This window comes from Hydra viridissima, unplaced genomic scaffold (genome assembly GCF_058129835.1).
Source record: "Hydra viridissima isolate aposymbiotic clone 2 unplaced genomic scaffold, HvirCarnegie_v1 scaffold_15, whole genome shotgun sequence".
In the NCBI taxonomy this organism is placed as follows: Eukaryota; Metazoa; Cnidaria; class Hydrozoa; order Anthoathecata; family Hydridae; genus Hydra; species Hydra viridissima.
The window spans coordinates 5,213,465-5,357,643 of NW_028324314.1; the positions used below are offsets into that span (position 1 = coordinate 5,213,465).

Sequence of the window (144,179 nt, forward strand, 5' to 3'; positions counted from 1 at the left end):
TTAATCTGGCCTTCAACAAGTTATTTTTGAAGCGAAAGATATATTCAACGGCAAAAAAAAAAAAAAAAAGTAGAAATTTCTTTGCCTGTGATAAATATGAATTTAGAAATTACTTCAATATTCGTTAAAAAGCAAGTAATTAAGATTCTGTTTGATGTTTTAAAAATAAAAACTGTTATGTTTTTCTTTTTTGTTGTGATTCTTGCTGTTGGCGATCACTCACCACCACTGCTTAAAAACAATCGCTGATTTTGAAACAGCAAGTAAAAAAGTTGTTTCTTTATTATTTGAAAATTAAAAAAAGATTGCATTCTTTTTTTCATCCTTCTCTTGTGTCGAAATTTGTACTTTAAACGCTTCACTTTAGCAGAAAAAAAATCGCTAAAAATCTATTAAAATTTATATAAAATATGTATATAAAATCTATTAAAAAACAAAAAATCTATTAAAATGGCTGCCCACAGTGTTAAAACAGAAACTCTGATCTCGTACTAGTTTAAATTTTCATAGCATTTGTTTAATAAGACTGTTCAGGATAAAGTTATAACTTCACGCGTTGACAAATTACTAAACAAATTATAGCAAGGTAAAGGAAATTAGTTGTCGGCACGAACAGATTTTCATCATTTTTTCAAGATGAACATTTGTAAATTTTGGAACTTTTTTCGTGTAAACAAAACCAGTAAATGATAAAATAGACCTGTAAGAATAATTTTTAAACGACTAAAAAAAGTACTGCGAAATATAAAAAAGCTTGAATAAATTTTTTGTCAAGATCTGGTTCCATTAAATTCTTTAATCCTTCATTCACCAGGCATAATTATATGTATTTTTTCAGTATTTTTTTCCATATGCAGCCATTTATTGCCTCGGCTGCTCTATAAGCTCCATAATATATATTCCACTATGCATTATTTTTTAGTAGGTGTATTTTCTAATGGGCTTTATTATAATTCAATTGATAAAGCAAAACCTTTTAAAAAATTATTCAAATTTACAATTATCATGCAAAATACGGCCAGATATTTCATGTTTTCGTTTTTCATATTTTATTTGTCATGAAAAGCACATAATAACCCATTAATTTTTGTCAAATATAATTTAGTATATATATATAGCTGGTAAATGATATTATGTTAATATTAAGTAGTTAGTTATTCTTGCGATTTGCCATAAATTGGCTTTACTAAATTCTTTAAAACTGTGACAAATTGTTTTTTTCTTTATTGTTTTTATATTCATTTTATGTATAAGTTATTTATCCTTAACTGTATATATTTCTGTTGTTGAACATAAAAATAGAAAATTCTATAATATTCATAAATTGGAAGTCTGCAGCAATATAGTAGATGGAGTAGTTCCCTTGACATGAAACCATTATGCTCTAGGTATTTACACAACTAGTTGATAATTTGTATTATTTATTACATCTCTAGTTATACATGTACTAAAGTTGTTAAAATAAATGATCTCAATTTCTTTTCATCATCCGCGTTATTTCTTAAAGTATTAGGAATGTCTATTTATATAAAATTCAGCTTAAAACTTGGTTCTGTTGCTGTTGTTTTTAACAAATTTAAGGATGTTGATATGACTGGTTACCCAGTATGCATGCATCGTCCGCACGATATCTGTGAGACGTCATAAGTCCGTAAGACGTCCGTAAAACGTCGTGCGGACGATGCATGTCCACTGGGTAGGAGAGACCAAAAGTTTTCGACGAATCCGACAGACTTAAATTAAAGAGAATTAAATTCCTATTGTTTAAAAAAAGATTTGTAACAATGCGCAACGAGCATGGTTCGCAAAAAAATAATAGCATTTGACGTCCATCTATTGAGGCAGATTTCCGCGGAGCGAATTATTTCGTGCGACGTGATTTTTTTCGCCGCGAATGTCTCTGAGCATGCGCACAAAAATATTTTTTATCGGCTGACGAATTTTTTCCTTTCGCAAAAGTTGGATTGATTTCTACTTTATTTGTGGCGTATTTATTCGCTTGAATAAAGGACCAATCAGATCTTTTTAAATATGCAAACTCAGCAATCATGTTGAAAAACAAACAAATCGAAATTGTTGAAAATAAATTTAATTTAAAAATGGCCGAAAATAACGCGTTATGGAGTGTAATAACCACTAAAATGTAGATTTAATGGTTTTATTAAATGCTTCGCTATATATTCAGAATAACGTTGGAACCACGGATGAAGTCGTTAACAAAGTAGTCAAAAGTGAAGAGACTTTCGATAACAACACTTGTCAACCAGCTAAATTTGATAAACATACTTTTCTTGTTGCTGCTCGCAAGCTACTGTGAGGAGGGAGAACTAAAATAAAAACGACGATCAATAAAAAAAAACACAAGATGATTCACCAACTCTTCACATAAATAAGTGATAAAGCGTTAGAAGAAAAGTTAAAGGCGGACATGTAATCGGCGCAACCCCCTTAAGTTCGGTAAAACCGGCAGTTTACGAGTCTGCTGGTTTGGTGTTGCACCACATGTCTCAGCCCTTTAGGAAAAGGTTTATCAAGATTTTGCACATTTTTTCAGGATTTTTTTTGCTTTGTGGCAGTAGTTTATACATTAGGAAATACTGAAATTTTCAGGCTATGCATAAGCCAAGTCAAACCACGCTTTAAATAGCAAATCAATACTTTGGTTTGTAAAATAAAAACGGTACATGTAGCAATTAAGCAATTATAATAAATTCAAAAACTCAAACTAAAACTGCCATAAATCCTTAACCAGTCAACCAATCCGAATTTTATCCAGAGTTTGGTGTGGCTATGGGCTACATTTGCACCAATTTTTATCAAACTACATTGAGTGGTTCTCATTCTACAAGTATTTTTATTGGTGCACTTTGAAGTCAAAATTTCACTCAATTTGAACATTCAAATGAAATTATTTTCCGCAGACAAATTTAAAAGATTTCGAAATTTGTATCACAGGGTACCTTGATGTATACGATATCATCCCATATAAGTGGTTTTCTTGGGTCAGCTAGGTTGGCATTATCATGATCCTTGAAAACAGTAAATCAGAACTTGCATGTTAAAAACCTCTCGGCCAAGTACCATGGTGTGACCTAACAAAGTGCGTTATGCTGTAAGAAAGTTCTAATGAAACAAATTATAAATTATGTATATTACAAAATAAATATTTAATTATAAATAAAGATATTTACTTTCCAATAAAAAATTTATCATTTGTTACATTAGGACTTTCTTTCTGCATAGAACTTTGTTAAGCCACGCTACAGTTACATTTCTATCGATGCAAAAAAAATTAATCCATTTTTTCCATCGATTTGTTTCGAACTATTCAATCGAAACTGAGCCTTGACTTGATCTTTGGAACTGTTTAAATTCATTCCTCACTTCCAAATTAAGAAGTATCGAATAAATAATGCACCGCAGGTTGTAGATAATAACATACTACGTGTTAAAGGTTAATAAGTAAAATATGGCGCTCATTTTTCTTGAAAAGTATTCTTTTAAAAAAAAATTTTTTTCCGGAATCCTTTATTTATTAATAATATGTGTTAAATTGAAAAACATTTTTAAAACTAATAATGCATTATATGTCTATTTTCACTATACACAAACTATTGCTACTTAAAACGTCACCCACATTTAAATAGCTGATAACTTTACCAAAAAAAATTAACGAACCGAACTTTTAAATTCAAACCGTGCTTTTTAAAGCAACAGAGCAAAGAATCACTGATAACAGGGCCGCTGAGAGCCTTCAAGCCGCCCGGGACAAAACCTTTTTTGGCGCCCTTATAGACTTCGCTTCATATATATACTTAGCATAAAAGCAAAAAAATACATTATGCCTTTATAGCTACTTTAACTTTATTTCATTTTTTGCTAACTAACCGCAGCATAAACAATTCCTAATTTAAATAAAATTTTCGAGCTTTTTTCGATGCAAAATTATAAATTACTTCATCATATGGCAATGATTTTGCGAGATCATTTTCAATAGACAACATCATAAGATTTGGAAGTCGCTCTTGTCCCATGGTGGCTCTGAAGTGGTTTTTTATAATCTTAAGTTTACGAAAAGATCTTTCACCCTCTGCAACGGATATTGGCATTGTGTGAAAGATGTGCAAAAGTATGCATGTCGACGGGAAATTTGGTTGTAAACCTTTGGAATATGTTTGATTTAAAAGATTGAGAGAGTTGCCTCTATTGAACAAGGAAGAAGCTTTCAACCGGTCAAAGTGACAAATTTCCTCAACAAGATCATCTTCTTTAACGTCATTTGAATAGAATTTCGCAAGTTGACGAGCTTTGTCATCTTGTGAAGAAGGGTCTTCAGACTGAAGCCAGATAAAGGAAAACTGAGAAGAAACCTTTTTCACCACATTAAACCTTGATTGAATTTGTAGAATTATGTGGTCCAATGCCACGTTGAAAATATTTACTTCAAAATTCTTTTCTGTATTGTCGAGGTAGTGGGCTGTATTTGATGGTTCCTCGTGGAATTTTTTTACTCTTCTTGTGCGTTTCACTTTAAATTCTGTATCAAAGCCTAGGTTTCCAGCCACTAGCTTTGCTTCAGTCAAAATACAATTCCACGACGAACGAATGCGACCTAGGTCATCTAGAAGTTGTTGAATGAGGATGACTTCTTCAATGGCGATTGACTCCGACTGGAGACATCGACTAACACCATCAATTTTTTGCAGTGTCTTATACCAAATGGTCAGAAGAACTACTGATTCAAATGATTTATATATTTTCCCAACGATTTTGCTTGATTTAGCATGTCCGCAGTTAGGTCAAGTTGATTAACGGTTCTATCCAAAGCAGCAATAATTTCTCGTGGTTTTTTCACTTAAGGTTTTACAGCTGCAATGTGGGCTAACCATCTAGTATCTAAGAGCTTGTGAAGTAATAAAGCAGTTTCTTCAAGAAGAACTTTCAATCTTGCTGGGCTGCAACTAAAGAACACGTAAAGGGCTTGGATATTGCCAAAAAACGTTTTGATCTCAGCGCAAGACTCAGCAGCATGAACTCCAGCTAAATTTAAACTATGCGCACTGCAAGGAATGTATAAAGCGAACGGATTTTTTTCCAGTATATGAGCTTGGGCTCCTTTATAGATTCTAGCCATATTAGAACAATTGTCGTATCCTTGGCCTCTCAATTTTTGTAAATCGAGATTCACTTTCGCTAAAAGATTGCAAATTAAATAAGCAATATCTGCACCTTTCTTTTTCTCCATATCTTCAACGCAGAGAAATCGTTCTTTAACTTCCCAAATCATCTTACTCGAGTTGAATCGCACAAATTGAAGAATAAACGTGATTTGTTCGGTGTGAGATACATCTGTGGTCGAATCGGTAGTTATCGTAAAATATACGGCATCTTTTACTTCTTTCACAACTGCTTCTTGAACTAATGTAGCGCATTCACTGATGAATTCGTTTTGTAATTGCCAGGAGAGATAGTGAGCTTGCATTCTGGTTCCCTTATTTTGATGACGAGCAACTGTTTCAAGATGATTCTTTAATGTTTCGTTGTGACGAGAAATAAGTTCAAGGCAACTTAAAAAGTTCCCTTTCTCGTTCTTCTCCATCGACGAATATTGCCCTAAAACATTAATTTCTACGTTAGTTAAATGTATATCATAGAAGTTCTGTAATAATAAAGAACTTATTCTTAATTATTTAGAGTTCTGGCCTAGAATATTTACCTCTAAATGATAAGTTTTGAGATGCTAAAAATAAAGTTGCATTTAAAATACAACGAAGTGTTTCACGCCATCTGGCTACTTCCTTTCCTAGTGCCTTTTGGAACTCTGAGTCAATTCCGTGCTGATTGACAAGAACTGAGTGCAAAGTCTTCCAACTGAGATAATGACTTTGATGAACTGGGTTGCTATGATGACTTTTGATAAGATCACTCAATTTTCTCCAGTCATTTTTTATTCCTCCATTCCTGCTATGAAGAAGAGATCGATCCCCATTGGATCCGGAATTTTCACATTCAAATAAAGAACACGGTGTTGTTTTACGTAAGAGTCGTATTGTAAAACGAGTTCAGTTTATTAATATATCATAAGAATAATGTTATACAAATAGGCGATAAACACAAAGAAGAGCTTGTATATCACAGCTAGTGGTAGAAGAGTTGCTCGAGTCCGTTGTTGTTACTTCAAGAGAGCGAAGTTTCGAAGATCACGCTATTTATACATATTAACCAAGGGGACATTAATTGTTTTATAACGATCAGATTACCGCGACACTTATACATATTCCACATTAATTGTTTTATGACGAATTGATTACCGCAACACACGGGAAACAAAGAAGAAAGTTAGACGATGGGCTCCATATCAAATAATCTCTTTGAACTTTTTCAATATGCTTCTAATAACAGGGCCTTCCCAAAAGAAGTTCTTTTCAATGCAATGAAAAGAACTTCTTTTGGGAAGGCCCTATTATTAGAGGCATCTCGTGGGAAATCATCAGGTAAAGCTAACGGACCTTTTTTGATTATTTCTTCTTTTTCTTTTTGCTAAAGAATCGATGGCCGTCTGTTTCATTTTCCACTGAACCGAGAGAATGTAGATCAACGATATCCTGAACGCAATCATCAGTATTATAATACGATAATTCTATTGTTTGTTCTAATTTATTTAATTCGGCCGACTTGAAAAATGATTAATTATTATTCGTAAATTGCTTCGAAAATTATATATATATATATATATATATATATATATATATATATATATATATATATATATATATATATATGTATATATATATATATATATATATATATAGACCTACATATTTCTACTAACTCACCTTCAAATCAGTATTTTGATTAGTGGCTTTGTAAAACCAACGTAATTCTTGGGGCGTTTGTTTATTTTTTTTTTCACATTCTTCTGCCCTTTTGGAAGCCAATACCCTATTTTGGGCACCAGAAAGTTTTTTACCATTCATTATTAATAGTTACTGTAAATAACCGTACGCATCAATAAAATAATAGCATAATCAACTACGCAAGCTCATCAAAAAATTATAAACTCAATCTCAAAAAGCTAATGTCATAAATCAATATTTCAATAGTTAAATATAAATCTTAAACATGAATTACCATAAATAAGTTGATCGTAAAGAGTTGAAAAATATTTACTATTACATTCTAAATTCTGAATAGAACTATTTCTAAATTGTATTCACAGTTAATTATTGCTAATTATCAATGTGTACATTAGTTTTACTTTAGTCTGATGAATGCGAAAATCTCAAGGGATATTTTTAATTTAATAGCGCATAAAGAACGCAATCAACGATGAGTTCGTATTTTAAAATTATTTCGAGGAATTAAAAATAACGATATAACGCGAGTAATACAATACAATCTCTCCAATTCGAATCCCCTTAATTCGAAAACCTCTATAATTCGACTAAATGTAAAGTCACCGTGAAATACGCTTAAGAAACTTTTTTGTTTAACTTTCTGTAATTCGAATCTCTGTAATTCGAAAACCTCTACAATTCGAATGGATTTTTTAGACCTGTCGGTAAGATTCTCTCTGTAAATCGAACTTTTTAAATTTTTGTCGTATAAAAAGCTCGTTAACCATCGAACTCTTTTTTCAAATTTCGAATGTTTTTATTTTTGTTAAACTATTAGCGTGAATTATTTTCTTCTGTTTAAAAAAAACATGGCATTAAAAAGACTGCATAAAGAAACAATTTAAAGCTGAAATACGAAGCTCTATTCGGTCTTTTCTGCCAATGTTTGCCTGATAAAAGTTTACATTTAAAAAATGAAAAGTGCGTAGGAAACAAGCATAGTAAAGTTCGCCTGACTGGGATGGCCATAAGTAATGTTAAAGGAGAAAGACTTTCAATGTTTGTAATTGGAAAATCGAAGTTTCCTAGATGTTTTAAAGGTGTGAAAAATATTCCTTACTGCTATCGGGCCCAACCAAAAAGTTGAATGTCGGCAGAACTATTTGAGGAGGGGGTTAAAGAAATTGACCTAAAATTTAGTTTTTAGAAAAGGAAGATTGCTTTAATTATAGATAATTGTTCTGCCTATCCTAACGTGCAGAAACTTGATTGGGTGGGGCTAATCTTTCTTCCACCAAATACAACTTCGATCACCCAACCTATGGATCAAGGAGTTATCCGATCTCTTAAAGCCAAATATCGCTCACTTGCAGTGAAGAAGCAAATTGCTGCCTTAGAAAAAGAGAACAAGATGCTTAAGTTTTCTATCTTAACTGCTATGTTTATGCTAACAAAAGCATGAAATTCCATTCCAGATCAAACCTTCATAAATTGTTTCAAAAAATCAGGAATATCATTAGAAACAGTGGAAAAGCATGTAAATGATGATAACGACCCTTTCTGTGGCTTAGATGTAGACGTAATGGAAAACTTAAGAGATGATCTCGAATTGTTAAAAACAAAATTCGATTCAGATTTTAATCTCACGGCCGAAGAGTTAGTAGACATAGATTTCGATGTTTGCATTGCCAACAAATCATCAGATGAGGACATCATTGCAGAAGTTTCTGAGCATAATGTTATTGAAACAGAAGAGGAATCTGATGATGGGTGCGTTGGTGTTTCTACCAATGCTACAAAACCAAGTCTGAACGAAGCGATGCATGCTGTCACTGTACTCGAGAATTACAGTCTTTATTCTAACTTTGGAGATGATTTGACGAAGGCTCTTAAAGACATAAATTGTGCCATTGAAATGGATTTAAAAGCCTCAAAAAGACAATCTACAATTACTGACTTTTTTTTGAAAATGTAAAAGTTTAAATCACATAATATATATTGTATTTAGGCCTAAGAATCACTATTTGTTTGTTTGTTTCATTTCTATTCGTTACTTTAACCTGAATATTTGAAAAAAAGTCAATTTTCTATAATTCGAAAATCTCTCTAATTCGAACTTTTTTTTTCCCCGTTAAATTCGAATTAGAGAGATTCTACTGTATATATATTTCAATTACAGCATTTTAAGATTGGCGCCCCATCGACATCTGCCACCCGGGACAAACTGCCCCTTTGGCCCCCTCCCCCTCTCGGCGGTCTAAAGGTGTGTTGTGGCTTAAGTTGGAACAGTTTTAAATTTGGATCACGTTGTACTAATTGCTATTAAATAAAATTTTGGTGCATTTTCAATGTATATTCTTCAATTTCATTTAATCTATGGTAGTTTAACAATGAGCAAATTAGCGCGCCTCATGTGGTTATTTTCGTTTGGAAGTGAAAATCCTCAAATTACATAAAAATAAGTCTACTTTCAAATAAACAAGAAAAAAATACAATAATGCAAAAGCAAAAATAGATTTTTAAATGCATACTAACAATAGACCAGCATTTGTTTTCTTACACACACGCAAATACACACACACAACGCACACACATATGCATAAAATACTTTTTATCTCTTTTTTGTATACAGTTGATGTTGTATTATTGTTTGAAATCGAGTTCTTTTATGAGTTTGTTTACTTCTTCTTGTTGTATGGAGGAAATTAATGATACACGTTGTTTATGTCGTTTAACTAATTCCTCTAACTCATCTTCACACTGTACTCGCTTATTCTCTGAACCTTGTTTAATCTTTATAACTGGAATACTGTTTGAATTTTGATTATTATCTTTGGCTCGCTTATTTCCTGCAATACTTTTATCTGTATCTCCCTTTTTAGGATCAAAGCTGTCTTTAATGAGTTTGTTGTGCACCTTGTCATAAATAAGTTCTCTATTAGATTTAGCAACTTCTTTATGAAGATTTGTATTTACTTTTGTTGGTACTTCAAGTGAAGATCTCCTAGACGAGTTACTTGATTTTTGGTCATTTTCTTTCTCAAGTCTATAGTAGTTTTCATCGTCTACCGTTTCTATACTAATTTGAGGTACTTTAGAGTTTATAACTATAGTTGTCGATGTTTTTAAATTGTTTTCTATCAAAATTTCAGTACTATATTTTTTATTACTATTAACTGGCTTGATCTCCGGATAATTTTTATGATTTTTCTTGCCACCGTCCTTTTCGTAGTTTTCTTTCCTTCCTGGTTTTTCGCGGTTTTCTGTGTTTTGTAAGTTTTCGCTGATTTCTTTGTTTCTTAAATTATTAGCAACTGTTAAACTATTATTATCCTGCTTGTTTACAATTTGTTGGTTAATTTGACTTGATATATCGATTCCTTTAACTTCTTTTGCAACGGTTGTTCTTACAGGATTTGACTCTCCGGAGTCTTTTGCGTTCGACTCACTTCGGTTTTTTTCTTTGTTTATTTTTTGCTTCTGTAAGATTTCTCGTTCTTTGTAAATTTTTTTTGAAGGTAACGGATCTTTAAAATAAAAATTATTTTTGTCAATAACGTTTTTTACGTAGGAGTTTATTTGGTCTTGCTTTTGCTTTTTTTTCAATTCTTCTTCTTCTTGTCTTCTTTCTCGCTCTTTATCAGCATTGCCAGCTTCGACAAGTTGTTTTGCAAATATTCTCCAAGGTTCAAGATCTCTCTGCTCTTCTAGAAAAAACGAAATAAATGAACAATCGCTCAAAGACTTCACTGACGTAAGACTTTTTGTTACGAATTTAAAAATTTTACCTTCAAATTTTACTTGAACTTGAGAGAATTTTCGAATGCTGTAATTTCTTTGCGTGGAAAGGCGTCTTTCTTTTACAGATATACTCGAGACCCACTTTTGAGATGACATTGCATTTCTTTACTTCATTTAATCAAAATTCTCATCTTTTTAACAAAAGCAAAAATTAAATTCTCATTTTTTACACTGCGTTTAAAAAGAAATCGTTGTAACGAAAGCAGCACAAGAAATTCTCCCTTAATTATTTAACAATGAGAGTTCATTAGCAACATGAATAAGAATAACTTCTGAGAAATAAAATTTCACCGAAAACGATTATAATGTCATCAACCTACGTTTGTTTACGTCTTTAATTAATATTTATGCTTAAATATCTAAATACCTTTTCTTGCTTTTATAAAATAGGTATTTAGTACTTCACCCAAAATTTTAAACTGCTCGATGGTGAATGTTTAAAACTGATGTTTTCTTAAGGATTCAAAAATACTTTAATTTCAAAGGAATTTCCAATTTTTTTACTTTTATGTTTTTGAGAATAAAAAGCAAAAACTTTGACCGAAACATTTTCTGCGCGACAAAAAAAAAAAAAAAAAAAAAAAAGCGAGTATTAAGAAATTATTGAATCATTTATAAAGTTAAATTCAGCTATTTGAAGAGAGTTCCTCCTGTAAATGTATAAATTGATTAGAAAGATATGTTACAAACGCCCTACTGCAGTGAGTGTTTAGGAAACGTTTAAATTAAACTGCTGTAATAGAATGGTAGAATGGACTGATTAGAGAGTTTTTTCTGATAGAAGTCGTTTTCTAACTAGTATGAAAGTAGAATTAGCACAAGAACGTTGCTAAAAATAGAATGAAATAATTTAAATTGCAGAAAAAAAGTACATTTTAAGCATGAAATTAATTTTTAACTTGAAAAATATGAAAAGATAATTTATTATTTATATTTTACACTGAGATAAAATTTATAAACAATTTAAACGTGAAAACTGTTCAAGTTCGCAGTGTTTATAAAAAAAAAAGTTTTAATGAAAGCCACATCATTTCGTACCGCGAGATAAAGATTGTTTAGATCACAAGTTGAACAATATCCCCCAGATAGCAGTAGATGAAGTTACAAAACGTGTGATTAAATTTGAAGCAAAGTAATTTTTTATGTTTGACAGCCAATGACGGAGCTTACGTGAGGCAAATAGGGCTTCCTAGCCAGAAATAAAACACTGTATTGAGTGTTTTATACAAAATAACAATTTATAATGATAAAAAGTTTTACTTAAATATTTAAGCTAAATTACAATTAAATGTCTTTTGTTAAAATAGTGTGCATTGTCGGGGAATCGAACCCCGGTCTCCCGCGTGGCAGGCGAGAATTCTACCACTGAACCAACAATGCATGTATAGCAAGAGAAAAATATAAATACTTTTTCTTTATAAAAGACATCACTAACAAACAGGGGTATATCGAACAAAAATAAATATTAAAATTGCTGTGAATACAATTTTCTTTTATGCAATTTATCTGGTTCATTGCGATTAACATCCAACAGTAATCAGCCATCATGCTTTCATTCCAAAAACCTTGGTAGCATTTTTCCATTAGTTGAATGTCTCGGTGAAATCATTCATCTTGCTCATCACTTACAACTCCAAGATTTTCAGAGAAGAAGTCAAGATGCGAACGTAAAAAATACAATTTCAAAGACGTGCGAGATCTCATTTTCTGAATAGCGTTTAGCAGGTTCCGAATGCCAACTTTATAGAGGGAGATTTGCGATTGCCCAGAAAGTTCTGACCAATGCATGAAAGTCTACCAAGCATCTTCTTCAACATTGAGAGAATCTATGAAACTTTTATCCTGCAATACTTCATGAATTTTCGAATCAAAAAAGATCCGCTCGTTCAGTTTGCTGCGGTGATTTTTGGAAATTTATTTACCAGGTACTGAAATCCTTCAGAATTAGTTTTTCCCATTGCTTTCATAAAGTTCTTCATTAAGCTAAGCTTAATATGGAGAGGTGGTAAGAGAATTTTCTGAGGTTCGACCAAAGAAATATATTGGACACAATATTTGTACACTCATCCCTTTGATACCAGTCACGTTTGACATAATGTTCTGCAGTAGCACGCGTGTCCCACAGACAAAGGAGACAACTGAATTTTGTGAACCCTGATTGCATGCCCATTAACATTCCAATGACTTTTAAATCACCACAGATATTCCATTGATGAGTTTTGTAATTAATAATTGCTACCAACTATGTAAAAGATTATGTAAATAACCCTGGTTGTTGAAAGAACACACAAATTTGTGAAAAATCACTTGGATTATAAATACGAAGAGGTTCTAAGAGGAGTTTGTCATAGCTACCGAAAGCTATTCGAAAAATGACTTCAAGGTGTGAGAAATATATTTTATAGCCTGAGTTGTTTAATTTTGATTCAATCTATATTAAACACCTTCTAAAAAATCTCCGAACTGTGCTTTTGTGTTGATTTGCACGATTGAAAAACTAAAGCTTAATAAAAAGCATTCAGTCAAAGGCAAACAAAAAGAAACAAATGATATATATTCATCAACCTCAAGATCCTCATTCAATGCACAAATGATGCACAAAACGTCTAACAATCATCGGTCGAGGTTCACTTCTGTACAGCTGGAAAAAGACATTAAAACATGTAAATATTGGTTTTAAATGATCCAATCGGAGACGAACAAGTCGCATTATTAGTCAGCAACTCCTGATACAAGAGTCAAGCGCTAATGAACAATTTTAATTGCAAAAGTAGTTCCAGAATCCTACATTAAGGTACTCTTGGATTTGATCAACACAAGCAATCTAAGTTTAAAGTTTCATGCGATCTTAATCTTTCCACCAGAGGAGTCTCAAGAAGACAACAGGTTTGTTGCTGTTGGATTAAACAAAAGCAAAGCCAAGGAGTTTAATAATAGAGAGCTTACGACATAAAAACTGCAATGGCAACGGAGACGACAAAGGTCTGGATCGAGCGGTTGCGACTTGCAGTTGCGGTATTCCAATAAAATTTGTTACGAACTTCCGCTTCAAAGAAAAGAAAATACCTTAAAAGAAACAAAAAAAAAATTTTTTAATGGCTTCTTTAAGAAATGTTAGAAATAAATGTTTATTACTTGCATTAGAATCAAATATCATAGACGACGAGGAATTTTTACTACTGTACAAATTACATTTGTCTAAGAATCCAGATTTACTGTTTCGAAGTTATAAGCAACTTTGTTTAGAAATCATGTCTGATGATGAATGCAAAAGTGAATTTAGATTTCTACGTTGTGATATATCGCTTACTCGATGTACTTCAACTACCGCAAGAGTTTGTATGTTATAACGGGTTTAAAGTTACTCCGGTAGAAGCACTGTGTATTTTTTTAAAACGGTTTTCCTGCCCATGTAGACTACTCGATATGATACTCGATAGATAGATATATTTATGTATTTATACTTATTTATATATCCTAAATTTGTATCAGAAATTATATAGTTACTTTGTTACACTTTTGGAGCAAGTACTACTTTGATCCATTTATAAGCCGTTTTCAGAAAACACGAATTTCAACGTTTTGACGTTGCGTAAAAAGTTTTAAAACGGCATTTCAGGGAATCCCATTCATTGCGCATGCCTACTGTCAAATATTTATCATAAATTGTAGAAGTTGCCGTTGCAGTTTTCTTATCGTAAGCTCTCAAATGTGATCGACTTTTCTTTGATTATGACTGAAGACTCTCAGCTTATTCTAGATTTGATCCCGTGAATGAAATTTTCTTTTCTTTTGGGGGTTGTAAACCATCTTTTCAAGAAGAATTAAAAAAAAAAACAGAAGCAAAATGCTAACCTGCAAAGCTGAACACTTAGATGCAGCCTTTTCACGGTAGTCATTTTGCTGGGACTTAAAGCAGTAACCTGTTAAAGAATAATTGTATACTTCAAAGAATGCCTAAAAAATCCTGTACATTTTATACAACGTTTTGTTGAAACTTCCGGTTTTGAAGCGTTGTTATTTTGGGCAAACATTAGATGACAGATTCCTGCAAAAAATCCAGTAAGTTAAGAATTCATACCTCTTCTACTAGATTATTCATTGGACAGGTAACAGAAGCAATGCATTTAATATTCAAAGAGAATGTTAAATTGCATTGCACTGGAGAAGATAAAAAACAAACAATTCACGCCTAAATTATGGATCAAAGCTTTTGCAGCGCAATTGCCTACTTTAACAGTAAGTATTTTTGATGTCATTGAACAAAATTTTTAACTATAAAACAAAAATATTTTTAAAACTGTAAAACATTTATATAAAAGTATGATAAGATAAAAGCTCACCAATCTTGGTGCTGTTCAGTAAAAAGAGCTATCCTAAAAAACATCCTGAGTAAAGGAAAAATCAGATTAAGGGTAGGTTCAGAAATATATGCATGATCAGAGTGCATTCTATCTGATTCATCTGTCTGCTCACAAACATCTTCAGTAAAGCATTTCGGGAGAAGCCCAAAAACCCCAGAACAATTAAACCTAGAATGCATGGTTGAACCGTACTGTTAAAATATCAATATTGAAATATTTTTCATTAAAAACTGTTGTTTTTAACTAAAGTTCAATTTTGAGAACAAATTTTAACTTTTTGTTGATAACAAAAACTAAACATCTGTGGTTGATATTAAACATCGGGGCTTTGTATTTCCATTAAGTAGAAATAATTGTTAAGCACAAACTTCAAGATCAGTCGTTTGAAAAAAAATCTTATTTAAAATAATCTTTATATACAAACATACAAAGTTATAAGATTCCACAAAAAGTTTGGGAAACCTCACAAACCTACTATTATTTTGTTTCAGCCAAAACTGATTAACGGCAGAAATCTTCTCACCTCCACTTCTCTTTCGTAGCAATTGGCGGCCGCCTCCCAAAATATTTTTTTCTCGTAGAATGTTCTGGCTTCCACCTCCAGTTGCTTCCGTCTCCCAATTGCCGGCCACCTTTAGAATTTTTTTTTATTTTATCATTGTTAAGCAAACGACTTTTCTGTAACTTATGTCAACTTTTGGGAGTAAGCTGTTGCGATATTTAAAGAGGTTGATATTGACGAGATTACGAGATATCAGATATAGTCATTTTGACATTAAGTATTTTGTTAATATGACCCTTGACACTATGCACTTTTTCTCATTCATTTAGTCCCAAAGTTTAGATTTAAAAAAAAACAAAAAACAGACAAGAGCACATGTATTTATTAGCTTAGGTTTTTAAAAACTATGTTAAAATGGTATAAAAAATATTACCTTCAACTTCTTTGAATTACCAGTAATTATAAGATGAAGCGAATGAGCTAAGCATGAATTATTTTCACCAATCATAGCAGCTTTTTTCATTCCAGAAACCATATTTACTGCATTATCTGTAACTGAAATAGTTTTACATCCAGTATAAAAAAGAAGAGCAAAAATTAGTGCATCTGTTTTGTTAGTAATGTTGTCTCATGAGAAATATTGAAAGAAAAAGAAAAAACGTTCAATGACAACCTCTAACGCAAACATTCATATCGTGCGACTCTGTTTGGTGCTTATTTGTATTGGGCACAGTTTACATTGAGTAATATCTTTTTTAAGAGTGCTGTTAGAAAAAACTCCAAAAAGTGATTTGTTCGTGGGATCTTTCTGTAAAAAATATTTGATATATTTTAAAGAAGATTCTAAGATATTTTCTTACAGACTAAAAAGTCATTTATTCACTAATAATTTTAACTAACTGGTGAAAAAATTGTTTCTTTTTTTAAACATTCGCATTAAAAATTAAATTAAAAATTTGACCAAAAGAAAACATTTTTGTTTTTAGTAGTGTTTTTGTAAAATTTTCGATATTCTAATTTGGGTATCGAATGCATAAAAAAATTTTCGAATATTGAATGAATATAACATTTTATTATATTAAACATAAAACCAGACAGGACCAATCTTAGGACTAAGCCAGTAGGCCCACGGCTTAGAGCCATCACCTGGGTTAAATGTTTTTAGATAAATTGGTTGATACGATGTGTGAGTGGCGTTACGAATCTTATTGACTATTCCAGCTACTGTTGCACTTGATGAATGAAGCTTATCAAAATTGAAATTAACAAAAACTTTACGTTCAACAACCGAAAACACTTGAATAATTTAACTTTTCGTTTTAATTTCGATTGTAAAAGATGCATGCTTTACTGATATATTCTGAAAATTTTCAAATATTAAAGCTCATAAAATTTCTCTTATATATTTTTGATTGAAGAAAGTCTGAAAAAGAATTTTTGACTAAATGTAAATATATTTAAACTTGTTTCATTATTTTTCTTTAGTATTTTTTTTTTTTTTTTTTTCAGAGTTAAAAATTGTTTACTGTAACTGTTTGATTTTCTTTCAAATTTTAAAATTATTTCCCTGGATGAGTCATTTTTTAGGTTGCAGCGAGCAAATTATAAGCAATCGTAAGTATTCTGTTGTTGTTGTGTAAAGTAACTAAAATCTAAATAAAAATATCAAAACGACTAAACATTATGATTAAGATTTTCCAATTTTGAAAAAAAATCAGCTAAAAATGACCTAAAATTTTTTGGGGGCAATCTTGCTATTGGCCTCGGACGTACAACTACATAAGGCCGGGCATGTTCCTCCTGGTTAAGTTATGCAAAAAAAATTGATAATTGTTACATTATAAGTTTGTTAATAGCTTCTAAGTCCAGTAGATGCTATAAAATAATATAGATGTTTCCGAATAATTTAAAATGACATTAATTTAAAAAAATAAATGAAAAATATTTTTAACTTTTTGGATATTCCGAGCACCTTCAGATACTTCCGTACAAATTCAGCATCAATGTTAAGATTGAGTTTAGTATACAGAAGTATGTATAATTCGATTCTTCATCTCTTTACAGAAACTCGTAAGGCAAAAAACAATAAATACGTTGAAAAAAACGAAACACTTCCTAACTAGACTAATGCAAACTTGAAACAGTTTTTATGCCTCCTGAAAATTTTGTTAATGTGCGATTAGAAATAAACCCCGTTCAGTTTCTACGTAAGTTTCTTATAATTCTTTACAAAAGTTTAAGCTAGGGATTCTCGAAACGTTTCGGGAAAAATCAATCGAGAAAATTGTTACGCTACGATACGAGAGGTTTCGATCAGTTACGAGAGCGATTTCGAAAAATCAACTAATTTCTCGTAACATTTCGGTTACGTTACGGGAAATTCCCGGTTGTTACGAGAATCATTACGAGAACGGTTTCGAGTTTCTCGTAATGATTCTCGTAACAACCGAAACTCATTTTTCCCAAATTTTCATTTTCTCATTACGAGAATTATTTGTGTTTCGGGATATTTCGGGATATTTCAAGTTATTTCGAGTTCCCAAAATGATTTGCAAAAAATTTGATTAACCAGTTAATCAGTTGAAGTACGCATTTTTAGGACATTTGACGAGCGCGACAGCTGAATTTCGATACATATCGAGAAAATGAAAGAAATATTAATAAAAAATTTTCAATGGTCATAATTTGCTTTGAGGATGGTTTGCTTTTGCAATGTGACGCAGTTTGAAGAAGTGATGAAGTTAAAGAAATAGTCAAATCGCGAAACGTCATAGATTGTTCGGGATCGAACTCACGACTTTCTAATAACGGGACATATGCCTCAGACCGCTCGACCATTGAAACAGTCTAATAAAATTTTAAAAAAATACATTATTTAAATTATACATAGTACATTTACTTTTTAAAAAATTAACAAAAAACTGATGATTATAAATACGTTAAGAGATGAATATAAATACGTTAAAATACGTTAGCTTTTCTACTTTAATGTAAAGTAATACACTACAATAGTTATTGTAATTGTTTTCATTAAAACAACACAATAGTTATTGTAATTTTATTTCATTAAAACAATACAATAGTTCTCGAATTTTATTGTATTGTTAGAAGAAAAACAATACAATACTTATTGTAATTGTTTTTCATCACAACAATACATTACTAAAGTAAAATTTTGTTATTGTTTCTGTAATGCTTGAGTCTTCTGCGGCTGAAAATTCAGCCACTTATAGACTAAAAATTGCTTCTGCGGCTGAAAATTAACGCATGCGCAAAGTTACATCGAGATGACAAATAAACGATAACATCAAAAAAAAACTAAATTCTCAAAAGATTTTCCAATCAATAGGTCGCTCATTGTATTTTTTAAATTATCTTCAAATTCTCTTCAAATTCCTAAAAGATATCTCACAATGATATTTAAGTTAAGAAAATGAAGTAAATTAATATGAATACTTGCTCATGCGTTAATTTTCAGCCGCAGAAGCAATTTTTAGTCTATAAGTGGCTGAATTTTCAGCCGCAGAAGAATTAATCTTCTGTAATATTACGATACAATTTTATTGTATTGTAATGTGTAATTGTATTTAATTTTTACAATTACAATTACAATAGTCCTAACCCTAGTCTTGATAAGTAATATAATAAAAGACTTTAAATTGATATTTTCAACCTTTAATTGTGTTTTTTAAAAAAAGAAAACAAAATTCAGCTGTCGCGCTCGTCAAATGTCCTAAAAATGCGTACTTCAACTGATTAACTGGTTAATCAAATTTTTTGCAAATCATTTCTGGAACTCGAAATAACTCGAAATATCCCGAAATATCCCGAAACACAAATAATTCTCGTAATGAGAAAATGAAAATTTGGGAAAAATGAGTTTCGGTTGTTACGAGAATCATTACGAGAAACTCGAAACCGTTCTCGTAATGATTCTCGTAACAACCGGGACCCGATCGAAATAAATTTCTCGAAAGTTTAAAAACTTTACTCTCGTAACTCAAAAACATTTCGAGAAGAGTTCCGTTACGAGTCTCGTTTCGTAACGTATCGAAACAAAAATAGTTTCGAGAATTCCATGCTTACAAAAGTTCTTGTTTGAAAACTTCGATAAAATTATGCGGGCTGATTTTGGTCAAGTCAGTACAATTTTCACAACGCGGGTCTGTCGCAAAAACCTTGATTTTGATGTGTAGCTTGTCTACACTTCATAAGTAGATGGTTTTTGCCGTTCCAATGTTAAATTTACCTACAGACTTAAGGAAATGTTATGAAGTACAAAAATAAAATAGCATTACATCAAAAATTCTTTTGCAGAGCAGACAAAAAATTTGACAGGCAATATGGATTGTAAATCTAGCATGAACGGAAGCCTGATTGTAAATCTAGCATGAACGGAAACCTGATTCACTAAATTTCTTTAAATAATGTAAGTGTTTTTTGTGTTATTATTTTTTAAACTGGGTTTTTATACTTTTGACAGATATTTGTATTGATAGAAATAAATCTTGGTTTATGTAAATTATGTTGTAACGTTTACAATCCTCTTTCCTCAAGCAACAAGAAAATTTTGGATTCAAATTGATGATATAAGTCTGTTTTTAACATTATTATTAAAATAATATCTTTTAGTTTTGATTTGCATACTAAAATTATTTTAATTTACTCAGCCTTTTTAGAAATCATGAGTTTCAGAAAGCGACAGGTAAAACCAAATATACAGAATTCAAAACGATTAAATCCTTGTGAAGCTATTGGTAGGTTTTTTACATATTAGAATTTTAGCATATGTCCCAGAAAATGTAGTTATAGATTCAGATAAATTTTACATAAATATTACTTAACTTAGGCTTACATAAGTATCTATTGACTTTGCCATGAACAGCCTGAATCTGCAGTATTACTTAAGGTGATAAGTCTGAAAAGTACTCCACTAGTTAAAGAATAAGTATTATTTAGAGTTTAAGATCAACTTTTCATTCAAGCCTCAGGAATAGTGTTGGTTCAATTGATAGGGTACATTCCCTCACTCAAAATTCTGAATTATTTTATCTGAATTTTGCCTCAAGTATATCTGAATTTAGCCTCAAGTAATTATTATCCCAGACTTAGGCTCATCATGCTGTAAATTGGTTACTTAGTTTTTTAAAGATATTTAGATTCCATATTCTTTAATGTAAATGAATTGGTATTTGTTTTTTTTATTATCATGCAGAGAAGTTAGAAGGATCAGTATCTGCAGATGTAAATGAAGTGGAAAAGACTTCATCAAAATTACATACTGTCATACCTACTACTCCTTATATCATTACATTACAACAAGCAGAGGAAATTTGCAGCACAACACATGTTGCTGATATTAATCAATTAAGCCAAGAAGCCTTAGAAACAGAACAGTCATTTAATAGTTTACCTGCAGATGTTTTGACAAATGAGGTTAAATCTTTAATAGCCATGGAGATGCCTGTTTTTGATGCTTCAGAGAAAAAAATTCAAATTGAAAAAAATGAAAAATTATTGAAAAAAAGAACAAAAATAGTTCCCAATGTTTTTTTGAGAAGTAAAAATCAGGATGATACCAATGTTTCCAATAACAAGAACATTATTAAACCAGAAAATAGTCTAAAAAAAAACAACTCTTTTCAAGTTGAGATACCTGTTCTTGATGCAACAGAAAAGAAAATACAAACTTCAGAAAATGAAAAGTTACTGAAAAAAAGAACAAAGATATTGCCAAAGGTTTCTTCAAACAGAAAAGTTGTAGATGATAGTTCTACTTTAAATAACGAAGAAATTAATGAAACTGAGCTTGTTAAAACAAAAAGCAACTCTTTTCAAAAAAGTCTGGAAAATAATGTTTTAACTGCTGTTTCCAATGACAAAGTTTCTGCGAATGAAGATGTATATATTGATGTTAATGTGCCTGTTCTTGATGTTCCAGAAAAGAAAATACAAACTTCAGAAAATGAAAAGTTACTTAAAAAAAGAACAAAGATATTGCCAAAGGTTTCTTCTAATAAAAAAGTTTTAGATAATAGTTCCATTTTAAATAACGAAGAAATTAATGAAACTGATCTGGTTAAAACAAAAAGCAACTCTTTTCAAAAGAGTCTGCAAAAAAATGTTTTAACTGCTGTTTCCAATGACAAAGTTTCTGCGAATGAAGATGTATATATTGATGGTAATGTGCCTGTTCTTGATGTTCCAGAAAAGAAAATACAAACTTCAGAAAATGAAAAGTTACTTAAAAAAAGAACAAAGATATTGCCAAAGGTTTCTTCTAATAGAAAAGTTATAGATGATAGTTCTACTTTAAATAATGAAGAAATTAATGACTCTTTTCAAAAAAATTCAGAAAAGCTTACATCAACTGCTGTTTCTACGGACAAAGTTTCTGATCTTTTAAGTAATAAATATGATAATATTGATCTTTTAAGTAACAAAGAGGTTGATAGAACAGAAAATGATCTAATAAACACATCATTTCAAAAGAGTACTAAAAAAGACAAATTAGTTGCTGTTTCAGATATTAATTCAATGAATAACATTGAATCTTTTGATGTTGACTTACCTAGCATGTATGTTCCAGAGAAGAAAAAACATGTAAGGTTCAATCACCAAACTGATTTTGAAGATAAAGCCACTGAAGTTGTAGAGACTCAGAAGGAAAAACTTAAAGATCTCAAGGACATTAATAATGATATCCATAGTGATTACAGTTCTCAATCAGATGGAGAAGTTTCATCCAAAGTAACTGTGTCAGGGAAAAAAGTATTTAGACCAAATTTTGAACTGCAAAGGCGAAAAAAACGTTTATCTTCTTTTTCAGCATACTCTTCATGTGATGAGGCAGAAGAAGAGGTTCAGAAAAAGAAAAAGAAAAAACAGGTTTATCACTTTTTTTTCAATTCAATAAAAAATGTACGATAACAGCATTTTAAATATTTCTAGTTGTTAATACAGAACTATTAATGATTTTTAAAGTTGTTGTCATGGTGTGTCAATTCATTTGTCAAGATATTGTACAATTCTTATCACCTATTTGGGAATAATTAATAAACAAGCAATTATGAAGATAGCTATTTTTTATGTGTAACCCCTGGTGACAAAAATTTGGCACAAAATAAACACAGACAGTAATAGTACAACTAAAAGTTTAATGATCAAAAAATGTTGTACAGAATATTAAACAATATATTAGTTTTTTATTTTCGGGACTACAATAATGATTTCTTGCCATTACTACGTATGGCATCAACTTTTTTGTATACATGTTCACACATGCCTTGTACAAGATTTTTATCAATTTTTTTTAAACAAGAATGGATTTTTTTTTGCAGCTTATCTTCACTTTCAGCTTCCCAATTGTTTTCATACACGTAGCCTTTAAGGATTGACCAGAAATCTTCAATTGGTCGTAATTCTGGGACACATGCTGGATTATCAAATTTTGTTACATAACGGATATTTTTCTCATTGAGGTAATTGGTCACACTTCTAGCATAATGTGAAGAGGCCAAGTCTGGCCAGAATACATAATTACCATCACTGTGATGTTTGTTGATAAAAGGAATCAATCGTTTGATGATGCAATCATTTTTGTACACTGTTTGGTTAATTGCCAGTCTCACAGGAACAATAAATGGTTTCCAGATTCCACGAGGGGATATGGTAATCCACACAAGAATTTTTTTTTCAAATTTGCTTTTGCGCTTATATTTTACATTTTTTGGTGCATTTTTTGCGTCATCTGAGTAAAATCCAATATTCAAATTTTTATTTGTATGTTTAAATGTAAAATAAGACTCATTGTCAATGACAAAGTCACGGTTTCTGAATTTGCGACAAATTCTTCCACACTTCAGTTGCAACTGCTTTAACTGTTTCTCAGTGCGATCAGGGATTTTTTTTTTCTTTAAATAACAAATGTTTGTTTTTTTTTTTTATTGTTTTTACAATGTAGGAATGATCACACTTGAATTTATTTGCAATTTTTCTTGTTGAAGTTCCAGACCGGTTGTTCAAAAGACCTTTCAGACGGTTGATGTTCCCAGCAGTCATAATTTTTGGTTTTCTGCTTGATCCAGGCTTACAAGACTTTGGCTCATTGTTCTTCCACTTTGCCATATAACGTTTAATGGTTCTTTTGGGGTGATTAGAGGCAACAAAATACTCTACGGTGCTCTTCGTTTTAGCGTTAGAATGCAAATTACAATAGTTGTACACTTCTTCAATTAATGTAGTTGACTTCATTTTTAGATAACTTTTTTATTAATTAATCTAAGTAAACAAAACTTTCAGTAAAAGATAAGTAACACTTTATAAACAAAATAACTAAAAAAATAAGACTGGATAACTAAAAATTCAATAAGTTTTAGCTTATCAAAGATTGTGCCAAATTTTTGTCACCAGTGGTTACTATTTTAAAATTTAATGTGAAATTTATATAAAACAAAAACCTTGCAGTTATAATTGAAATTAAAAAAAAAGAAAAATACAAACTGATTTCTCAATACTAATACAATATAATGAAAGCTTTATCTGTTATTTATATGAGATTTCTGTTCAAAAGCAAGTAACAGCAAATAGCATAAGTGAATATGTTAGCCTCATGCACTTTAATAAAAACTGTTTTATGTTTAGATATTTAGATTGCCACAGAGGCTGTTGCTACACACTTTGCTTTTGGTGTGTGTAGACATGTCTGACTTACAAGGTGATTAATCTCAATAGTTTAGTTAGCATTATTTCAATTTACTTTAGAAAAATTCTATTGAGCTGATTGGTGAAAAATCTGCAGATAATACTGATAGAAAAGATGGAGATGAAAAAAAACAAGTAATGAATACAATTCTTTATTTTGAGTTAGTTTTACTCTATCTGGTAGTATTTTCTCTAGCTTATTTTATAATTTTTAATGTCCAAGAATAACAAGTTAAAGAGTCCAGTAGTGGTGGAAAGTTTGAGGATGATCATTTATTTTTTCCCATAATTTTCTAATAAAATATTGAATTATCATCAAATTTCAAGGAACTAAAGCTAAATATGTGACATTTAAAAATGAAAACACTTTTTTATGCTTTCTCTAAATTATAGTTAAAAAAATATTTCATTGAAAGGCAGTGTGGCAAAAAGTTTAAGGACAAAAGTAAACAGCATTGACCTCTGTAAATATTGTTTCTGCAATGTGAATTTTTATTTTTTATTGATTAAACTAAAATTTGAGATTTTTATTACTTAAATTCAAATGGGAAAAGCAAAAGAAACTTTTCCAGTGAAAAAAATTGATATCACGAGCTACAGAGCATAATATTTTAATTGGTCAAATTTCAACTGAATTAAATAACTCCAAAAGTGCTGTTTGAGCTATTTTATAGAAATATCATGAAATAGGAAGTATTTAAGAGCGAACCACAATTAGGCAGGCCAAGAATGACAAGTTAAAGAGAAGGTAGGTTGTTAGTGAAATTATGTTGTGATAAGGAAAAATGTTGTTGAATTGAATATGAAAATAGCAAAAAGTTTTAATGTAACATGTTCTGTTACAATAACAAAAGAACAACTATGATGTGCAAAAATTGTTTGATGAACAGCAAAAAAACCATTTATTTCAGTCAAGAGTGGTAAAGCCCAAATAAAGTTAGCAAAAGAACATTTAAATTAGACTCAGTGGTCAAAAATTTTATGGAGTGACAAATCCAAGTTCATATTTGATTCATATGGTATTAGGCATTTTTGTCATCCACAAGGTGAAAGATTCAGTCTGAAGTACCAACTTCCTACAGTTAAGCATGATGGTGGTAATATAATGGTGTGGGGATGTTCTTGTTTTGATGGAATTGATCCTTATCATTGTATTGTTGGAGTTATTGATTAATATGGATGCAAGGACATTATTGAGAAGGTAATGCTGACACATGCAAATGATAAAATGAGACAAGCATGGATTTTTCAGCAATTTTTCAGATAATGATCCAAAACACACAGCAGGTTCCATCAAAACTTTTTTTGATTGCAAAAAAAATTTATTTGTCATTTGGCCATCCCAAAGTAGTGATCTCAATCCAATTGGAAACACATTTCAGGCAATTAACTCTAATCGAAAACTAACAAATACAAATAAGTTATTCAAAATGATTCATGAAGAATGGCAAATAATCCTATTCGGTGTACTCATCAAATTCTAGGCTCAATGCATTGCCAATGCCAAGCAGTGATTAATTCTAAGAGTTACCCTACAAATTACTGAGATAACAGCATCATTTGAAACACTTTTTGTAAATCTTTTTTCTACGTTTTAATAAAAGTATAAGGTAATATGAGTGTCCTTAAACACTCCGCTGCACTGCTTTTCAATCCAATATTTTTAAAATTATATTAAAAAAAAAAAAAAAAGTTTGTTTTTATTTTAAGATATTTCACATACTAATTCCTGAAAATTTGATGATAATCAGATGTTGTATTAAAAAGTTATGAGGAAAATATAAAAGATAAAAGACTGTCCTTAGACTTTTTCCTGCTACTGTATTTAAATTAGCATAGTACAAAACAGAAGCCCTTGTAGCAAACCTTAAAATCTATTACTGCTCCTAAAATTTTATTAAAGTTCAAAGTATTTTACGGAAATGCTAGTATTTTGAAAGTAAAAACAGTCACAATATGAAAGAATTCTTCAATAAACTCCATTAAATTTGTTTTTTGTGTGACTAGTACACAATCAAACTCATATGAATCCTAATACTGGTTTTTTTAATTTCAAAATGGGAGATATTTTTTTATTTGTTTCAGGTTTTAAAAGCTAAACGAAAGATAAAAACCAAGGAGGTAAGTTTGTTAAATCAAGGAAGATAAAAAATAAATGTTTTATAAAGTTGTTTTTGCACTAGATGTTTATTATTATTATTTACTCAGAAAAAGAATTTGATACCTGCACCTACTAAAGAAGAAAAAAAAAAGGTGGAAAATTTCTCAATCGAAAGAAACTTATCTGTTTTAACAATGCAAGAGTTAATTTCCTATCGACCTAAGAGGTAATTACTTCATTTCTCATATGCACCAAAGAACATACTTCATTTCTTAGTTTTTTTTCTTTTTCTAAATTGTTAAAAAAATTTTTTAGCTAACTCCTATTATGTCTTTTAACTAGGTGTTATTAGATAGTTAATCATTGATATTTTTTTGACAAGCTCTAATCATAATAAGTTTTAGAGAGGACATGAATTTTTTCTGATCTTAAACTCAAAGGATGTGGCCACAATAAAATAATCTTAATTATTGTCTAAAACAACAAGAATACCTTTTTTATTTAATGCATTAAAATTTGGGTCACTGCAGTCATATTTACAGTTATAACTTCAAAAACTTGTGATCTTAAATATCTGATGTATACTTTATTAGGTTTAGATAACATTCGAATGGTATTTAGCTGCAATGGGATTGTGCATTAATGTTTATTCCTAGTTAAAGTTTATTGTGTTTTAATTTAAAATGTTTTTTTTAAGCTTCAAAAAGGTAGAATTGAAAGCAAAAAGGTGCATATTTTTTTTATATCAAATTATTTTTACTGAAGTAATGCATTTAACTAAAGTAATGCATTTAACTAAAGTAATGCATTTAACTAAAGTAATGCATTTAACTAAAGTAATGCATTTAAACTTTTCTATCTTAAACTTTGTTAAGAAACTTTTATTTATTTTTTTGAAAAAGATTACAGTTTAAGCATTTATTAAGAATTTGTTTCCCCTTATTTTTTTATATATTTACTTATATTTTTTTTATATATATTTTTTTATAATTTGTATATATATATATATATATATATATATATATATATATATATATATATATATATATATATATATATATATATATATATATTAAGTGTTGTTTAAAGGAAATATTTGCATATGTATAATATAAATATTTGTATCTCTAAATATAAAAATAATAACTTGCTGGAATTTATAATCATTTGTTTCTCTACAGCTCTCTGGAGGAAGGGCGTGTAATAGAAACAGCCAATAATATTCCATTGGAAGAATCAGAATATTTAGTTGATGATGAAACTGATGTTATAGCGCCCCAAATCATGGTCAATGAAGATGGAGAAATAGTTATCAATCAAGACAGGTTATACATACTATTTTTTAGCATGTGTTTTTGTTTGAATTGAAATCTCACTTAAAATAATTTTTTTGTTTAGTTTAACCATTAAGAAAAAAGTTGATAACTCTCTACTCAACAAAAGGTATGTGTAGTATGTATGAGTTTTATGCATGTGTATTATCTCTATTTTGTGTCTCAAAATGTCAGTAAATAAGAGCTATTCAGTTAATGGAAATCAACTTATATTTGCATTAACAAGTTCTGTTTCCCTACTTAAGAATTTTGTATTAATCATTCTTTAAAAACTATTCAAAGTTAATTTTTTTTACTAGTTGTAACTTTATTTAACATACCAAAGTACATTCAAAGCATGCTTCAGGTTTACTCATGGTACCATTACATATGTTTGCATATGTCAATTCAAGTTCAGAGTTGCTTGTTTTTTCTCTGGGCAATCAAAAGTCTCAGATGATATTCTCATTTTCCAATTGTTTTTGTAGACTTTACCATTTATGGATATAGGGACTTTACCATTTATGGATAGATTATAGGGAGTTCAGTAGGAGATTCCTATCATTTTTTTGTGAATACTATATTCACTGATTGATTTGCTTAATTTTGAATATTTCCACCATAACATTTTCATTATGAAACATGATTTAGTGCAAAAGAGTTTTTCCTAAAGCAGTGAAAAGAAAGTAAATTTTACATCATTCATAATTTTTTAGTGCAATTTTGTATGAAGATTCTTTGAGTTATCATTCTGGAAGGAAGAAAAGAAAGGTAAAGCATTGGGGAATGGAGGGTAAATTTTGTTAAATTTTTTTTGCTTCACCTGTTTGTAATAATAGTTATGATGGCACTGACAATGATGTTGATGATTGATGATGATAATAATTATGATTATTTAGAAACTTTGCGTTTTTACAAAGCTTTAAGTGAAATTGGTACTGACTTTACATTAATGGCACAAGCTTTTGGAAGATTTACTAGAAATGAGCTGAAGGTATCTAACATTTTTCTTTTTTAAATAGTGTTTTATGCTTGTAAAAAAAAACTTATAATTTTCTCTTTATTCTAGAAAAAGTTTAAGCAGGAAGAAAAGATTAATTGTGATTTAATTGATAGAGCTTTATGTAAGTAAGCTTTTTATTTCAAAAACTGTTAATAAGTAGGGTTTAAAAGTTATGCTTAAAAACCACTGTAATTTAAAAATATTTCAGAAGTACATATATTCAATAAAATATTTCTTTAATTTTTTTTTTCAAAAAAAGAAAGACAAATGAAATAATCCAATTATCCAATTATAATAATCCAAAATTCACCTTTAAAATTTTGTGCTTTATTAATATAACAAGGCATTGTGTTCTGCGTTGTGCTAATAAAATGTTCTTAATTCATAAAAAAACGTTTTATTGTCAAATTTTTGTAATAATAGTAATAATATATACATACATACATACATACATACATACATACATACATACATACATACATACATACATACATGCATGCATGCATGCATGCATGCATGCATGCATGCATGCATGTATGTATGTATGTATGTATGTATGTATGTATGTATGTATGTATGTATGTATTTATGTATGCATGTATGTATTTATGTATGTATGTATGTATGTCAAATTTATATGTCAAAAGCTAAATATGGCATCAAAAAAAAGCTAGTTAAATAAGTAAATCACTTCAAATCTAAAATGTAAATATAAAACAAGCAAAATTTCAGTGCATTATAGAAGTGAGATTGTGCAGTGATAAGATTCCATATTTATACAAGAGAACGTACTAATTCAATTTATTGGATATCCTAAGTACCTTTTCATTCACTCACCAAATTGAAAGATTTATGCTATCATATTTTTTCCCAGACAATAGCAAGTTATAACATCACTTTAATAACAGCTACAGCTTACACATCTAAAAAAAAAGTAAAGAAGAGCTATGCAGCTAAGTAAACTTGAAACTACCAATTCAGACTTTATAGTTGCATCAGGAGGAATGTGTCCAAATCTTGCAACAACTAAATGTAAATTCAATAGTCACAATGAACCATTAGTATCCTTGACATTAGTATCCTTGACTCCATGGCTACCATGGGCGCTAAAGTGTTAACCATTTATTTAGCAAATTTTCAATTGTACAAAAGTTTGTTATTTTATGTTTTAAACATGCAGTTAATAATATAATTGTATGTGACTAGCAACTATACATTATTTATTGCACAAGTTGGTGAATTTAAATATATTTGTGCACAAATAGTGTAGCAGTACATGTTTGTGCACAGTTAGTGAGGCAGTATACGTTTTTGCATCAACCTTCAACACAATCAGAAAGTATTCAAGTCTATTCTAACACAAGCCTGAAAATTTTATTTGCACTGGTCTCAAATTTCTTTTGTAATCATAAATGTTCTTTTGAGACAACTTTTGCTTTTTTTTTAAAAAGCAAAAGTTGTCTCAAAAGAACATTTTTTTTGTGGTATTCAAAATGCATGCACTAGTACCTATTAGGCAGACCATAAACTGGTACCATTAAGTTTTCTAAAAATCCAAGTAGTGAATGGTACCCCAATTATCAGCCTAGAAGAGTGGTTGTATTTAAATTATTTGATTGTACATAGTGATATCCATACCATTATTATATTCTAACTGAATTAAAATGTTTACAGAAGAACCTTATATTATATCATATGCTCTTGATTTATTTTGGTATATCACATGCCAACCAAGAAAATTTGGGCAGTAGTTTTTGCACAGTCATACAAAGACACTCCATTTTGTTTCTGTACATGAAGGTTAGGGGACTTTTTATTTTAAGCCAAGTGTAAAACTAGTTTTTCAAAAAATTTGGAAAAAAGTAACAATTCAAATTGAATCTTTTAAGTGCAAAGTAATCAGTTAAATTTTATAAATTGGTGTTCAATTTAGTAGTGCAATAGACCAACAGATAATTTGGCCACTTATATAGTTTGATGCTCTTATTACTTCAGTAAAGGCAATTATTACTTCAGTGAAGGCAATAAATCGTTAAACCATATGAAACCATGGTGATTGTAGAAAAAGAAACCATGGTGATTTTAGGAAAAGAGTTTGAAAAGGATTATTAGTGAAATTAGCGAGAAATTATTACAGAAAGAATAAAATACAGAATAACAATAAGATACATGAAAGAATAAAAAAGTGTTTTATTTTAGATTTGGATTTTGAATAAACACCATATTGCACTTAAGGTTATAGAAATAATTTGGTTTATTACTGAAGAAAAAACTTTTTTGAATTTATGTATTGTTGTTGAATTGATTTTTGTGTTACTGTATAATTGTATGAATGTGTGTAATTTTATCTGGGAATTTAAAACGTGAATGCTTTGTTTAGTGAATCGTCTTCCGTTAGACATGAAAACTTTTCTAGCTGGCAGAAAAGAAAGAAAGATGTTTGAAGAAGCGGAAAAGAAAGAAGAAAATCTTGCTACCGTTAATCTTGCTACCGTTAATCAAGATGAACTTTTTGTATCATCACAGCTCATGCTCTTGCAAGCTCCTGAAAACGTGTAGTAAGTGTATTAACAATTTTTTGTCTTGTGTCATTGAAATCTTTTTTATTAGTTTTTAAAACATTCTATAATTTTGATTTAGAACAAGCGCTGCAGATTTTAAAACAGTCTTAAAACAGGATTTCAGGAAGATGATATCAGAGATAACAATGTCCTTTTTAAAGAAATGCGCACTCGATTTTAAAAACACCACTTTCTTTTGTGAAATGCGTTAGGCTCATTTGAAATTTATCCCAGGAGTTAATAAAGACAGGATAAAAGTCAAAACGACACGCTCTTGAGGAAGGCGATTCCCAATGGTACAAAGTTCTGGCTGGTGGTTATAGTTGGATTGATTCACATTGACGTCATCAAGCTTACTATTTATGTGGACGTTTCATGACTGTGTATATTATACTGACAGATTGATGCTTCGATATACGACAAGATTGTTACTTCTCTTGTCTTATATCGAAGTACATAAACTTGTAAAAGTTGTATCACATCGTGTCGGTATAAAACGATCCAAAAAGTAGACCCTTAGTGCTTTATTATTTTCAAACCCAGACATCCGATCTTAAATCTGCTCCAAAATTTAAGATTTAGATATCTGGGTGTGAAATAATGCTGTAATTACGTACTAGGTATAAGGCTATACTGCAATTACATCGGCAAGTCATCGTATTTAAGGCTATACTGCAATTACATCGGCGAGTCATCGTATTTAAGGCTATACTGCAATTACATCGGCGAGTCATCGTGTTTAAGGCTATACTGCAATTACATCGGCGAGTCATCGTGTTTAAGGCTATACTGCAATTACATCGGCGAGTCATCGTGTTTAAGGCTATACTGCAATTACATCGGCGAGTCATCGTGTTTAAGGCTATACTGCAATTACATCGGCGAGTCATCGTGTTTAAGGCTATACTGCAATTACATCGGCGAGTCATCGTGTTTAAGGCTATACTGCAATTACATCGGCGAGTCATCGTATTTAAGGCTATACTGCAATTACATCGGCGAGTCATCGTGTTTTTAATGCAAAAAGTGGTAAAACTGTAACGAGAATTTTTTTTTCCTAATTGAAAAAAAAAAACCCAATTAACATAATCTAACTATAATATTGATGTAGTAATCAATCTTTAGGTTGATCGAAATGATTGTTGCCTTAGTTGTCATTAAAAATATTTTTTTAAATTTTTGTCACCGATTTCGTGATCTCGAACCTGAAAAATGTCGTATTTACATTAGCCGGCTGGTCGAGGAAAAGTAACGTATGTTGAAAGTGAATTCAGCTTACGTCACTTTTCCTCGACCATATTCGACAATTACTTTTTTGCTTACCTTTTTCGCTCGCTTACGTACTGTAGTCATAAGAAATTCATTTAACGATTGATCGTTAAGAGATTTGCTACGACTTGATTGGTACTTGGATTGCATAGGAGTTTAGTGCTTAATTCAATTGTTAAGTCGGTAGCAAACAAAGCATGCAATCATGATTAGTTATTAAATGTTTGTGATTGTTTATCGATTAACTGATCCTGCTCGTTACTGTTTTGTTTTTGTTGACTATCTATTCACCAAAAGAACTATCTATTAACCAAAAGAACTATCTATTAACCAACAGAACTATCTATTAACCAAAAGAACTATCTATTAACCAAAAGAACTACACATTAAATGAACAGTAAACTGGGCTAAATGATTCAGCTCGATATTCAATTATTTTTTTAAAGAAAAAATATATTTAGGTTCTATATATTTATTTATTTTATAAAGAATTTCGCATTATAAAAATATAAAAGTTAAGAAAAATATTTCGAAAATTAAAAAAGTAGTTGATTTTTACTTAGAAAAAAAACGTTTACTTTCCTCTATATAATTGGCGAAAGTAAACTGGTTAAGTTTTGATGACAATAAATTAAGATATTAAGAAAATCAATTAAATTAATCAAAAATAAAATGAAAATTAATCTTATTAAAAATTATATATACATAAAAAAATCATTTCTAAATTTGACTTATTTCATGGTCAAAAACAGGTCCTCGGCATTTCTTCATGCAAAAAAACTTCACTGTATGTTTTTGGGTTTACCACTTTAGACAAACCAAAGTACTACAACTAAAAGCTTCACATTTTTACCACATAGTATTTTAAGTTGGCTGAGCTTCTCAAACTCTGCGACACTTTTTGCACCTCTTGATGTCTTTGTTTTATCTCCGTTTTTTTTTAATGTTGCTCTTGTTAATTTTTATCTGAAGCTTTCCTGAAGTCAATATTGCGTTTATCATTTTGCTGTTGCTGATCGTTCGCTTACGCAAAGTGGGATTAACTTTACCAAAAGGGTCGTAAAAAGAAATTTGAATCCTGAATGTAATATATTTGAAGACAACAGGGGAAGACCCATAGATGTCCATTTTTTTTACCTTTGAGAAAAACGGAATTTTATATTTGAAGACATCAGCATTCTTAATTGTTAAAGATTTTTAAACAGCTATATTTTTCTATAACTTGTGAATTCAAATTATAGAAAAATATTTATTGAAATTCCTTCCGTGTTTTGGAAAAACCTACATCAATTTTGTGCATTTACTCTTTTTTAATTATAAGAATTGCGTGAAGTTTTAACAGATCAACTTAAGGATAAAAATTAATATACGGAAGAGAATACTTGAGGAAAAACTAACTTTACCCCAATAAAATTTAACAAATTGAAAATTTATTGATTTAGAGACTAACAATTCTGTGAGTTATCAATTTACATTGGAATTTTCCTAAAATTAAGAGTTTTCCTAAAATTATCAATTTACATTGGAATTTTCTTAAAATTAAGAGGCCCAAGGTAAATTTAGATTTAATTAAATTCCACTTTTAGAGGAGAGATTTCCTAGTAGTAAAAGAGAGATTACCAATTCATTTCAATATAATTAACTAATTTTTGCACAATAAATTTTTCCAAAATAAAGGTAATTTTTCTTATGGACATCAAATAGGAGATTTAGGAGAGAGTGTAACAGTGAAGTTCAAATAAAAAGACTAAAAAGTCAAGAGATTCAAGATTAGCAACAAAACTTTGTAAGAAAAAGAATTTATTTTTAGCAACAAAACTTGTAAGAAAAAGAATTTATTTTTAGAGATGATTACAGCATATGACACCATCTTTAACATAATACACACTATATTCATTTTTCACCTTCTTTTTACTTATGAAAATGTTTTTAACAATAAATACAATCATTTTCTTCATCAATTGAGAAAAAACTTTGCAATTAAGTTCTCTATGGCGTGAAGTTTTCATTTGACAGTTGTGTTTTTTTTAATTTTGGTATTGGGAAAGTTGAATAAGTAGCTGATTTTCTCCAAGCATATAATAACAGCTTTCCAAAATAAATCTTTTATTTTTCGTTCAGGATTTGTTTTTAACATTTTGTAAAAATAATTTTTAAAAGATTTAAATATAGCTCTACCTAGTGGTTTTAGGTAATTAGTTGACTTCGTAAGCATAAAAAAATTATTTCACTTGTGTAGAATAATAATATTATTTCATTTGGGAAGCATAATAACATATTTCACTTTAAAGACAAAAGTTTAATGTTGAACTTGAAGATGTATCCAAGGATTGGTCATTAGAGTTAAAAAAATCTTTTCATTTGGCTTATGAGGAATAAAAATGGTTTTCAGCCAATGAAGGAAAAATATCACTTGTAAGATATTATAATTTTCCTAATATAAAAACGCAAACGCCGGCTGCCACACCATCTTCATACTCTCTTTATAGTTTTTTTTTCTTTTATTATATATGCAGGCGGTAAAAATAGTTTTTTATGCTTATTCAAAAATCTTTCCAACCAATCAAACGTGCCATTTTAGAGGCTTTGTTCAAGTTATGTTTTAAAACTAATTTTTCTGAAAAATTTTAAGCTAAAAAACGAAAATTTTTTCACGTCATTGGAAACCCATCTTTATGCATAACTTTAATAATTTACATGACCAAAAATAGATATTGGCCCTACGTGAGGAGGTGCTAAGTTTTTAACTCTGAACTCGAATTTTTGCGAGAAATACCATATACAATTACAGTATTATAAACATAATGTTTTTTTCATGTTCAGTTTTAGTATTGTTAAAGTTATATTAGGTTGGTGCAAAAGAAAATTCGCATAATTTCAAAGTCAAATATGATGTACATGTGTAATGCAAATGCAAATAATATATATATTAGTTGAGAGAGCAATCTTATTTGCACATTTGAAATTATAAATTCTAATTTTTTTATAACAATGTATATATATATATAATTCTTTTTTAGAAAATGTCCATGGAAAAAATACATTTTAGACATTGCATATTGTACGAATTTCGGCAGGGTAAAAATGCAACAAAAGCGACAGAAGCAATTTGTTCTGTTTACGGTTTGGATACTCTAAATGTTTGTGTTTGAAGTGGTTTGCTAAGTTTCGAAGTGGAGATTTTGATCTTAAAGACAAAGAACGTTCAGGAAGGCTACAGGAACTGGAGACAGACAATTTAGAGGAATTGCTCGAAGAAGACCCACGGCACTCGACTCGAGAATTAGCAGAACAACTTGGAGTTGATCATTCAAATGTTTTAAAATAATTAAACGACATGGGAAAGATTCAAAAGTCCACACATGACTTGACTGAAAACAACAAAATGTAACGTTTGAGCACCTGTATTTCTCATATGGCTAAGTACAAAAAAAAAGGACTTTTTGTGGAAAGTTGTAACGGGTAATTAAAAGTAGATTTATTATGACAATCCTTCCAACAAAAAGCAGTGGTTGAGTGCTAGTCAATCAGCATCTGCCTCACCTAAACCCGATATTCATCGAAAAAAGGTAATGCTTAGCGTATGGTGGTATATGAAAGGTATAATATACTATGAACTGCTGAAACCGAAGCAAACTATTAATGCTGTACGCTACTCGTAATAATTGAGACGTTTGAATGAAAAAATCTTAGAAAAAAAATCCGGACCAGGTCATGGAAACCGTAAAGTCATATTGCTACACGACAATGCTCGGCCTCATGTTGCAATGAGAACCAAGGAAACTATTTTAGAACTAGGCTGGGAAGTCTTGCCGCATCCTGAGTATTCACCAGACATGGGACCATCAGATTACCATTTGTTTCGTTCAATGGAAGATTTTTTACGGGATAAATCATTCAAAGAAAATCAAGATTTACAAAATCAGCTAGATGCCTATTTCGAAGCAAAGCCCCAGTCTTTCTACAGAGATGGAATTCGTCAGTTGGTTACAAAATGGCGAAAGGTCATAGATAGCCAATGAAATTATTTTGATGACAAATGACTTCTTAATTTTAACTATATTTAATAAATAGTACTGAATAAAACGAATTTTCTTTTCCATCAACCTAATAATTAATATATAAATAAACACATTATAAAGTATTAAAATATTATTGAAGGAAATAAGTTTGTAAACTTAAATCTATTTTAAGATTAAAAAGTAATGACATCCTATATCTTACATCCAAAAGTATTCTTCCATTACTTAATCCATTTCTTATATTGTTCATTTGTCTGGGATCAACAATATAATCTTCTTCCAACCTTATTTCATAACTTTATTAATAAAACGATAGCTTGTGTGCATAACCTAAGATCAGTCACTTATAGTAACTTAAATATTTTACTAAAACAGACTAAACCTGATATTAATCCCACCACATACCAATATATCCTTCCTAGGAATACATTCCCAAATAACCTGAAAACAAATTCTATCCTAAAGTCTAAGATTCTGGATTTAAATTTACTCCACCATTTCTACTTAAATAGTAACTCTTAACTTCATTCTTAACCTCTCTAACTTTTTTTTGTGTGTACATCAAATAATTTTTTAGTTGTGTATTTATATATATATATATATATATATATATATATATATATATATATATATATATATATATATATATATATATATATATATATATGCGTGTAAATATGCGAATACATTGTATTAGTAATTTTATCTGAATCTTACTTCTTTTAAAAATCTGTTTTATGGGTGCCACTATATAGATTTATTTACTTCACATTTTTATTTTCGTGAACTTGTATTTTGTTTAAATGATACGTTTAACTTATCGTTTGTAAAAAATGCTGAATCAAGCAGTTTTAATTGTCTCGGCAGAATGACATCTTCCTTTTATTTAGGCACTCTTCTAAAATAAAAGAGTAATTGCCTGTTAAGAGTTTAAAGGCAGTTTCTGAAGAAAACATCTCCATTTTCCTCTTTCAGATGGCTAACACGTTGTATCTTCACTATTTATTACTGTTGTTGCTCTAAACGACAATACATTTTTTTCATTAACTTGTTTTAAAACACGCTGAAAATTTCTTTGCAGTGGAACAATAAATATTCCACTGTTGTTAGTTGTCCAACACTCTAATGCAAAATTTAAGGAATAGTTTTGATTACAAGAAGTGCATCAAAGTTAATACTATCACTTTAGTTATGCGCAAGTCAAATTACAGTGCTTTATAAACGAGTGACAATATCTCCCGGACTTACCCTAATATTACTGCATACAAAGAATAATGTATTTTTGTAAAATCTTCCCATTTAGTTACATAAAAAGTTATTCTCTGAAACTGTCGTTCTTCAAAGCTAATACTATTTTTTTAGTTATGTGAAAGTACATAAACAAGAGGTCATCTTTCTGTGGAGTTTTAACAAAAAAATAAAAAAATAAAAAAAAATGAAAAATTAGTGAAAAGTCATCAGAACTACTGCATTTTACATGCTCTTTATAAAAAAAGAACGAAAGAACTTCAGAAAAGAAGCCAATATCACATAAAGATAGATTTCTCTTTTTCTCAAAGTCAAAAAGTTGTATCAAGGAGGTATTAGTAGTTTTCCTAGATTGCTTGTATAATGGCTAACTATATGTCTAAATCACTTCCTCCCCCACATAAAGTGCTTAATTACAATTTTTTAATAAATGATGTTACAAACTTTATTTTATATAATATATTTATTTTATATGATATATTATTTCTTATATTTTATAAAATTCTCGCCTATTGTATCGCAACCAAGCCTCTTTTGCGCCCCTTTCAGGCTGGCGCCCATGGCACGTGCCCTGCCTGCCCTACCCTAGATACGCCACTGTGAGTAAGTAGCTTAAAATGTTAAATTTCTTTATTTCATTCGAAATTGCGGGTTGCCATCTTTGTTTGGTTCTATAAGGATTTTAGGTAACTATGGTAATTCTAATATTCGCACTCATTGTGTTCGGACGTAATCAACTTAAAAAATTTTAAGTTGTGAAGAAATTGAATCTAATAGTTAAAATTTTAAAAATATTGACTAAAGACAGAAACTTTAATATAGCTATGACTCTTTTTTTTATTTTTTCTTTTTTGAAAACTTGTTCTCGCTTTCTTAAAAGACAGTCAGTCAGTAAAAAGAGCAATCAGGATATTTGAATAGAGATAAAACATGAAATCAAACAGGTGGAAACAATATTATTTATTTAAGTCATTTAGATATAATATATTTTTGATTTATGAAGGCATGATACCTTACCTAATTATAAATGTGCTTTATTTTCGTTACATATTTATTAATTATTTATTTAAATGATAAACCTGTCTACATGTCACCATTGAAATGGTCTCTGGAATGTATTAACATGGAAGGAATATGATGTCTGTATTCAATCAAAAAAATACCTTCTGTTTAACTATTAACTTTAAAATGTACCTTCTGTTTAACTTTTCTAAGGTACAATGGGTAGAAGTAAATAAATAGCTAAGGAATTTTGGTGATATGCTATTATCTAAAACAGAGATCAGCTGAGTATTCCACATAGTTTAAAATATATAAGTTTTGACCCTTTATTAATTATACATTTAATATCCAAATTCAAAAGTTGCTTAAATGACATAAATTTACAAATTAGAGCTCAATAAAAAGAAAATGGCTATAATGTTATGATAGTAGTGATATCAGCCACCAGATGTCAGTAGTTACCACTTAAATGGAAATGTTTCAAGGCAAGATTGTTTTTAATGTAAACATTCTCCTTCACATAAACTTGAAATTTAAACAACACTAAAACAAGTTGTAATCAAAAGAAGAAAAATCAGTGTTGTATGGAACACAGGTTGAAATATTTAAAGACTTTTATTTAATTTCCATATGTTGTTTATATATATAGTAAAGCTTTAGTAAATTCTGTTCATTGACTGTTCATTGACTGTTTATTTGTATTTGTGCAGTTAAGCTGCACAATTTGCTTAATTCAAATTACCTTGTATGTAAGTTTAATAAATTTTAAGTACTTTTAAAGTACTCTGCATAAAAATTAAAATATTTTTACTAAAGATTATTTTTCAAAAATTATATATATATATATATATATATATATATATATATATATATATATATATATAATGTTTATGCATATTATTATTATTATATATATGTATATATATTATTATTATTATCATTATTATTATTATTATTATTATTATTATTATTATTATTATTATTATTATTATTATTATTATTATTATTATATATAATAATAATAATAAAAATAATAATAATAATAATAATAATAATAATAATAATAATAATAATAATAATAATAATAACTTAATATAGTTGTAATGTAATGTTACTTTTTATGAAGTTACTTTTATTTCTTACAGTGTACATTTTATTTTTAATTTAACAATTAAATGATCATATCAAAGTTTTAAATTTATTTGACTAAAATAGAGTTGTCTAGCTTATTCAAGATATCAATAGATGAGATGAGTGAAGAAATTTCTCAAAATACAACTGGATCAAATGTGAGTTTGTTAAAATAAAAATTCTGTTAACGTAGTGTAAAAACAATAGTAGCTTTTTATATGAATTTTACCATGCATATGGCTATAGGGTTAATGTTACAACAGTTGCATATATGTGTTTATTGACTACCAGAGGTCTTAAGGTTGTTTTATTCTTTCTGTACTGAATAGTTGTTGTGTTAACCATTTACTATCTTTTTGTTGTGTTTTTAAAATTTGGAATTTAGTTTAATTAAAAAGATATGTTTCACTTTTTAATGCACAGTTTTTCTCCGAGTTTACAAGAAACCACCAGTTAAGTGCAAAGTAAATAAAATTTTAGCTTTGCAAATTTAAGAGGCTTACATAAAAAGCAGTACAATATTTTGGTTGAGTGTAAGTTTGTATTCTTAGAGTAATTCATTTAATCAGGCTTGGAAATTTGATTTTCAAGTTGTCAGCTGGAATTATTCAAAATGATATGGGCTGTTCTTTTAAAAATTCTTACCTTTTTTTAAGTGGTCAATGGCTTTTTAAATTCTTTATTTCTATTGTATAAATAATCTGTTTTAGGAAAAAATAGAGATTTTGGTAAATGCTGCAGAGCCAGAAGATAGAGAACAAAGCCCAAAGTTACTCAAAGAAATCAATATCATATCATCTCAATCTAGTTATTTGTCAAGCAGAAGTTCAATATCAGAAAAAGATGAAAAATCTATTCAAGAAGATCAGGAAAACAGTCATGAAATTGAAGAAAAAAATTTTGAAGAAATTAACAGTAAGCTTCCAGATACCAATATAAAGTATATTAAGTCTATGACCTTATGACCTGTTGCAATAAAATCTAGTTTAATATATGTGTATCTGATGATATAATGATATAAATTATTTCAATTTATGTTAAAAATTTTATAAAATAGAGTTTCACTCTGAAACCCTTAATTTAATCCTTACAGAATTAAAAAATCTCAACCACAGTTTAATGTTGTTGTTTTTTTTAATGTAATTTTTACAGGCAATTTATTATTGCTAGTAATAAAGTATTATAAGCCTGTCTTTTTACAAATCCTTTTTTTTTATTAGATAAAGTAGATATTTGTTGGAAACTAATTTTCTCCTGCAATATGTATGTTCTTTAAATGTCTTCCTGAAAAAGTCCACAAGTGTTAAAGCCATTTATTAAAACTTTAGATTTTACTGTTTTCTTCAAGTTTTATCCCAAATTAGGGCCAAATTGTTTTTAGCAACTATACTATTTAGATTTTTATTCCACTCATCAAAAAGACCTTTTTTCCAACCTGCTTTTAAAGGCCTAGATGCTGCAACATTGGCAGGTGCAAAGTTCTTGTGAGATTGAAATATAAAGCAATTTACCAGTGTGTTTTTATTGTTAGTTAGCACTGTTGAAGGTCTACATGAAAAATTTTGTTAATTTGGATTTTTGAATCTGAATTGTAGAGTAGATCAAAGGACTCCAAATTTTTTCACCAACCAAAATTTTGAGATTATTCACCAAACTGAATAGCCTCTATAATGTTTATATGCTTTCAAAGTTTGTTTTTTTTCTTTTGGCATTTTGTCAATAAATAGTTTTACATAATTAACAGGATTATTAATTATTTCTTAGATTATTAATGAAAAATAATTTTAAAATCTATTATATGTCAATAGTTTTAGTATATATAATTAATAAATAATTAAATTATTGGCACCCCATGCTGATAACTAAAGTTGTTAAAATATACAATTCAGTTGTTTGTACCCATTATATCAGTCACAGAATAATGATAATATTTGGTAAAAATGAAAATAGGAGAATGTGACCTACTACTATTTAAAAAAATCTTTTTAAAGTCTAACACAACACTAGGTGATAATAAAATAAGTTTAGCATGCCAATAACTGTATACTTTACCCTTTTCTATGTTATCTGGAAAAAGGTTTTCATGCCATCATAAGTTATAGTTACACAAAAGTCTTCAAACACTCATGAACTGAATGCTATGGCAGCAATAATGAGCTGAATGCTATGGTAGCATTACTAACTTAAACTTTTAGGTTTAATGCTATTTGCTATAGGCATCAAGTAATAATGAATGAATAATGAAGTAATAATGAATCAAGTAATAATGAATCTGTAATAAAGAGCCATTGCTGAGATTGAAACTGAAGTAACAGTGCTAAAGGAAAATGTTGAGTTGCCAAAATGAATTTTATGGGCCTGAGATAATGAGGAAAACTGAAGTTTTGATGGAATCTTTAAAAAAAGTTTAAATAGTAATCTCATAGCTAAAAGATGAAATTCACTAAATGGTAAGTTTTAAAAAAAGGTAACAATTTGAATTTTATGGATGGTACAGTTAACTTATTACTTTGTTTAAATAATTCTATAACTGATTTTTAGTGAGTTACATTAAAAAGACCTATTATTTTCTTTTTGCTTGAAAAGTGTAGACATCAGTTTTCCTAATAAACTTGAAATAAACACTTTGTTATGACTCTAAAAGGAGCTTAACTGATGGTTTAACTTTCAAATGTTTTACCAAAAAAATATCTAAAGTGTATTTTTATAATTATCTTTAAATAAAGTAAAAAAGAAGTTTATGGTTTTTTTCACAACTTGATTATCCCAATTGAGTTATGCAGTTTATGACAAACACTATTTTAGTAAAAGCTAAAAAGTACACACTTATGTAAAAAATTTTTTTTGTAGATTAATAATGAACCTTAGTTACTCAATTTACTTATTCAGTCACCTAACTAATTTTTAAGAATTTGAGCAATATAATAGCTCTTTTAAAAAACTATCCTTTAGTGTCCCTTTTATTTTATTGAAAATATGTTTGATAACATATCTGTTATATTTATGTGTATTAATTGAGTATAAATTTAAATATTAATCTTATTTCCCTATTGTTTTGTCAGATTTTCAAAACAAAGACATTTTAAATGGGGAAAAATATATACCAGAGGCTGTTGCAGATTATGACAGAGAAGAACTTATTAAGCAGTATAAAGTAATAATTTGTGATTTGGTTCAACCAACATTTGGTAATTTAAAATGATATGTAACAGTCTTAAAACTTTAAATACTGTTTATTAGTAATATTAATACTAAGTATTACTTAAATCTTTCTTTTTGTAGGAAATCATGGAAGAGAAACTGAAATTGCAAAAAAACAACACCCAATATCAGCGCAAACTTGCTGAGTATTTCCAAAAAAAAAGAGTCAGTTTTTTTTAATTGTCTGTAGTATAACATAAACTTTTAATGTAAACAAATTGTAATACTGTAATATCTGTTTTACTTTCAATCTTTGCAAAAGTTAATTAACATTAGTGCTTTTTGGTTAAGCCTTTATAAAACTAATCTCCCATTTCTTAGATTTTAATCATTTTTAAGTCATTGTATGCATTCAAATTGCTAAGTATTAAAATCTGTTTAACTTGGAATTTTTTTTGTTAGAATGATGAACAAGGAATGGATATAGAAAAAAATGAAAATGAACAAGACCAGCGTTACACAAAATATATTAGTAAGTAGGTTCTAACAAACATATACCATAGTTTAAAAAGTTACAACGATGATTTAAACCACTTTATTTGTTGGTTTGTCATTATTGAAGAACTACACACAAGAAGTAGAAACTTATGTTGTGGATAATTGTTACTTAAATGAAGTTCAGGTTTTGGTCTCCATTTGCTTTTTTTTGATTTCCTAACAAACTTTAATCATCTTTTCTCTTTTAATTTTGGTAGCAAATTTCAAAGAATTGCAAAGCGAGGAAGCTCATCAAACAAGTAGTATTCGAATTCAAGTTGAGGAATTTAGAAAAAGGTGTGGAGAAAAGTTAAAAGAAGTAGAGGAAATAAGGTAATTTTTTGGAAGAGAAAATTTTTTTTCTTTCTGGAGTTATTTCTTTAAAATTACTTAATCATTTGTTAAACATCAACAACAACAACAAAAAGAATAGTAATATAATTTGTTGTTGTCATTAGTAAAGCATTTATTGACTTCAAGTACAACATTGGAAGAAATGCTATCAGTAGTCATTCTGGTAAAAGAATAGCAAGTAAGGTAAGATCCTTTATTTAAAATAATTGTTTAGTTTTTGTTAATAGTTTTTTTTAAAAAAAAAAAAATTGAATGGTATTAAAGCTTATTGTAACTCACAATGGTTTGTTGCTACTTTATAAATTAATCATGTTTGCTCTTCAACAGAAAATGTAAAATCTACTTTATTAATCATTTTAATGCTATTAATGTTTTAAGGACTTAGAGTTATACCATATTTTGGAAATGAGGAAAGAACAAGAAGTTATTGCAGTAAGATTTGTTTCTGCTTTTAGAGTTTTAATTTTTGTAGGAAACAAGAACTGGATTAATTTTTTGTTATGTTTATGTTTCTTTCTTTTTTTTTTTTTTTTGATTTTTTTTTTTTTTTTGATTTACAATAGAGTCAGAAATAGTGAATTCTCAGTAGCATAAGTCATTTTAGTGATTGCATGTTATAGAATTGTAATAGAATCAGAAATTGTAAATTCTCAGTAATATTTCACATCCACCAATTGCGATGATAAAAAAACGCTAAGCCTGTTTGCTTGTTTTACAATCTTACAATACAAATGTTTATTTTCCAAAAGGTTGTTTATTTTGATGGGGAAAAAATGCATGTTATGCAAATTTCATAAATTTGAGAAAACACTTTTTTAGGAATATTATTTTTCTTTCAGGAATTTTTTTTTAAAAATGTTTTTAAACTTTTTTGAGGAATTAAAAATATTTAGTGTCGACTCGAGAATATCAAGTTAAAGAATAAGTTAAAGAAATATGAAATGCAGTTAAAAGTAAAGGTAAATTTTAACTGTTTTTGTTATAAAAATTTAAATAATTTATTTTAATATATTGAATTTTAATCAAATGATTTTGTTAGAATGTCTACAAGAGAGATGTAACTTGACAAGAAGCTTGCTAAATATTTGGAAGCAAATCTGATTATTATAGTTTGATTTGTAACCTAATTTCAAAAACTTGGATTTGTTTTTAATGAGTATTTTTACCCCCTTTTTTGTTAGGAGGAGTTAGGAGAAGGATTGCATCTCATAGACTTTGAGCAGCTTAAAATTGAAAATCAAACCTTTAATGAAAAAATTGAAGATCGAAATGAAGTATGTATTTTTATATTAGGTTTGTATTTACATGGAGTATGCATTTATACGAAGCATGTACATCAAGTATTATTACAGTGTAAATTAGTTAACTGTAAGAGAACTCATTATCTGCAAGCATATGCGTTTTGTTCTAGGAACTTATGAAGCTTCGAAAGAAAATCACTACAACAGTTCAAATATTTGCTCATTTAAAAGAAAAGTTGCAGTTTGTACAAGTATTTTTTTTTTGCTTTAAGTATTTTTTTTGTTTTAAGTATTTATATAGTTTCTCATGTCATTTCTATCTCTTGATAAATTTTTACATTATTTTTATGAAAACATTTTAAAATTTTTCTTCACTAAAAGTTTTTTCATGGACATTAATAAAAAAATTAAATGTGCCACTTTAAAACTTATAGCTCCATAATCTCGTGCGCGTGCGTCTGTGTGAGAGAGACATGTGACTTAAAATTTAAAAAGCCTTTTTAATTCACACAGGGAGAAAATGTTGAGCTCAGTAAAAATCTTCAAGACTTAGATGTAACTGTTGCTCAGGTTTGTAAAGTTTGTAATTTATACAAATAATTTATGAGAATAAAGTCCTCAAAATTACATGGGGTCATCCCGCAAGTTCCTAACATATTATAAAGTGTAGCTTTTCTTTAGTCTATTTATCATGTACAACACTCATGTGATGATTGGCTATTTATTCCCGCAACCCCCAAAAAATTGTTATATAAGACAACTATAAGCCGTTTTCAGAAAACACGAATTTCTACGTTTTGACGTTGCCTAAAACGTTTTAAAACGGCATTTCAGGGAATCCCATTCATTGCGCATGACTACTGTCAAATATTTATCATAAATTGTAGAAGTTGCCGTTGCAGTTTTCTTATCATAAGCTCTCAAATGTTTCTAAAACAAAAAAAAATTAATAAAAATTGTGTATAATTTTATTATAAAAATTACTTTTCCATGTTATTTTTTGTATATAACATATATAAAAACTTAAATGTAGAGGAATATAAATTAAATTGAGTGATACATTATTCGTAATTTTTTATATTACGAATAAGGTAACAAATTATGGAAGTTATAAAATAACTTCTCTCTACAAAATACATTGGAAAATAATTTAACTACAAAAAATTACATTTCACTTTGTATGAAACATAATATTCTTAATAGGAATATGTTAAAACAAAACTTATTACCTTACTGAGTAACTTGTATCCTAAATTTAGCTGCCATCCAGTACTGAAGTTTATGATTTGTTTTTTTTTTTTTTAGCATAATTTATTAGTCACTTTCACAACTTCTTTATTTATTAAAAAAGCGCGAGTATTTTATCATAGTAAGTAACATACTGAAACGCAATAAATGCTCATATCGGAAGATGGTTTGGTCCATTCAGTACAATCAATGGTGGTTCATTCAGTACATTTATCAATATCCACATGTTACCCATATAATTACAACAATCTGTACCTCAGATAACTTTCCTTCTACTACTATCCGAAGTCCAAAATATATATCTATAACATTATTAATATTAAGAGTCAACTTCTCCTTGAAAAAACTTTGTAAAATGAAAACTCAGAAAAGTAAAAAAATTACATTTGCCTTGAAAAATCAGAAAACTTCCATAACTACTGCTTCTCTTCGAATAAATTTAACCAAGACATACTGAAGAGACATTGTGTAAAGGTGATTTATTTGTGACGTCAAAAATACATCTAACTGGTCTCTAAGTTCTTATTTTTGAAAAGGTCCATTCAGTACAAGGTCCATTCAGTACAAGTCTCCCCTATATATTTCGAAAACTAACTTAACCGTAACCCTAACACACCTTAAATATCCCCACTTTCATATCTGCAGAAACTCCAAATCTCCAACAGCACAAAAGATATTCAAAAAATTACTAAGTTCAACAAGTCAGAAGATATAACAAATTCTCAGTGGCCAAGAGCTAGTTTTTTGGTATTCAACAAGATCTTGACAAAATATGGCAGCTGCATATTAACGGACTTTGAAACTTACATCAAATGTGTCTTTAAATAGATTCCAGGACGTCAATTTTACATTTCAACAATCTGAAGTATCGTAAGGGTTATCTACAGAAAGAACTTCTTCCTCTTATTTAAAAGCATAATAATCATGTTACATTTTATGCATGTCTATAAAGCTACCATTATGTTAAATTAACAGTTTAACGGTATGAAGCGAACCAAGTCGCTGTGGAAACGAAAAGCACGAATCTGCTAAACTACCTAGATATTTGCCCGATTGAGAAAATTGATCCATTGTCAAATTGTAACTGCTCAAGAATGGTAAAAAAAAGCTAGAAATGAGAAAATAATTTTTTTTGTTGACCAGTGTTATTTTTGGAATAAAAAAAAACCGCTCATTCGCTGAACTGGCAAAAAGTTGTAAAACTTTTGATAGCTCGTTAAATCCATCAAGCAACCCAGCTAGCACACATACGTTGAGCCAACGTCGGGCCGACGTCGAAAAATTGGTTGGCCGATGGTCGGTAACTGACGTTGGCTTAACGTCGATTTGGTAGTCGGCGCGACGTCCAAACCAACCGTTGGGCTAACGTTGGCCCAACGTCGGATTTCGACGTTGGGCGAGCGTCGCATTCTGACGTTGGCGCAACGTAATATTTTAATAACAATGATTATTAAAATATTACGTTAAATATTACTATTAATAGTTTTAATTTGTTTGCGAAATCATTGCTTTTGATTCAAAAGATGTGCATACCTTTTGAATCAATAGTAAAGTTTTTGCGAACAAATTAAAACTAATTCTTTACTTAGTAAACTATTTCTTTAACTAAGGTGGAACTATTTCTTCAGAGAAAACGCAGCTATGTCTTTAAATAAAGTGTAACGATAAACTTAAATAAATCGCAACTATTTCTTTGTAATGTTTATTAAAATGTCCAAATAAGTTAAAATAAAACTTGGCGCTAAGAAACAAAAGTAAACATTGATGCTGATTAATGGACCAACTTTAATTTAATAACTACACAGAGAAAATCAAAATTTGTTATAATAATCATTACAATTAAGTTAAAATAATCGTATAAATTATACACATATCTAAACATAATAATGTTCTTTCTAACTGCTTGGCATCCTAACGAATCTTGCATCTTTACTTCGCTTGAGAGCAACTACAACGTTCGAATGCTCCTCGTTATACAATTTGATAGTCTTTGATAATCTTTAATTTGATAATCTTTGATTTTGTATCTTTCATTTGATGACCTTTGGCATTGCCATAACTACTGTTAAAGTTATAAATATGTTATATATATTTGTGTGAGTGTAAAATGCACATAAATAAAAACATAATAATTTTTTTTATGTATTACCTGCACAAAAATGGTGAAAAAATAATAGGTTCATTTGTTGATATTGCATTCATTTTTTCAAGTCATGGTCTATACGGAAAATTTTCGAATAATAGTATCAGTATTTCACTGGAATAATTTCACTGATACAACAAGCTTCAAAACTCTACTATAAAAATACTAAAAGAATTTCAATTACCATTAAAATGCCACAAATATATACAATTAATACACTCCCAAACAATTGTCACCTTCTCCCTCTTTAACAGCTGCCAAGTGAATTGAAAAATAAATGCCCCTTAGAAAATAACTGAAAAAAAAGAACAATTTAAGCAAAAGCTTGATTCAGTAGATAATTATAAATGTCAATAAATAATAATGAAGCAATAAATAATAAAAACATACAATACAAAAACTATATAGAAACAAGAAGTTATATAATATATTATAGCTTTAGGACATTTTAACAACATACAATTATAATGCTGATAAGAATTATAATACAGGAATGAGGTACACATATATTTACTACCAATATCTTATCTTCGTAAAACACATGCATTTACTAACATCTTTGTAAAACAAAACCATCTACTAAAAATATGTTATCTTTGTTAAACACATGGATTTACTAATAAATAAATATTTAACATTAATGCTGATCAAAGAAGTATCTTTAACTTTGTAACACAGAGAAAAATCAAAACTTGTTGTAACAATAATTATAATTATATTAAAATATTTGTACAAATTATACACATATTCAAACATAATGTTCTTTCTAACTGCTTAGCATTCTTACAAATCTTGCATATTGATTTCGCTTGAGAGCAACTTTAGCGTTTGAATGCTCCTCATTATATAACTTTATATAAACATTTGAACTTGCATCTTTCATTTGATGAGCTTTAGACATAACTACTGTTAAAATTATAGGTAATAGGTTATATATATTTGTGTTTGTAGATAACAGTAACATAATTTACATATTTTTATATTCAATAAATAATCTATATCAAAATAAAAATCTATATTTGAAGTAAAAAAATAGTTAATGACAAACACATGCAAAAAATATTTAGTTTATACAAATAAAATGCATATAAAACAAAATGAAATAATTTTTTCGATCTACCTGCATAAACGTGGCAAAAAAAATGTGATTTAAAAAATACTAATCAGTACATTTGTTGGCATTGCATTCATTTTGTAGAATACCACAAATGCATATAATAAAATGCAACACTTAATTGGTAATACTTATTAAGTAGTACCAAGTAATGAATTATTAAAGACTTAAGTGGTTAATAACTATTTAGACTGCATAGTTATTAACTACTTAAGTCTTTAGTAATTAACAACTCTTTAATTGTATGTATCATACTATATGATACTGACTGTATCATATTTTATGATACAGACTGTATGACAGTGTTTGACATGCAGTAGTTATCTAAATAGTATAGACAGTATTATGCTTTGCATGTACTACGTACATTATGTTTATGTACTTCATACACTATTATTTATAATGTGTGTACTACATGCATTAGTATGTGGTATGTGGTACATAGATTATTAACTAGATATTGTTTAACCAGATAAATTAACAAGAGTTTCTTTAACTTTAGTTTATAATGTCATTATAAACTAAAAACATTATAAACATTATAATTTGTATATAATGACATTATAAACATTATGAACATTATAATTATACATAATGACATTATAAACATTATAATTTAATTAAATAAACTCTTCTTTTAAAGAAAAATTAAAAACTGCATCTTAATAGATATAAAAATTAGCATGTTTGTACTTATTTTTTTTAATGTTTTGTTATTAAATTCGAAATTACGCAATATTCAATTACTACGAAGTTATTATAAAATCATGAAATTCAAAGCACTAAAATACTCTAATAAAAAGTTGGGCCACAACAGCTTTTAAAAGTGGACGAAAACTTTTCTAACGCTAAACCCGGTTCACACTGTACGCATTTAAACATGGTCGTATTCGACGTTAGCCGACGTTGCACAGTGGAAAAAAAAGGTTGTGTTTCGGATCAAAAATCGATAACTTTTTTGTTACTAAAAATAGAGATTTGAAATTCTGCACAAATTTAAAGTAGTATATGACAAACTTAAAGTAGTATATGACAAATTTAAAGTAGTATATGACAAATTTAAAGTAGTATATGACAAATTTAAAGTAGTATATGACAAATTTAGAGTAGTATATGACAAATTTAAAGTAGTATATGACAAATTTAAAGTAGTATATGACGCTTCTAATGAAATACTTTTTATAAGAACTTTTTGTAATACAAAATTAAAAATAAATAAAAATCAAAAACTTCAATAATGGCATTTTTTTTTATTTACACTTTAACATAATATTTTACAAATGTATGAAAATACCTTAAAATTGTTAGAAACGACGAAAAATACATAAAATGCTTACTTACTAATTATAGAAATATTTAAAACAGTTTCTTAATAACAATTTTTAAATAGTTGTTTTTATGAAATAATGATGTACGGATCGGAAGTGTACAGAAGAGTATGAAATACATCCTCATTTGTAACTGATCGAGAACACTTCCGGTAGGAAGTACTGTAAAATGCTTTATGATATTTTCTCCGTGAAGTAAGATTTTGTGTACTGAAGATGGCATATAGTACCATCCATAATTGGTCGCATAGATTCGGGCAGTTTCTGCAGCATAACTACCAAAACTTTCAGCATTTATCTTAACACCTGAGGAGAGAGCTTGCAGAATTATGTAAAATTGCTTAATCGAATTTTCATCCACTCCAGTGATTTCAGCAGAGCAGCTTGCATTGTAAAAAAATTTTATAGCAGTATTACATTCTTTGGTATTACCACTTTCTTGTCTTGGTTTGTCAATGATCAACCCTAGCTCCTCACAAAAAACGTTTCTGCACCAAGATTTTCTTCTCTTGCTTTAGCCGTTTCTTTTCTTCACTTGTTGCTGCTCAGGTTTGGTAAGAAAGGTTGTATGAAATATGTAATATCATTTCCATACAACGAATCCAGGCATGTAATGTAGACAATTGGCCTAGAAGCCACTTTGGTCAAATCGTTCATTTCCCGTGGAGTAGCTCCACATATTGTACATGTAAACCCAGAAGGCATATCCGTTAATGCCCGAGCCACTTTTCCATCTATCATTGTTAGAAAAAGTTCATGTTTTACTTGTACATTTTTACCATTTTTATTAATTATAGACGGCCGCAAAGAGTTTATTTGGCTCTTTATTTCATCTACAATGGCTTTAGTTTTCTCGGGAGTCTCTTTGCAAAATTCTATGCATGTAGGTTGACAAAAACGAACAGATGAAGGTGCCGGATTTTACCAAACAACTGCGCCAGTTCGTAATTTCTATTGCAGAAGATGGTGGATAGCAGATCTGTTTAATTTCTTGAATTTTATAATATGGTGGGAATATGGAACAGTTTCGTTCATTTGTCACCTTCCTCATGTAAAAATATTGTGCTTTTGTTAAATCTAAATCAATAAACACGCTGAGTGCTTCTTCACTCGTTAGCATATTTTTCTGGCTTGCGTATTCCATAAAACTCGATATTAATTTTTTTTTGTCTTTATCAGCAATCCTTAATGATTCCACAAATTTTGCTTCTGCTTCTCCTATTAAACGCAACGGCTGAAGATATGTATTAAAGATGTGCTCGAATCCAAATTCCTTAAGTAACATGGAATTTTTTCTTTTTTTGCTGGATTCTGACGAATCCTCATAAGACACGCACGGTTTTCCGCGTTTTTCAAAAGAAGTAGATGGCGTGGAGTCGGTAATTGCCTCTTCTGAGTTAGGTAAAGATACACAATATTCAGAATCCAACCAATCACTGTTCTTAGATAAAAAAAAAGCTTCCTTTTTCCGTGACGCCTGTATCCATCGCTTATTAAACGACGGAATAATGTGCCTTTGAATATCACTGATTATGAAACACAAGTTGTCCTTAGAAAGTTAATAATTTTCTTTTAAAATTTTTGACAGTGCCTCAACTGTCCTTCCTCCATCAATATAGGAAAGCAATAGTTTACATTTGGAACACTTAAAAGTTGTCATTTTAACAAGTCACTAAAGTAAACTACGTAATACTCAATAGTCAAACGTGTCGGTTTAATTTCCACTGTGAATTTGTTATACTGATATAAATGTTTCAACTCTTTATATATTGGCAGTGTACATTCACCACAAAAGGAGTGCAAAAATACAAGAATGCCATGGTATCAATAAAAAATTGATAATAAATTAAAAAACATATACCAAGCTATTGTTATAAATGAACAAAGTTTGAAACCACGATAAAAAGCGGTTTTCTGTTTTTTTACTTTTATCACTCTTTTCTCGATAATTTCGGAAACCGCACGTTTCTGCAACTCATTCTTATACATGTTTTTAATAAACACCTAGGCTACAATACTACATTAAATGTAAAACGTGGGGAAGCGTGGGTAACTACCAAAAGTCTCAGTGAACTTGAAGAATATTTTTTTTTTTTCATATATTTTATTGTTCAAATAATTACTCCTAAACTGAACCATATAAGTAAAAATATATAATTTTCTTAAAATCTCCATAACATGAGCTTTTCAAAAATGTATAATACTTTATATTTATTCCTAGAAAGTTTTATAGAAAATTAGCTTTTAAAGTGATGAAGCGAACAGGTTTGAAATAAACATCCGCAAAAGTAATAAACAATAGGGCTTCAAAGCTTTTATTTTTACATAAAATTATGTGAAATTCCTGCATTATAGTAATGATTGACTATTTAACTATTAAATAAAATTGAAATATAATGACAGTAGTGACATTAGTAAAAAACATTTATGATATGCTATTGCTCTACAATTTTCCACTGTGCGTTGGTTCAACGTCAACGTGAAGTTAATAAAATTGGCCAACGCTTCCGACGTTGGTCCGACGTTGGCCCAACGTATGTGTGCTAGCTGGGTGGGAATTTTTCTCTATTTTTCTGCATATTCTAAGTTCTTCCGCATTTTACCATTACCTGTATTTTCTTTTTCTTCTTTGTTTTAGGTTTGTAGCAAGACCTATTAAACAAAGTGTTTTTTTACATCTGCGTTTCCCTCCTATCTTTTCTCAAGAAATGAAGTTATGAACTTATAAATCAAATATCACCAGATGTTAATCTCTGCGTTAGTTATTACCTTTAAGATAGTTGTTTGTCTTCTGAATTATTTTAGAGGAGAGAAATTCTTACGCGAACAAAACAGGTTCGAGATTCATTGCGCACGGACAATAACAAATTGAAACATCAATCTGGTTTGCTTGGTAATGAAACTCTATTACTGGATTTTGAGCGATGCGTTGATGAGGTTTGAATCATAATGAGCAATTTTTTTTGCTATTGTATTTTCTCATGTTTTATCATTTTTCTTTTTTTTTTTTTCTTTTCTTTGCAGGGTGAACATTTACGAACGCGGTTAGCTCAGCTTAAAACCCAGCATAAAGAACTAACAATTTGTTTGAAAACTTTGCAAAAAAAAATCGAACAATCGAGTTCAACTAAAATCACATAAATTTAGGAATATTATTTGCTTGTGTTTTATCTCTCGAATGTTATAACAAGGTTTCTTTTCTACCTTTAATATGACTTCTTACAAAAAAATGACGGAAAACTTTGCGTCGCCGTTTTTATCCAAAATAGATTTCTGGCAGTTTTTGCTAAAAATAAAATATTTTTAAAACGCTCCTTTGAACGTTTAATCTTAGATAGATCGCCACTTATTAATCTTAGATAGATCGTATGCCGGTAGATTTTTTTTTCTATTCGTTTTATATCGATATAGAGGAAAATAGAAAGATGTAAACTCAAGCTGTTAAGCTTTCGTTTTTTTATGATAAAAAAATAAAGTTTATTAAAAATAAAGTAAATTTTTTTTGCAAAAAATATTTTTTTATATCAAAAGGTTTTTAAGTACGAAAAAAATTTTATCACTTATGTTCGCCATTTATTTTTTACCGGATATCTTAAGCAGCAACTAAGCAGACTTGGGATGTGACACTTTCAACAGCCTCCGAATTCTTTGCAAATGAAAAAAGGAACAAAGAAAGCAGCACCTTTAACTCCGGTTAAGACAAAAGAAGAAAAGGAGTTACCTAGTGAAAATGAGCTTCGTTTACAATCTGAGTAAGTTTCTCTGATGAATTGCAGCTAAAAAATTTTCTAATATATTGCGTGAATGTGTTGTAATTTGACGAAGGTTTTGTGATTTATGAATTACATCTACCAAAAAATATAAGAGCATACAAACCTCAGTCGAGAAGTGTTCTTTTTTTCATTTTTTTTTGAAATGAAGGGTTGATTTAGCAAACCATCAATTTATTTTCTTAAAGTTTAGAAAAGATCACTGAAGAGCTTTCAAAGGTCAAGGTTCTCATAGAACAAGCGTATCCTTTCTGATAATTTAAGTTGTTTATTTTCGCCTTACTTTTGTTTTATTGGTGTGCATGTTGTTTAATAAATAACAAGAAAATATATGGATAAGCGAAGCACTTGACAAATAATAGTCACCGAGAAAACGAGTTTCTACAACAAGAAGCTGACACTGTCACATTGGAGACGGTAACTTTCCCTATATATATATATATATATATATATATATATATATATATATATATATATATATATATATATATATATATATATATATATATATATATATATATATTATTTTCATTTAAAATCAATCTAGCATGAATATTTGACGTATATTACAAATAAGAAACAGAAACGCAAAAAAGCCGTGATTTCTTTGGGTGACTGGTATGCAGAGCAAATCAGGGAGATAAAAGAGAAAAAAGAAGAAGAGCTAATCTCGTACGAGCAAACGCGACAAAGTAAGAAACATGGACTCCATTGCTAACTTTCTTTTTTTTTTATCTATTCATTTATCGATATTATTAATAAATATTTTAGCGTATACTCATCAAACCCAAGCAGAGTTAAGGTTTCATGATATGAAACTAACAGACCATTCTGCTGCTGTGCAGTGTGGTCAATTTTATTATATCTTCGCTATGTGCCACTACAAAGTGTATCTGAACACACTACACAAAAAGATTTTGTCATGTTCAAAATGATGCAATATTTATGATTAATGTTTTATGTTAAGTCTATATTATGTGACTAAATTTGATGATTCTACTAGGCAAAGAATATACAAACATTTTAATATATTTAGCTAGTGTTTTTCAAGAATTAAGAAAGATACCATTAAGAGACTTTTATGCACATCTGATTTTGTCGTTTCAACTTACAAAAAGACTGCCATCACTTTTGGTGTGCTGCTGATACTTTTTTTTTTTTATACAGATTTATTTTTCTAATTAATTAGTTTTTTGTCACAACGCAATTTTCATTCTATAAATACGACTTGCTCGTCATGGACCATTATGGTATTCCAATCAGAAAACTAAGGAACAAAAGCTTCTCTTTTATTAATTTGAATAAAAACTCCTTAATTTTTACAAACTGGAACATTTACATTTTCATATTTTAAACGAAGCAAACTTAAGTTATTTAACTTTTACATGAATAAAACCAAAGCAAAATGTCGATCCTTTTTTAAAAAAATGGAATGTAGCTCTCAAGAGAAAAAGAAAAAAAAGAAACAAGAGCTATAGAAAATGCCTAATTCGTCTAATTTATTCAATTTAAGGTCTTTAATGCGTTATTAGACTTCAAAAGTCCTCAAAACTTATTAAATTACTTGGGTACTTTATTATTCCGTGAAAGAGAGAGAAGTTAGGAGTACCTTTATGTTGTCTACAGACAATTTGTCGTTCAACTAGACTCATGTAAGAAATTTGACAATGAGAGCAAGCTTAACATGTGATCTTAAAGGAGATTAATAAGCTATAACCTAAGAAAATAACCTTTAATTCATATACACCTGAAATAGGTATACATATCTTTACGCATTCCCTATGATGTCATGGCAATAGACAACTTTAAAAAAAAAAGTCATAATTTATAATTTTTTTTTTACTGTCTAAAAGCTGTATAAAATCAGCCAATCGTATGGGATGACTATACTGTTGTTTATTTATAAATAAAATACAAACACAAGATTTTTTGAAAATAAACAGAAATGCACTAAAATTTTCATATAAATTAATTTGGAAAGCAAAAATAATGGTCAATAACATTTAACTATTGCAAAGTCACATACTTTCAGCATGAGAGTCACATGTTTTTATAGATTAACGACTAATAAACAAATATTTTTTTAAAAAAAAAAGCTTCTATAAAGTTACTTTGAAAGCACCAGGTAACGGTTCTATAAAAACCTGTGTAAAGTCACCCCAAAAGACAATAATAGAAAACTTTTACAAGTTTATAAAAAATTTTGGGATTTATTCTTGGCTAAGTGAGTATGAGGGTGTTTATTAAGACTCAATTGAAGTATCGAAGCAGATAAAAGTGCTTTATAACTTTTTTAATGCTACATTTATAGAATTGAAAGAAGTAATAACCAAAAAGGAAGCGGAGTTAGCTGAAATAAAGAATGAAACTGAAGATTTAAATGAGTACAAGGTAAAGAAATTTCTTATTTTAAAAAAAAATGTCATTTCTTTTCCAATTTTTTTTATGTTCCTTAGGCGGGGGTTGATCTGATTTTAATGATGCTACCTTAGCTACCTTAGCTTATATCTAAAACTGATTATGTTTTTAACTAATTTCGAATTAACTGATTATGTTTTTAACTAATTTCGAATTATCATTAGCAATGTTTAAAGTTTTTCCAGTTATAAAGAAAGTTGCCTCTTGCACATTTCAAAATTTACGGCATACAGATCTTCGCAAAAAAAAAAAAGATTTATTTTAAAATAGGTTTTGTTCTGGCAAAAAACAACTATTCCAAATTGTTTTGTCTACAATGGAAAACATGTTAAAAATTAGCAATAAATAATTTTATTGCCTGTAATACCCTTAATGAGATGATTGCTTTGCTCGACACGGAAACGCCGTTTCCACAGATAATGAAGGAAGCTGGATCATCTCTAAGCCCATTTGAATAATAACTTATATGAACGACGCTACATAACCAAACGACGACTAAGTTCTATTCCTAAAAAACTTAAATTTCTTTCCTGTGTGTAAAACAAAACAATTTTAAAAACATTCATCTAAACTAATGATAACGACAAACCTCGTTATATTCGGATATTGTCTATCTGATTAAAGTTGAATTACTTTACAGATTGAAAAACAGTTTAAACATGACATCTCAAACATAAGTCAGGATCAGAAAGGAAAGCCAGATTGACAGGAACCCCATCAATTTAATGAAAAACATAGCAGAAGACCTCAATGTGTCTGAAGTAGCAGTGTGAAGGGTTGTAAAAATAACATTGGTGCCAGATCATTGGCTTCAACTAAATTGTTTTTCCTTGCTGACCGCCAAAAGGCTCTCAGACTATGACGTTCTGAAAATCTCCTTCATATATTGAAGAAAAAAACGTCTGTTTGTTTTTGTTTCCAGACAAAAAATGCTTCATGATTTATCCATCCAGTAGCAACCGAACTGACTGTTTCATTACCAATCTAAAACTTTAAGCATCATGCACAGGTTATAATTTTCGGACTCCTTGCATCTTTAAAAAAAATATGAGAAGATGGGTATCCAGCGCAGGTTTTCAAGGCTTATGTCCTTCCTTGGGTTGGTGCCACATTCCCTGACCCACAAGAAGTTTTTTTGTTAAAGATGGTGCGCCTTGTCACAAAGCAAAGATGTGGAAATCTGGTTTTCTGAGACCATGAACTTTAGATCTCTTCGCCTGATTTAAACCCTGTGTAGGCGTACATTGAGGCCAGGGCCTGTAATTGTTAGACAACGGTGAAGACGTTGTAGGGTAGTATCAAGGTTTGACGAGTCATATCGTGGTATGGTATCGGTCCCCTGGTCAAAATTAATGGAATTTCGGATCAATACAAGTACAAAGATATATTGCAAAACGTAATGGAACCGTATGCTGATGATAACCTACCTGTTACTTGGATTTTAATTCATGACAACGACCCAAAGCATACTGCCAGATCTGTAAAAATTTGGCTTTAGGAAAATAAAATTAATGTTCTAGAATGGCCTCCCAAAGTCCCGATCTAAATCCGATTGAGAACTTATGGTACGATATTTGGTGGCTTTACGAGATAGACGAAACTCTAATTTTAATGAGTTTTGAGGGGAAATTCAAAAGTCTGGAATGCCACTACTGTCAAACAATGTCAAAGGCTCAACAAAATATTACTCAACAAAATATTACTCAACAAAAAATATTAACGTTTAAATGTTTTTGACTTTCAAACAGGACAATTTTTTTTCGTTTGATGTGCTATTTGTATGATCACAACTTTTCGTTGTTTTTTGTAAACTTTTCGTAAACGTTGTTTTCGTAAACGTTTGTAAACGTTGTTTTTTGTAAACTTTATAAATATTTATACTTCAGTTAAAAATTTTTTTTTTCTTATGATTTATAGCTAGTAAGTGGAAATTGATTAATTAATATCATCTTTTTTTTTTATTTCCCTAATAAAGAAAGAAATTATATTAACTTTAATATATTGAAGAAATGGGAACATACGGGAGGGAAAAAAATGTTAGCAGAGTTGTCCTTATGCTAATCTCATTTAAATGAATCGATACTAAGATTTCTTAGGAAATTTAATTTAAAAGATAAATACTTATGTGTTTTTTTTTAAAAAATGAACTTGTGTATAGAAAAAAATGAACTAACTTCTTAAAAAAATTTTTTTTTAAATTATTACACCTTAGATATTGCAGCAGCATCAGAACTCAAAAATCAGCGCGCTTGAAAAGCGAGTTAACGAGTTACGAATTAGGCACAATGAGTCAGTACAAAGTCTACAATCCAAGTTTTTAGAAGAGAACATCAAGTTTGAGCAGGATTCTAGAGATCAGTTAAAAAGGCTCACCAACGAAACTAAAAAAGTAATTACTATATTTAAAACGATTTCTTTACTTCTAGTTTAATTGATATTAAACAAAATTGTTGGGAAGAATATATTTGTATATTTACGAAAATATATCGAAGTTTATTTACCATTTTATCTTAAGATATGTTTACGATTTTGCGTTTAGGAAGTGCACTTATGCCTACACAACCATTCAATGCGAATCAAAAGAGAGAATCGAGCACTTAGAAAAGAGTTAATCGACCTGATAGAAAAAAATACAGCATTACATGAACAAAAGATTCGACTTGAAGAAGAAAGAAAGATTCTAACGTATGAAAAAGAGACTAAAGAAAAATTGGAATGTCTAAAGCAAGCTCGAATTGATGCAGCATCAAAGTTTTGCGAATCTGAAATTGTAGAGCGACAAGACTGACGCCCATCATCAAATGGTAGATTTTTTAAAAACGACTTATATTTCAACTAAAAACTTTTAAAATGCATCCTATTACCTTTTCGAATGTTTGTTATTCTTTATAACTATTGAATTAAAAAAGAAATTTCAGTCGATATTCTCATTCCTCCCAGAGTATTTGTAGTACTAACCCAAACCAACCGGGCGGGGCAGGGGCATTAAAAAACTCAATAATCGCTTTTGTAAAATCTTTTCATGTATTAAATACAATTCGTTAGAAAAAACTTCGTACCAACATAATTTACACTGAAAATAAATATTTTTGAAACAAAAAATTGTTGCTATAAATAAAATTTACAAAATAAATACATAAAAAGGTCAAGTACAAAAAAATAAATTTAAAAAATTTGAAAAAATTTATACAACGAAAAACTGTAACTAAAAGAAGGTATACGATAAACGATACAATTTTTTGCGTTCGTTAATTTTCTTTTCGTAACTTTTGACAGTATCTTCCTCCCATCTGTCTTCGTTGATCATTTTGTCAAGCCCGGTCAACAATAAACTGAATTTTGAATCCAGATCAAATGTTTTGTATGGTAACGGGGGCAAGGGTTTTTGCATTACTAATGTTTCGGTTATTTGTTCCTCAGAGACATCTTCAGAGACATCTTTCAATGATTTTTCATGATTGTCCTCTGCATACTCAACCCCAATAAAACGCACTCGACGTGGATTCTTAAAATAACATTTTAATTTTTACTTCACTACATCTCATTGGTACATAAAAAAATCGGCTTTGTTTAGAAGTATAAAATTGGTCTGTCATGTGCAATGAGTACAGAATGTTTTTTGTTCTAATGCATGCATTGTGTGAGGAGGGAAAACGAAAGAAATTATAAATTTAATCTTTAAATTTTACTTGACTCAAATATATAATGTATTCGATTGAAGAAAAGTGAGAGAAAGCCGAAAAACAAACATGTACAATTGCATGAAAAATAAAACAGTTCCACCATAAAAGTTTAAAACTGTTTTCGCAATAACCAGGACCAGAAAATTAATTGTTACTGCACTGATAGAATGATAATAGTTCAATTAGTTAGGTACGCGACAATGCTCTTATCTTATAATTTTTAAAAACAAGTCGAGACCTGAGAAAAACACTAGTCAAAAGACATTAAGAGGTTAAGATTTAATGGTTCGCCGATTTTAAAAACAATTTAAAAGCTTTTTAAATCCAATATTTTAATAGCCATCCAAAAAAAAAATGGAATGAAACCAAATTTCACCCTGAGAATCACAGGAAAGCAGTTCATTTATTTATCTATTCCTGATCATGTATTCATGTATTCCTGATCATGTATTTTAGATCGTAAATTTAGGTTTAACACACACAAGTCAAAAAATTATAAAATACGACATGAAGATCTCACAAAAATTTTAAAATCTCGTGACTTAAAAAAATAAGTAACTTAATTTTAAAATCTCATCTCGTGATTGCTGCAACTTAAAAGAATCCGTATAATTAAAATCTCATCCCGTGATTGCTGTAACTTAAAAGAATCCGTATAATTAAAATCTCATCCCGTGATTGCTGTAACTTAAAAGAATACGTATAAAATTAAAACTTACCACAATAGATCCATTGATTTTCTTCCAAATATGCTTTAGTAAACCAAGTTTCGTCTTTTCTACTTCAGCCCTTTTAACTTGAGAACTGCAATTCAAAATAGCTTTAAAAATGTTCAGTACAACTACAAACCAATAAAATTTCCATAACAAAAACCAAGCATTGCCAAAACCGTACGAGGAATCAGCGATAACTTTATATCCTGGTTTCCACCAGCGCATGAACAAAACGTTGATAAAAGCTCTTGAAAATCCCGCAATCTGCCAACAATCAAACAGCTAAAAAGTAGATTGGTTTTATTGTTTTGTTAAACGATTACAACAAACCAACAATTGTATCTTTCATAAATTTATTAAATCCCATAATTATAAAAAAGCTCTCTCTTAGCATATTGCATGTAGCATATATATAGCATATAACATATGTATGACGAAAAAAATAAATGCATTCCATCCATTACAGCAAATACACTATTGCATTAAAAATAAATCCACCCCATATATAACAATACAAATTTACCAATACTGCTGCTCCGGCAAACATAAGGGACACAAGAACATGCAATAACGAGAAATAAACCAGTTCTTTAAAAGCAAAGGAAAGGGTGAGAGCGCAATAAAGATATCCACTGGAAAGTCGGAACAAACGAACATTCTAAAAAGATAACAAAAAAATAAAAAAATTTCTTTTCACGCGATTTTTTATCCGTGAAATAAAAAGTGCGTCTTAGAAGTAAGAAGTGCACGTTAACAGTTATCTGCTTGTTCGTTGACACAAAAAAATTGCTCAAATTAAATTACTTTTTTTTATAAAAAAAAATAGAATTATAAATATAAATCTGGAAAATAAATTTTTACCCTGACAATTACAAGGAATCCGACAAAGCCGAGCACATAGATAACAAGATTGTTTAAAAAAGCAAAAGTAGAATTGTTGCTACCACTTGGAACCATTCCGTTATTCATTTTATTTCGGTACTGATAAATGCATACGATATGTGTAATTATAAGAATTATAGCTACATTTATAAATAAAAGCATCAGCGCTGTATGAAAATTCCAAAAACTTTTCAACGCTCTCCATCCTTTGCGATAACCTTGTGAAAGAAACTTAGAAAAATTTACGAGCAAAATTATAAAAAGAACAACTACGCAAAAGACTAAGAAATAATCTGATGTATTTTCAAAAAAATCAGTTCGATAAAATATAATATCTGATGTGATTTCATAGAAGCCGCCAGAAGCTATGGAGAAAAAATGTGAGATATAGACATGCTCTGATGATCTTGTATTTGCAAAGATAACTTCAAGTTTGACAGAACTTTTGTGCCCATCAAAGGACTCCAAGGACTTCAATGCCTTGACAACTTTTATTAGCGAACTTTTGTTAGCAAAATTCATTTTAAACTCATGAGACACTTGCATGCAACTACTATTATTCTCTCTTTTACAAAGGTTTAGAGCTTGGTCAGAAACAACAAAACATGTTGTCATGTTCTCAAAAATTGCATATTTTTCATTATGGCATCCTCTATTAGAATAACCATTTATCTGAATTAATGGATGAGAGGCGATCATCCAAGTTACATTAGGTTGCGTGTAAAGAAAAGGGACCCAAGAGTGCTCGAACCAAAACCAATAATCATTCATGCTAAGTAAAAAAACAGATTACTTTTAAGTAATAGTCTGAATTTAACAGAAAAATTGCTAATATAAATTGTATTCAAAATTATCTAGCATATAAAATTACTAATATTTGAAATTATGATTTTTTATAACTAAAAACCAAAGAGTACAACTTTGTGTACAACAAGACTTTGAACACGTTTAGTTTTCAACCTTGAAACAATTGTGAACATGTTTGGTTTTCAACCTTGAAACTTTTTGTTTTGTGTTGGAACTTTAAATGAGTCTGCTTGCTACGTTGAGTTTTTAAAACATTTAGTTGTTTGACTTGTTATTTAGTGTTATTTTGTACGCAGCATAAAAAAATTTTTTTATATTGCATACAAAAATATTGCCTTAGTTTGGCCACTAGCCACCCCACTAGACAAAAATAAATATTTGAGTTAAGTTCAATTACTTGTGAACACTTCTCATACTGGTCGGTGAATTCCAAGCCTTCTGAAAATAGTTTGTTGCTGTGTATGATGATGAGCTGGGAAGGATTAACCAACAGATACTCATCACTGACCACATTAGAATCGCTTGAGATACAAAAAATTTAGCGAACTTGCGGATTTTTTTGTTCTTTCCACCCAGTTGCTTCGCCATTTCTAATGAATACCCAGTCAGAGGAGATACCATGGTTGTGTCAACATTGCTTTCAGGAAATTCGCTACTAGAGATAGTAAGATACTTAAATACTAATTTATAATTAATTAAAAAATTTCAAAAACTTCCATAAAAATAAAGTATTAAAAAAATGATTTCTTTATTATAGTTATTTTAATCATTTTACAGTTATTTACATCCTGCTGTCACTCTTTTTATTTTATTTTAGCTCAAATTTTTTTTTTCACACCACTATCTTTTTTTAACAAAGAGCAACACCTCAACCTTTTTTTATTCTTATGCAGACTGTGAAGAAGATTAAAAGAAAAAAAACTTGTTTGGGTGGGATCAAGTTAACCATTATTTGTCAATCAATTTAGTAACAATAACCATGTTGAGCTCAATATTTAAGATCTGGTTGCAATTTTGATGCCGAGTAATTTAAAAGGAGTAAAGCCCTAAATATTATAATTTAATTCCACAAAAAAAAAAATTCTCACTGTAAAAAAAATCATGGTTAGTTGAAAATTGAACTTCTAACTGCTCTTAATTTAAAAAGTACACATCAAGTTTGTTTTTTATCTACTTGTTAAAAAATATTTACAAATTTTAGTTTAGTTACTTACACTTCAGTTACTTACACTTTAGGTGCTTAGACTTTGAGCAACTAACCAAATTTATTTCAAAAGATTTTATTAAAACATGTAAAAATTGGAAGAAAAAAAGAGATCATACCATTCTACAAAGTCATAATGATCAATCTGATCAAGATCCAAAGGTTTGATGATTGCAATCAAAGCTGACAGCAAAATTAACTAAAAGAATTATTTTTTCTTAACACAACAATGCAAAAATAAGTCAACTGTTATAAGCTCTAATAATATTTCTAATAAAAATTTATTGAATGCTATACTTCACTTAAGACTTTGTAAAAAAAGATAACATTAGTTTAGTCAAGAAAAAGCAATGAACAAAAATAAAGTATATTTTACCCTAACACTTATGATATAAAGCAATCTAATAATATTTAGATAATAATCAGCTATTTAAATAAAAACTATTTCATCATTTATAAAAACAAATATGGATACCATAAATGGAAAAATAAGAAAGAAATCTCCTAAGATTCCAAAGATTAGCATTTTCAGCCATTTTAATGCCAATTCATAGCCAAAATATTGACCATAAATGATTGTAATTAGAATAGATAACAAACTGATGCTAAAACAGCACACATAACCCACATAAACAAAAAAGTGAGGGAGAGTCCATCGTGTACAAGGATCATACTCATGAATTTCTAAAAAAATATTTGTTCCTGGTTATTACAAACCTTTTGAGCTTAGGAAATAGTAACATCTTTGTTTTGTTAAGTTTTCAAAATTAAAAAATATCTATCATCATTTTTATTACTTAAAATAAAAGCTTACTATATTAGTAAACAACAACTTCATGAAATCACCTGCCATATTTAAATAATCAAATTACCTGCAATATTAAGCTTCTCAGCCAAAATTTCATTCTTTTTTATGAGTATGTTTGAAACAGGTTCCTGATAAAAAATACCACTTGAGTGTTCAGACTTGATATCATCATGGTTCTCTTCATTTAAATCATCAAACATAGAAGATATCTGCTGTCTTTGCAAAATAAGAGAGAAAGCCATTATGAAACAAGTTTTTAAATTACAATAATCCTGCTTTATTTCATAATGAAAGATTTCTTTATTGATAAACAAGTTAATAACTTAAGTTAAAAAATTTACTAAAATAAACAACAATTTCTTCTTAAAAATATAAATTTTTATGGCTAATACATCAATGTTTATAAGGAAATTCTTCCCCTCATTATATTATGGTTATGAAAGCAAAAATCTAGTAAAAATTTGAAATCCTTCAGAACTGAAAGGAATAGATATATAAACCATGAATCTATGAATAAAAAAGAAAAATTCATACATAGACTTGAGTGTTTTTGTTGCAAAACTAAAAAAGAACCAAAAAAATACTGTTTATGTAGATAATGCTAAAACAATCATAAGAAATAATCTGTACTCATGTCATTTTTGGTTGTAAATAGTTCTCAGTAAAAGGATAAAATAGCTCAAGTTAGATAATTGTAGCCTACTTGATCTGCAACAAAAAGGTCGACAGTATGACTGATTCTGAACTAAATATATTTTTCCATGTGAATTAGAAAGTTTTGCCTGTAATATTACTATCATTAACGGGTTTGATGACTTAAACCCCACAACCTTCACATAAAAGTACTATCCTAAAAAATCTAAAGATTTACTTATGTTTTCTGAAAGGTAATTTAATCTTCAGTCAGCTCCTTCTATCAACTCTTTTAACTCAGAGTGAGCTAAGTAAAATTAAAAGAAAGACATGTGGCATGTAAACACTTGTCAAGAGTAACACGACTAACAAAAATGTTTATACAGAGTTGCTATAAAAACTATTTAACACAACTAAACATTCCATAAAATTTGAAGCAGTTATGTATGGATATTTGACCAAGCAATTTAAAGGACTGTCCAGTTAAAATACAACCATAATTTATTTTGTAGAAATTATCTTAAACCAGGACCTAAGTTATAGGAGGCTTTTTATTAAATGTTTTGATGCAGAACTAATTCAAATTTTATTACTAATTAAAAATACTAACTGTAAATAAATACTTCCTCTCTGAAAAGAACTAATTCATGGGAATACAATCTTATGATGAATCATGATATGATTACTTATGATGAATCATGATATGATTACTTTAATATCTGATGACATCAGTTTTTGTCTGTCTGTTAAGATTAACATTAAAGTTATACTTTAAATCAATGTTTTTATTTACAAAAAATATTTTTGTCTAAGAAACAAAAATAATTTGAAAACTAAACTTACTTTACAATTCTTTCAGTTCGGTTGTTTAGCTGGCTTTCTGAAAAGCGGAGTTTAATGAGACTTTCTTGTAGATCAGCTGCAACTAAATTTTTCTTTATTGAGTAGAGTGATTGAGTTCGAAAAAGGTTATGATATTTTTCAATGGAATCTTTGTTATGATTTGTATGAAAGGTATCAGACTTGTTAACACTCCCTCTATGAAAACTATTATCTCCAGAATTAAATGAATGAGGCAACAATAAAATATTTTCTGTATCTGAACCAATTTCACTTGATTCATGCAAAATGGTAGCATTGTAACTGAATTGTTTTTCTTTTACTCTCCCAGAATCTAAGAAGGAGCAATTATTTTCTAAAAACAATAAAAAGTCAAGATAAACATTCCTCCTTTAACTTCCTTAATTTTGACAAAGTCTTTTTTTTTTTTTTTTATCTCTGCTACAAATCATATTATGGAAGTATATAATTGAAATATTGTTTAAAAATATCATCTTTACCAAAGTGTTAAACAATATTTTATCAGTATCAGTAAACAAATGCCATTTTATAAACAAACAGTATTTTAAAAAAAAAAAAATTCTTTGTAAAATATCATTAAAATTAATGATTGGTAAATGGATTCACTCACAAGGTTTTTCTTTTTATGACTGAAAATTTTTTAGAGGTTTAATTTCTTTTAAAGAAGAAAAATTCAAAGATTAATTCATTTTATTTAGCTATGGACTCTTTCCTCTTTTTTTTTCCTTTAAATTATAACATATTTACAAGCATGTGTGTGTGTGTTTTTTTTATTATAACGTATTTACAAGTGTTTGTGTGTTTTTCCCAAAATATATAGAGGTCTAAGAGCTTTTTCATAAAATTAGAAATGCTTTTGTGGGTACATTTTCCTTTTTTGCAAAATATAAAATATTCATAAGTGTTTAGATATGAGGTTTCACTGTCTTAACTTCACAAATATATAAAATAGCACTCTGAGAACTTATCAATTTAAAGAAATTTGGATGGGGATGTATGTATGTATGTATGTATGTATGTATGTATGTATGTATGTATGTATGTATGTATGTATGTATGTATGTATGTATGTATGTATGTATGTATGTATGTATGTATGTATGTATGTATGTATGTATGTATGTATGTATGTATGTATGTATGTATCTATGTATGTATCTATGTATGTAATTGCTTCAAAAAAGAGGGCTTCTTTAAACTAAGACAATCAGACCATTTTGCTGTCCCAACAAATTAAATTTTCTGGCTGATAACTACATGTCTTTGATAGATTGGAAAACTAAAACACCCCCCTCTAATCTTAGTAAATGTTCCAGATGATCAGTTAAGATCAACAATTAATTTAAACTTCCTTTGTCATAACCAATGAGTAGAAAGAGCTGTCAAAGATGTTACAAATGTTTCTGGAAAGGTCTACACATAAAAGACATGGAATAATAATGTCTACACAAAAATCAAGGAAACTAAACCCAATCCTTGAGCAAACAAGATAAAAAACAAGACTTTTAATAAATAAGTTCTGCATAGTACAATAAAAAATTATGTATAAAAGATGTAGTTAATGTTACTTCTTAAGAATAAAATTGGGTCTTCTAAATCTGACTCAAAATATATGTAACTTTAAAGGCATTTATATACACACACACACACACACACACACACACACACACACACACACACACACACACACTGTCCACTAAAATATATATACACTGTTTTATTATTTTGATTTCAATAGAACAAAGTATTGATTTAGGCATCGCAATTGTTCTTATTAACTCAGTAGATCTATGAGGTATAGACTTGAATAGTTTGTCAATCTAAAATTGTTTTATTTGTGACAAAGCAGTTTTAAGTCCCAAAAAGAATTTTTCAGCATTTTTAAACCTACCATGCAAATAAACTATATTATCAAGTTGTTTCTATAAATTCTATATAGGATTTAGATTAGAAGACTGTGCAGGACATTGCATTACAATGATTTGTATAAAACCACACTTTAATAAATTTTGATGTGTGTTTGGGATCATTGTCTTGTTGGAATGTCCACCATAGAGACATTTTAATTATATATGTATTTGTCCACTATGCCATCTCTGCAAAAGAATTGTCCCAATCTAAAAAAGCACCCCCAAACCATCAAATCTTTGCCACCTTCATATTTCCTTTTCCGACTGGTTTTCTCACATTTCATTTACCAATCTTTTGGGTTAACTTTGACACATCTGACCACAATAATTGCCTCTGCTTTTCTACTATCCACTTTCTGTGAGCCTTTTCAGTTCTTTATCAATATGAATAGTTTTTTTGCTGTATGTTAACTATAAAACCCTATAGTCAGAAGAAAATTCATTTTACTTGTAGTGAATGCTTGCTATCATTAAAATACCAACATTCTTAATTTATGAGCCACCTCCACAGCAACAGCCATTTAGTCATAGTGTGTACATAACCATAAGTAATCCTACTTTAGTCTTTGTTCCTTGTCTTTTAATGTAAATAGCTTATAAAATAAACCTTATAGCTTATAAAATAATAAAAAAAACCTCTTCAAATTGAAATAATTAAGCCAACAACTTAAATGAAAACAAATTTTAAATCTTAGAAGCACTTAAATAATACATAATTGGTATTATTCTTTGATCACCATCAGATCACCTTGCATCATTCAAATATCACTGTACAGTATTTTCTGAAGTAGCAACTTCTAATTTGCTAAATGTATCTCTGATACTAGCTAATGTATTCTTTTTTCACACACCTAATAATTTTACGATTAGTATGAGGAGTACTTTTCTTCAGACTTTATATTTGTTAACTAGTAGATTTTTAACTGCTTTTGACATTTTATACTTTTTACATAATCCACTTTGTGTAGTTCCAGCATTATAATCATCAATACTTTCTTTGTTTGAAAACACTATTATATTTATTATGTGTCAATTTTTTTGTCTTTCAGCTTTAATTTTACTATAAGTTTCTACAACAACAAAAAAAAAACAAAGGTTTGTAGTGCTTTATGTAGCATAAAAATTATAAAACTATTATGTCTTCCTTAGTTAAAACCCAGATTTAAAGTGAACAATTTATATGATTAAATTTCAGTGATATTCTTTAATTTAACATTCTACATTTTAACAAAATAGTTGTTTTAAAAGATTACTTTTTTAATACTTCATTAAAAAAAAAAAAACAGTTAAAAGAAAGTCATACGATTAAGAATAAAATAGGAATTTCACAGAGCAAATTTAGCAAATATCTAATAAAGGTTTTTATGTTAAAATTGTATTTGTAATTATTTTCAATTTTTTTTCTACTGGAAATTCATTTTATTTTCCTTGGTTTTGGAGGACAGTGTATATAGAGATAGATATAAAGAAAACATTTTTAAAAATTCACCTTGTTCAACCAAAGCATGCACATTGAGAACTTTTTTCTTCCTTCGTACTAGTGAATCAACCACATTAATGTCAAACTCTTCAAGACCTTTGCTGCTGGAAAAGAACGGTTTTGCATCTATTTCAACAACATCCATGAGAGTACGGCGTTGCTGATGCCAAACCTTTAACTGCTTTTGAGGTATCTAAATTTCCAAACATAATTTTTTAGTTTCTGAATAATATAAAATTGAAACAAAAATAAAATCAATAAAAAATCATAATCTTTGACTATTTAAATCTTTATTGTCCTAATTCTTTAGACTGGGAAAAACTTTAATATAATTTTGATATTTTAAAAGAAAATCATAACTTACTAGATTAGCTTTATTTTTATTTTTCTAATGGTTAGAATAAAAGGTACTGTAGTTTGAATGAAAGACTACTGAAGTTTAGTATTTCAGTATGAAAGTGTCATCAGAATGTGTATTTCAGTATGAAAGTGTCATCAGAATGTGTATTTCAGTATGAAAGTGTCATCAGAATGTGTATTTCAGTATGAAAGTGTCATCACTATGTGTATTACAAAAAGACAAAAGTTTTCTAAAATCTTTTCAAATTTTTCAAATCTTTTCAAACTTTTCAAAACTTGCAAATTAAAAAAACACTGAAAAGTTAAACAAGTTTTTTAAAAAAACAACTACAAAAAAATCGTTTTGAAAAAAATTTAAACAAGTTTTAAAGTCTTAAATTTTTCTTCCTTATTTCTGGGGTTTTGTAGTTAGCCAAAACTTCATCTAAGTTCCTTAAATAACTATACACCTATTGGTCAAACTGTATGTATCTTCATATACATTAACTCTTTAATTTAACATTATTCTTTAGCAGTTAGAAACAAAATATCAGCTTACATTTCTTTGTCTGCTTTTCTTAAACAACAATACAAAAAAAAGATTGATAGGAAACACCATTGCAACTGTGATAAAAGCAATGGCAAGCTCTTCTAAAGAATAACTCTGAAATCCAATATAAAGATCAATTTTTCCTTCAGGTGCAACTTGGAACCACATAGCGTTTACAGCCATCCAACTCAATGTTAATGTAACTAAGCACGTGATTCGTTGAACACGAGAAAATCTATCAAATTTAAACAGTTATAATTAAAGAAATTTTATGCAAAAAAAAAAACAATACTTCTCAAATAGCTCACAATATTTAGCTATTAGCTAAAAATATAAAAAGCATAAGATTGCATTATGGTGTATGCATTATGTATAACAATAAAGAAATATTAAATAAGAAAAAACTATTAAACAAATGTAAAACAAAAAAATACAATACCTGCTAAATTTAGGTCTTTCAAATACTGAGATCCATAAATGAAAGTCACTGAACATTCTTAGAAGAACATCACAGAATATTGTTGAGAATTTCTGCATTTCCATTGTATTAGCAACATGAAAATCAGCTTCTAAGCTTCCATCTTTAAAATCAATACCTAACCAACTATTGTTAGGTATTAAAATATTTTATCAATTACATTAAAATTATGGCAACATCAAAATATATACATATATATAATTATGGCAACATCAAAATATATGTATCATCATGGCAATATCAAATATATGTATCATTATGGCAACATCAAAAAAATATATATTATCATAATGATGTCTTTATACATATATATAATTATGGCAACATCAAAATATATGTATCATCATGGCAACATCAAATATATGTATCATTATGGCAACATCAAAAAAAATGTATCATCATAATGTAGTCTTTTTCCATATTTTATTCTATGTATTACTTAATTTTTTCTTTAATTTAGGTAAAAAATATTGAAAAAAAAACAAAAAGCGTAAACACAGATTTTGTATGTATATATATATGATAATAAAAAGATCCAATTTTTGCATACATACCGGTTACAGAAAAAAAAGAACTTTTCCCCATTAGAAAGATTTCTTATGACTACTCTTTCAAGATACCAAGATGGACTTGAGCCACTATTGTCATGCCAAACATGGATTTTGTGAATCTTACCAATGCTAACAAGAGTTATATTAAGAATTATATCATAAAGAAATAAAATTTTATTTGATTGCTTTTTTTTTTTTATTATTTTAAATACAAAAAAGTAAAATACTTAAACTAAAAGTAGGAGAATGAAAACATCTTTTTTGTCTTCAGAAAAATAACTTTTATTCCAAATTAATATTTTTCAGAATTATTTTTGTAATATTTCTATAAGACTTTTTTAAGTTTTTCATTATTTTTCACTACTTTCACCACTAAAATTTTTTGGGTGGTTTTAAGTAAGAGGTTATGGTCAGGAAACTCAAGCAGAGGCAAATGGACAACATTTTTCATGTTTCCTCCAGAACAAATGATGTCAGTGTGTTGTCTCCTAATTCCACCAAACATCCTTAGAATTCCACAGTTGAGAAGATTTGTGGACTCAACATCACACTAACAACAAGGGTGTTTGCCCAGGAACTTTGTTCCTCAAGATAGGTAAATAAGAGGCATCAGGCATACTAAAATTTCTAGTATGTTGATACTAGTGTCAAATGAGGATAACTTGCAAAAAATTTGGGTAATTGGAGCTAATACAACCCTGCCCTAACCCTTAATTGCCACATTCCTAGAACTACATCTCCTAAAATCATTACTTTCTTTTTTGTTCCATAAACTAGATTAAGATTCATCAATAGATTACAAATTTCATCAAAAAAATCTCTTTTCAGTTACATGGTCATAAATCTTAAGATTTATGACCATGTAACGTTTAAAATTTGGCCACTCACCTCCTGATGATAGAGCTCTATCATCAAACCATTGAAGCTTTAAGGAATCCATTCTCTTCATTTACACCTAAATTGATTTTTTTTTTTTTTATTTCTGTGATGAAGCACCATCACTACAAACTCTTCAATGTCATTTCAATACACAAAAGGAGTATCTTTTTCTATTTTTATTGCAATACATGAAAGGAATATTTGTAGGTAACAGATTACTTACCTCTGTTTTTATTTACTTCCAAAGCCTCTTAGTTAACTATCTTGACAAAATTGATGGACCCCTAAAATATCTAATTTCTGCCTAGGCCCCCAGTGAAAAAAGTTTTTTACATTTATGGAATGCAGAAATGTTTTCTGATAAAAAAAAAAAAAAAAACTTCCGGGGATGTGTTGCATGATATTAGAGCATGTTCCTATGCACTGTGTCTTATGAAAGGCCCTCCTCCATCAATTTCCAGTTTTCTTAATGCAATGAAGATCAAATAGGTTGTTCAGACTGTGATAGTGTACGAATTAGTAAACATAGTTACAGAATAGATTTATGATTGTCACAATAAACTGACCGTTGAATATTTGATCTACTTGCACAAACTTCTGCTGAAAGTTTGGTTCTACCACTCAAATTGGATTAATTTGGTTCAGAGCAGATTTAATTTTTCTCATACCATTTTTGGAGAATCCAGTATTCTCTTAAGTCTGTATCATGCTTTGAGTTAAGAGAGGTTCTGCAACTAAAGGTCCAAAAATTACAAGACTTAAATAAAAGAGAAAAAACCTAAAGATAGCTAGAAAATATACCAAAAGATACAAACATAAAGGGGCAAAAATTTTTCACCACGTTGATTTAGGAATCTAGTACCATTTGGGGATGCATCTCTTGTGGTAACCATTGCAGATGCACTCTACACCTTTTAAGTCTGCTTCAGCAAACAACTTTAAATTTTCATACCTAGTTCCTGGAGTGCAGTGATAACAAAGACCTTGACCTGGAAGATTGACAAACACTTTAAGCAAAGCTTTTTAGCAATGTGACAACTGCTGCTGTGGTTTTAGTGTTGAAGTTTCAGGGCGCATTAGTGGATGCTTTTGAGTTTCAGTTTGGAAATACAACAGATCATACAGTCACAGTTTGGCGAGACACATGTGGAAGGCTTAACAGAAATCAAAGGTGTAAAGTTTTGGCACTGGTTAAGTGTTCCTCATATCTAACTTTCCAAGCTGAAAATCAAAGGTGATACAGATAGCTAATGAAACTCTATCGTCTTTAAAATTTATATCACTTTGAATGAATAGAAGAATTTTCTTGATGTGAGCCTCAGACAATTCCTGATTACCTTTTCTCATACAAATTGCACAAACAGTCATTCAACACTGTTCATGAGTTCTGGCAAAATTAGGCATTTTGAATTCTTAGAAAAAAACACTTAAAAATATTTGAATAAAGGATTCTTGAGATACTAGTATCTATTTACTCTTTTTGAAATTGTTTTAGCATCATTTTCACTCATCAGCAAGTGATTTTTTAAAAACAACAAAAAAAATAAAACTTTTATATTGGGATAGCAATTTTCAAAAATTTTGTCTTGACCAAATAAACGCAAAAAAAAAAAAACCTTTCAGTGGTAAAAGTAGTGAAATAATAATGAAAAATGATAGTATTTATGAAGTAATTATGTAATTAGGTAATAAAAAGCATAAAATTAAAAAAAGTCTCACTGACAATGAACCAGGATTTCAAAAAAATGAACTTGCAATGAACTTCTATTACCATGAAGTCTTAATAGATTAATAATAGTCTTAATAGTCATCATCCCTCAAAAAGATTTTTTTAGGATGCTTACTTGATAATAGATCCCCATAGTTTCAAACTGTGCATTATGGATTATCAAGTTTGCAGTAAATTAGTATAAACTTTTCTTAAAGTACGATATACCTTTTGTCAACTGATATTCTAAAGATATCCAACCCATTCCTCTGAAAACTATTGTTTGATTTTATAACACGTACTTTTGTAGTGCAGCTTGTTCCAAAGATTTGTATACCAACCTTAGCAGATGAACCTGAACAAAAAAAAAAAAAAAGAATTGCTACAAAAACAAAACAAATAAATTAAAAATTAGAAAGAACTTTTATCCACAGGTAAAGAGATGCTATCTGTTTTTAATGATGAATCAAATGATGTTTTTAATGATCTTTAATTGATAAAGTTAGTTATTGATAAAGTTAGTTATTGATAAAGTTTTGCTTAGATAATCATGAATTTCTGCATAACACATTTATTTTCCCTGTTGAATATACTTTTAAATGTTTGCTTCCACTATCTTTTATACTTTCTATTTTCCTCCACAAAATGATAAGTTAAGGAGCCTCAGAATGCTAAGTGAATGAAACTTAATTTTATAAAAGTTGAAAAGTTATTTGTATTCAATTTCTTCTTGATATTGTTAAATGCATTTTCTGCTGATAATTCCACTGTTAATTCTTGTTCATCGTAATGCACTTTTTCAGTTAAGTGTTCTGTTTTTGTGTTTCAATTATATGTTTTTTTTTAGGTGTTTATAATAGATTCTTTTATTTTCTGTAATGTGGGCTAGGTTTATAAAACTTTATAAAAACCAAGAAAGCTTATTAAATTAATTCAAAATGAAAAAAAGAAAACAGACTTTTGTTTCCTTTTATATATCTTTAGTTGAATCTCCATCTTGATATATTAAAGTGCGTTTTTATCTTCCTCGAGAGTAGAGAACAAATTGGAACTGAGAATGCCTTTCAAAATCAGAGCAAAACCTACCAGCAACTCAAGATGCATTGTTTTAAGATGTCACAGACATAAAAAGTAAGTGGTTAGAGGAAGCCGCTTAATTTTGCCAAGTTAACAATAAATGTGGTTGGGCTGCAATCAAATCAGGATAATTTACACTGATCAAATGTCTTAGAACAATTAAGAAAGAACTTGATGTTGTCATTGAAACTGGAAAGGAGAAGGAATATGAATATCATTTATTGTTCTATTTCACCAAAGAGAAAAAAATTATTAGTCTGTTAATATTTATACATGATTGAGAAATGAAACTTTTATCTCATAACTGTCCAAGTCAAAAGGAAGAAAACCTGTTCTTATGAAATTATAAAATTTCTTTTATGATTATTACATTAAAAGAAAGTTTTGGAAGTTTCATGAAGATAATTGCAGAGTTATGGCCAGAGTGGGCAAAGAAACAATCATAAGCACAGGTTACTGAGCCACATAGAACATGTTTCATCTCTGAAACATGTTCTATGTGGCTCAGTAACCAATTGGAAACAAAAATATAAAAGTGCCATGAGAGCTTTTTAAAAAATATCTGAATTTATTGACTGACAGGTGAATAAACTCAGATATTTTTTGAGTCTGATGAACATAACATTGATGATGATGATGATGATGATGATGATGATGATGATGATGATGATGATGATGATGATGATGATGATGATGATGATGATGGATTATGGTGCAGAAATAGAAATAAACTAGTTTGAAACTAAAAAAAAATGGTCCTGAAGGAAAAAGATTTAGATTCAAGAGATAAAAGAGAACTCAAGAATGTGAATGCACTTTTTGATGGACAAGATATCACATGTTTTTAAGTAGACTTTGATGTTTTCGGTTTACTTACTGATTGCTACCTAGCATTCTATAGTTCTTGCTTCAGGATTATAGTTAGAATTTTAACATTTTCATATTCTTTTTTCACTATGTTCTTTCAAGTTGTTATTTTAAAGAGAAATTGTCAAAAGTAATCACTTAAAAATGTTAGTACTGTTTTTGAACTTGTAAATCAAAATGCTAGGTGAAGCACCTCAGCGGTGTTTTGAAAGTTAATTTTAAGTTGTTTACTACATTATTCTGTGTAAGCATCTTTTTAACCATGCATTCCAAACCAACATGTCTGATAACTTTTTGCAAATCTATTTTTTAAAAGAGTTTCAAAATTTGAAATTCTTTTCATAATGCTAGTTAGTTGGCACACTTTTTTCAACTTCACATTAATTTATGTTCTTTACAGATAACATGTAATATTTTTACAGATAACATGTAATATTTTTACAGATAACATGTAATATTTTTACAGAGAACATGTAATTTTTTTGCTTTTACTATTTAAAATTGTATTCGTTATCCAGATTATTTAGTATTTTCAGTACTTTAATAAAAAATCTTGGATTTTATGTAGCTGAATTTAAAACCTGACATTCTCAGGTCCCACTGCATTCTGAAGTTCATTTAACTATAATTATTTAGAATTATTAATTATGTAATTATTGTAAAATTGCTAAATTGAATTATGAATTTATCATTAAAAAATCAAAATACATGTGCAAATAAAACCTTCTTTTAAATAAAACTTTAATACATCAACTTAACATACTTAATAAAATTAAAATATAAACATGAAGTTTAATTTCTAAATCTTCTCCTAAAAGCCTTTTTAACTTCTAAATCTTTTTCTTTTAATTTGTATACAAAATTAAATAAGTTATGTTACTTCAATAAACCATAGAAAATTACATGAACATATACAAATAGCAAGTACTTCAAGCAAATATGAAATATTAAATATTTAACTTTTATAAACAAATATTTAAGGGAAAACAAAATGGTTATTATAGCTGTTCATATCTACATAATGTAGGTAATGCATTCTATCTGTATGATGTAGATAATATAATTGCATCTCCATGATCTGGACAAGTTAATAATATATTTAATTGGTTTAATTATTGATTATTCAAAAAACATGCAGTATAATTTTAAAATGAAACTCATATTTACCAGCAAATGGGTAAGGTCCAGTTTTGAACCGAACTTCATACTGATAAAATCCATCATTGCCTCCAATAAAAGGTATAATATGTTCCCCTTTCTGCTCATACCTATCACGGCGGTAAGCAATAAATAAGCCAATCATGTAAAGTAAGACTACAACAATGCAAGTTGCAAAAGCTACAGGATTGCTGCCAATGTCTAATTTCTATATAAAGATTTTTTCTAATGTAAAGATTTGATATTAAGATTGAATTTAAAGATTTTAAAGAACTAGAAAAATCTTTCAAACATCTTTTACTTTTTATAAAAATTATTGTTTGTTGAAAGTATTCATTGACTGTCAACAAAACTGTGGATTGATTTTTAGATGGATTTTTCATATTTCATAACATTTTAAGACTTAACAAAAACCTTAACTTATTTTACAAAATTACATAATTTCTAAAGATTTTACAAAAAACTTTATAGACTTCTTTATATGACTTCTAAAATTGCATAATTTAATATTTCCTTTAATTCTGTAAAAATTTCAAACAGTTACTTGCTGTTACTCTGGAAAATTATTAAGCATCTCTGTAAACTCTATTACTCTCTGTTAGCTCTCTAAAACCCTTATTTGCAGATTAAATGCTAGATCACATTAATATTACTAATTTAAAATCAATGAGGTGCTGAATTGATTTTGATTTTATGACCTCAACATGACCTGTAAATGAATTTTACCTCAAGAATTAAGAAATTCAATGGATTAGGCTTCAGATGAAATGAACCTGTAAACGAAGTGAGATGGTTACATTTACAAACAATATTTTCATGAGTTGATTCCTTTGTAGGGATGCATCCTGAACTATCCCAGCCCAACATTAGGGTATTCCAGTACAAACAGTGGCTTGTATAAACAAACACATTCAATGTGATGTTGTTTGCAAAATCATGTTCAATTCCAAGGTAATAAACAGAGCTCAATGAAAAATTTCTAAGGGCAAAAAAAAAAAAGTTTTTTTTTAAAACAAAAACAATTTAGCGAAAAGTGAACGAAAGAATAAATTTAAAAAATATGGATAAAAATTACCTTCCTGATAAGAATAAAATCCTCTTTTTGGCATCATCATTTGCACCAAAAGCTAACACTCTAGTGTTTTTATTATCAGCTGTTAAGCTCACATTTTCTGATAAATAAACATACACAAGGCCTTTACCACTGTATTCAATAATATTAATCAAAACATTGACAGCCCCTTCATTAAAATAAGCAACATTTTCAAATGATGGCAGCGTGGAAACATACACTTCTTTTGGTAGAAAATTCAAAGTTGAATTTGTAAAAGAAGTATCTAATTCAGCAGGGACATTAAGCGTAATACACTCTTGATCAGTCAAGCTGCTGACAGGTATTTTATCTAGGGTTGCATTTTTATAGGAAAATGTTAGCATAGATACAGATCCTTCCTCATAAATGAATGGATTGAATGTTGAACACTCCAAAATTTGAGAAATATCAGATTCATTCGCAATTTGAGAAAAGTTTGAAGACGCTGAACACTTTCCAGCATGAACATCTCCATTCAGTCGAGAGCCTTTGTTTCGCCTTAAATTTGTTGAAATACTATTACTTTCTAATTTTTTCTCATTTTCTCCTGGAAGAGTAGTTTGCAAAATTATCTTATAAAGCTGATTCAACAAGTTATAATTTAAAGTTAAGTCAGTAGAGCGACGTTTTCTTACAGCTGCTTTTTCAAAGTCTGCTTTAGTATTACTAGTTATTATTCGAAGAATTGGCATATAACTTTCTTCAGGTAAGCTATATCCTTCAAGGGAAAATGAATCTGCAAGGTTGAGTAGACTAATTAAAGATGATGTAGCAAGGCTACGTACATCTGTATTTAAACCAACTTTATCGCCAGCTCCAATTGCCAAATCAAGTGAGAATGAAATTTGATAAAGAGTTTCCATAGAGCTTGCATTAAGAGATGCTACACCAAACACAAGCTTATTTAAGACTTCAGCCACTTTTGTTTCATTTTTTTCATTTTCAAGAAGCAACACAGAAGCAATAATGGCAGAGGAAGCTTTATTTACATCTTGGCTAAGAACTAACTTTTCTAATTTTGGGATAAAATCATTACTGAGAAACTGAATATAATCTGATACATTTGGAGGCTGAACTTGTATAAAACTGTAATTCAAAAATAAAGAACAAGTAATTATGTTTCATTTGACTCACTAGTTAAAAAATAGGCTTTTTAACATAAATTATTAATGATTTTCTTTTAGAAAAATAATAATAATCACGAAAAATAGCTATAAAAAATACAGAGAATAACAGCTAAATCTGGAATTTTTTAAGACTATAATTTAAAACATGAGAAAAAAAATATTACCCTGAAAATGCTTTTGTTAATGAACCTAGAGAATCTTCTACTTGAACAAGAAGACTGACCATCCAATTATCTCTTTCATCTCCAGATGGAAAAAGTATGGGTTGCACTGGATTTATACCACGATAAATTGTTGTGGAAATTGTTCCAATGTTGGCAATTACTTCATAAATAAATGGTTGATTCAAATTGTCTTCATCTTTCCAGTTAGAGCAGTTCAAAGCAAACACAGTAAGAAATGACATTCCAATATCAGGTGTAACAATACAAGATCCATTTTCAGGACTTAGATTATTTTCAATTAAAAAAGAGGAAGAACCAGCCTCATCCATACCTAAACATTACAAGATTCACAGGCTATAGCTACAAATTTTAATAAGAAATTCAAAAAAATCTTTTTAAAAGGTAAAAAAGGTAAAAATTGTAACACATACCTTTCACAGAAATATTAACAACAACTTTGTATGATTGAAGTCCATCCAGAACTCCTGATTTTAAAATTAAAACAGGTGCATCTAAGGGTGTAAGCAGTGTATAGTTATCAAGGGTAACCAATTTGTTATCATTGATACCAACTATTTGCCAATTGTATATTGCTTCAATAGATCCACAGTTTGTGCAATAGGCAAAAAACTTAAGCTGCTTGTATTTGACATATTTGAGTGATTTGTAAGTGTTGCAGGTGACACAATCAATATTTGCTATTGGAACTGTGCCATTGATCACATACAACTAAATTTAATACCAATAGAGTTTTTTTAGTTGTTTTGTTTTTTTTGTTTTAAGTTACTTGAATTAGAAAGGTATAATAAAGCAAAAGTTATCTTTCTTTTATGGCAACATTTGAATTGCAATGGTCTGTTGATTTGCATGTTAATTTTGTAGGTATAAAACTTTTTTTTTTTTTTAAAAAAAAAGCATTTTGTTATGAGTTGTTAAATTTGTTTGTACTAATTTATTTTGAAGTATTTGAAGAAATATTTGTTTTTTGAGAGTAAAAGGACTTTTTTTAAAAAAAGCATTTCCTTATAAATAATTACTACTGAATATTTTTTGACTGATTTATTTTGAAGAATTTGAGGATATTTTTGTTTTACGAGAGTAAAAACTAAGTAAGTATTCTCCACATCACTTCTTAACCTTTTTATTCTAGTTATTCTTAATGATTATATCTTTCATACAATGCTCTAATTTGTATGTTTTATGAAGAAATTTCAATGATACTAGTACTACTTCTTAAATTGTTGAAAGAATGCACATAGTAACTAATAAGACATGCCACATTTGTTAAAGTTTTTTGACATTTTTACTCGTGAAGAGCAATCTTTTTATATAAATGTTTGTATTCTCAAAATCCTGATTAAAAAATGAAACTTTGAACTAACCACTGATTGCTTAAATCAAAAGAATCTTGGCTTCTTATACTGCAAGCTTTTAAAGCTTTGACCAAACTACCAAGCTGCAAAAATCTGGCAAAAATTGCTACAACACAACTTTTACCATTACTGAAAGAAATCAAAATTACTTACAATTGTGGAAGAATTTAAGATTTTTTTCATCAAATAAAAGTTTAATATTTTGAGCTCTGAAAATACAGAATACAACAGTACCAAATATCTCTGAAAAAAAATTTTTTTTCAGGTTCATCAATTAAACAAGAGCAAATTGTTTGAAAATATCAATAACAAAAAACACACCTGTTGTAATGCAAAAACTGGCTGCTCATTTTCAAACTCTTCTCGTTTCACTTCTACTTTGAAAATATAATGCTGGTAAGGATTCAAGCAAAAGGGTTTAATGTGGACAACTGAAGTATTTTTGTTCCATTTAGAAAGATCAATTTTAAAAGTCTCTGATTCTTCATCACATTCAATATAAGACCATTTATACAATAGCCTAGGTTTATTTGGATATGAAATATCTGGGTCTATAGAGTTGCTTGCAGAAATTACAAAATCATGAACATTTCCTATAACACGAAAGGAGCCCCCAGAGAGTTTTGGCAAAAGTGTTGATCCTTTAACTTCTAAAAAAAAGCTAATATCTAAACTACCATTCTCTCCAAATTGTATTCTATTAATTACACAATAGTATCCGATTAAAAATGCCCTAGGAGGCAGTTGAAGAGCAGCAGCATTTGTTTTTATAACAGATCCTGATATTCCATTTGGGACATATAAAATTCTGGTAATACTTTGTGAACAATCAGTGTTAGGTTTTGCTTCTTCAAATACCCATTGATAAGTGATGTTACATTCTGAAGTAATGTTTATTTCACTGTAAAACCACAATGATCGAGTATGCTGACGACGTTTTGTATATTGTTGAACTTTAGGCAATTTACAATTTTCTAAGTAAATTGTAATAACAAAAATCTCTTTAATTTTCCCGTTTATTATGAATGGTCCTGAAACAATAACTACAACAGTGTAATTGCCTGGCGCATAATTTTGCAATGATTTTATTTCTACAGTTGATGTATTTCCTATGAAGTTTTCTCCAATATACCATTCATATGTTGACATTGGCATTTTGTTATGAACTTCTAACTTCAAACTGGAACTAGAAGAGACATATTTTTGAGATGGGAAAGGTTCAACACTGGATATAACAGCTAGTGAGTTGAACTGAAACCCATAATCTGAAGCTTCTATACAATTTAGTTCATTACATACTTCAAATGTCATGTTTATTATTTGATTTTCTATTGCTGTAGTAAGTGATGCATTTATTGAATTATTTGAAATGTGAAAAACTTTTAATTCTTTCATTCCTTGCACTTGCAAACTCTTTTTAATAAAACTTTGAGAACCTTCCCAAGAAATGTTAAATATATAAGTGTTATTGGCAACAAGATTTTCTGGAAGATTAGTTATCATATTCTGAATTGGTTTCCTAACGGTAACTGGGTAGGTGTACTTTTCTGCATTGTATAAAATATCACCTGAAAATATCTTTACTTCTAGAACTATATCATAGGATTTATCCACAGATGTACAATCAAAGTTTATTCTCGCATTATGATCAAGTAACTCAACCTGTGCTCCATCTTGTGGAGTAATTTCCCATGAGTAGTAAGCAATTCTATTAACATTTTGAATAACTAAGTTTATTGAAGAGTTATAAGCAACAAAAAGGCGTTTAATTGAGAGTGGCAGTTGTAAATAAGTAACTATGGTTGTATTTTTGGACAATTTAATAACTTCAACTAATTTAAAAGCATTTTTAAATTGAATAGGAGAAGATACATTTAGTTCAATAACATAAAACCCAGGCTCACTGAAACTTACGTTTTGATTCCAGGAGTTTCCTTTCTGTGTGCCATTGACTGCCCAAGAATATGAAAGTGAAGAAAGGCTTATTGAACTATTGGCAAAGTATTGTAACTCAGTTGCCATCAAAATTGGAGCATTAACTTCAAGTTTATTTATATTGGGATAAACAGACACATTCAAAACTTTACTGTCATTAGAAAGTTGGTTATACACAATGACTTTTATTATATGAATTCCTAAAGAAGAAAAAGTGATACTTGCTTTGTTTGTGTGATTAAAAATACTTGTGTTATACAACCATTCAACAGATTGAATCACACTGTCTACAAAAACTTCCAAGAATAACATCTCTCCAATTATTACATTGTATTGACTAACTGTAACATTTACAATCTGAATTTTTCTAATAACATTAAAAGTAGCTTGTCTAATGAAAGTATTTAGATTGTCAGAGATGGTAATGTTTACTAAAAAAACATCTTCAATGGATGACTTTCCTTCATAAATAAATCTTTTTTGGCTTGTTATGTTAAAAGTCTCTTCAGCTAGAGATGTTTTAATAGCCACAATGTATGGAAATATTGAAATGTTGCTAAAATGTAGTGTGATGTAAAAACTAGTATTAATTTCAACAACAGATTGAAGAAGTTCAACAGAAGTAAACTTAGCTGAATATTGTGCAATTACAATTGAACTGCATGATATTTGTGATACATTGTTTTTGACTTCCAATGTGATATTGTTTTTGCCTTCAAGTTTGAAAGCAATTACTTTAAATGGAGGTTGGCCATTATTTTCCACTTCCCAATCACTTTTTTTCCCATTTTCCCACCATCTAAAGTAAAATATTTTTGATCCCTGCCAATCTATAGGACGAATAACAGTCTCATTGTTTACATTAACATTTATTTCTTCTGGCATGCTATATTTGATTTTATTAAACACATTTATAAAACGTGAATCACTTGTACTTGATGAATTATTGCTTCCATACATTACAGTAAAGACAACTTTGTAGTAACCTTCATTATTGAAAGTAAAGTTGAAATGTGCTCCAGCATTAAAATCAAACACTAACCATGATGTTTGATTTAAAATGTTTGAAGCTATCTGGATACTCCACTGATAATAAATAACTTGATAACATGAGGATATATTTTTTACTAGAGTATGAAATCTTCCAGTACTGATAGGATAAAAATCTGGAAGGTAAAACACCACAAAATTACTAACAACTTTAATTGTTTTATAAATGCTGGATGACGATACAGGATTTGTAGCATTGAACTCAACATTAACCAATGAAACATTTTCAAATGATAACAAAAGAGAGTTAGATTTAACTTCATTAATTTCAATGTTTGGTAACACCTTGTATGTGAACAAAACATCAGTTCCATAATCAATTTTAAATTTAACAGTAATATTCTCTGCCACACAAACTGAGTATTTATCTACTTCAACATTGAAATTTGTAATGGGGTCAAATATACTAACTTCATAGCTAAACAGTGGTAACTCTTTTATTTCCAATCGGAGCAATTTATAGGCATTACCAACCATTTCAGGAATATACTCAATTCTATTCAAACTAGCAACAAACATTTGGTTATTCAAAAACCAAGTTAATTTTTCAGGTATTGGTAAACACTTGTTTGCACTAACCAAGCTAAAAGTAACACGGCTATCACTTTTTAAAAATTGGACACCTAGAATATCATTTACAGATACATTATAAACAGCTTGAATTATTGAAAAAGTTCTTTTCCATACAAAAGTTTCTTTGATATTTGTTGTAATTGAAATTTCTATCTCATAAGAACCTTGATTTTCAAAAGAATAAACAAATGGATTATCTTTGTTTTTAATTTCCATTAACTGTGTACCAATTGAAAATGATGCATCAACAATTTTATCATCAGCTTTCAAATAAAATTCAACCTTAGTTTTCACGTCGTAAATTATTTCACAAGGATCAGGTAAGGGGTTAGGCTTTAAATTAACATCAAACCCATGATAAGCAAATTGCGGGAAATCCTCTTGTATAAGACGATTGACAACATTGATGAATACACTTATTGTTAGTTTAAGTTCTTTTTGCATCAAATTAACATTGATATCAAAGTCTCCTATGCTGTTGATTTTCCACTTAGTTGTACCGGTACAAGGTAGATTTGTTGATAAAAATGTATTCAAATCACATAGATCAGAGGCACATTGCTTACCCACACTTGAGTTAGATATTGCCCATAATCCATAACAAGTCTTTTCATCCAAAGTGCCTTTCTCTGTATATAAATCCACTGTTAAGTCTCCATTTAAGGGTACCAAAAATCTTTGCATAGAATTATAACTTAAACTGTTTTGAATAATTTTCAAACTTTTATTTTCAAAAATAGCAAATTCAAGATTTCCTTCAATAATCTTCTTGGATGGGTTTGAATATTTTAGAGAAAACACAGGGCTGCTGGTATGTACATTGGAAATAACACTAACACCAGTAATATTAGAGACAATTTGTAAGCATCCGCTAAATAAAAATAACCAACTCAATACTCTTGATGAACATTAAAATAGCTATAACATACTAATATTTCCGATCTAATAAGAAACAAATACAGAAAACAAACCTAAAAATTACCTTTGTATACAAAGAAACAGAGTAACAAAAAACAGCAACAGTTTCATTGTTGTTTTAAACTTTGTATATCTTGTAAAACATTATCTTTATTAGCGGCTGGTGAGTTGCTTAAGCATCTGTTTTTATTGGTTTAATTGTTGTTTCTTGCCTTTAAGTGTAAAAGTGAACTCTAAATTCCTGAAAAAAAAAATTTTTTATGAAAACATTAAGACACATAAGGCACTTTTAAGTATACAAATATGTATAACAAACAAAAAAACACATAAATGCCTTTGGTGCAACATTAGCATTTCCAAAGATTATATAATGATCTTTGTAAAGTTAATAATGATTGCACGAAAATATAATGCACGGTGGTTTTCAAATATGAGCATAGTATCGTTTTGAAGTTGATACCTTGAGAGTTTAAAACTATTTACAATATATTTAGAGATTATGACAGTTATTTAATGCATGACTTAAAACTGCGGAGAAAACACTCTAGATCTATATGTTTAATTGATTAATAATATTGCTTTTTACAATCTGAAAACAATGATAAACCATATTGAACTGGAGAGAACAACTGTGTAACTCGATTTTAGTACATTCGTTTTTATTTACGGATAAAACGTAAAATTATTTAATGTAGGAATAATCGCGCTTTCATTGGTTTAATGAGATTTGAATGAGATTCTGAATATCTTTTTAAGCGAGTGTGCCCGCTCGCTTTTTTCTTCGTAGAGATATTTTGCGTATGTTTCATCTTTCTTCGGTACACAGTTGTCCGGAATATTACATTTTTGGCACAATTCATCTCTGTCTTTTTTAAAGTTACGACCTTAGAACTTTCAATGAATACTTCTTATACCCTGGTTTATTATATGCATCACTGCGGTATCCTAATCATAATTTTAGTGGACCCCTTGGCGGACGAAAACAGCACCATCTACCCAGCAAACATGCTTTCAGCGGACCGTGATGCGTAAAGCCGACGCCGGTATGCCGCTGCTGGCCCACTGTGTTGCCTAATGCGGATTGCCGCTGCTGGCTAACCGATGATGGACCGTTATCTCGTTTTGTGTTGGCGTACCGCCGTTGGCTGAAAAACGGTGTTGCGTTAAAAAAGTTAGTCGTTAAAAAAGTTAACAAATAGTTCTGCGCCTGCGTTTCGCATGCGCAGTACGGTCAAAGGAGCGTTCGTTAGGGAATGAAATTAGACGTTAAAAAAGTTGCATTGTTTCATTAGGGTATGTAAAATAATAAAAATTAGTGTATACTTTATATTAAAAATGGCTGTCCATGTTTACTCAGTTGATGAAATTATTTTATACTTTATGTTAAAAATGGCTGTCCATGTTTACTCAGTTGCTGAATTCATAAGCTTTACTACTGATATATGGACCAGTAGTTCAAATGAAAGCTTCATGAGCCTGACAGGTCACTGTTTAGACAATACATTTAATCAGAAAACTGTTGTACTTAGAGTAGCTCCATTTCCTGAGCGGCATACAGCAGCAAATATTGCTGAATTGATTGAAGATATGACTGAATTTAAAATATCACCTTCAAAAATTCATTTAATAGCTAGAGATAATGGTAGAAATGTTGTCAAGGCTATTAAAGATAGCCCATATGATAGTATGGCTTGTTTTTACACACACTGCAACTAGTAATTAATGAGTGTATTTTTGAACAAACAGTTGTCAAGAATGTCATTGCAAACTGGCATTCAATTGTTGGGCATTTCAGCCATTCTCCCCAAGTCTGCCCTAAACTTAAAGCTCTTCAAGTAGCAAACAATGTTCCTAAGCACAAACTTATTCAAAATGTTCCAAAAAGGTGGAATAGTACCTGTCATATGTTAGAACTAATTTATGATCAAAGGAAACCTCGAACCATATATGCACTTGAAAATGGTAAGCTTCCTTTATTAAATGCAAACAAATGGATGATTACACAATGTAACAAAAAAAAAAAAAATTTCTGTTTATCAAAGTTTTTTGATGTTTCTTAATTAATTTGAGTATGCTGAGTCTGAATATGACATTGGATTTTTTATTGCATCAATCGTTTGGTCGTAAAAAAAAAAAAAATCAATTAAACATATAATTAATATAAATCGTTTTGCAATCATGTTACATTATATTGTATTGTAACAGTCTCTCACAATCTCAAAAAACACTAAAAGTGAACAGTAGAACGAGGTTTTCTTTTATGAAGTTTCTCGTCATCGCGTATCAAACACCAGATGTAGTCACCCATCATAGCTGCATCCCATCTGCCCTGGTATCTTTTCTCCATTGCAAGAATATCCTGATGGAAACGTTCCCCGTGCTCTTCACTCACATCACCCAAATTTGGTCTGAAAAATTCCAAGTGTGAATGCAGGTAATGCAGCTTTATTGACATTCTGCATTTCATATCTGCGTACCGTACAATTAAGTTTTCCACTATCTCTTTGTAGTTATCACTCTTATTGTTGCCTAAAAAGCTATGAACAACATGTCTAAATGCAGTCCATGCTTCTTTTTCAACAGCAGACATTTTGTCCTCAAGCTCCTTACATGCCAACATAACTTTAATCTGTGGACCAACGAATATACCTGCTGAAATTTTTGCATCTGACACCTTTGGAAACATCTGCCGAATATGCTGGAATGCTGCACTATCTGGGTTTAATGCTTTGACAAATTGTTTGATAAGACCAAGTTTAATGTGAAGGGGTGGTAGTAAGATCTTTTCAACAGGTATCAGAGATTGATTAATAACATTGTGCGAACCAGGCTGTAAATGTTCTCTCACTGGCCACTCACGTCTTGTGAAGTGCTGGTTTGCAGCCCTGCTATCCCATAAACAAAGAAAACACGAGTACTTTGTGTATCCTCCTTGCAGACCGAGAAGAAATGCTAGCATCTTAAAGTCTCCACATACATCCCACTTGTAACTGTCGTAGTTGATTTTCTCAAGCAACAACTTCACGTTCTTATAGTCTTCCTTTAGATGAACGGAATGAGCAACTGGAATCGAAGGAAATCGGTTTCCGTTATGGAGCAAAACTGCCTTTAGACTTCTTGTTGAGCTGTCAATGAATAATCTCCACTCTTCAGGATTGTGAACAATGCCAATGTCATTGAAAAGACCACGAACGTCATGACAATAGCACAGTGATTCTGATACTACATAAAAGTATGCGAATGTTTCATGTCTTTTTCGGTATTTCGAGGTTCTGCAGCTTGGATCTAATAAATTCCATTCTTTCAAACGTGATGTCAGAAGTTCTGCATTTGATTTAGTGAGACCTAAATCTCGTACTAAGTCATCAAGTTCTTGTTGGATAGGGAAATGAGGTGAATCATTCGGTTCCCTGAAATCACAGTCATCATTGAGTTCATCCGGTGAGTCTACTTCAGAATGATATGCAGCTGCTTCTTCGGATTGAGGTGGAGTAGGAACAGGCAATTCATCACTGTGTGGAACTGGTCCAATAGAAGATGGTGTACTTGGATAAACTAGAGTCAGCCTATCTTTCGGTTTTTTATACTTTGAAATGTCAACAATGCAGAAAAAGCAGTCATCATGATGGTTCGTCGGTTCTCTCCATATTCTCGGAATCGCAAAGGGCATTGACTTTCGGATTCCACGCAGCCATCCTTCCAGAGTTGATCTGCAGCTACCACAACTGTAGTGTGGTGCCCACGATTTGTCCTGATCTCCCATAGCCATGCCAAAATAAGCATGATATGCAGTAAAGAATTTTGTACCACTGACAATCTTATGTTTGACAATCTTATGTGTTGGACTAATATAGTAACCACAAACATAACAGAATGAGTCAGGACAAAGCTTGCAGGATCTACTAGACATATTCACCACTTCATGTAACAGTTGTAATTAGTTAAACTGAAAATAAACACACGAATATAGTTAAAATCAGCATATATATATAATGTTTTAATTGCATTACACATATACGAAAACTCCGAAATATACTTTATGCTTTTTCTCAGGAAATCTTGATGATAGAGAAAAACCAATGGTACCACTGAAATCAGCATACAAAAATTATGTAAGAAACATTAAAAAATTAACATAAACAAAAATGTTGTTACATGGTGTTATTGGACAGTTTTGTGTTTTGCTAAAAGATTTCCACAAAACAAGAGTTCGCTTGAGTGAAAGAAATTCTATTGTCTCAGATATTATACCACAGATACAGTTTTTGAAACATTTCATTAATAAACCTTTAATTGATGACAGCTAATTCAATGGAGAATAGTTTCAAACAATATACTGATAACTATAACATCATCTTGTCAATATTTCTTGATCCCAGATTCAAATTAAAAATGTTCAAAAATGAAAACACCTTTTCAGCTGCTAAAACAAGTACTGAGAACATAACCATTCAACTTATTAAAACCCATGAAAATATAAAAAACATCAAAGTTACTGAAAATGATCGGTCTGCAGCTTGTGACATTGAAAATATTGACTCAGAATTAGGAAATAATGGTACATTACTAAATGAATAGAAAGATATAGTACAAATGGGTTTTGATAATTGCTTTGAAGAACTTGTAGGATTTAATTCTAAATAAATCGGTCAACCACAAACTTTAATTTCAAATGAAACTTTATTAAACAAAATTCAACACAACTCAAATGAAGACCTTATTGACAAAGAAAGCAATCTTTTGTTGTGGTGGAAATCACAGAAAACCAAAATGCGACTATTAGCAAAGCTTGCTTTAAAGTATTTAAGCTGCCCACTGTCTTCTGTGGAGAGTGAAAGACTTTTTAGTATAGGTGGAAATGTATATACTGCAAAGAGATATAGCTTAACAGGAGCTCATGGTGAAATGTTAATATTTTTGAACTATAATATGAGAATTTAAAAATATTTGATTTTGTATATATTACTATAATTAGTATAGTATAATTCTTTTAGAAGTGAGTATCTATGTTCTATTTTTTCATGAAATATAATTTATTTAGGAGTTTAAAAGTTTTGATACTATGAGGAGGTCAAATGAAAAAGAAAATGTCATGAAAATTGTATAACTTTGTAGAATTAGAAAATTACAGGGAAAAAAAGTTTGGAAAAAATAATTGAAACTCTCTTTGAGAGCTTTTGCTCAAAAATAAAAAAAGAATGCTTCCCAATGCCTTAATCAAAATATCAAAGCATATTCTGTTGTGGATTTGAGGGTTGCGCAAATTAAAGAGTATCGTTAGCCAGGGTAACTTTGGTCAGTTTTGGCAGTTTTTCTTAAACATCTCTGAATCTTATTAACTTTTTACAGTTTTCTCTTGTGGTAATAACATTATAGGTCTTGGCTATAGGCCTCTATATTTATTTTTTTAATTTTTTTATTACAAATATTTATTTTTAAACGCCGAAAAGTGACCAATGTTACCCCAGGTTTTTATCATGTTTGATCAATAATACCCCTGCTATGGGGTAACATTGGTCACTTTTTGGAGTTTTAAAAAATCATCAGCCCTTAAACACTTAGAGAAACATGAAAAGAACATTTAAATGGACAAAAAATTTTGCAACTAGCTCCCTGTTATTGTGCAAAAGTCATTAACAGTCATTTTCTAGTAGGTCATTATCGTCATCTGAGGATGATGACACTTGTTCAACTCTTGCCCTTTTCTTGTTATTCTTGGTGTTACTGTTATTCTTGGTGTTATTGTTATTCTTTGATGTGGTAGGAGTTGTGTTATTCACCAGATCTTGCGGTGTTATCGCTTTGCCAGGTGTGATCTTTTTCCCTCTGGTGCGATTTGTTTTCCCATCCTGTCCACAATCTTTCACTAATAGACCTTCTATATCTTCATTGAATGCTCCCTTAACAATACTACCGGTACCTCCTCCAATGTCTTTGTTAACCTGTGACAAACGCTTCATGACCATTTCTTTATCGAAGGGAAATATTCCACTAGCCTTGAAGTCAGATCTCAAATTATCGCTTTTCAATTGACGTTGCAGTAGAGCAAGAAGACCGAGGAACTGATTTTTTGGTATTGATTCTTTGATGCGCGTTTCTATTTTTAGCGGACGGAAAACAGCAACGTCCAGCGGTTAAAGCAAATGGGAAGCGTATATTCCGAACTTTCGACTAGCCTTTCTCACGCTTACTCTTCCAGTTAAACATTCTTTCATAGCATTGGAAAACGTTTCTTGACTGTATGAAGTTGCATATGCTCTTGAACCACGCTTTTGCTTATATTTCCTCGGCATTTTCACCGGCTAAGAATTCAAATGGTTCAATAAATGTATCAGAAGTGTCAAAACATGCCAAAATAAACTCAATGTAGTCTACGAAGTAACTGTGCTATATTCACAAAAACTGTTGATATACCAAATTTGTTGATATAATAGTCGATATATATTGTTGGTATCTCTAACAAAATTAAAACATGTTATCTTTGTTAAATTTTAGGAATTTAAAAAAAAATCAACAATTGACCCCGGTCAACAAAGTCACCCCGGCGACCAAAGTTACCCCGGTTGACGGTACCATTTTGAATACTTTTTTAACGGGCAAACTTTTTTAACGCCGTAAGGCGTTAAAAAAGTTGTAATTATTTTGCGCATGCGCAGATTTCACATTTAATAAACTTTTTTAACGACTAACTTTTTTAACGCAACAACGGCAAAACGCTTCGTTGTGGATACGTTTTTAAATCGGCATGCCAGCTTCGGTAAACACATGGCAATACATTACAGTTTTGCCAACACAAATCCAGAGTTGGCTTTTGGATAGCGGTAAGCTGTCGTTATAACACCAAAAGCAGGCATTTCAATTCAAATGCCTGCTTTTGGTGAGACTTAGATTGATCGATGTTTAAATTGTAACTGTTTTATAAAAAATTCACTGATTATAAACTTATTAGTGTTTAAATATATGCTCAAAATTGTTATTACATTTATTTTTTAACAATAGTTTACTTGATATTTATAACTCTGATAAAATTATACACTAAGTAAAACAGTAAGTATTAAATAAATAAGATGTAAAAAAAAAATCAAATTAGTTTTTAGTCTTGAAATATAAATGACATATATAAATTTATATTGAATCTATATCTATACTTTATATTATAAAATATAGCTATAATTATTGCTTATAAATATTAAAAGTTATATGATTTTAACATTGTTATAATCTTATAGCTATACTTATAGCAATACTTTATAAAATTAAGTTTAGATATTGATATAAAGATATTGATATAGATTCAATATATATTTATAAGACTCAAAATTAAAAAGACTAATTTATATTAATATATATATATATATATATATATATATATATATATATATATATATATATATATATATATATATATATATATATATATATATATATATATATATATATATATATATATATATACAGTCAGTCACAAAAGTTTTTGTACACCTTACAATTTAGAGAAAACACTTAATAAAAACCATTTTAAATGCAAAAAAATAATTTTATATCAAAGTAACAAGAATATATCGTACAAGAAATAGAAAATAATTAACTAATTAAAAATATTTATTTTTAAAACTGAAAAAGTTTAATTTTTGAATTTATAATATGTCACAAAAGTTTTACTACATTAAACAAAACTTGTAAAAAAAACAAGAATATGAAAAATTAAAAAATCTTTAGTATTTTGTTGAACATCCATTGGCATTTACACAAGCTTTTAATCTTCTGTTCATCGATGACACTAATTTTTCGGTATAAGAAGACAGAATTTTATTCCATTCTTCTAGTAAGATATTTTTTAGCATATTAACATTTGTTATTCTATGTTTCCTGACTTGTCTGTCTAAATAATCCCACACATTCTCTATTTGGTTAAAACCTGGTGATTGGGGAGGAGAATGCAGTTGTTTTGGAATATTGTAGAGCAACCATGATTTTACAACATAAGCAGTGTGTTTTGGATCTCAATCCTGTTGAAATATCCAATTATTTCCTAACTTTAATTTAGCAGCATCTGATTTCAAATTAGTTTTTATAATGTCCAAATATACCCAGCGATTTATATTATATGTATTTTTTAATATATACCAGCTTTAGTAAATAAAACAATTTATATAAATTTATATAAGTTTCAATAATGAGCTTTTGGGCAAACATCAAGTTTTCCAATGCCATTAGGTAAAGTTTTCCAATGCCATTAAATAAAGAGGCATTTTTTAGTTCAGAAGATGAATAACATTTTTAAATAAAATAAACATCTTTATTTACAAAGTTGTTATCTTTATTTTACAATCTTTAGTATATTTTTAAATATTTTATTTTTTAAACTCACTGGAGTAAAGTATTTGTGCAATAAATATTACTGTTTCCATGTTTTTCATTTTCATTCCCTTTTACTGTAACCTCTTGTATATGAGATTATTAATAAGAATTTAAATTGATCGTGATATTAAATGTTACCAGTGAATAAAGTAAGATAGATTTTATTATTTTAATGTTATTTGTTTCAATGTTGTTTTTGAAAGAAATCCAAAATATAAGTTCTGGAGTCTGTCTACTGATTGAAAAAATTATATACTTATTTACTAAACCATTTTATTTCAATCAATTATTTGGCTTTCTTTATATCTTTTCAAGGTATTTTCATAGCATATTATATTGTGCTATGTTTTTGTTTGTATGGTGAAAACTATGTTCAATGTGCAAATTATATTTTAGTTCATCAAATTATATTTTTATCAATGTGTTCTGTCTCTGATTCATTCTTTTTCAGATCTGCACTTGTGTCTTAGGCCTATGGTTTTCAAAAGGTTCACCATTGCCCTTAAGTTGCTGTGGGTTTCACAGTTTGATTTCCAACCTGGCATATAAGTATATCATTTTTAAATACTATTTTATTTGTTAACTTAAAATTAAAAGTAAAGATAATTTTTTTTAAATGAAATAACAATTTTTTTTAATAAAATAACAATTTTTTTTTTTATTGTTCATTAGCCCCTCAAGCGTATTGATAGGAATTGGTATACCAGGTAGAGTATTTAAGGTTTCTGTATATGAAGTTTTATTTTTAAAAAAAGGCACGCATTATGACTTTATTTTTATATAGTTTTTTTTAAAAATGTTTCCTTAGTTAAGATAATGTAGCAATATAATTAAGCAATCTTTTTGTTGTTTTTATGTTTTAAATTATGCTTAAATAATAAAATTAAATTTATATCTATTCAATGTAGATAAACTTAGTATCTGGAGTTATTTGTCAATAACTGATGATCAGGCTATTTTAAACAAAAACGTTTTTAAGGGCTGAGAAGGTAAGTTTATTATCTTTGTTGTAATAGCTCTAAACTTAACTGTTTCAATATTTTCATTAAATATCATTGTCTGCTTTCAGGTAAAAGTTAGAAGTTTGCAGACTGCAACGCCGATTTTCAATACATGATGGCTTTCCGAGTATATTTAGTTTTCGATTGAAATGAGAATAAACTAAACTTAGAGATATGTTTAAAATTAACTATTTATTTTATATTTTAAACGTTCGCTAAACGCAAGTTAAGCAATAATCTATAGATACTAATATTTTATATATTCTGTTTTAAATAAAAAAAAGTTATTGTGACTTTAATATTCATATTGTAATTGTAAATTGCAATCTTAAAATGATTTTTATTATAACTTCTGATTATTCTTTTTGTTCACCGAGCTTAAGCGTTGCCACGTATGACCTAATGATTTACAGTTGGGGTAGTGTTTTTTGGTGCAAGGAGAGTTTTAGTATGATAAATTCGTATTTAATGGCTATATACCTATGCACAAAGTCAAAAGGTATTTGATGTGCCTTCCAGGTATCAGCAGGATTTGCCATTCTTTTGAGTAAAAATTGCGCTGAAAGATATACACAATTTTGTTAACGATAAGTGCGTTCTATTCAAACAAAAATACAAAAATAATATGTATATCAATGGATTCAAATCTTCGTAAAAACTTATTATAGGTCCTATGCTATTCCGCTATCGCTTTATCATCGGTTTGCCGCTGACGGACCGTTGTTCAAAAGTTGTCGATTTGCCGCCATCGGTCCGCTGCCGAACCGCCTGCAGCTTTCCGCTAACGGACCGATGTAAATACGATGTGCAAGCCTACGCGGCAACTCAGCGGGCGGCCGACGTCGGCACGGCATAAGTGCTGACAGTGGTCCGTTGTCGGTCCGCCTGCTTAATGTTTGTTGGGTAGAGATTATACGCCAAACATTCATAGCAGAATGATTTTTGGATGTGTCTTACCTATTTCTTTAAAGACCTATTCATTTAAAATAGTCTCCACGGCATATGATAAAACAGTATTAAGAATGTTGTTTGATCTCCAGGTAGTTCTAGTTTAATCCAAAATTTCTCATCGTTAAAGTGAATGTCTGAGGAGCAGAGCAATCCTTTTGTTGCATCTTCATTCGTCGGTCTCCTTGATATTTTGTATTCCCTGTAGTTTTAAAAACGCGTCTGCGTTTTTACTTTCTTGAGTTTCATCAAACAAGATACCAATTAAGATTTTTCACTTACAGCCTGATGTGAATGTACTACCATTTTGTAAACTCTTGCAAGCATGTGATGCTATTCATAATTTGTTATATTTGTCATGAAGGCATCCTTACAATATATTTCAAACTTATCTAGATTTATTGGGTACTTGCAGGACAAAGGATAATTCAGAATCGTTCATAAAGATGTAAGATAAACATCTTACTGTAATTTCATCACTTGATGAGCCTCTACTTTTCAAAAAACTTAGCGCATCTTTGATTTTTCGTTAAGTTTTTTTTTTTTCCGTTTACAAGTAACTCTTTCTTCTCATCCATGTTTTCACAAAAAAAAATCCAGGATCACTACATCCCAGTCTTAATCAACAGACATTCCAGACTACGAATACAGAGATAAAGAGTGTGGATTCCCATGCCCAACGACTGCTGCTCAGGTAGTCAACTTAAAGCAATTTCAAAATAACTCATCTCTGAGTCAACTTTCGTATAGAGAAGTACATTTGATTAGGTAACTGGAAAGTCACAAGGGTGTTGGCTCTGAAGAATATTTTTAAGCCATGTCTTTAAAGTATTGCAATCGAGCTTCATTTTGAGTAAAAAATATATTGTAAACTTTACGTTAAACAACATTTTTACAATAATTTGTCTCTTTAGAACTATAGTAAAAGAAGTAGTACTATTAATAATAACTAACAGTTTACAAAACGTCTTTACTTATGATAAATACGTATTGGATTGTTAGACAATTATTTGACAAACATAAAATACCATTTGTATGTTAACAAAATCACGATGTTACAAGAAACCCAAACTTAACTTTTAAGGCTGCTAGATTTCGAAAAAATATGGTGTAAAGATGTTTGAGTTCAAAATGTGGGGAAAATATGACTTTTTAGAGCAAAAATCAAAATGCACGTTTTTAGATATGCAGGCTGCTACAGTTGTCATAAACTTACCAAACTTTCAGCATACAGTTATGAAATATAAACAATATGATAATCTTTTTATAGAACCCTTTTTTACAACAATACTTTTACTGCATTCTGGCTTAAGTAAACGTCACAAAACGTAAATGTCAAAAGCAATTTCCACAGTGCACAATGACGGTTTTCTTTTAATCCTGGTACTTACTTCCAGGCACGTGTTTACCAGGTTTATCAAGTAGCCGGTTTTTTTCCGCTTAACCTTTTTAGAATCAGCAGAAAATTTCATCATCTGTTATTTGGTCTATCTACATTCAAAGTTGTTAAAAACGACTTACGTTATCTTATTTATAAAATGGCATAAAAATGAGTTATGAAACAAAAAGAGAGACTGTCCTCCAATACCAAATGAGAATTTCAGAGATGTAAAAGAAAGTGTGAAAGTTATTTTCTGATGAGAAATGCTTTACTGTTGACAAATTTCACTGATCAACACAGTTAATAATGTCAATACCTTGAAAACTAAACAATTTAATTCAAAGAAAGAACAAATGTTTCATTAGGTTCATTTGATTTTTGACATACAAAATTGCTGAGAACTGTAAAAATCTCAATAAATCTATTCTAAGAGTTGCAGTTCGCTTATCTTTGATGCGATGGCTTTTTTTTATATATAACATTTTTTAGTCTGAATTTTTATCTTGATTATGGTTTTGTATACAGTAACCTTGCATCTGTATTTAGTATTAAGAGGAGTTTTCAGACGGGAATTACTCTAACTTTTGCTAAATAAAAAAATGAAGGCAACGTTTATTCAGATTTTTCGCCTGGCAAAAAAAGGAATCCTGCAGCAAGTTAAAGGACGGGAATTTGTTCGAACTGCTCTTCAATCCTCTACAAACTTAAAATTGAAGTTTAAAACCTAAACTCGTCCATGGTATCTCATTTATTGCTCATAATAGACAACCATTGATGTTGTGGACGGATTTAAACTTTCTCTTGATGGCCTAACAATGGTACCATAGCATTAAATAGTCGCTTACTTGGAGCAGAGGTCATACTTGGAACAGAGGAATACAGAAAACAAGAGAAAGCTAGAGAAATGTGCTCTTGTTACTCTTTCATCATTTTAACATTTTGGCGAAATGTTAGAAACTATTCCTTTCGAAAAAGTTAGAAATTATTCAACAAGCAGCGTTGTTAAGTACAGTAAACCTAGACAGAAAAAGACTTGGCGCAGGCTTTATAATTTATTCTTAAGAAAATATGCCTTGCGAAAAATACGCATTCAAATTTGACAAAGAGTGAAACTAACCATTTTGATAGTTTATAAAAAGCATCATAAGGCAAAATTTTACATAAAGAAAGTTTGTTTATTATTGAAAGTCAAAAGCACAAATCAAACAATCCAAAATGTACGCATACAGAAACCGGTTTGTTTTATTGATGTGTTGAAGTAAATCCCTCATTAAGAACTTATTTATTGTTTTATAACTAAAAAGGTCTAATAAAAAATCACCTGCTAGTTTTTCTGCTGGAAACTCAAACAAAATAAAGGTACAGTATTCATTTTTATTAAAAGATAAAAAGTAGTTTTTGTTATTAAAGCGTTTAAAAGCTGGGAATCATTTTAATCTGGTACATCTAAAAGTTGACAACCTAAATTTAGTTGTTAAAATTAAATGATGCTGTTAATAAGTTTTTGCACAAAAACCCATGATTTCCTGCGCATGCGTCGAGGACCTGAAAGCATTTAGACAAAATTGAAATAAGGCTGCTATTTTTTAAAAGCAATTGTTCCGGGACCAAACGCTAGAAATGGCATCAAATATTAAAATCAGTAAATTTTAATCTGGGAAAAGAACTTAGCCTTTATATTGATGATTTTTTTTTGTATAAAATGATATCTTCTAAAAATAAGAAAACTAAGAGACTTGAATGATATGAACTAATGATTTGAACAAACCTCAGGTAAGGTAAACTGGTAGTATGAAAAAACTTCAGGTGAACAGATTATATAAACTTTTTGCAGTATTATGTTGTTATATTACGTTGAGCAATCTTGTTTTGCAATGCTACATTATATTATTTTATACTATTTATATTATATTTATATTGTATTGTATTAGATCATATTATATCATACTCTGCTATGTTATATTATTATATCATATTGTAACATACTCAGCTATATTACATTACATTACATGTTACACTACATTATATCATATTATATCATACTATATAATACTATATTATATTAGAATGTTGTTAGACCTTTAGCTTTATATGTACATAACTCGCTGATTCGTTCGTGACGTGAAACTTGATCATTATTTATAACTTATTAGCTTCAGCTTTATTTTCTAAAACAAAATAACGAACGACAGATATTACTTAGAGCAGACAACACATTTTAATTTCTCATTAAGCAAATTGTCATTGCATGGATGAGTTTCGCAATCAATTTTTACGTGTGATAAGTAGGAAGAAATGATTTTCTTTGCTTCGTGCTCAGATTCTGGTGAAATACCTAATGCTTGTTCATTTACACACATTATCTGAGAATGCCTTGTTCCATGGTGGTAGTTCATTAAGTAACCCAGGTATTCGACATTCCATTCTGGAGGACATTCAGAAGCAGTAGGTATCATAATTTGGACTGATTTTCCAGGCGCTTGGCACAAAGCGCAAGCAACATATTTTCTTGTACCAACTAATTTCGCGTAATCTAATGAAATCTCAACATTTACACCACCATCAGCTTTGTTCCCAATAGCATAGTTGTTTTTTGATGGAATTTCCTGAGCAGCGGTTTTAATTACTAACAACTTTAATTGTTTTACAAATGCTGGATGACGATACAGGATTTGTAGCATTGAACTCAACATTAACCAATGAAACATTTTCAAATGATAACAAAAGAGAGTTAGATTTAACTTCATTAATTTCAATGTTTGGTAACACCTTGTATGTGAACAAAACATCAGTTCCATAATCAATTTTAAATTTAACAGTAATATTCTCTGCCACACAAACTGAGTATTTATCTACTTCAACATTGAAATTTGTAATGGGGTCAAATATACTAACTTCATAGCTAAACAGTGGTAACTCTTTTATTTCCAATCGGAGCAATTTATAGGCATTACCAACCATTTCAGGAATATACTCAATTCTATTCAAACTAGCAACAAACATTTGGTTATTCAAAAACCAAGTTAATTTTTCAGGTATTGGTAAACACTTGTTTGCACTAACCAAGCTAAAAGTAACACGGCTATCACTTTTTAAAAATTGGACACCTAGAATATCATTTACAGATACATTATAAACAGCTTGAATTATTGAAAAAGTTCTTTTCCATACAAAAGTTTCTTTGATATTTGTTGTAATTGAAATTTCTATCTCATAAGAACCTTGATTTTCAAAAGAATAAACAAATGGATTATCTTTGTTTTTAATTTCCATTAACTGTGTACCAATTGAAAATGATGCATCAACAATTTTATCATCAGCTTTCAAATAAAATTCAACCTTAGTTTTCACGTCGTAAATTATTTCACAAGGATCAGGTAAGGGGTTAGGCTTTAAATTAACATCAAACCCATGATAAGCAAATTGCGGGAAATCCTCTTGTATAAGACGATTGACAACATTGATGAATACACTTATTGTTAGTTTAAGTTCTTTTTGCATCAAATTAACATTGATATCAAAGTCTCCTATGCTGTTGATTTTCCACTTAGTTGTACCGGTACAAGGTAGATTTGTTGATAAAAATGTATTCAAATCACATAGATCAGAGGCACATTGCTTACCCACACTTGAGTTAGATATTGCCCATAATCCATAACAAGTCTTTTCATCCAAAGTGCCTTTCTCTGTATATAAATCCACTGTTAAGTCTCCATTTAAGGGTACCAAAAATCTTTGCATAGAATTATAACTTAAACTGTTTTGAATAATTTTCAAACTTTTATTTTCAAAAATAGCAAATTCAAGATTTCCTTCAATAATCTTCTTGGATGGGTTTGAATATTTTAGAGAAAACACAGGGCTGCTGGTATGTACATTGGAAATAACACTAACACCAGTAATACTAGAGACAATTTGTAAGCATCCGCTAAATAAAAATAACCAACTCAATACTCTTGTTGAACATTAAAATAGCTATAACATACTAATATTTCCGATCTAATAAGAAACAAATACAGAAAACAAACCTAAAAATTACCTTTGTATACAAAGAAACAGAGTAACAAAAAACAGCAACAGTTTCATTGTTGTTTTAAACTTTGCATATCTTGTAAAACATTATCTTTATTAGCTGCTGGTGAGTTGCTTAAGCATCTGTTTTTATTGGTTTAATTGTTGTTTCTTGCCTTTAAATGTAAAAGTGAACTCTAAATTCTTGAAAAAAATTTTTTTTTATGAAAACATTAAGACACATAAGGCACTTTTAAGTATACAAATATGTATAACAAACAAAAAAACACATAAATGCCTTTGGTGCAACATTAGTATTTCCAAAGATTATATAATGATCTTTGTAAAGTTAATAATGATTGCACGAAAATATAATGCACGGTGGTTTTCAAATATGAGCATTGTATCGTTTTGAAGTTGATACCTTGAGAGTTTAAAACTATTTACAATATATTTAGAGATTATGACAGTTATTTAATGCATGACTTAAACTGTGGAGAAAACACTCTAGATCTATATGTTTAATTGATTAATAATATTGCTTTTTACAATCTGAAAACAATGATAAACCATATTGAACTGGAGAGAACAACTGTGTAACTCGATTTTAGTGCATTCGTATTTATTTACGGATAAAACGTAAAATTATTTAATGTAGGAATAATCGCGCTTTCATTGGTTTTGTGAGGGCGGTGTTTTTATTTTCGTTTGTATTTATTATGTTTTCTTTTTTTGCAGTAAAGGCGAAGGGGAATGGGAGTTTGGTGTTATGGTTATGTTTGGTTTTGATATATGGAGGTTGGGAACGAGGTTAGTGGTCTGGGAAGTACTTGGTTAGGAAAGGGCTAGGTTTGGGAATAGTTTGGTTAGGAATGGGCAAGGTTTAATCTAAAAGGGCTAAACTTATAATCGCCGTCCTCAGTATATTCTATAATATAATAAAAATCAACAAATGTTCTATTAATGTGTAATGGTAGCACTCTTACTCTTATAACTTTTATATTATACAAATAATATTCTCTTACGCTTCTTGCAGTGTTCAATACTTTTTATTTCAATTACTCCTCTTTCTTTTATATCTTCTTTTATTACAAATATCTCTTCTTTAATTAAATCTTCTGCTTATTCTCCAGCAATCAATATTAAAATCTTCTTTTCTTCTTTTATCCAACTGTTTATTAAACTGTTTATTCATCAAAATACTCTTCTTACCACAAAATTCTTTTTCTTCTTTAAAATCCTCTTTAAATCTCTTATAACTTTTTTTCTCATAAAAATCTTCTTTTAAATCTTTTTAAAACTCTTTCTCTTAAAATTCTCCTTTAAATCTCTTCTTCAAAAACTCTTTCTCTTAAAATTCTCTTTTAAATCTCTTCTTCAAAAACTCTTTCTCTTAAATTCCTCTTTAAATCTCTTAAAACTCTTTTCTCATAAAAATCTTCTTTTAAATCTCTTTAAAACTCTTTCTCTTAAAATTCTCTTTTAAATCTCTTCTTCAAAAACTCTTTCTCTTCTTATCTCTTCCTCCACTTAACTCCAGTTAACCCCTTCAGTCCTTCTTTTTTTTTTTGAGCTTTTATAGTTTTTGCTTGTTTTCCTGTTACGATATCTTTTCATTTATTTATATGGCAGGTTTATGAGTCTTCGTGTTTACGTCTTTTCTCAGTTGTTTTTAACTTTTCTTCTTTCCGTTTTATCGTCTACTTACGTGATAGATCGGTGAATCATCGTGTATAAGTCTTTTCTGATCGTTGTTTTTAACTTTTCTTCTTTCCGTTTTATCGTCTACTTACGTGATAGATCGGTGAATCATCGTGTATAAGTCTTTTCTGATCGTTGTTTTTAACTTTTCTTCTTTCCGTTTTATCGTCTACTTACGTGATAGATCGGTGAATCATCGTGTATAAGTCTTTTCTGATCGTTGTTTTTAACTTTTCTAATTGTCGCTTTATCGTTTACGAGTCTCCACGTTTACGTCTTTTCTCAGTTGTTGTTTTTAACTTAATTCTTTTTACTTTATCATTTATTTATGTGAATAGTGGACGAGTCATCTTGTATGTGTCTTTTCAGATCGTTGTTTTTAGCTTTTCTTATTATCGCTTTATCATTTACGCGCCTTCGTATTTACGTTTTTCCACAGTTGTATTTAACTTTTCTTCTAACGCTTTATCACTTATTTATGTGATAAGTTGGTGGATCATCTTGTGTATGTTTTTCTATCGATCGTCGTTTTTATTTTAGTTTTCCCTCCTCACATAGCTCCCTTTATCGAAGAAAATCGTCCCTTGATTTTCAAATTACGATCGGAAGTTTTAAATGTTTGTATGGGATTTTATGTTATACTTGGTTCTCGTTTTTGGTTCGTTTGCTTTGAGTAGAGGAGTTCTTGCGGTGCTTATTTAATCTCAAATAGTTACATTATAACCGTTAAAATAATTCGTATATAATCAATATAATTCATTGTAAATCTCAAATAATAAATACTCTTAAAATTCCTTTTCATAAATTTTATATATAGTTTTCATAAATCAATCAAATTAAAATACATTATAATATACTTCAAACATAATTAAAAACCTTTAAAACTTATGTGCAAAAATAAAAGTGAACAAAAAATCATCTCAAAAATTAAAAATGCGTAGGCACAGAATAGCTAGGGCTAAAACCTGAAAATGTGCCTTGAAAAAATTATGTTCAAAAAGGTGAAATGCAAAATTAAATTCACTTAGTTATTAAATCTCAAAGTTGCATTTCACAGAAAAAGTTTGATCGTCATAGTCATTGATATCGATATCGTTGTTGCCGTCGTTGTCGTCGTTGTCGTATCATCATAATTATCATCTTAAATCATCATCATCATCAATATTATATCATCATCATCATCTTATTACATCATCATCATAATTATCATCATCTTCATCTTTATTATCATAATCAATTATCATCATTTTAAATCATCTTAAAAATATCATTATCATCATCATTAATAAAAAATCAAATTAAACAAATTTTATTTTAAATCGCTCACATGGGTAGGGTTCGCGAATTTCCCTATGCGTTACTCAAGCGCATGTTACCCGTAATACCTTTAATTTACTTTCCTTGAATTTCGTTTACCTTTTTGGTAAACCTGGAACAAAATAGCAAAATGATTACGTTATTTGTTATTAAACCTACATTGTTTAATTTCTGATCGTATTCTTGTGTTTTAAATATTGGTGTTCTTACTGTCTTATTTAAATCTGTTGGCGTTTTGAACATAATAGCCAACGGAACATTACTTTCATTTTTCGGTACTTTACTTAATGCATTATAATTATTCATAAAACGTTGTGTTTTTGTAGTTGAGGGCGCCTTAATTAATGATGACTCTAAAATATTATTCTCCTGATAAGAATTAGTAATTATATAATTCCTTATACTTGGTATTTTGAGAAAGATTGGGAACTTTGAAACGCTTGGGGAGTACGATACTTGAATTTCGAAGAAAGCTTTAAACTTATTTCCTAGTTTGTTAGTGTGTTCATTGATAAGTGTTTTAGTCATCCTAAAATCATATGTCGGCTCATGATCGGTGATTTTCGAACAAAGAAGAAATATTGGAATGAACAAAATGAGTTGCAAAAGTAGAGCAGTCATAGTAAGGCTTCTACTTTCCTTATACGGCTCAGAAAAACGGAATGAACGATTGAATGGTGTGTTTTTGGGTGGAAAATGAGGTAGCTGATCTGAAGTAACTTTCTTTAGAATCGGAGGATGAAGCTTTTTCACTGGTTCTGAAGTATACTCTAACTCTTTGTAGAGTCTCCAATTTGTAGGAAACACAATTGTATCTTTGAGGATTCTGATATCATGATTTTCATTAAACTTTAACTTAGCTGTGCCTTGGTTTTCTGAACTTGTACTTATGTCTTTTAGGGTACTTAAATTGATTTGGTTTGTGAAACAACTTTCTGTATGTTCTTCTATTGTCGTACAATACTCTTCGTCAGTTAATGGATTCAAAATGCCTTTGTTAAGAGGTGTTTCAATAATTCGTTGCCGATCTTCGTTGTCATGATTATAATTACCGCTTTCTGATTGAATTTTAATATCTAACTCAGAAGCTGTTGTTTTTCTGCTACTTATGTCATTTTCATTAAGATGGTCTAATACTTTTGGCTTCGAGGAAGTATCAATATGTCCTTGGTTTTCGTAACATAAGTTTGGTATTTCAATTGGAGTTTCGTCAATTACATGCTGTTGGTTTAAATCTACTATATTAACAGGAATAACTGTTTCTTCTTCTATCTTTTGGTCAACTTTATCGTTTACTTCTTCGTTATGTTCTGGAGTGAAATATTCAGGTGTAATGTAATCTTCCGTCTTAGCTTTAGAATTATCATCGAGTATTTCGGGGTAGGTATTTGTGACTATTTCGTCGGTGTTGTTTTGATCAGTTTCTGCATTACTCTCAATGTCATGAGAACTGCTTAATGAACATTTGATGTCTTTCATATTTTGGGGTTCATAAATTATTGCGTTAGGTTGATCAAAATCTTTCTTGTCCGTTTCCTTGTTCTCTTGTTGCAGCAGATTTTGTTCAGTAATGTTTTGTAACAGATATTGAAACTGGTCTTGCAGACAGTTTAACTCATGGGTGATCTGTTTACTTTCCTCACGTATATTCTGAATCTCCTGTCGCATATGTTTATTTTGATTTTGATTTGGGGTGTTGAAATGTGGACGATTCATTCTATAAGACGTATAACCTCTTGCTGATGCATTATCGTAATAATCGTTGTTGGTTTCATATGGGTAACTTTCATCAAATGTTGACATCTGATTGTTTGTGTTGGGGTTATATCTACAATCGTAGGGGTCATCCCAATGGTAGTCTTCTGCATCATCATATTGCAAGGTTGTGTTATCTCTATGTTGAAAATTGTTCTTCTGATGTTGAGTCGTATTATCCATTCCCAGCATACGAACTGGCAAATCATTCTTTTGATTTTGATGGGTGCCTGTTCGTGTATTTTCACCGTTATTCCAGTTGTTACTTTGTCTTCTTGATCTGAAGTAATTATCTCTATAATTTGGTTGTGGATTATTTGAGGTAGTAGCTCTCCAATTTTGGTTATTTGAGTCGGGTTGAGTGTATTTATTTTCATTGATTCTGTTCCAGTTATCGAAATTTTGTAGTGTCCAGTTTCTATTGTTTCTCCATCGCGGTTGTTGAGTAAAGTTTTTCCTGTACTGATACTGCGAGTTGTTATTTTGTGGAATTCTAGGATCTTGGTATTCCTGTCTGCATTGTTTTGCTAAATGTCCTGCCTTATTGCATATATAGCAGATTGGTTGGTTTACTGGGGTTGGATTACGATCCTGATTATTCGTTTGTCTCTGTAGACGCATTTTTAACTTTCTGTTCTCGTCTTTGAGCCTTGCTACTTCTCTAGTCGCATTTTCGGGATTAGCTAAATTCGCAGGTGTTGTATTATATGCAAGCACTGGTGGTTCATCATTCTCAGCAAATGTTACAGTGCTAGGTTTAACCAACTGTTTGTGTGCTTTTGTCACGGCCTTTACTACTGTTTCAATTATGCGAGCGTTATCATCGATGTTAACTGAATTATTTACTCTTGCGATTCTGACTGCTTGTGTGTATGTCTCTGGTTGGCTTAAAAGAAGTTTTCTCTTTAGATAAGAATTAACTCCTTGAATAAAAAGATCTCTTTTGGTTTCTTCCGAAACATTTAACTCTTGTGACAACTTCTCTAAATTTGCTATGAAATGTTCAAGTCCTCTTTCTCCTTCTTTCAATTCATAAAGTTGGGTTTTCTTCATCCAAATACGTTCTGGTGGTTCGTACTCATTCTGGAAAGCTTGTTGAATTAATTGTAAATCTTGTTTTGTTTGGTTTTGAAGGGATTCATAAAATATCGAAGCAGATTTACTTAAGCAAAGCGGAAAAGCGCTAAGTTGTTCGCTATTGTTCCACTTGTTAAAGGTAGCTGTTCTCTTAAATTGAAGGAAAAACTCTTTAACGTCATCATCTGGTCCTCCGTTAAACTGTAGTAAACTAGACTTATCAATTGTTGGTCTAAATGAGTTTGCAATCTTTTCTAACCAATTAAGAGCGTCTCTCTCATCACTTCGTCTAACCAGAGAAGCTTCAGCTTCTTGTTTTGCTGTGGAGTTTAATGGTTTTCTCGCAACTTTTTCTATCATCTTTTCACTTATAACTTTATCGATATACTCATTTCACCAATCATTTTCCTCATGTCCTAGTGAGTCTCGATCAAAATGTTCAGTTGGTAAAACTTCAATGTCGGGTGTGGTACAGTTGGGTGCAGGTGGTGTTTTTGAGTAAAATAGTGGTAAAACATTAGGATTATTGTTGTTATGAGGTGAGCCTGAATGACTTGCCATTTTTGATGTTGATAAAACTTTTTTTAAATTTTTATTAAAAATGTTAATTCACTTTTTATTAAAACTTTCTTTTTTTTTTTTCTTCTTTAAATAAAATGATTTCTCTTAAAATGTTTTTTTTCTTCGATCCTGTTTCAAAATAATCAATATACTTTTTCGAAAATGATTAATAATTAAAGTTCACTGATTTATGAAGAAATGAGTGAATGCATAAATCTCGGTAGGACCTCCAGTGTGAGGGCGGTGTTTTTATTTTCGTTTGTATTTATTATGTTTTCTTTTTTTGCAGTAAAGGCGAAGGGGAATGGGAGTTTGGTGTTATGGTTATGTTTGGTTTTGATATATGGAGGTTGGGAACGAGGTTAGTGGTCTGGGAAGTACTTGGTTAGGAAAGGGCTAGGTTTGGGAATAGTTTGGTTAGGAATGGGCAAGGTTTAATCTAAAAGGGCTAAACTTATAATCGCCGTCCTCAGTATATTCTATAATATAATAAAAATCAACAAATGTTCTATTAATGTGTAATGGTAGCACTCTTACTCTTATAACTTTTATATTATACAAATAATATTCTCTTACGCTTCTTGCAGTGTTCAATACTTTTTATTTCAATTACTCCTCTTTCTTTTATATCTTCTTTTATTACAAATATCTCTTCTTTAATTAAATCTTCTGCTTATTCTCCAGCAATCAATATTAAAATCTTCTTTTCTTCTTTTATCCAACTGTTTATTAAACTGTTTATTCATCAAAATACTCTTCTTACCACAAAATTCTTTTTCTTCTTTAAAATCCTCTTTAAATCTCTTATAACTTTTTTTCTCATAAAAATCTTCTTTTAAATCTTTTTAAAACTCTTTCTCTTAAAATTCTCCTTTAAATCTCTTCTTCAAAAACTCTTTCTCTTAAAATTCTCTTTTAAATCTCTTCTTCAAAAACTCTTTCTCTTAAATTCCTCTTTAAATCTCTTAAAACTCTTTTCTCATAAAAATCTTCTTTTAAATCTCTTTAAAACTCTTTCTCTTAAAATTCTCTTTTAAATCTCTTCTTCAAAAACTCTTTCTCTTCTTATCTCTTCCTCCACTTAACTCCAGTTAACCCCTTCAGTCCTTCTTTTTTTTTTTGAGCTTTTATAGTTTTTGCTTGTTTTCCTGTTACGATATCTTTTCATTTATTTATATGGCAGGTTTATGAGTCTTCGTGTTTACGTCTTTTCTCAGTTGTTTTTAACTTTTCTTCTTTCCGTTTTATCGTCTACTTACGTGATAGATCGGTGAATCATCGTGTATAAGTCTTTTCTGATCGTTGTTTTTAACTTTTCTTCTTTCCGTTTTATCGTCTACTTACGTGATAGATCGGTGAATCATCGTGTATAAGTCTTTTCTGATCGTTGTTTTTAACTTTTCTTCTTTCCGTTTTATCGTCTACTTACGTGATAGATCGGTGAATCATCGTGTATAAGTCTTTTCTGATCGTTGTTTTTAACTTTTCTAATTGTCGCTTTATCGTTTACGAGTCTCCACGTTTACGTCTTTTCTCAGTTGTTGTTTTTAACTTAATTCTTTTTACTTTATCATTTATTTATGTGAATAGTGGACGAGTCATCTTGTATGTGTCTTTTCAGATCGTTGTTTTTAGCTTTTCTTATTATCGCTTTATCATTTACGCGCCTTCGTATTTACGTTTTTCCACAGTTGTATTTAACTTTTCTTCTAACGCTTTATCACTTATTTATGTGATAAGTTGGTGGATCATCTTGTGTATGTTTTTCTATCGATCGTCGTTTTTATTTTAGTTTTCCCTCCTCACAGTTTAATGAGATTTGAATGAGATTCTGAATATCTTTTTAAGCGAGTGTGCCCGCTCGCTTTTTTCTTCGTAGAGATATTTTGCGTATGTTTCATCTTTCTTCGGTACACAGTTGTCCGGAATATTACATTTTTGGCACAATTCATCTCTGTCTTTTTTAAAGTTACGACCTTAGAACTTTCAATGAATACTTCTTATACCTGGTCTATTATATGCATCACTGCGGTATCCTAATCATAATTTTAGTGGACCCCTTGGCGGACGAAAACAGCACCATCTAGAGATTATACGCCAAACATTCATAGCAGAATGATTTTTGGATGTGTCTTACCTATTTCTTTAAAGACCTATTCATTTAAAATAGTCTCCACGGCATATGATAAAACAGTATTAAGAATGTTGTTTGATCTCCAGGTAGTTCTAGTTTAATCCAAAATTTCTCATCGTTAAAGTGAATGTCTGAGGAGCAGAGCAATCCTTTTGTTGCATCTTCATTCGTCGGTCTCCTTGATATTTTGTATTCCCTGTAGTTTTAAAAACGCGTCTGCGTTTTTACTTTCTTGAGTTTCATCAAACAAGATACCAATTAAGATTTTTCACTTACAGCCTGATGTGAATGTACTACCATTTTGTAAACTCTTGCAAGCATGTGATGCTATTCATAATTTGTTATATTTGTCATGAAGGCATCCTTACAATATATTTCAAACTTATCTAGATTTATTGGGTACTTGCAGGACAAAGGATAATTCAGAATCGTTCATAAAGATGTAAGATAAACATCTTACTGTAATTTCATCACTTGATGAGCCTCTACTTTTCAAAAAACTTAGCGCATCTTTGATTTTTCGTTAAGTTTTTTTTTTTTCCGTTTACAAGTAACTCTTTCTTCTCATCCATGTTTTCACAAAAAAAAATCCAGGATCACTACATCCCAGTCTTAATCAACAGACATTCCAGACTACGAATACAGAGATAAAGAGTGTGGATTCCCATGCCCAACGACTGCTGCTCAGGTAGTCAACTTAAAGCAATTTCAAAATAACTCATCTCTGAGTCAACTTTCGTATAGAGAAGTACATTTGATTAGGTAACTGGAAAGTCACAAGGGTGTTGGCTCTGAAGAATATTTTTAAGCCATGTCTTTAAAGTATTGCAATCGAGCTTCATTTTGAGTAAAAAATATATTGTAAACTTTACGTTAAACAACATTTTTACAATAATTTGTCTCTTTAGAACTATAGTAAAAGAAGTAGTACTATTAATAATAACTAACAGTTTACAAAACGTCTTTACTTATGATAAATACGTATTGGATTGTTAGACAATTATTTGACAAACATAAAATACCATTTGTATGTTAACAAAATCACGATGTTACAAGAAACCCAAACTTAACTTTTAAGGCTGCTAGATTTCGAAAAAATATGGTGTAAAGATGTTTGAGTTCAAAATGTGGGGAAAATATGACTTTTTAGAGCAAAAATCAAAATGCACGTTTTTAGATATGCAGGCTGCTACAGTTGTCATAAACTTACCAAACTTTCAGCATACAGTTATGAAATATAAACAATATGATAATCTTTTTATAGAACCCTTTTTTACAACAATACTTTTACTGCATTCTGGCTTAAGTAAACGTCACAAAACGTAAATGTCAAAAGCAATTTCCACAGTGCACAATGACGGTTTTCTTTTAATCCTGGTACTTACTTCCAGGCACGTGTTTACCAGGTTTATCAAGTAGCCGGTTTTTTTCCGCTTAACCTTTTTAGAATCAGCAGAAAATTTCATCATCTGTTATTTGGTCTATCTACATTCAAAGTTGTTAAAAACGACTTACGTTATCTTATTTATAAAATGGCATAAAAATGAGTTATGAAACAAAAAGAGAGACTGTCCTCCAATACCAAATGAGAATTTCAGAGATGTAAAAGAAAGTGTGAAAGTTATTTTCTGATGAGAAATGCTTTACTGTTGACAAATTTCACTGATCAACACAGTTAATAATGTCAATACCTTGAAAACTAAACAATTTAATTCAAAGAAAGAACAAATGTTTCATTAGGTTCATTTGATTTTTGACATACAAAATTGCTGAGAACTGTAAAAATCTCAATAAATCTATTCTAAGAGTTGCAGTTCGCTTATCTTTGATGCGATGGCTTTTTTTTATATATAACATTTTTTAGTCTGAATTTTTATCTTGATTATGGTTTTGTATACAGTAACCTTGCATCTGTATTTAGTATTAAGAGGAGTTTTCAGACGGGAATTACTCTAACTTTTGCTAAATAAAAAAATGAAGGCAACGTTTATTCAGATTTTTCGCCTGGCAAAAAAAGGAATCCTGCAGCAAGTTAAAGGACGGGAATTTGTTCGAACTGCTCTTCAATCCTCTACAAACTTAAAATTGAAGTTTAAAACCTAAACTCGTCCATGGTATCTCATTTATTGCTCATAATAGACAACCATTGATGTTGTGGACGGATTTAAACTTTCTCTTGATGGCCTAACAATGGTACCATAGCATTAAATAGTCGCTTACTTGGAGCAGAGGTCATACTTGGAACAGAGGAATACAGAAAACAAGAGAAAGCTAGAGAAATGTGCTCTTGTTACTCTTTCATCATTTTAACATTTTGGCGAAATGTTAGAAACTATTCCTTTCGAAAAAGTTAGAAATTATTCAACAAGCAGCGTTGTTAAGTACAGTAAACCTAGACAGAAAAAGACTTGGCGCAGGCTTTATAATTTATTCTTAAGAAAATATGCCTTGCGAAAAATACGCATTCAAATTTGACAAAGAGTGAAACTAACCATTTTGATAGTTTATAAAAAGCATCATAAGGCAAAATTTTACATAAAGAAAGTTTGTTTATTATTGAAAGTCAAAAGCACAAATCAAACAATCCAAAATGTACGCATACAGAAACCGGTTTGTTTTATTGATGTGTTGAAGTAAATCCCTCATTAAGAACTTATTTATTGTTTTATAACTAAAAAGGTCTAATAAAAAATCACCTGCTAGTTTTTCTGCTGGAAACTCAAACAAAATAAAGGTACAGTATTCATTTTTATTAAAAGATAAAAAGTAGTTTTTGTTATTAAAGCGTTTAAAAGCTGGGAATCATTTTAATCTGGTACATCTAAAAGTTGACAACCTAAATTTAGTTGTTAAAATTAAATGATGCTGTTAATAAGTTTTTGCACAAAAACCCATGATTTCCTGCGCATGCGTCGAGGACCTGAAAGCATTTAGACAAAATTGAAATAAGGCTGCTATTTTTTAAAAGCAATTGTTCCGGGACCAAACGCTAGAAATGGCATCAAATATTAAAATCAGTAAATTTTAATCTGGGAAAAGAACTTAGCCTTTATATTGATGATTTTTTTTTGTATAAAATGATATCTTCTAAAAATAAGAAAACTAAGAGACTTGAATGATATGAACTAATGATTTGAACAAACCTCAGGTAAGGTAAACTGGTAGTATGAAAAAACTTCAGGTGAACAGATTATATAAACTTTTTGCAGTATTATGTTGTTATATTACGTTGAGCAATCTTGTTTTGCAATGCTACATTATATTATTTTATACTATTTATATTATATTTATATTGTATTGTATTAGATCATATTATATCATACTCTGCTATGTTATATTATTATATCATATTGTAACATACTCAGCTATATTACATTACATTACATGTTACACTACATTATATCATATTATATCATACTATATAATACTATATTATATTAGAATGTTGTTAGACCTTTAGCTTTATATGTACATAACTCGCTGATTCGTTCGTGACGTGAAACTTGATCATTATTTATAACTTATTAGCTTCAGCTTTATTTTCTAAAACAAAATAACGAACGACAGATATTACTTAGAGCAGACAACACATTTTAATTTCTCATTAAGCAAATTGTCATTGCATGGATGAGTTTCGCAATCAATTTTTACGTGTGATAAGTAGGAAGAAATGATTTTCTTTGCTTCGTGCTCAGATTCTGGTGAAATACCTAATGCTTGTTCATTTACACACATTATCTGAGAATGCCTTGTTCCATGGTGGTAGTTCATTAAGTAACCCAGGTATTCGACATTCCATTCTGGAGGACATTCAGAAGCAGTAGGTATCATAATTTGGACTGATTTTCCAGGCGCTTGGCACAAAGCGCAAGCAACATATTTTCTTGTACCAACTAATTTCGCGTAATCTAATGAAATCTCAACATTTACACCACCATCAGCTTTGTTCCCAATAGCATAGTTGTTTTTTGATGGAATTTCCTGAGCAGCGGTTTTAATTACTAACAACTTTAATTGTTTTACAAATGCTGGATGACGATACAGGATTTGTAGCATTGAACTCAACATTAACCAATGAAACATTTTCAAATGATAACAAAAGAGAGTTAGATTTAACTTCATTAATTTCAATGTTTGGTAACACCTTGTATGTGAACAAAACATCAGTTCCATAATCAATTTTAAATTTAACAGTAATATTCTCTGCCACACAAACTGAGTATTTATCTACTTCAACATTGAAATTTGTAATGGGGTCAAATATACTAACTTCATAGCTAAACAGTGGTAACTCTTTTATTTCCAATCGGAGCAATTTATAGGCATTACCAACCATTTCAGGAATATACTCAATTCTATTCAAACTAGCAACAAACATTTGGTTATTCAAAAACCAAGTTAATTTTTCAGGTATTGGTAAACACTTGTTTGCACTAACCAAGCTAAAAGTAACACGGCTATCACTTTTTAAAAATTGGACACCTAGAATATCATTTACAGATACATTATAAACAGCTTGAATTATTGAAAAAGTTCTTTTCCATACAAAAGTTTCTTTGATATTTGTTGTAATTGAAATTTCTATCTCATAAGAACCTTGATTTTCAAAAGAATAAACAAATGGATTATCTTTGTTTTTAATTTCCATTAACTGTGTACCAATTGAAAATGATGCATCAACAATTTTATCATCAGCTTTCAAATAAAATTCAACCTTAGTTTTCACGTCGTAAATTATTTCACAAGGATCAGGTAAGGGGTTAGGCTTTAAATTAACATCAAACCCATGATAAGCAAATTGCGGGAAATCCTCTTGTATAAGACGATTGACAACATTGATGAATACACTTATTGTTAGTTTAAGTTCTTTTTGCATCAAATTAACATTGATATCAAAGTCTCCTATGCTGTTGATTTTCCACTTAGTTGTACCGGTACAAGGTAGATTTGTTGATAAAAATGTATTCAAATCACATAGATCAGAGGCACATTGCTTACCCACACTTGAGTTAGATATTGCCCATAATCCATAACAAGTCTTTTCATCCAAAGTGCCTTTCTCTGTATATAAATCCACTGTTAAGTCTCCATTTAAGGGTACCAAAAATCTTTGCATAGAATTATAACTTAAACTGTTTTGAATAATTTTCAAACTTTTATTTTCAAAAATAGCAAATTCAAGATTTCCTTCAATAATCTTCTTGGATGGGTTTGAATATTTTAGAGAAAACACAGGGCTGCTGGTATGTACATTGGAAATAACACTAACACCAGTAATACTAGAGACAATTTGTAAGCATCCGCTAAATAAAAATAACCAACTCAATACTCTTGTTGAACATTAAAATAGCTATAACATACTAATATTTCCGATCTAATAAGAAACAAATACAGAAAACAAACCTAAAAATTACCTTTGTATACAAAGAAACAGAGTAACAAAAAACAGCAACAGTTTCATTGTTGTTTTAAACTTTGCATATCTTGTAAAACATTATCTTTATTAGCTGCTGGTGAGTTGCTTAAGCATCTGTTTTTATTGGTTTAATTGTTGTTTCTTGCCTTTAAATGTAAAAGTGAACTCTAAATTCTTGAAAAAAATTTTTTTTTATGAAAACATTAAGACACATAAGGCACTTTTAAGTATACAAATATGTATAACAAACAAAAAAACACATAAATGCCTTTGGTGCAACATTAGTATTTCCAAAGATTATATAATGATCTTTGTAAAGTTAATAATGATTGCACGAAAATATAATGCACGGTGGTTTTCAAATATGAGCATTGTATCGTTTTGAAGTTGATACCTTGAGAGTTTAAAACTATTTACAATATATTTAGAGATTATGACAGTTATTTAATGCATGACTTAAACTGTGGAGAAAACACTCTAGATCTATATGTTTAATTGATTAATAATATTGCTTTTTACAATCTGAAAACAATGATAAACCATATTGAACTGGAGAGAACAACTGTGTAACTCGATTTTAGTGCATTCGTATTTATTTACGGATAAAACGTAAAATTATTTAATGTAGGAATAATCGCGCTTTCATTGGTTTTGTGAGGGCGGTGTTTTTATTTTCGTTTGTATTTATTATGTTTTCTTTTTTTGCAGTAAAGGCGAAGGGGAATGGGAGTTTGGTGTTATGGTTATGTTTGGTTTTGATATATGGAGGTTGGGAACGAGGTTAGTGGTCTGGGAAGTACTTGGTTAGGAAAGGGCTAGGTTTGGGAATAGTTTGGTTAGGAATGGGCAAGGTTTAATCTAAAAGGGCTAAACTTATAATCGCCGTCCTCAGTATATTCTATAATATAATAAAAATCAACAAATGTTCTATTAATGTGTAATGGTAGCACTCTTACTCTTATAACTTTTATATTATACAAATAATATTCTCTTACGCTTCTTGCAGTGTTCAATACTTTTTATTTCAATTACTCCTCTTTCTTTTATATCTTCTTTTATTACAAATATCTCTTCTTTAATTAAATCTTCTGCTTATTCTCCAGCAATCAATATTAAAATCTTCTTTTCTTCTTTTATCCAACTGTTTATTAAACTGTTTATTCATCAAAATACTCTTCTTACCACAAAATTCTTTTTCTTCTTTAAAATCCTCTTTAAATCTCTTATAACTTTTTTTCTCATAAAAATCTTCTTTTAAATCTTTTTAAAACTCTTTCTCTTAAAATTCTCCTTTAAATCTCTTCTTCAAAAACTCTTTCTCTTAAAATTCTCTTTTAAATCTCTTCTTCAAAAACTCTTTCTCTTAAATTCCTCTTTAAATCTCTTAAAACTCTTTTCTCATAAAAATCTTCTTTTAAATCTCTTTAAAACTCTTTCTCTTAAAATTCTCTTTTAAATCTCTTCTTCAAAAACTCTTTCTCTTCTTATCTCTTCCTCCACTTAACTCCAGTTAACCCCTTCAGTCCTTCTTTTTTTTTTTGAGCTTTTATAGTTTTTGCTTGTTTTCCTGTTACGATATCTTTTCATTTATTTATATGGCAGGTTTATGAGTCTTCGTGTTTACGTCTTTTCTCAGTTGTTTTTAACTTTTCTTCTTTCCGTTTTATCGTCTACTTACGTGATAGATCGGTGAATCATCGTGTATAAGTCTTTTCTGATCGTTGTTTTTAACTTTTCTTCTTTCCGTTTTATCGTCTACTTACGTGATAGATCGGTGAATCATCGTGTATAAGTCTTTTCTGATCGTTGTTTTTAACTTTTCTTCTTTCCGTTTTATCGTCTACTTACGTGATAGATCGGTGAATCATCGTGTATAAGTCTTTTCTGATCGTTGTTTTTAACTTTTCTTCTTTCCGTTTTATCGTCTACTTACGTGATAGATCGGTGAATCATCGTGTATAAGTCTTTTCTGATCGTTGTTTTTAACTTTTCTAATTGTCGCTTTATCGTTTACGAGTCTCCACGTTTACGTCTTTTCTCAGTTGTTGTTTTTAACTTAATTCTTTTTACTTTATCATTTATTTATGTGAATAGTGGACGAGTCATCTTGTATGTGTCTTTTCAGATCGTTGTTTTTAGCTTTTCTTATTATCGCTTTATCATTTACGCGCCTTCGTATTTACGTTTTTCCACAGTTGTATTTAACTTTTCTTCTAACGCTTTATCACTTATTTATGTGATAAGTTGGTGGATCATCTTGTGTATGTTTTTCTATCGATCGTCGTTTTTATTTTAGTTTTCCCTCCTCACAGTTTAATGAGATTTGAATGAGATTCTGAATATCTTTTTAAGCGAGTGTGCCCGCTCGCTTTTTTCTTCGTAGAGATATTTTGCGTATGTTTCATCTTTCTTCGGTACACAGTTGTCCGGAATATTACATTTTTGGCACAATTCATCTCTGTCTTTTTTAAAGTTACGACCTTAGAACTTTCAATGAATACTTCTTATACCTGGTCTATTATATGCATCACTGCGGTATCCTAATCATAATTTTAGTGGACCCCTTGGCGGACGAAAACAGCACCATCTAGAGATTATACGCCAAACATTCATAGCAGAATGATTTTTGGATGTGTCTTACCTATTTCTTTAAAGACCTATTCATTTAAAATAGTCTCCACGGCATATGATAAAACAGTATTAAGAATGTTGTTTGATCTCCAGGTAGTTCTAGTTTAATCCAAAATTTCTCATCGTTAAAGTGAATGTCTGAGGAGCAGAGCAATCCTTTTGTTGCATCTTCATTCGTCGGTCTCCTTGATATTTTGTATTCCCTGTAGTTTTAAAAACGCGTCTGCGTTTTTACTTTCTTGAGTTTCATCAAACAAGATACCAATTAAGATTTTTCACTTACAGCCTGATGTGAATGTACTACCATTTTGTAAACTCTTGCAAGCATGTGATGCTATTCATAATTTGTTATATTTGTCATGAAGGCATCCTTACAATATATTTCAAACTTATCTAGATTTATTGGGTACTTGCAGGACAAAGGATAATTCAGAATCGTTCATAAAGATGTAAGATAAACATCTTACTGTAATTTCATCACTTGATGAGCCTCTACTTTTCAAAAAACTTAGCGCATCTTTGATTTTTCGTTAAGTTTTTTTTTTTTCCGTTTACAAGTAACTCTTTCTTCTCATCCATGTTTTCACAAAAAAAAATCCAGGATCACTACATCCCAGTCTTAATCAACAGACATTCCAGACTACGAATACAGAGATAAAGAGTGTGGATTCCCATGCCCAACGACTGCTGCTCAGGTAGTCAACTTAAAGCAATTTCAAAATAACTCATCTCTGAGTCAACTTTCGTATAGAGAAGTACATTTGATTAGGTAACTGGAAAGTCACAAGGGTGTTGGCTCTGAAGAATATTTTTAAGCCATGTCTTTAAAGTATTGCAATCGAGCTTCATTTTGAGTAAAAAATATATTGTAAACTTTACGTTAAACAACATTTTTACAATAATTTGTCTCTTTAGAACTATAGTAAAAGAAGTAGTACTATTAATAATAACTAACAGTTTACAAAACGTCTTTACTTATGATAAATACGTATTGGATTGTTAGACAATTATTTGACAAACATAAAATACCATTTGTATGTTAACAAAATCACGATGTTACAAGAAACCCAAACTTAACTTTTAAGGCTGCTAGATTTCGAAAAAATATGGTGTAAAGATGTTTGAGTTCAAAATGTGGGGAAAATATGACTTTTTAGAGCAAAAATCAAAATGCACGTTTTTAGATATGCAGGCTGCTACAGTTGTCATAAACTTACCAAACTTTCAGCATACAGTTATGAAATATAAACAATATGATAATCTTTTTATAGAACCCTTTTTTACAACAATACTTTTACTGCATTCTGGCTTAAGTAAACGTCACAAAACGTAAATGTCAAAAGCAATTTCCACAGTGCACAATGACGGTTTTCTTTTAATCCTGGTACTTACTTCCAGGCACGTGTTTACCAGGTTTATCAAGTAGCCGGTTTTTTTCCGCTTAACCTTTTTAGAATCAGCAGAAAATTTCATCATCTGTTATTTGGTCTATCTACATTCAAAGTTGTTAAAAACGACTTACGTTATCTTATTTATAAAATGGCATAAAAATGAGTTATGAAACAAAAAGAGAGACTGTCCTCCAATACCAAATGAGAATTTCAGAGATGTAAAAGAAAGTGTGAAAGTTATTTTCTGATGAGAAATGCTTTACTGTTGACAAATTTCACTGATCAACACAGTTAATAATGTCAATACCTTGAAAACTAAACAATTTAATTCAAAGAAAGAACAAATGTTTCATTAGGTTCATTTGATTTTTGACATACAAAATTGCTGAGAACTGTAAAAATCTCAATAAATCTATTCTAAGAGTTGCAGTTCGCTTATCTTTGATGCGATGGCTTTTTTTTATATATAACATTTTTTAGTCTGAATTTTTATCTTGATTATGGTTTTGTATACAGTAACCTTGCATCTGTATTTAGTATTAAGAGGAGTTTTCAGACGGGAATTACTCTAACTTTTGCTAAATAAAAAAATGAAGGCAACGTTTATTCAGATTTTTCGCCTGGCAAAAAAAGGAATCCTGCAGCAAGTTAAAGGACGGGAATTTGTTCGAACTGCTCTTCAATCCTCTACAAACTTAAAATTGAAGTTTAAAACCTAAACTCGTCCATGGTATCTCATTTATTGCTCATAATAGACAACCATTGATGTTGTGGACGGATTTAAACTTTCTCTTGATGGCCTAACAATGGTACCATAGCATTAAATAGTCGCTTACTTGGAGCAGAGGTCATACTTGGAACAGAGGAATACAGAAAACAAGAGAAAGCTAGAGAAATGTGCTCTTGTTACTCTTTCATCATTTTAACATTTTGGCGAAATGTTAGAAACTATTCCTTTCGAAAAAGTTAGAAATTATTCAACAAGCAGCGTTGTTAAGTACAGTAAACCTAGACAGAAAAAGACTTGGCGCAGGCTTTATAATTTATTCTTAAGAAAATATGCCTTGCGAAAAATACGCATTCAAATTTGACAAAGAGTGAAACTAACCATTTTGATAGTTTATAAAAAGCATCATAAGGCAAAATTTTACATAAAGAAAGTTTGTTTATTATTGAAAGTCAAAAGCACAAATCAAACAATCCAAAATGTACGCATACAGAAACCGGTTTGTTTTATTGATGTGTTGAAGTAAATCCCTCATTAAGAACTTATTTATTGTTTTATAACTAAAAAGGTCTAATAAAAAATCACCTGCTAGTTTTTCTGCTGGAAACTCAAACAAAATAAAGGTACAGTATTCATTTTTATTAAAAGATAAAAAGTAGTTTTTGTTATTAAAGCGTTTAAAAGCTGGGAATCATTTTAATCTGGTACATCTAAAAGTTGACAACCTAAATTTAGTTGTTAAAATTAAATGATGCTGTTAATAAGTTTTTGCACAAAAACCCATGATTTCCTGCGCATGCGTCGAGGACCTGAAAGCATTTAGACAAAATTGAAATAAGGCTGCTATTTTTTAAAAGCAATTGTTCCGGGACCAAACGCTAGAAATGGCATCAAATATTAAAATCAGTAAATTTTAATCTGGGAAAAGAACTTAGCCTTTATATTGATGATTTTTTTTTGTATAAAATGATATCTTCTAAAAATAAGAAAACTAAGAGACTTGAATGATATGAACTAATGATTTGAACAAACCTCAGGTAAGGTAAACTGGTAGTATGAAAAAACTTCAGGTGAACAGATTATATAAACTTTTTGCAGTATTATGTTGTTATATTACGTTGAGCAATCTTGTTTTGCAATGCTACATTATATTATTTTATACTATTTATATTATATTTATATTGTATTGTATTAGATCATATTATATCATACTCTGCTATGTTATATTATTATATCATATTGTAACATACTCAGCTATATTACATTACATTACATGTTACACTACATTATATCATATTATATCATACTATATAATACTATATTATATTAGAATGTTGTTAGACCTTTAGCTTTATATGTACATAACTCGCTGATTCGTTCGTGACGTGAAACTTGATCATTATTTATAACTTATTAGCTTCAGCTTTATTTTCTAAAACAAAATAACGAACGACAGATATTACTTAGAGCAGACAACACATTTTAATTTCTCATTAAGCAAATTGTCATTGCATGGATGAGTTTCGCAATCAATTTTTACGTGTGATAAGTAGGAAGAAATGATTTTCTTTGCTTCGTGCTCAGATTCTGGTGAAATACCTAATGCTTGTTCATTTACACACATTATCTGAGAATGCCTTGTTCCATGGTGGTAGTTCATTAAGTAACCCAGGTATTCGACATTCCATTCTGGAGGACATTCAGAAGCAGTAGGTATCATAATTTGGACTGATTTTCCAGGCGCTTGGCACAAAGCGCAAGCAACATATTTTCTTGTACCAACTAATTTCGCGTAATCTAATGAAATCTCAACATTTACACCACCATCAGCTTTGTTCCCAATAGCATAGTTGTTTTTTGATGGAATTTCCTGAGCAGCGGTTTTGGAATTTTTATAAAACATGTTTTCTTTGTTATTACTTTTTAAATCTTCAAGCTGGGGGCGTGACGTCATATTGGTTGTTTCTGAACTTTTCCAATATTTTTTAGCTTCCTCCGTAGGTTTTAAGACCTCGTTTGTTTCCTTCGTAGGTTTTAAGACCTCGTTTGTTTTTGGGCCAGTGGATGTTTTGGTCTGACTTTCTCTATACTTATTAAGTTCTGGCAGAATTTCTTGGCTGATATTCTTGAGTTCTTGACTGTTGCTTACGTTATTTATTTGGTCTTTTTGATCACTCACCTTCTTACTCTCGTTAGTAGAAGTTACTTTACTCTCGTTAGTAGAAGTTACTTTACTAAAATTGTATTTTTGATTATTTTGCGGGATTTTTTCATGATTAACGGTTATATTACTACCATTGTAGATTTGATTGCTTAGCTGCTCGGTTTCTTGGCTGATATTTACCTCGCTAATATTGTACTTTTTTTCCTCTTGTTTTTCGCTTTTATGGCTGACGGTAGCGTTGCTAATATTGTAGCTTTGATCGTTTAGATTCTTGCTATCTTCACTGACATTTACCTTGCTAACATTGTGCTTCTGTTCTTGTAAATTTGCACTTTCATGGTTGACGGTAACGTTGCTAATATTGAAGCTTTGAGCGCTTAGGTTCTCGCTATCTTGACTGATATTTATCTTGATAAGATTGTGCTTCTGTTCTTGTAAATTTGCACTTTCACGGCTGACGGTAACGTTGCTAATATTGAAGCTTTGAGCGTATAGATTCTCGCTATCTTGACTGATATTTATCTTGATAAGATTGTGCTGCTGTTCTTGTAATTTTTCACTTTCACGGCTGACGGTAATGTTGCTAATATTGTAATTTTGATTGCTTAGTTTCTCGCTAACTTGACTCGCAGCTACCTTGCTAAGATTATGCTTACGTTCTTCTATTTTTTCTTTTTCACGATTAACAGTGATGCTAAAATTATTTGAACTAGACTTTTTTTCATATAACTTCCTACCATGAACGGCTGTTGCATTACCATTTTGTATACTACCTTTCAGCTTCTTGTTGTCATGGCTAACGGTTATAATACTAGAAGCATATTTAAAATTTTCTAGTTTATTATTTTGGCTTATATTTACTTTATTAATGTGTTTATTTTGAGTTGTGTTTTTGTAGATAACACTGATCTTTTTTTGTTCCTGTATCTTGTGATCTTGATGATTGATGATGCTTGATGATGTGATGTTTGTTGTTTGTTCTTCTAATTTAGTGTCTGGAAATTCGGAACTTTTGTGGTTTGATTTATTATTTATGTTAAAGTTTATAATTGTTTGATTAGTAAAAGTAATTAGATTCCAAAATGCCTCTTTTGAATCATTTCTTATCTTTATTAAATTTGATGATAGGTTTTTTGAGTTACTAGATTTATTCACTTGAGAATATGATGCACTTTTTGAAAGATCTTTCAAACTTACTTGATTAAACAAAACATTTGTTATCTTTTCCCTCAAAATAGGGGTTGCGTTTGAATGAACCCCAATGTTTGTTTCATTACTTAAATTCTTCCCACTAACTCGAGTTTGGTCGGTTGATTTCAAAAATTTTTTGTTTGATATGCTACTTGCATCATAGTTACTGTGAGTTATGTTCTCACGAAAAACACTTCTCTTCGTTCTTATGTTGGTATGTTTAGAAGAATAACGATCAGATATAGGAAGACAAACAGCATTTGAACCCGATGTTGTACCATCCATCTGAGCAAGCTTACTCATTGAAATTTGTCCTATTAAAAAATATTCCTTTGAATAAAAAATATCATTTTATTGAATTTTAAAAATTACAAAGAATGTTTATTATTAAGTTTTGTGGAAATCAAGAAAATTTGTAAGGCATTAACACTGGCTTCATCAATTTGTTTTGTTACAAGCAGTGAGTTGTTAAAAAATTAATTAAACAATAATTTGAAATGAAGCTGGTTTACCGGAATAAATTAAATTGCTTGTATCAGGACAAGCCGCTGAACCCCATATTGTGTAAACCAATCCAAACTCTTTTTTTTGTTCTGCTTTACTGTATTCTTTTTGTGAATATTTGTAATCGTAGTTTCCAGGATCGCCTTTTAAACTTGTATCACTAGGTCTTCCTCGAGGTCCTTCTATCCATGATGTACCTGGTAAGCCATTGACACCTACGAAAAGTGTGGATCTTTTGAAATAGAGCATAATTAAATGCTCCAGAAGAGTATTGATCGTCAATAGTACTCTTCTGGAGTAGATTATCATCATAGAGTATTATTATTCAAACTCATTAAATAAAAAGAGAAGGAGTTTTTGTTAAAACTAAATTAAGATAAAGTAGAAAATGAATTCTTTTTGTAATAAAAGGCTTTGTTTTCGTTAATGGCAAAAATGTATCGTGGATGAGTTTTTAGATATCAAGTGAAATTATCTTAAAACTTAGTTTTATTATGTAAAAATCTTAAACTTAATTAAAGTACCATTTAAATCTAAAAGTTAAAAAATGTTAAATATTAAAATTAAAAACAAATTCTTTTAGTATCTAACAAGTAATAAAGCGCCAAAATAATTAAATCAGTTGTGATTGGCGCTTAGCTATTGGCGCCAAATAATTAAATCAATTGTGAGGGCAAAGAGTTATTTTAATAAAAGATTAAAACCATATAGTGACAATAATAATTTCTAAAACTAAATATACATAAAATAATAATACTTACCACTGGTTATTCTATACTTATACTTAATTAAATATTTTCAAATATTAAACTTAAGTATATTCTTTAAATATTCACAGATGAAAATACGCAATCAAACATCATTAAGAAAACATTCTCTTCCACCTTTGGAACTCAAGGCGAAAGTTTCTACATATATTATAAAGTTTCTTAACTTAAAATCTTTTAATAGATTTCTCTCAGAAAAAAAATTCCGAGAAAATCCTTTTTTTGATTTTCTCTTCAAAAAATCTCAAAAAAAATTCGCGAGATTTTCTCAAACTATTTTTCTTTGTGTCCGCAGATGTTTCTTTAATCAAGTGTTATTCTAGTATCGAAAATAGATTTTTTCTTCAAAGTTGTTTAGATTTTTTGGTTTGATCTCTTAGCCAGGGTTCTCTAAAACAGGTTTTAACAGTTATCTTTTGATTAGCGTTTGTCCCTGGTCTTGACTTGTTTGTAAAATCATAAAATAGTTACAGAATTGTTACGTTGCTTAAAAATTAAACTAATTACCATTTTATCAGTAAAGTTCAAATTGAATTTCTGATCGAATTTCTGATCTTGCGATTGAGAAAACACTTTTAAACTTTAATTGGTGGCTGTTTTTTTTTTTTTTTTTTTTTTATCATACAACTCTACATGGGTGTTCACCTGGTGTTTCGGCTGTCTCGCACTTTTCCACGAACTGTAGTTGACGCACTAGTAACCAGCGGTGCGTTAGTTGCAGCTGGATATGTATCTTTTCTGTAGTTGGATGTGTGTCTGCAGCATGTGTGGTTCTTATATCTTTATTGTACTTAGATGTATTAAATAAATTAGATAAATTCTTTAAAAAACTTACCGTCTTTCCCAGGTTCTCCTTTTTCTCCTTTAGGTCCTGGTGAGTTTTTATTAGAAGTTTCGTCAATTACTTGTGATTTTATAATATTTAGTGGTGTTCCGATTATTTCTTCACTGGTCACATTACTCACGGAACATTTAAGCAATATTCTTAGACTGTAATAAAATATTTGAAATTCAAATTATAAGAAAACTAATCCTCATCATCATCATCATCATCATCATCATCATCATCATCATCATCATCATCATCATCATCATCATCATCATCATCATCATCATCATCATCATCATCATCATCATTATCATCATTATCATCATCATTATTATCATCATTCATCATCATTATTATCATCATTATCATTATCATTATTATCATCATTATCATTATCATTATTATCATCATTCATCATCATTATCATCATCATTCATCATCATTATCATCATCATTCATCATCATTATCATCATCATTATTATCATTATTATCATCATCATATTATCATCATTCATCATCATTATTATCATCATTATCATCATCATTATCATCATCATTCATCATCATTATTATCATCATTATCATCATCATTCATCATCATTATCATCATCATTCATCATCATTATTATCATCATTATCATCATCATTCATCATCATTATCATCATCATTATTTCATCATTATCATCATCATATTATCATCATTCATCATCATTATTATCATCATTCATCATCATTATTATCATCATTATCATCATCATTCATCATCATTATTATCATCATTATCATCATTACCATCATTACCATCATCATTCATCATCATTCATCATCATTATTATCATCAGTATCATCATCATTCATCATCATTCATTATCATTATTATCATCATTCATCATCATTATTATCATCATTATCATCATCATTCATCATCATTATTATCATCATTATCATCATTACCATCATTACCATCATCATTCATCATCATTCATCATCATTATTATCATCAGTATCATCATCATTCATCATCATTCATTATCATTCATTATCATTCATTATCATCATCAATCATCATAGTTACCTGTCGCAAACAGAGATCAATTGTGATTGAAGGTTAAGTTGGTTTTCGCTTTTTATTTCTTCATATGACTGACTTTTTCTGCGATACCTTTTCTTGTAAGTCTCATTGTAAAGAAATTTGTCTTCCACTTTCACTAGTTTTTTTTTGAGCACAGCAAAGTCAAAGTTAACGTCATCTGAATTAATAGAAAAATCCCCAGGGAAGCTCTTTTGTTTTATGTTTTTGCAACAACTTTCTAGTTGCTTTAATCTTGCCTCAAAAATCTGGTACTGTCCAGCCCAATAGCGAGCTGAAATTAATCCGTAAAGTAATCCACAAGTTGACATTGCTAACATACAAACCAGAGTTAAATCACATGTTTTTTTCTTTTTCTCCATAATTATCTTCTTTTACCACTTATTCAAAATGGAATACTAAAAGTCAGTTACAATGACGTCATATAAATTTCTTAATTGCTAATACTTTAATAAAATTGTGGTTTAAAAGTTAAATAGATACCGTCGTTTTAGAAAAATTTTGTTCTAACCATGCTACCCAACGAACGTTAAACCTAAAATTTTTTAAAAAAAATTTAAAACATTCGTAACATTACACGTAAATATTACCAATCTCAAACTTAGTCTTATTAGAAAAATCGCATTTTATAAAAATGTGGGGTGATGTTATGTACTGAGGATGAAGTACCATGACAGAGCATAAGTTGTAAGTGACAGTGTAAACCGCAAAAGTTTGTTTTACATTTTCTATTGATAATATTTACAAACAGAAAAACATATTTAATTGACGTTTTAACGTTTTTCGCTGACATTTCAATGCATCTTTTAAAACAAAAAAAAAAATTCTGATTAAATTGAATAGTATTGGATATTGGGCGTACTCACCAAAGATGGCGTAACGATATTCATTTGAACGCTACAATATGCAGTGGGTAAGGTTGTAGCAAAATGACAAAAAATCATTAACTTCAAGTGTTGATTAAGCTTAATGCTCAAAACCTATTTAAAAACAAAAGATATACAAACTCTTAACATCATATGCGAATGCATATCCTATATATAAATATATACAAATCTATATCCCATATATAAATATATATATATGAATCCAGATCATCCAAAAAAATGTTATTTTATCCAGTTTTTGCAAATAAATTTCTGTTTGATAACATTAAAGAGAAAACATATAAAAAATATTGCGATGTCTTCACATAAAAATGATGTCATTAGTTCACCTCCAATGTTTTGAACAACAAGATGCGATGTTTGTTCGCTTGCACCATGTCATAAATTTGTTCTTATGTCTTTGTTTAGAATTTGTCTACTTATGTTTCCACTTGACGTGCGCGCTTCGCAGCGGAAGGTAAGAATTGGAAAATGCAAGTAAGAAAACTGAATATTCGAATTAGTTCCCAGTTCCCATGGATAAAAACTTAAGTGCGAGTTTGCAGGGAAGGAAAATGTGACTAAAGAAAAGTGTGGCTGTGTTTAAATGTGGCACATAGCCATATCATAGAATCATCATCCGTTAGTACTTTATGCAATACAGCGTTTGACGGTAACTATTACATTTTTGGAATTCCACTTAAATTTTTTAAATAATTTTACAAAAAATTATTTTCTTTATCAAAGTATTATTCCTAAGAGCAGAAACTACGTGATACATAAATATTGAGTACTTTTTAAGTATTGTCAAAAGCTTTCAATTTGGAATAAAACTTATTTCTTCTAAGTCCTAAAGTTTTATTTAAATTGGATGCTTTTTCCATTTAACTACATACTTTTGAGAAAATTTCCTGTTTCGATTGCTACTGAAAACTGAATTTACACCATATATTTTCAATTTCAGTAGAAATTAATCTGTAAATTCATGAGAAGAACATTTGCCTTTAACATCTTCATTTTTTCGTATATAATAATATTTTACGTTTCATTTTGTAGGAAACCATTATAGTTGGAAATTTAGAGTCTTTATATATATATATATATATATATATATATATATATATATATATATATATATATATATATATATATATATATATATATATATATATATATATATATATATATATATATATACTTAATGAGTTCAATCTTTCCATTTCAATTGTAGACTGTGTAATAGATATCTAGTGGATGATTTAAACCTGTGGAGAAAAATTTGATTTTCCCAAATATATTACATACACATGCTGATTATTTTAATGTTAAATGTTTGTTGAATTGTAGTCTGATTGCAGCTTGCTTATGTAAAGTTAACGTCAATATTCAATTTTACAAAAGATTTTAAAAAAAAAATTTAAGCTCTGTTTAATTAGGGAGCTTAGGCAATTTTTATAGCCAATGTAAATCTTTTTTATTTAAAATACATTGGATTCCTTAATATATTTTATTTTCAAAATGGTTTCAACCACTTCTGTAGCTTATTTAGTTCCAAAGATATTCGTGTTTTAATATTTTCAATTCATATACATTTTATGAAATATTTCCGTAAAGTTTCTCGTTAAACTTTTGGCACCGAAAAAAAAAACTTTATCTTTTTTTTTTCTTGCGCAAAAAGTTGCGTTAACAATAAAATATCTAAAGACGGGGGAAATTTATAAAATTTCCACTTAGAAAACAAAAAACCCACCCTATAAGACTACCAAAAACAAAAAAAAAAACTGATTTGCATAATAAATAAATAGTTGCAGAATCTATTTTTATGTGGGGACGAAAGAATTAGCTTAATTTACTTGTATATAAACAAAACTGAAACATTTAAAGTTAAATAACTTTATCAATTCTAAAGCAAAACGATGTCCTCAAAAAAATTATTGTAGTGCAACCTTTTCTAAAAAAAATAACATTTATATATACATATATACTATTTATTTTCATGGGTGGGTTTTCATTCTTCGACACCTGCATAAAATCATTTGTTGCGTGTTTTGGACGAAGTTTTTCAAAAACGTACGATATATTTTTTTCCGCGATAAAATGTCACGTGACAAAACTCCCTAGTTTAATTAGTTTCCAACTGAAGGTCAGCTTTGACCAACGTTAGAGACCCTTTATATTAGGGCTGACGGCAACCAACTGACGGGTCCGAGAACTTGGCTCTATCGATATTATCAGTTTTCCTGCTATAAATTTGTGAAAAGTGGTCCGTTTACTAACAAATTTTTAATGTAAGCTGCCATAAACCAAGTTAACAAACATTGACAATCTTATTACTCTAGCTTGTCTAACGGGTGATGCGGAAGTTATCGGACAAAATAAAAACGTCAATAACTTATTTATAAATAAAAAAACAAGCTACTATTATATTTTTTTTAAATAAAGCATTTATTTTTTAATAAAAATATATTATTATTTTTTATATGAAAAAACACTACCATCTGCAATTGATCTCAATTTTGCTCTGAGGCCTTTCATATGCGACTGTAAAAACTTTAAATCAATTTCTTGTAGTTTTAGTTCAATGCGATCAATCAAAACTTGCTCTGTTGAAGCTTGCCAATCTCCCTCGTAAACCTTCTGTGCCAAATGTCCCCAAAAATTTCAATTGGTCGTGCTTGAGGCACATTTGGGGGATTGGATTCTTTATCAACGTAATAGACATATTGGTCCATCCAATTTAGAGAATCTTTAGAATAATGAGAACTTGCTAAATCTGGCCAAAATAAATAGTTAAAGTCTCCATGATACTTGTGAATAAATGGAAGAATTCGTTTTTCTAAACATTCATTAATATAGATTGATGAATTGATCGCTACAGCCTTGGAAGTGCGAAACAATGGCTCGGACATACCACGGTCAGATATGGCTATCCACATTAATAATTTTTTTGGAAATTTCTCTTTTCCTATAAAACGAACACTTTCTGGGCATGTCTTTTTGTTGTTTGTGTAGTATCCAGAATTTCCAGGCATGTTGTCCCCTGCAAAACAAAAGTATTTTTCGTCATTGATGACTAGAAGCGATTTTGTGTTATAGAGTTAGTTAACTAGTTTCCTCCTTCTTTTCTTTGCCTTTATTTGTTGTTCTATAGTGTATTTTGGAGTCTTTTCACGTTTTCTATATTTAATATTCATTTTTTTTAACTGACGACCAATTGTCGATTGATTTACACCGAATGTAATACGTATTTTTCTCTGACTGACCCCTTTTCGATTGTTGACAAGTCTCGTTAATTCGGCTTTCTTTTCTCTAGTCCAGGATGTCGGACGACCAGGGTGCTTTCTATCAGAAAACGATTGAACAGTTTCAAGTCTTTTTAGGTTATTGTATATTGTACTTCGAGCAAATCCTTCCTTTTCAAAATGATTTATGATTTTTTTTTTTTTATATTAGGTTTATTTACAAAAAATATTTTTAGTCGCTTTCGAAAAGATTCTCGTTCAGCTGCATTTAACCTCATTTTAAATAATTGTGTTTCAAATAATAAAGTTTATATTTTATAGAACGTTTATGCCTACGCATAAAACCACAAAAACTAATTATTATGCTCAAATAATGAAATTAGGATTTGTCCGATAACTTCCCATCACCCGTTAAACATGGTTTTATTACGTCTCACTCTTTACTAAATATCATATACCTAGTTGATTGCAGTTATGCTGTTCGTTGCAACTTTTCTCTGCGTCTCAAACAACTAAGTTTTTGCTCTTTGTCGCTTTGGTGAATAACCTGAGCTTTAAGAAGAACGTTTACAACGGCAGGCTATGATATAATTGCAGCATATTCACGATAAGCAGTTTTCAGTGGTTTCGGTTTGCTGTAAACGAAGTAGACCGTTGACAACTTTGCCACTGAAAAGCCTCCTTTGTTCTACTGTGCGAATTCACTCTATGCAGTAAGTTTTTCCATATCATCAGAATTCACGGAGCATGAATGTTTGTCATGCTTACGTGTTAAGTAGCCTGCTACAAAAATGATTTTATGTTTTAGACATCAGATTCACAGTATCATCTGTTGTTACATCACTGTTTATCTGGGAGTTGCTGTACATTTACCACGTGTAGATTTGGATTGTCCTTGGGAATGATATTAATTTTCATTAATGGAGTTGTTGTACCTTGACAGCAGCTAAAACATCACTAATGTCAATCTAAAAGTTACTAACAAAGCGCTGTCGGGTTAGCTTGAAGTTTTTCTTCACTGGATCTTGCGAAAAAACAACTGGAAGAACGTAGCTGAAGTGTTGGTCAGCGAGAAGTTCAGTTGCTGCAGTTTGAATTTGGTAGTTGCAACTAGGACATCTTTTTCTAGTCCCTACAGGTTGAAAATGTTGCAACCAATTTTTCTGAGTTCACACCTGCCATCTCGAAGCTTAATGTAACTGTATTTATTTTTGACATTTATCATTTTGAACAAACTTGTTATAAACTTGACAAATTTTATTTTACCAGGTTGAAATTTGTTAAACTGTTTTCAATTTAAATACTGCTGTAGTCTTACTATCAAACGCATTGCATAAAAGTAGTACACTTTGCAGATCATTTGAAAATACAGCGGTATGTGTCATTTTAGTTATTATTTCTAAGATATTGTACGTTCGCTGAACTAATAAGTAGTTATCACTGATAAATGACACCGATCAACCATAACTTCTAACAGATACTCCTGCAACTATTTTGCATCAAGTTTTGCAACAGGAATAACACAGATAACAAACCACGGCCCAATATGATGGTTCAGACAATCTTAATTACAGAAATGCTTTTCTGGGATTTGTTGCAGCAAATACGGTAATGATTGATGAAAAATCTGCGCGCAAGATTGGAGGTTATATTGAACATTGCCAGCCCATTCAAACGCTCCTATGATATAGTTATACAGTGAAAATTCTTTATCTTCTTTAACGCACTTAAAGAGCATTTAGCTGTAGCTATAGATACAGGTAAAGTAAGAAATATGCGCAATTTAACTTAGACGTTGGGGAAGATTGATAGGAATCCAAATTCAAACATCTCCTGAAACAAATAATGAGGCTTGCATGCTTATTTGAAGTTTTTGAAGTATATCCGTTTCAGAAAGATTAATTCCTCAAGTAATTCTATTGAAATGCGTTTGGAGTATTTTTCACAAAAGTGATTGCCATAGGAACCCAAATAGTGCTCAAGTGTACTAAGGCGGGAAACATGGGGGGAAAAGGCGGGAAATCGCTTCTCGGCCTAATGGCTAAGATCAAGTGTAGCGAGCTGGGTAGGCCGGCGTGCTTGTGTTAAACTGACACTTTGCTTTTTTTATCCGCCCGTTCCTCAAAGGGGAGGCAAACTCAGGGTCGACGTGCTTCTGGGTCTTCCCTGGAGAGGTTCGGGCAAGTCTGCAAGGCATTGGCTGGAGGACTCAAAACACACAATACTAAGGCGGGAAACAAGGTTTTTTTCAGCGAAAACTGCATTTATGCTTTAGTTGATATTTCGTTCAAAATCCAAAAAAAAAAGCAACATATTTGGTATCGTTGGAAAGGTTTTTCAATGCACTTTTTGATGCAATTAAAATATATATTTTATAAGCAACCTCTAGGACAGAGTTGGGGTTAGAATAAAGCCAATATTTTCTGCAAAACATGTTCGCGCACAAAGGCTAGGGCTCATTTTTGCCTAAATTAAACTTCAAAAAATCGGTTGAGCTTTGATACATATAACCACATCGTGACAAAGTCTTTCAAGTTACCATACAACTCATAAATTAAAAAAAAACCCAATTTTTTCTGTTTTACAATAAGAAAACTTTGTTTTTTTTTTATAACAAATGTTAAAGTGAAAAGGTTTGTCACGTACTTTATGTGAACATTTTGCAATCGTATTCACTAAAAAGTAATAAAAATTTATAAATAAATTATGGTTCGGTTGCGCCAAAGACAAATGTACAAATAAAAATGAGTCTCGGTTGTATTTTACTCGGTTATATTTCCTCGATATTCTCGGCTGTAGTTTTCGGTAAATTTATGACATAAATTGTCTTACGCATCATTCGCAACAGAACTGTTTTTTAAAAATTGCTTATATATACCAAGGACGTATTAATAGTTGGACGTTCAACGCATTGTTATAGATCAAAGGTGCCGCCAATTAGCCAAAACTATGCGTGTTACCGTCAATTTTCTAAATTCATAATACAGATACTCCGACTTCTACCCGTCAAATTTCCGTCAAAAAACCTCCCTCAGTAAACCCATTATAATTATGCATTTACTGAAGCTTATGGTTATAAAAGACAAAAAAATTAATCAAGAATAGTTCACAAATCTGAAAAAGGTTGATTTGAGCTATGAACTTTGCTTAATAAAAATTTAGCTGTGTTTAAACTTTAACGTCTAAAACTAGGCTTTTGCAAAAAGGCTATGCTTGGTTTACTAGAATGGATAGAGTAAAGTGAAACAAATTTTCCTTATTAAATTGAAGCTGCTATGATATACTTTAAAGGTCGAAAAAGATATTTTTAGTGTTCTTTTCACCCCACTCTCAGATTATGCTTCCCACTTTAAGGTTCAAATCAGAGAGTATTTCTTATTTTTGTCGGAAATGTCGAACTAATTTGCCTCGCTTTTTTTTTTCTCTTGAATTTGTGATTTTTTTTTTTCGTGAACGACCTAGTTAAAAAATTTCTTACTTTCGATACCTAAACTGCATTTTGTCTAAAGGTATTATAACTAAAAGCATCTTAAAGTTCATAAAATACTATTCGTTTCAGGAGTTGGAAAGATATATAAAGTATGTATTTTTAATGAGCATTTTTGTTTAAGCATTTTTAAACTGCCATGTAGAGCTACTTTAAGTTATAACAATCTTATTTTTTTAATTATTACTGTTGTTACTAATAGTAACAACAGTAATAATAAAAATGATAAGACCATACTTTTAGTTGCATATTCTTGAGCCTTCTACAAGTGATGTATAGCCTTATTTTTAACCTTTTCTAGATATTATATCAAAAGAAGTAATTTTGTATTCATATTTATTATCTCATTACAGGATAAAAAATGAGTCTTCATGAGGAATATTTAAAACATTTATGTAGAAAGTGTGGCTGCATAATAAAGCAGGATAGTCACTATCAAATAAAACCTGTTGTTATCTATAAACAAGCAATTCTTAGCTTTTACAAGCTGGATACCTCAGACTATCAAAAAGTTCATCCTGAATATTTATGCAAATCATGTTATATTGTCTTATACAGGTTAGATTTAAAATCAAAAAAAGGCTTTGAAGTTGAGAGGAATGATAAATTCTTCACTTTTTCTGAACACACAAAAACCTGTTATGTATGTAACTCACAAGAGTTGGAAGAAAAAAAAAGCACATGCGATAAGTATTCATCAACAGTTAAAAGCATTTGCATCAAAACATGGTTTTGACTGTTACAATGAAAATAACAAAAATTATTTTGTAATAGTTAAAATCAATAGTTATCGCCAATCAAATGGCATGTATTGACTAATTGTTTTAAATCGTGAAGTGCCATTATCCATTAATATTAACAAATCTCTTCCAGATCAACTAAATCTTCAATCTACTAATATTATATTCTCCAGCATTTCATGCATAAACATCTGTAAATGTAATAATGACTTCCACTATCTTTTTTTCTAATCAGAAATAAATTTTCTGATTTTAAAAATTTCCGAAGCACATCAAATGAGGATGTTGGAATAATTGAAACGAAAGAAGGCAATACATTTGAAAACTTATTAGACATAAAGGTTGTTCATTAATATGTTTAGAAGTCTGTTGTGATTTTAGTACCATCTACCATACTAACTTGGCTGTAATGGAACCCAGGTTAAAGAGAAATGTCAATCATCTATTACCTTTAACTAGCCATTTTTTAACTGTGTACATTTTCTTACACCAGTATATGTAAAAAATGTAATAAAGACAACTTGCATTCTTCTATATGGAAGTTCAATAGTACATTACAACAATTTACAGTTTTGAATAATTTCTAAAATCAAAATTAAGAGTTATTACAATATTTTCATACTCTGGGAGTATTTGCAAATATAAATTAGCACCCGTTTAGGCGTTAAGCTCCACAACATGTGAGTATAAGCACACCTTTAGTGGCAATTTAACATTTCTTTTCATGCTTTTTAAAATTCGATTCTCTAAGATATTTATTGTAACGTTTCAGACAGGTAAATTTAGTTATTAAGCGTTCTTCTGTTTTTTTCAGCATTTTGGTTTCTTCTGCAATCAGCTTCTCTGTAGGAATTGCTGGTGGTATGAGCTCCAATTCAAAATCCTCTGATAACAATTCCGCTAACTCTTCAAGATCTATCTCAATAAAATCATCCACAACTAATTCAATTTGGTTATCAATACTTTCAAGCAAAAAAGAATAATCTTGATTAATATCAAAGTTTTCTGTCATACTCATTTTATGTATCAATGCTCAGTAAAATACTTTTAAAAATATTTTTATTGGATAGTCGAGACCATCTTTTTCCGACGTCGAAAAAAATAAAAATACTCCCCGGTTTCGCAATTATCACCTATTGTTTCGCTTTTGTTATCTAAACAATAGCGTAACACGCATATCTTTTTTAAAAAACAATGCGTTGAACGTCCATCTATTAATACGTCCTTGTATATACAAAAGAAATAATTGACGCCAAATACGGTTTGCATAATCTTAAATTATAAAGTTCTCGGTACCAAAGCTTACCGCGGTATGCATAAGTTATTAACAAAACAACCAATCGAATTTAACTAAAGCTATCGGCTTTTTTTTTTTTTTAGAAAAAAACTGGTTTCCCGCCTTAGTACACTTAAGTGTGCAGTTGTCTTTAAGTTGAATTGACACTGAAGGCAAGGCAGAATTTAGCCAATAATGGTAATGAATATTTTCACTTTGTAGTGGTGTTCTGTTGTGCTACTGTGTTGATAAATATCTGTTGAGAGAGAAATCAGATGAAATGCCCTCATTTTGAGTTTTGCTTCCTGTAGAGTTATATAGAGTTATGTAGAGTTATATTCCACTTTTCACAAATAAGTTGAATGTGTTTCATCAGATTTTATTTTCACTAGTACCTTAATTTTTAAGTAGTGATGTAATGAAAACCCAAACTTATAACGTTTTCAACATTTTAGTTGTTGCAAATAATAATATAAAATCATAATTTGTTCATTTATTTGAATATATTTGTTTACTCTAAAAATATATACTTGAAAAATGATGCTCGATATGCTCGTATAAAAAATGATGCTTGATATGGTATAAAAAATGCAAATTACGGCTCTCATTTGTGCTTGTTACCATATTTAAAAAACGATAATTTTTGAATTCAAATTCACCTTCTCTAAGATTAAATTTCGGCGAAATTAATGTTCCATTGGGTCTACCCTATCATACCCCCAAAGAGCTTTCTCGGGCCACAAGATCTAAATATAGTAAAGCTTTTAGAAAACATCTTCGAGCTAATCACAGTATTTTCTCAAAAAAGTGCGGATACCTTGCATGAGCTTTTGGACGACAGTTCTCGTTAAGTTTCGTGAAGCCACACCCTAAATTCGACAGAATTAATTGATACCTGCCACAGGTTTGCTCTTCTAACGCACCGCATGTTTCGTGCTTGCTCAAAATTTTTCAATAAGACGATGTTAATGCACACTTGCTCGATTCATACTTTTTTTGATAAAATCAACGCCGTTGTATGGATACCATTCAATAACACTTGTTGAGTAACGGAGAGATGCAAGATCAGGCCAGAAGACGGGTGGATAATCATGTTATCAGATCATGGGCATAAGTCGCTTTTTTAAACATTCTTTCGCGTAAACATCGGAGTACAATATTTTCGCTCATGAAAATTGGCTATGTTTTGAAACCACATGAATTGATGGCTTGTAGAGATAAAACAATCGAAGTCAACGAGTTTTGAAGCCAAAGACGAAGCTTCGACGTCGCTAAAAGTTGTGTGAGCTTATTTCATAATTGTTAAAAGTTGTATAAAATTTAATTTCACGGTTTTCAAAATCGTATTAGTTCGAATAAAATGTATTTTCGCGGTTTTCAAACTCGTAAAAAGTTGTATAAATTCGAAAATGAGGTGTTTAAAAATTATTTCAAGTTTCTAACGGCTTTCAAATTCACTTCCAAAAATATAACTGTCTTCAAAATTGTTTGTGTAAACGAAACGAATGCATACGAAAAGCAAACAAACGAACGTCGCGTGACTTCGTTCAGGTTTTAAATTCAATGACAATTTCAAGTTCTCTAAGCTATATTTTAAAGTGAAGTGAAAGAGATAAGTGATAACTAGCATGTGGTTGTGCTAGTATTATTATACTCTTCCCTTCTAGTCTCCTAGACTCGTACCATATCCCTCTGATTTGGAAAAAATCCCAATCAATGAGAAGCTTCCTATTGTGAGAGCGGTGATTAAACCTATACTATAGCTACTAGCATTTATTTAATAATCATTCCAGCTTCCATTTAAACTTCTGCCTTATCAACTTTGTCCTCCTTGGCATCTTCTGCCTCATCTCTTGTCTTTTGATTCTGATACATTTTGATGTACTCATCCTTGTTGTTAGAACACAGGTGACCACTCGTGGTCGATGTTGATCCAGAAGTCATCTTTAAGTCGTTCTTACAGATTTTTCACACATCATAGGTCTTATATCCCCTGTATTCCATTAGAAAATACTACCAAATCACCGAACGATGGCTCTTGTGCCATCTTTATTCGATGTTTTACAGTTTTAAAATCGTGTGAAAGTCAGAAGGTTTTCAAATTCGTTAAATACATCAAACGCAAATTTATACGATTTTCATAATCGTAAAAATTTGATTTACAACTTTTTGCGGCTTTTAAAGTTGTTTTAACTAAGTTTTAACAACTTTTAAAGGATTTCAAAGTTGAAAAAGTTACAACTTTTTACGACTTTCATAAATCTTTTAACTAATCGTTTAACTATTTTTTTCGAAATTTAAAGAAATGTCGCCAAATCAAAGAGTTGTTTACATCTGTGAAAGCTGTTGTAGATCGCAGATTCTTTAAAGAGTTCTGTAATTTAAACGTTACAAGCACATGTCTGGGATAATTTCGATGCCAATCTTCTATTTTTTAGATTTTTTTATTTTTTATTTATCAAGATCAAGTGATCTCTTTTTTAATCTCAATGAGCTCCATATTGAAGTAAAAAAAAATCAATCACTGCAAACACGATTATCGTGTGTTCAAATTTAAAAACGCAAAACGCACGAATCTTAAATCGAACCTAGATTTTCTGGTATTAAATTTAAAAAAAATTTAATGTTTCTAAAATATTTAAAATGTTGGCATAAAATACAAAAATAGAATAATTGGCTGTAAAGAGTTTTATTAAATTTTAAAAACAATAAAAAGTTTGCTGATAATTTACTGCACAAAACATATAGAAGTATTCCGAAAAATCGTAAACTTTTGCGAAATATTTTATTTCTTAACAACTTCTTTAACAATTATCAAATATTCTCTCGTGTAAATATTCTCTTCGTGTAAATATTCTCTCGTGTAAACCAAAAAATAATTGAAAAGGAGAACCAAATGTTACTATTTATTTGTAAAATAAAAAAACCAGCTACTTTTATTTAAATCTCCTGTGTGAACGGGGTTTTAATTTCTTTTATTTCAAAACACATAAATTTTCTAAAATTTTCTGAAATTTTCTCAGATAAGATTCAAAATTTCTCTGTTTGTTACAAATAGAAGTTTGTTAATTATTTACTATTTTTAATTTATCATTTATCTTTTGAAAAAGACTGCATTTTTTTTTTTTTTTTTTTTACTACAATCTTTTTTTAATTTGCAGAAAGAAGATGAAGCTGTTCCTATTAAGTATCGCGTGTTTTTTTTCTGCTGAAGGTAATTTTCTGAATTAACATTCTTTAACAATGAAGTTGAAAAATATTCTTGAATTATTTTCTTTAACATTATAGTTAAAAGAAAATAACATAATTAACTAAAATAAAGCCATCTCATGTAAAAAAAGATCAATTTTTTTCTTTCACAACTTTTTAGAACCTCAAGAAGTTTCATTGGTGTCTAAAAATTATCCCCAACACAGTATTGGCGTATTGGCATTCTCAACAGCGATGTAGCAGCGATTTAAAAAAAAAAATGTGGAAAAGTTCAATTATAAAAGGTATTTGTTGGATGATAAAACGTATTTGTTGGATGATAAAAAGTATGAGAGAGCGAAGAGTTTAAGTTTCGTTTAGTTTTTTTTTTCATTTCGAGCATTTTTTAAAAAACTTTTATAGGTTAATTTTTGTTGCGTTAAAAGTTAAAGAAAAAAGGGATGAATATTCGCTTAGCAAATATGGACGTACGAATATTCGTTAAAGAATATTTTTTTAAATATTACAGAGGCAAAATATAAAATTGCCTTACATTGTGATGAAGGAGTTGTCTCCGATGACTCAGATATCCTCGAATATTGGAAGACCAACCTAAGAAGTTCCTACTTCTAAACAGGCTAGCAAGGAGTGCAGCTCAGCATCATCAGCCATCTCGGAGCGAGTATTTTTTACAGCTCGAAATGTAGAATTAGAACAAAGAACTCATCTCAACATTTACAACAAGAATAACAACAACAGCAACAACAACAAGAATAATAATAATAATAATAATAATAATAATAATAATAATAATAATAATAATAATAATAATAATAATAATAATAATAATAATAATAATAATAATAATAATAATAATAATAATGATAATAATAATAATAATAATAATAATAACAACAACAACAATAATAATAATAATAATAATAATAATAATAATAATAATAATAATAATAATAATAATAATAATAATAATAACAACAACAACAACAACAACAATAATAATAATAATAATAATAATAATAATAATAATAATAATAATAATAATAATAATAATAATAATAATAACAACAACAACAATAATAATAATAATAATAATAATAATAATAATAATAATAATAATAATAATAATAATAATAACAATAATCGAAAAAGGAACGAAACTTATTCGTAAAATATTCATTCGTATAAATTAACAAGGATACGTGTTAAAAAATACACCCCGAAGCAAATGACAATTTATACAGAATGGATGCCAGTTTTAAGCTGGTTTAGATTATTAAGTTATCAGAACATTTATTGTGCCATTAACAATAATGCAACTTTGTATTACTCACTGTAGTTAAAAAAAACAACTTTTAAATGTTTGTATTTTAAATAATAGGAGAGCCGAAACAATATTAAGTCGGAAGGGAGGGGGGTAATAGGTTGATAGCTAAGGTAGTTAAAATACTTTTACCACAGTAGCCACTGTTAAATAAATATATTCCTAATAGAAAATATAATTTAACTAACCTATATAAATGACAAACAGAAGAGAAATTAATACTTTGTAATTACAGTCGTCAAAAAGTTTTAAACCTGGGATCGAATAGCAATTGAATAAAAAAAAAAAAAAAACTGCAATTGTAAGTTTACTAATGAACTTATTTTTACACATGAAAAGAAATACTGACTTTTAAAATTCTCTTGTTATCGGTAACCGGTACAAATTTCGGTCTCGCCACAACCTTCGGCTCGTTTTGAAGCTGAAGCCGGATATGTTTTTTGATAGAAAGAGGGCGATAGGTCTCTGTTGTTTAATGACAGTGAAACAAAGCCACCTGACAGTTACGTTGGTTACAAAAATACAAATAGATTATAGTAAATAATTGAAATCTAGCCGAAAAAGATTCGTATCAAAAGTGAAAATGTAAAATGTAAATTGTTTCGCCAGATGCACAGGCGTTATAAACCATAACTTTTAAAATCCAAGTCACAAAATTTCAACTTAAAAATTTTGCTTAAACTCGTTTATTCAAAATCTTTATTTTTGCGATTTCGTCATTTGCTGTGTTGGTTTACCGAATTGTTTGACTGGCGTAATAGTGCCAATAACGCAGTTAAACTCCGTGTAACTGCTGTTTAGTGAATCTCTCCTTTTCGCATGATCCTCAATAGAAAGAATAAGTTGATAGTCGAGGTATTGTTTTTCTATAGAATATTTCCTTATGGTAGTGTCGCTAGAAACATTCGGTAGCACGCTGTCCTCGCCAAGATTTTCAAAAGAAACGCTTTTTTTCAGCGCAACTTTGCTCATTTTGTGTTGATTGTAAGTTTTTATTCAAGCGTTAACTTTAACCACTCAAGTGACGTTGAATGATTTGATAACTATGAGCTGTTTTATATTATTATAGTAAAATTGCGAAAATTTTCAAGCAAGTTAATTATTAGCTGTTACTTTTTGAAAATTCTATAAATAAAAAACATAACGTATCATGCAAACAAAATATGAATAGCTTGTTATTCGCCATGGAGAAATCTGATAAAAAAATAATTTCTATTCAAATTATACTTGTTGATTTTTTCCAGCAGCAAAATCCGACCAAATTCCGATAGCTGAAGCAAACTCCGGAATAAAAAAAATTTTACTTTGTAAAGATTTTTATTCTTAAAATATTAAGAATAAAAACTAATGTGTTTTTATTTTAAAATAAAAGTTTAGACTTCTTTCTAATTCCTATTTTTCTTTCTTTTCTACAACAACGGAAGAACATTCCATTAAACTTTTGTAGCGATAAGTTGAAGTTACGACCATGAAAAAGATGGTTTTTTGTCTGCATCAGCATTACATGAGTCGAAACCTAACCCCAAACCTCTCTTTTCCCGAGTAATGGTCCAAGCTGTTTCATATTGTTTTTCTAAATTATCATTTAGATTTTCTTCTTTTTTTTTACTAAAAGCAAACGAAGAAAATTTTTTCTTTTCTTTGCTAGCTATGTTTGATGATTTATATCCGCCAAGTAGTCGAAGGAACTTATCTTTTCGGTCACCACTTCCTAAGTTGACCTCACTCCATTGGCCGGCATAAGGTTTAATCTAACAATGAAAAAAATCCAACTTTAAAAAAGAAAAAAACACACAAGTTAAAAAATAGAACTCATTACAGAAAAAATTTATACGAATATCAGTAACTGTTCATACATGTGTCAACTGAGAACCTATAGAGAACAAGTGAGCTGTTCGCAGAAAAGTTCATTTTTTTATAAATATGTAATTTTAACATGAGATAACATTTTTTTTTTCAACCTAAAAACCACAGTAAAAAAGCCTACGATTAAAATTGTTTCACTTTAAACATTTTGAATCCTTGATAAGAAAAATTGCACAAAAATGTTTAAGTTAGAGAGCATCTTATTAGAAAAGCTTGGATTAATAAGAGCTTAATCAAATTTGACCAAACTTCATGACAAATGCACCTTTGTGAAGCATTTATCTGAATATTATTGTTTGTAATAATACAAACATGAGAGCATATGCTGGTGCTGATATCCAAGAACAGAGATAGTACTGTGTAGTAATATCATACTTAGATCATTTTACAATTAAAAGATTATGTGTGCTTATTAGAGCTGTATTTACCAAACTTTACATAAAGATTGTAAATTTAAAACAGATATGTCATTTTTCTGTATTTACACATATTCTTGTAAACATTTAAATACTAATTTAGAATAATAACTACATGTTTACTAAGCACCTTCAAAAAAGAGAAACCAGGTTTTTCTAGAGTAGCCTGGTTAAAATTCAAAACTTAATATCTTGTAAACAATTTGAGAGAATTAGTTGAAATTCTTTCTGTTATTTTTTTAACAGAATAAGTTCATTTATTTCTTCACACCAGATAAGATAAAAGTAATATAATAAAAACAATGACCTTGACTTTGGCCTTGAGGGGACTGGACTCCATACCCTTGCAAACTCTCAATATTTTAAAAAGTTACTTTTTAATTTTAAATTTTCAAAACCAGAAATATTGGTGTAATTTATTTCGCTCTCTTTCTTGGTCACATTTCAAAGGGTGGAAAAATCCAGTTTTTTTTTTATAATATAAAAAATAGGATTTTAGATTTTTTAATTACATGAATTTCTTACCAAATTATCCTACCAGATTTAATTCCAGTTGCTTCAACCCTATAGGCATATGCAATTTATCTATTTTAATTACATCAGTCTAATTTTTGACTAATCCTAGTTTTGATATTACATTCATCTTATAGCTTTGTCTGAATTTTGTATAATGTTTTGTAATATATACATATATATTTGTGATTCCATATTAAGTCAATAAGTTAAATTGAAATACACTTACACTGAATGGCACTGGTGATAGAATGAATGAATGATTTGATTAGGAGAATGAATGAATGATTTGATTAGGAGAATGAATGAATG

General features: G+C 29.7%; 12 protein-coding genes, 2 long non-coding RNA genes and 1 other non-coding gene across 29 annotated transcripts in view; 4 read left to right on the forward strand and 11 right to left on the reverse strand.

Moving 5' to 3' along the window:
• Positions 1 to 4,473: 4,473 nt before the first annotated feature.
• On the reverse strand, positions 4,474 to 6,991 carry LOC149878341 (zinc finger MYM-type protein 1-like). The gene is made up of 4 exons (XM_090073183.1): positions 6,837 to 6,991; positions 6,510 to 6,605; positions 5,717 to 6,405; positions 4,474 to 5,613 (listed from the first exon to the last, which is right to left on the reverse strand). The coding sequence occupies exon 4, from the start codon at positions 5,597 to 5,599 to the stop codon at positions 4,856 to 4,858; it is 744 nt and encodes a 247-aa protein (XP_089929309.1). The 5' UTR covers positions 5,600 to 5,613; positions 5,717 to 6,405; positions 6,510 to 6,605; positions 6,837 to 6,991; the 3' UTR covers positions 4,474 to 4,855.
• Positions 6,992 to 9,174: 2,183 nt separating this feature from the next.
• LOC149878342 (uncharacterized) lies at positions 9,175 to 16,113 on the reverse strand. Of its 3 annotated transcripts, XM_090073057.1 has the most exons (4): positions 14,981 to 15,240; positions 14,493 to 14,560; positions 10,625 to 10,768; positions 9,175 to 10,543 (listed from the first exon to the last, which is right to left on the reverse strand). In XM_090073057.1, exons 3-4 carry the CDS (start codon positions 10,731 to 10,733, stop codon positions 9,480 to 9,482), a joined length of 1,173 nt encoding a protein of 390 aa, XP_089929183.1. In that variant the 5' UTR covers positions 10,734 to 10,768; positions 14,493 to 14,560; positions 14,981 to 15,240; the 3' UTR covers positions 9,175 to 9,479. The 3 variants fall into 3 exon arrangements, with proteins under 3 accessions (XP_089929183.1, XP_089929184.1, XP_089929185.1); XM_090073058.1 differs by lacking the exons at positions 14,493 to 14,560; positions 14,981 to 15,240 and adding an exon at positions 15,937 to 16,113; XM_090073059.1 differs by lacking the exons at positions 14,493 to 14,560; positions 14,981 to 15,240 and having other exon boundaries at positions 9,175 to 10,540; positions 10,625 to 10,869.
• Positions 11,947 to 12,017, reverse strand: Trnag-gcc (transfer RNA glycine (anticodon GCC)). The gene has a single exon. It is a non-coding gene; the product is annotated as a tRNA-Gly (tRNA).
• Positions 16,114 to 19,615: 3,502 nt separating the features above from the next.
• On the forward strand, positions 19,616 to 31,695 carry LOC145192936 (uncharacterized). Of its 5 annotated transcripts, none has more exons than XR_016447495.1 (14): positions 19,616 to 19,932; positions 20,174 to 20,260; positions 20,719 to 22,391; positions 24,267 to 24,341; positions 26,292 to 26,327; positions 26,415 to 26,533; positions 27,005 to 27,034; positions 27,489 to 27,632; positions 27,706 to 27,750; positions 28,337 to 28,391; positions 28,520 to 28,614; positions 28,690 to 28,744; positions 31,004 to 31,181; positions 31,264 to 31,695. XR_016447495.1 is itself a non-coding variant. In XM_090072437.1 (14 exons), coding segments are annotated over exons 2-14 (2,601 nt in total). In that variant the 5' UTR covers positions 19,616 to 19,932; positions 20,174 to 20,187; the 3' UTR covers positions 31,265 to 31,695. The 5 variants fall into 5 exon arrangements, 2 of the variants coding, with proteins under 2 accessions (XP_089928563.1, XP_089928564.1); XR_016447496.1 differs by having other exon boundaries at positions 20,183 to 20,260; XM_090072437.1 differs by having other exon boundaries at positions 28,337 to 28,413.
• Positions 31,696 to 38,538: 6,843 nt separating this feature from the next.
• Positions 38,539 to 54,522, forward strand: LOC149878343 (cilia- and flagella-associated protein 184-like). Of its 5 annotated transcripts, none has more exons than XM_090072621.1 (15): positions 38,540 to 38,667; positions 39,941 to 40,014; positions 40,567 to 40,771; positions 42,919 to 43,010; positions 43,139 to 43,222; positions 43,460 to 43,529; positions 43,753 to 43,867; positions 43,993 to 44,071; positions 44,267 to 44,320; positions 44,782 to 44,847; positions 45,070 to 45,162; positions 45,300 to 45,380; positions 45,643 to 45,699; positions 53,768 to 53,899; positions 53,987 to 54,522. In XM_090072621.1, the coding sequence occupies exons 2-15, from the start codon at positions 39,976 to 39,978 to the stop codon at positions 54,101 to 54,103; spliced, it is 1,284 nt and encodes a 427-aa protein (XP_089928747.1). In that variant the 5' UTR covers positions 38,540 to 38,667; positions 39,941 to 39,975; the 3' UTR covers positions 54,104 to 54,522. The 5 variants fall into 5 exon arrangements, with proteins under 5 accessions (XP_089928749.1, XP_089928747.1, XP_089928746.1 ...); XM_090072620.1 differs by lacking the exon at positions 38,540 to 38,667 and adding an exon at positions 39,056 to 39,210; XM_090072622.1 differs by lacking the exon at positions 38,540 to 38,667 and adding an exon at positions 39,065 to 39,320.
• Positions 48,124 to 50,092, reverse strand: LOC149878344 (uncharacterized). Its single transcript, XR_016447537.1, has 3 exons — positions 48,705 to 50,092; positions 48,527 to 48,595; positions 48,124 to 48,439 (listed from the first exon to the last, which is right to left on the reverse strand). It is a non-coding gene; the product is annotated as an uncharacterized LOC149878344 (long non-coding RNA).
• Positions 54,523 to 54,554: 32 nt separating the features above from the next.
• LOC149878345 (coiled-coil domain-containing protein 166-like) lies at positions 54,555 to 59,979 on the forward strand. Its single transcript, XM_090072625.1, has 7 exons — positions 54,555 to 54,714; positions 54,921 to 54,974; positions 55,095 to 55,149; positions 55,280 to 55,424; positions 57,044 to 57,123; positions 59,363 to 59,539; positions 59,690 to 59,979. Exons 1-7 carry the CDS (start codon positions 54,617 to 54,619, stop codon positions 59,936 to 59,938), a joined length of 858 nt encoding a protein of 285 aa, XP_089928751.1. The 5' UTR covers positions 54,555 to 54,616; the 3' UTR covers positions 59,939 to 59,979.
• Positions 59,980 to 60,151: 172 nt separating this feature from the next.
• Positions 60,152 to 87,131, reverse strand: LOC149878346 (uncharacterized). The gene is made up of 23 exons (XM_090072626.1): positions 86,886 to 87,131; positions 86,036 to 86,212; positions 81,817 to 85,924; positions 80,554 to 80,851; positions 80,123 to 80,453; positions 78,814 to 79,917; positions 78,465 to 78,717; positions 77,748 to 77,946; positions 74,865 to 74,991; positions 72,053 to 72,178; positions 71,460 to 71,624; positions 71,030 to 71,255; positions 70,141 to 70,324; positions 66,724 to 67,075; positions 65,782 to 65,808; positions 65,312 to 65,463; positions 64,915 to 65,123; positions 64,559 to 64,638; positions 63,633 to 63,890; positions 62,408 to 63,200; positions 62,070 to 62,204; positions 61,553 to 61,828; positions 60,152 to 60,655 (listed from the first exon to the last, which is right to left on the reverse strand). Exons 2-23 carry the CDS (start codon positions 86,080 to 86,082, stop codon positions 60,356 to 60,358), a joined length of 9,750 nt encoding a protein of 3,249 aa, XP_089928752.1. The 5' UTR covers positions 86,083 to 86,212; positions 86,886 to 87,131; the 3' UTR covers positions 60,152 to 60,355.
• A 5,546-nt stretch (positions 87,132 to 92,677) lies between these two features.
• LOC149878347 (uncharacterized) lies at positions 92,678 to 95,584 on the forward strand. Of its 2 annotated transcripts, none has more exons than XR_016447613.1 (5): positions 92,678 to 92,792; positions 94,784 to 94,881; positions 95,005 to 95,039; positions 95,241 to 95,321; positions 95,402 to 95,584. It is a non-coding gene; the product is annotated as an uncharacterized LOC149878347 (long non-coding RNA). The 2 variants fall into 2 exon arrangements; XR_016447612.1 differs by lacking the exon at positions 92,678 to 92,792 and adding an exon at positions 93,612 to 94,481.
• Positions 95,585 to 99,800: 4,216 nt separating this feature from the next.
• On the reverse strand, positions 99,801 to 100,272 carry LOC149878349 (uncharacterized). The gene has a single exon (XM_090073046.1). The coding sequence runs from the start codon at positions 100,116 to 100,118 to the stop codon at positions 99,858 to 99,860; it is 261 nt and encodes an 86-aa protein (XP_089929172.1). The 5' UTR covers positions 100,119 to 100,272; the 3' UTR covers positions 99,801 to 99,857.
• On the reverse strand, positions 99,801 to 103,224 carry LOC149878348 (uncharacterized). The gene is made up of 3 exons (XM_090073044.1): positions 102,699 to 103,224; positions 101,702 to 101,877; positions 99,801 to 101,590 (listed from the first exon to the last, which is right to left on the reverse strand). Exons 2-3 carry the CDS (start codon positions 101,746 to 101,748, stop codon positions 100,282 to 100,284), a joined length of 1,356 nt encoding a protein of 451 aa, XP_089929170.1. The 5' UTR covers positions 101,749 to 101,877; positions 102,699 to 103,224; the 3' UTR covers positions 99,801 to 100,281.
• A 10,507-nt stretch (positions 103,225 to 113,731) lies between these two features.
• LOC149878350 (uncharacterized) lies at positions 113,732 to 117,155 on the reverse strand. Its single transcript, XM_090073316.1, has 3 exons — positions 116,630 to 117,155; positions 115,633 to 115,808; positions 113,732 to 115,521 (listed from the first exon to the last, which is right to left on the reverse strand). Exons 2-3 carry the CDS (start codon positions 115,677 to 115,679, stop codon positions 114,213 to 114,215), a joined length of 1,356 nt encoding a protein of 451 aa, XP_089929442.1. The 5' UTR covers positions 115,680 to 115,808; positions 116,630 to 117,155; the 3' UTR covers positions 113,732 to 114,212.
• Positions 117,156 to 121,695: 4,540 nt separating this feature from the next.
• LOC149878351 (uncharacterized) lies at positions 121,696 to 128,276 on the reverse strand. 4 transcript variants are annotated; one of them, XM_090073146.1, is made up of 7 exons: positions 128,147 to 128,276; positions 127,797 to 127,910; positions 127,414 to 127,465; positions 126,916 to 127,328; positions 125,845 to 125,999; positions 124,251 to 124,457; positions 121,696 to 124,052 (listed from the first exon to the last, which is right to left on the reverse strand). In XM_090073146.1, exons 4-7 carry the CDS (start codon positions 127,290 to 127,292, stop codon positions 121,843 to 121,845), a joined length of 2,949 nt encoding a protein of 982 aa, XP_089929272.1. In that variant the 5' UTR covers positions 127,293 to 127,328; positions 127,414 to 127,465; positions 127,797 to 127,910; positions 128,147 to 128,276; the 3' UTR covers positions 121,696 to 121,842. The 4 variants fall into 4 exon arrangements, with proteins under 4 accessions (XP_089929272.1, XP_089929271.1, XP_089929273.1 ...); XM_090073145.1 differs by having other exon boundaries at positions 126,916 to 127,465; positions 128,147 to 128,194; XM_090073147.1 differs by lacking the exons at positions 127,797 to 127,910; positions 128,147 to 128,276 and having other exon boundaries at positions 127,414 to 127,568.
• A 2,111-nt stretch (positions 128,277 to 130,387) lies between these two features.
• On the reverse strand, positions 130,388 to 131,167 carry LOC149878352 (uncharacterized). Its single transcript, XM_090072526.1, has 2 exons — positions 131,041 to 131,167; positions 130,388 to 130,836 (listed from the first exon to the last, which is right to left on the reverse strand). The coding sequence occupies exon 2, from the start codon at positions 130,826 to 130,828 to the stop codon at positions 130,388 to 130,390; it is 441 nt and encodes a 146-aa protein (XP_089928652.1). The 5' UTR covers positions 130,829 to 130,836; positions 131,041 to 131,167.
• Positions 131,168 to 141,374: 10,207 nt separating this feature from the next.
• LOC149878353 (uncharacterized) overlaps positions 141,375 to 144,179 on the reverse strand; it is a 3,447-nt gene continuing 642 nt past the window's right edge. Inside the window, exon 2 of the mRNA XM_090072933.1 lies at positions 141,375 to 142,823. Coding sequence (XP_089929059.1) covers positions 142,533 to 142,823 — 291 coding nt within the window. The 3' untranslated portion in view covers positions 141,375 to 142,532. The remainder of the gene's footprint in view (positions 142,824 to 144,179) is intronic.

Coding starts and splice junctions, on each gene's coding strand:
- LOC149878341 (XM_090073183.1), bottom strand. CDS start 5,599: ATGGAGAAGAACGAGAAAGGGAACTTTTTAAGTTGCCTTGAACTTATT.
- LOC149878342 (XM_090073058.1), bottom strand. CDS start 10,733: ATGTCATCTCAAAAGTGGGTCTCGAGTATATCTGTAAAAGAAAGACGC. Junction 10,544..10,624: donor AGTTCAAGTAAAATTTGAAG/GTAAAATTTTTA, acceptor CGTTTTTTCTAG/AAGAGCAGAGAGATCTTGAA.
- LOC145192936 (XM_090072437.1), top strand. CDS start 20,188: ATGAGTTTCAGAAAGCGACAGGTAAAACCAAATATACAGAATTCAAAA. Junction 22,392..24,266: donor AAAAGAAAAAGAAAAAACAG/GTTTATCACTTT, acceptor AATTTACTTTAG/AAAAATTCTATTGAGCTGAT. Junction 27,035..27,488: donor GTAGAATTGAAAGCAAAAAG/GTGCATATTTTT, acceptor GTTTCTCTACAG/CTCTCTGGAGGAAGGGCGTG.
- LOC149878343 (XM_090072620.1), top strand. Junction 43,530..43,752: donor GCGTTACACAAAATATATTA/GTAAGTAGGTTC, acceptor TAATTTTGGTAG/CAAATTTCAAAGAATTGCAA. Junction 44,848..45,069: donor AAATGCAGTTAAAAGTAAAG/GTAAATTTTAAC, acceptor CTTTTTTGTTAG/GAGGAGTTAGGAGAAGGATT.
- LOC149878345 (XM_090072625.1), top strand. CDS start 54,617: ATGAAAAAAGGAACAAAGAAAGCAGCACCTTTAACTCCGGTTAAGACA. Junction 55,150..55,279: donor ACACTGTCACATTGGAGACG/GTAACTTTCCCT, acceptor AAATCAATCTAG/CATGAATATTTGACGTATAT. Junction 59,540..59,689: donor TCACCAACGAAACTAAAAAA/GTAATTACTATA, acceptor TTTTGCGTTTAG/GAAGTGCACTTATGCCTACA.
- LOC149878346 (XM_090072626.1), bottom strand. CDS start 86,082: ATGAAACTGTTGCTGTTTTTTGTTACTCTGTTTCTTTGTATACAAAG. Junction 78,718..78,813: donor ATTTTATTCTTATCAGGAAG/GTAATTTTTATC, acceptor TTTTGCCCTTAG/AAATTTTTCATTGAGCTCTG. Junction 70,325..71,029: donor AGAAAAGCAGACAAAGAAAT/GTAAGCTGATAT, acceptor TTGGAAATTTAG/ATACCTCAAAAGCAGTTAAA.
- LOC149878349 (XM_090073046.1), bottom strand. CDS start 100,118: ATGATACCTACTGCTTCTGAATGTCCTCCAGAATGGAATGTCGAATAC.
- LOC149878348 (XM_090073044.1), bottom strand. CDS start 101,748: ATGAAACTGTTGCTGTTTTTTGTTACTCTGTTTCTTTGTATACAAAG. Junction 101,591..101,701: donor CTGTTTCTTTGTATACAAAG/GTAATTTTTAGG, acceptor ATTTTTATTTAG/CGGATGCTTACAAATTGTCT.
- LOC149878350 (XM_090073316.1), bottom strand. CDS start 115,679: ATGAAACTGTTGCTGTTTTTTGTTACTCTGTTTCTTTGTATACAAAG. Junction 115,522..115,632: donor CTGTTTCTTTGTATACAAAG/GTAATTTTTAGG, acceptor ATTTTTATTTAG/CGGATGCTTACAAATTGTCT.
- LOC149878351 (XM_090073146.1), bottom strand. CDS start 127,292: ATGGAGAAAAAGAAAAAAACATGTGATTTAACTCTGGTTTGTATGTTA. Junction 126,000..126,915: donor TTGATCTCTGTTTGCGACAG/GTAACTATGATG, acceptor ATTTTATTACAG/TCTAAGAATATTGCTTAAAT. Junction 124,053..124,250: donor AAGCAATTTAATTTATTCCG/GTAAACCAGCTT, acceptor ATTTTTTAATAG/GACAAATTTCAATGAGTAAG.
- LOC149878352 (XM_090072526.1), bottom strand. CDS start 130,828: ATGCCTGGAAATTCTGGATACTACACAAACAACAAAAAGACATGCCCA.